General features: G+C 37.8%; 8 protein-coding genes and 2 pseudogenes across 9 annotated transcripts; 5 read left to right on the top strand and 5 right to left on the bottom strand.

Annotated features, from left to right (window-relative positions):
- The first annotated feature begins 6,344 nt into the window (after nucleotides 1–6,344).
- On the top strand, nucleotides 6,345–12,615 carry LOC129766788 (uncharacterized). Its single transcript, XM_055767384.1, has 2 exons — nucleotides 6,345–6,419; nucleotides 6,472–12,615. The coding sequence occupies exon 2, from the start codon at nucleotides 6,559–6,561 to the stop codon at nucleotides 12,613–12,615; it is 6,057 nt and encodes a 2,018-aa protein (XP_055623359.1). The 5' UTR covers nucleotides 6,345–6,419; nucleotides 6,472–6,558.
- A 20,963-nt stretch (nucleotides 12,616–33,578) lies between these two features.
- Nucleotides 33,579–34,767, bottom strand: LOC129767729 (microfibril-associated glycoprotein 4-like). The gene is made up of 4 exons (XM_055768885.1): nucleotides 34,624–34,767; nucleotides 34,450–34,574; nucleotides 34,078–34,322; nucleotides 33,579–34,015 (listed from the first exon to the last, which is right to left on the bottom strand). Exons 1-4 carry the CDS (start codon nucleotides 34,755–34,757, stop codon nucleotides 33,614–33,616), a joined length of 906 nt encoding a protein of 301 aa, XP_055624860.1. The 5' UTR covers nucleotides 34,758–34,767; the 3' UTR covers nucleotides 33,579–33,613.
- Nucleotides 34,768–67,532: 32,765 nt separating this feature from the next.
- On the bottom strand, nucleotides 67,533–67,701 carry LOC129772290 (U4 spliceosomal RNA; annotated as a pseudogene).
- A 16,309-nt stretch (nucleotides 67,702–84,010) lies between these two features.
- On the bottom strand, nucleotides 84,011–85,153 carry LOC129768909 (ficolin-1-like). Its single transcript, XM_055770852.1, has 2 exons — nucleotides 84,384–85,153; nucleotides 84,011–84,327 (listed from the first exon to the last, which is right to left on the bottom strand). The coding sequence occupies exons 1-2, from the start codon at nucleotides 85,118–85,120 to the stop codon at nucleotides 84,201–84,203; spliced, it is 864 nt and encodes a 287-aa protein (XP_055626827.1). The 5' UTR covers nucleotides 85,121–85,153; the 3' UTR covers nucleotides 84,011–84,200.
- Nucleotides 85,154–104,143: 18,990 nt separating this feature from the next.
- LOC129768770 (microfibril-associated glycoprotein 4-like) lies at nucleotides 104,144–106,038 on the top strand. The gene is made up of 3 exons (XM_055770635.1): nucleotides 104,144–104,480; nucleotides 104,540–105,349; nucleotides 105,413–106,038. The coding sequence occupies exons 1-3, from the start codon at nucleotides 104,335–104,337 to the stop codon at nucleotides 105,549–105,551; spliced, it is 1,095 nt and encodes a 364-aa protein (XP_055626610.1). The 5' UTR covers nucleotides 104,144–104,334; the 3' UTR covers nucleotides 105,552–106,038.
- A 2,525-nt stretch (nucleotides 106,039–108,563) lies between these two features.
- Nucleotides 108,564–141,884, bottom strand: LOC129768771 (pancreatic triacylglycerol lipase-like). The gene is made up of 6 exons (XM_055770636.1): nucleotides 141,753–141,884; nucleotides 141,324–141,695; nucleotides 137,113–137,318; nucleotides 136,881–137,055; nucleotides 136,735–136,811; nucleotides 108,564–108,838 (listed from the first exon to the last, which is right to left on the bottom strand). Exons 1-6 carry the CDS (start codon nucleotides 141,845–141,847, stop codon nucleotides 108,723–108,725), a joined length of 1,041 nt encoding a protein of 346 aa, XP_055626611.1. The 5' UTR covers nucleotides 141,848–141,884; the 3' UTR covers nucleotides 108,564–108,722.
- On the bottom strand, nucleotides 108,686–110,287 carry LOC129768773 (ficolin-1-like). Its single transcript, XM_055770639.1, has 2 exons — nucleotides 110,128–110,287; nucleotides 108,686–110,058 (listed from the first exon to the last, which is right to left on the bottom strand). The coding sequence occupies exons 1-2, from the start codon at nucleotides 110,259–110,261 to the stop codon at nucleotides 109,287–109,289; spliced, it is 906 nt and encodes a 301-aa protein (XP_055626614.1). The 5' UTR covers nucleotides 110,262–110,287; the 3' UTR covers nucleotides 108,686–109,286.
- Nucleotides 125,088–126,472, top strand: LOC129768772 (microfibril-associated glycoprotein 4-like). Of its 2 annotated transcripts, none has more exons than XM_055770638.1 (4): nucleotides 125,088–125,262; nucleotides 125,321–125,430; nucleotides 125,579–125,823; nucleotides 125,887–126,472. In XM_055770638.1, exons 1-4 carry the CDS (start codon nucleotides 125,129–125,131, stop codon nucleotides 126,286–126,288), a joined length of 891 nt encoding a protein of 296 aa, XP_055626613.1. In that variant the 5' UTR covers nucleotides 125,088–125,128; the 3' UTR covers nucleotides 126,289–126,472. The 2 variants fall into 2 exon arrangements, with proteins under 2 accessions (XP_055626613.1, XP_055626612.1); XM_055770637.1 differs by having other exon boundaries at nucleotides 125,089–125,262; nucleotides 125,321–125,445.
- Nucleotides 134,307–136,253, top strand: LOC129768774 (angiopoietin-related protein 6-like; annotated as a pseudogene).
- A 792-nt stretch (nucleotides 141,885–142,676) lies between the features above and the next one.
- Nucleotides 142,677–143,571, top strand: LOC129766787 (integumentary mucin C.1-like). The gene is made up of 3 exons (XM_055767383.1): nucleotides 142,677–142,753; nucleotides 142,817–142,972; nucleotides 143,036–143,571. Exons 1-3 carry the CDS (start codon nucleotides 142,684–142,686, stop codon nucleotides 143,569–143,571), a joined length of 762 nt encoding a protein of 253 aa, XP_055623358.1. The 5' UTR covers nucleotides 142,677–142,683.
- The last annotated feature ends 608 nt before the right edge of the window (nucleotides 143,572–144,179 follow it).

Here is a 144,179-nt window from a genome sequence, read left to right as displayed (position 1 = left end):
TTCATGCAAAATTTTTTTTTTAAACACGCTGAAAACAATTTTTTTTGTTCTAGACATGTTCTAGACATGTTTCTGAAAAAAAGCAGAACATGTCGATCGCGATCATTCACATTCGAAAATGTTATGAGTAGAACATCAACAGGAAAAACTCTTGCCTTCTTCCAATGTATGAGTGTCTTTTGGGCAATTCATATAGAGAAATTCCATCCCAAATCAGCCAAAAACAGCAACTTTTGACTCGACCCTTCTTTGATTTTATTGAAACTTGATACACACGATGGAAGTTGTTGGAAAATAAATGAGCCATTTGGAAAAAAATACATTTCAAATATACTGTTAAAAATTGAATTTTATATTAAAAACCTTTATATCTCAAAACATCCCCCCTTCGATTTTCTTTGTATATTTTTATTGGGAACCCCTTCCAATTTGACAAAGTTTGATATACAGTGATACCGCTGTTATGTCACCAAAATGGAGATATGAATTCTTGATTTTTTTAAAATTTGAATACTTTTTGAAATCGCAACTATTTAGGAAAAGTAACATAAAAAATGAAATCTATATGTGATTCTACATGAAAATCTATAACTAACGTTACCTAGAACTAACCGTTCTTTATTATTAGTTTAATATTTTGAGTAAGATTTTATAACAGTATATTTAAAATGTTATTTTTTCGAAATGGTTCATTTATTTTCCAACAATTTTTCCAAACATCATATTTTAATCAAACATTTAGATTTTGAGTTACGATTTTTTTTGGAAAAAAAGGTTAACAATTGTGAATACCCCCTTTAAAAATTCAGTCGCAATTCAAAATAGCCATATGATAATGAAAATTGTGATTTTAGGTGGATTCCATCATAAATACCAAGTTAAAAAAAATTGGAGAGGATCAGGTAAGCGCCCGGTTAATTTGGAGTGGAATTGCTCTGTATATTTTTTGCAGAATATTTAAAAAACATGTCATTGAGAAAAAAAACAACTTTAAAAATCAAAATAATTTTGTTTCGATTAATTTTTTTAATTTTTTTCTTCAATGAAAACCGTAATCATATCCTACATTTTATTCCTTAACCAAAATATTGTAGGTCTTATAGATTTTAGGTTAAGATTATTCGAAAAAAAAAGTTAAATCGAATTTTCAAAGAAAAATTCACTCAAAAAATATTAGGCTGTCAAAAAAGTCCTGCGGTATTTCCGCGAGGTGTCGTTGTAAGTGCGTAGTTCTAGTTGTATTCATTGTATCGAGTCATACTATAGCTTGTTGGAAAGGTATTTTTTCACGCTATAATATAGTCCTTGACAGTGTTTTGTTTGGTTAAGTCGTTCGTGAGTTATAGTGTCGCAAATATGGAGCAAAATAAAGAGAAAATCCGACATATTTTACAGTACTACTATGACAAAGGCAAAAATGCATCTCAAGCTGCCAATAAAATTTGTGCAGTTTATGGACCCGATACAGTTTCCATTTCCACCGCACAACGATGGTTTCAACGTTTTCGTTCTGGTGTAGAGGTCGTCGAAGATGCGCCACGCTCCGAAAGGCCTGTCGTCGAAAATTGCGACAAAATCGCAGAATTAGCCGAGAAAGACCGACATAGTAGCAGCCGTAGCATCGGCCAAGAGCTGGGGATAAGTCATCAAACCGTTATTAACCATTTGAAGAAGCTTGGATTCACAAAGAAGCTCGATGTATGGGTGCCACACACGTTGACGCAAAAAAACATATCGTATCGACGCATGTGAATCGCTGCTGAATCGCAACAAAATCGACCCGTTTCTGAAGCGGATGGTGACTGGCGATGAAAAGTGGGTCACTTACGACAACGTGAAGCGCAAACGGTCGTGGTCGAAGCCCGCTGAAGCGGCTCAGACGGTGGCCAAGCCCTCATTAACGGCCAGGAAGGTTCTGCTGTGTGTTTGGTGGGATTATCAAGGAATAATCTATTATGAGCTGCTTCCCTATGGTCAAACGTTCAATTCGGACCTGTACTGTCAACAACTGGACCGCTTGAAGGTAACACTCATGAAGAAGAGGCCATCTTTGATAAACAGTGGCCGCATTGTCTTCCATCAGGACAACGCCAGGCCACACACTTCTTTGGTGACGCGCCAGAAGCTCCGGGAGCTCGGATGGGAGGTTCTTTTGCATCCGCCGTATAGTCCGGACCTTGCACCAAGTGACTACCACCTGTTTTTGTCCATGGCGAACGAGCTAGGTAGTCAGAAGTTGCAAACGGTCGTGGTCGAAGCCCGCTGAAGCGGCTCAGACGGTGGCCAAGCCCTCATTAACGGCCAGGAAGGTTCTGCTGTGTGTTTGGTGGGATTATCAAGGAATAATCTATTATGAGCTGCTTCCCTATGGTCAAACGTTCAATTCGGACCTGTACTGTCAACAACTGGACCGCTTGAAGGTAACACTCATGAAGAAGAGGCCATCTTTGATAAACAGTGGCCGCATTGTCTTCCATCAGGACAACGCCAGGCCACACACTTCTTTGGTGACGCGCCAGAAGCTCCGGGAGCTCGGATGGGAGGTTCTTTTGCATCCGCCGTATAGTCCGGACCTTGCACCAAGTGACTACCACCTGTTTTTGTCCATGGCGAACGAGCTAGGTAGTCAGAAGTTAGCCACAAAAGAGGCCTGTGAAAATTGGCTATCCGAGTTTTTTGCCAATAAGGAAGCGAGCTTCTTTGAAAAAAAAATACGTCTCACGAGAAGACGTTTCACTGACTTTTTTGAAGAACAATCATTGTGTTTTTAATAAAAAAATACTCAATTGCTTGAAAAAATTTTATTTGTTCTTAACTATATCACTGAAGAAATTCTCATTTTTTATTGAACACCCGTTATTCTTGAGCGCAAACAAAAATGTAAGGCTTGTAATGGTAGTATACTGGATATTTCTAACGAATGAAAACGTAGATTCAAAAACTGGATAACTTCCAACGAATGAAAAATGGACATTAAATTGGCATGAAGCCATGTGCTTAGGATAAGGACAGGTTCCGATCCATTTTTTTATCTATATATATAAAAATGGAGTGATGTCTGTCTGTCTGTCTGATTCTTATAGACTCGGAAACTACTGAACCGATTCGCATGAAAATTGGTATGTAGGGGTTTTTGGGGCCGGGGAAGGTTTTCGTGATATTTTGAGACCCCTCCCCCCTCTCTAAGGGGGGGCTGCCATACAAATGAAACACAAATTTCTGCATTACTCGGAAATTAACCAAGCAAACGAAACCAAAGTTGGCATGTGAAAGTTTTAGGGTGCAATAAATGTTTCTATGATGATTAGACAGTCCTTCCCCCACTCAAAGGGGGGGCTGCCATAGAAATGAAACACAAATTTCTGCATTACTCGAGAATTAATCAAGCAAATGAAACCAAATTTGGCATGTGGAGGTTTTAGGATGCAATAAATGTTTCTATGGTGTTAAGATACTCCTTCCCCCTCTCTTAGAGGGGGCTGCCATACAAATGAAACACAATTTTTTGCATTACTCGGAAATTAATCAATCAAACGAAACCAAAGTTGGCATGTGAAAGTTTTAGGGTGCAATAAATGTTTCTATGATGGTTAGACAGTCCTTCCCCCACTCAAAGGGGGGGCTGCCATACAAATGAAACACAAATTTCTGCATTACTCGAGAATTAATCAAGCAAATGAAACCAAATTTGGCATGTGGAGGTCTTAGGATGCAATAAATGTTTCTATGGTGTTAAGATACTCCTTCCCCCTCTCTTAGAGGGGGCTGCCGTACAAATGAAACACAAATTTTTGCATTACCCGGGAATTAATCAAGCAAATTAAACCAAATTAGGCATATGGAAACTTTAGGGTGCAATGAATGTTTCTATGGTGGTTAGATACCCCTCCCCCCTCTCTTAGGGGTGGCTGCCATACAAATAAAACACAAATTTCTGCATTACTCGAGAATTAATCAAGTAAATGGGCGGGACGAAGTTTGCCGGGTTAGCTAGTGCTAAATAAAAATTAATCGGTATGTTTTCATTTATATTTATGTTTTTTGAACTTTTGTTGTTCAACCAATTAATTGCAGCAAATGTCTATTTGTCTGCTCTCGTCCAGTTTCAACAGAAGCAAATCCAAAGAAAATTTTGTGAGTTCTTTAGATACAGCTCAAAATTTCCAAAGTCTGATCCTTAGACTTGATGTATTGTTCTGGGCATATATTATCCAAAGAGTAAGATAAAGAGTTCTAGTTTCCTAGTTGAAATAAGTGAATTCAATAGCGAAACGTGGTTGGAAAAAATAAAATAACTTAGATTTACTTATCGAGTAGTTCAAATGATGTTAAATTCGTTTCGCTATTTGATTTCGTGTTTAACTTGAAAATTAAAGAACAGGATCAGTTCGTTGAACCTCCGTAGCATACATTCAACGACAAATTTCAGTGAGAACAGCTTTATGCAGATAAATTCAGAATATTCAATTATTTGAGCTCCACTATTTTCTCAATCGAGTTAAACTAATTTGTTCTTAAAAAAATCGCGAACAATCGCATCGTTAGTATTTTGTGATCCGCATCGTGCAACTCGATAGATCTATGGAATGTATCTTTCACCTGAAACTTATTTTCATCAAAAATTCAAACAACGATAGCGAAAATTTTTATCGTTCCCAGCTCGGTAGACCCATCAATTATGATTGAAAGGAATTTTCCATTTTCTCCATTTGTCCATTTTTACCGACTTGCAGTCCTGCAGTCACGCGTATATAGCTTGCCGCTTAGTATATTTTCACGGTGCATTGTTTGCCATAGAAATTTCTAACTAAGTACAGATCGGACTCGATTATCCGGAGTATTGATTTATTTTTAACTCCGGATAATCAAATCCTCCGGATAATCGAGTCATAAAAAAAACGAATTTTCTCTCGGTAAACGTAATATAATTATGATTTGCACTTATTTATTAAACGGTTTTATCTAGGTTGACCCGTTTGTATGTTTGGGACTTTGTAACTTTGTAACTTTGTTGTTGTAGAAATTTAACCCCCTTCCTGTTGACAGTTTGATCTGAAGTTTGGAACACATTTCTATCTCTGGTGTCATTATAAAACTGCGTATTCCATGATCTTGAAAATCCAAGATGGCGGCCGCTACAAAATGGCGGATTATGTACATATTTTCCTAACCTAACTTTCTTTGAAATATTTTGATGATGTACTGTATTATATTAGTCAAATCATTTCAATTGATACCAATATTGAGGAGATTTTAAAAAATACATAGTCGACCATTTTGCGGCGGCGATTTTTCGAATTTATGTTGTTCATAGTGTAGTGTATTCTCCACATCAAGCCATTTTTTAGCGGAGGCCAAATTGAATTTTGCAGGATCGTGGTATACGCAGTTTTGTAATGACAGTAGAATTGAATGTACAGTAAAACCTGTTTTTGTACGGTTATTTTTTGTGCGAATTTTTTTTTGTGCGATTTTGTTTGTGCGGTTTTCTGTTCTTGTGCGGTTTTTTGTGCGATTTTTTTTGTGTGGTATATGAAAAGAAGCATATTTGACGAAGTTATCGTCCATTTAATTTTTTTCGATGATTTATATGCATTTCAGTGCTACCACACAAAAAAAGTTTTTTTTAAAATGTGTACTGAACACGATTTTATAAAGCTACTGGTGAAGTTTTGAACTATTTTTTTATGCGGTCCCTATCCCCCGCACAAAAAAAAAGTTTGCCTGTATGTTCCAGATTTTAGATCAATCAATAATTGTGTTCTACTAGCCAAGCCCTTTTATCTGATATCCATATTAATGGGGTTCTGTGAAAATATGTAATCCGCCATTTTGTAGTGGCCGCCATCTTAGATTTGCATTTTTCATAAATAACTGTATTCTACTAGTCAAGCCCTTTCATTTGATACCCATATTAGCTATTCCATATTGAAATTATTTTACAAATTATTCAAAATTTCCGGAAATCAAACATAAAATACTCCGGATAATAGAGTCTAAAATTCCGAATAGTCGAATCCCGATAAATCGAGTCTCCGGATAATCGAGTCCGACCTGTACTAATAAAAATGATGTGAGGAACCCCGAGGTTCCCATGGAACGTTAGTGCCAATAAAGAAGATTAGACTAATATGGAGTTTTCAAATACGTCTACCAACAGCGCCAAGCAGTACATACCGTCAAACTCCAAATGAACAATAGAAGGTTTAGCAAGTGCTCAGAAGAGAAGAACGTGTTCTATTAAACTTATTGAATTTCCCTTTGATTACTATTATATATAGTTTGTTTTCACACTAAAAGCCAAGTACACTCAGGTTTCTACACCAAAAGAGGTACTAGTTAGTGCAGCGAACCACTGTTACCGTTAGGGTTATATTCAACGCGTGTCCATTGTATAAGATACACAGGCACACTGTAATGTATGTGTTATTCTTATACCATATTTTGTGAAACTAATTCAGGTATTTTTAGCTTGAAGCTGATTACCAAATAAATCACGGCTATCGGAAGAACAGCGTGTTTTCCCTGACTTACACGAACAAAAACTTCAAGATTACAATGGACACAAGCAGGACTACCCCGAAGGCCGGCGAATCAAACTGTTCTGGTTGTAAACGGCCCAACAGTTATGACGATATGGTAGCTTGCGACGAATGCGGAAGATGGTGGCACTACACATGTGCCGGAGTAACGTCGTCTGTCACAGATCGCCGCTGGAGTTGCATAAAGTGCTTACCAGCTCCTGCGAAATCTACATCGACTAGTTCGTCTGCTCGTCGCGCCCGTTTGCAGTTGGAACTGCAACATTTAACTGAGCAGAAAGAGTTAAAACGGAAACAAAATGACCTTGACCTAGAGAAGCAGTTTTCCCAGGATAAATTCCGGCTTGAATCAGCTGCTTTGGAAGAGGAAGAAACGGATAATCGCAGTGTTAGAAACCATGTAATTGAGACTCAGGAACGGATAAAGCACACCAGTGAGTGGGTAGAAAAAACAATCGACCCTCAGATAGTTGTGTCACCTTCGCCAACTAAAATTCCGCAAGGACAACCAGAACAGACCGGGCCAACCGAACCTGTTAATATTTGTCAAGAAACTGCTGCGGCTACCGGCGGGTTGGACAACGCCATCACAACTAGTCTAAATCAGGATGTCACCCAAACTAAAAAGAAACTTTATGTCTCTAGAGATATTAAGCAGTTACCGAATACCGGCACATTAGAACATTTACAAGAGCTCGAACAGCAGCTTCAACGTTGCTGGATGCAACTTACCAAGTCAAAATCAGATCTTCAATCTCACCGAAGCCCGAGTCAACCACCTGTACCTACAGTATCATTAGATTCTCAGCAGCAAGCTGGTCCTTCGAGTCGTTCAACCGCAGCGCCTCTACCACCACATCGGTCCGGTGCTCAAGCTGTTCGGAACGAGTTAAGAGAGCGAATAACGAATACGACTCAGAATGTATATTCTAATCGCGGACATAATCCGCTTTCCACTGGAGCACCAACATACCCTCCGATCGCTCAGAGTCTGCCAATAGAGTGCAGCATACAATCACAGATTGTCCCTGAAAATATTCGTCTATCGGAACAGCCTTCCCAGATCAGCCACCGTTCATTCCACCTAACTCAGGAACAACTAACAGCGAGGCAAATAACGCCCCGCGATCTGCCAGATTTCTCAGGTGACCCAGAGGAATGGCCTCTGTTTTATAGCAGTTATAAGAACTCGACGGCCACCTGTGGATACACAGATACAGAAAACATGACACGACTACAAAGATGCTTAAAAGGAAACGCTTTGAAGTCCGTGAGGTATTATCTACTAGCACCGGAAAACGTTCCGGAGGTAATGAGAACTCTGCAGACCCTATATGGGCGTCCTGAAATTATCATAAACAAGCTGATAAGAAATGTACGGGAGTGTCCTACGCCCAAGGCTGAAAAGCTTGAAACCTTGATGGATTTTGGTTTAACCGTTAGAAATCTAACCCAACACTTAATCGCAACAGGACAGCGAACACATCTATCGAATCCTGTGCTGCTTCATGAGGTCGTCGAAAAACTTCCTTCAAGTTTTAAACTGCAGTGGGCAGAAAAACTCATCGCGTGTCCAACCGCTGATCTGAGAACTTTCAGTGATTTTATGTCACATGTGGTAGAATCAGTTAGCAAAGTGTGCTCGTACGTAGAGCAACCTTTCGTCAGGGTTGATCGAAATAAAAATAGAGAAAAGGGGTATTTCAATGCCCACATGGAGGACAAAAATGAATATGGAAATATGGTAGTGTCAGAAGTTAAGAGACACTGTCTCGTCTGCGCGAGAGATCACCGGGTCCAGGACTGTCCTAAGTTCAAAGACAGCGACATCGAGAGCCGTTGGAAATTTGTGCACACACTGAAGCTTTGTCGAACATGCCTGAACCCTCACGGGCGTCGTCCTTGTCGGAACATCAATCGGTGTGGAATCGACGGATGCCAATTTCGGCATCATCCAATGTTACATTCATCACGCACAAGTAACGCGCTCGCCAGTAATGCGAACCTGACATATCACCATTGTGGACAATCGGTCCTGTACCGGATAATACCGGTAGTAGCGTACGGCATCACTTGTTCCGTTAAGACCTTTGCCTTTCTGGATGAAGGGTCGTCGACGACATTAGTAGAATCTGGTCTCGCCCATCAGCTTGGATTACAGGGTCCGCAGGTACCTCTTTGCTTGCAGTGGACCGCCAACATGTCGCGAATTGAGAATACGTCACAGGTGATTTCCGTGGATGTATCAGAGATCGGGAAAAAGACTCGCCACACTCTGGAGAACGCACGGACGGTAGATCACCTCAATCTTCCCCAGCAGACGTTGAGGGTTGAACCACTCCAAAAACAATTTCAACATCTAATTGGTTTACCGGTACGCAGCTACGAAAATGCCGTTCCACAAATACTGATCGGGCTTCGTGATCTATCTTTGGCTGTACCTTTGAAGATCAAAGAAGGGGTAAAAGGACCAATAGCATCCAAGACGCGCTTAGGATGGTGTATCTACGGTCATGTAGATGGCGGACGAGACGTTGAACACCTCAATTATCACACGTGCGATTGTTCAGCCATAGTGAAGCTGGACACTATAGTACGCGATTATTTCAATCGGGAAGACACCGGTGTGACACCGCTCCAACCGCTGGAATCCGTAGACAACCAACGGGCTATGGACTTGCTCCAGCGAACGACGTACAAAGTTGACGGTAGATTCTGTACGGGTCTACTCTGGAAGAATGATCATTTCGAGCTTCCAGACAGTTACGGAATGGCACTTCGGCGACTCACATGCTTGGAGCGACGCATGAAGCGAGATCCAGTAGTAGGAGAAAGTATTCACCGCCAACTCCGTGATTATCAAACAAAACAATACGCCCATCGCGCAACGAAAGAGGAACTGGAATCCGCAGACCCTCGCCGTATTTGGTACCTTCCTTTAGGGGCTGTGACTAATCCTAGAAAACCAGGAAAAGTGCGCCTTATTTGGGACGCCGCTGCTGTTGTCGATGGTATTTCCTTGAATACTCTTCTGCTCCCTGGACCGGACATGCTGACTCCTTTACACTCAGTTTTATTTCGATTCCGACAGTTTCCATTTGCCGTCTCGAGTGACATTGCCGAGATGTTCCATCAGATTAAAGTGATAGAACCCGATCGTCATTCTCAGCGATTCTTGTGGCGTGATAATCCCGAAGATCCACCGCAGATTTTTCTAATGGACGTGCTAACCTTTGGGGCCACCAGTTCACCAACATCCGCGCAGTACGCGAAAAATAGGAACGCTGAGGAATTTGCAGAACGATACCCTAGAGCGGTAGAAAGTATTTTGAGGAGTCATTACGTCGATAATTTGCTCGATAGCTTTGTTACTGTCGAAGAAGCGAAATCCGTCTCCAGTGAAGTGCGCTGGATTCACTCCAAGGGAGGATTCCACATTCGTGATTGGGTCTCCAATAGCCAGGAAGTCATCCGTTTCATGGGCGAGGAACCGAAAGAAGAAACAAGAGACCTCATTCAAACAAAGGGTGCCAACGCCGAACGCGTGCTGGGCATGCTGTGGCATCATAGAATTGATACACTTACATTTTCCGTTTCGATTAGTGACGAAATACATACTCTTTTAGACACAGCTACACGCCCAACCAAGAGGCAAGTCTTGAAATGTATTATGTCCCTTTTTGACCCCCTGGGGTTGCTAGCCAACTTCTTAATCCACGGCAAGATCCTCATGCAAGAAATTTGGAGAACCGGGATAAAATGGGACGATCGCATCGATGAACACCTTTTCGAGCTATGGAAAAGGTGGACGAGCTTGCTTGATAGTGTGGACGGCGTTCAAATCCCAAGATGCTACTTTCAAGGGGCAAATCCATCCCTTTACGATTCGATCGAAGCACACGTGTTCTGCGATGCGAGCGAAGAAGCTTATTCAGCAGTGATCTACTTCCGCGTAATCAGACCAGATGGAGTCCCACAGTGTAGACTAGTGGCAGCTAAAGCAAAGGTGGCTCCGTTAAAATATGTTTCTATCCCTCGCTTAGAGCTAATGGCTGCTGTATTAGGTGTCCGTCTGCTGTCGTTCGTTATCGAAGGTCACACAATACCGATCATGAGCAGGTTTCTCTGGTCTGATTCGAACACAGTGCTGGCATGGATTCATTCGAAACATCGAAAGTACAGGCAATTCGTTGCCTGCCGCGTCGGTGAAATATTGACTTCAACAAACGAAAGTGAGTGGCACTGGGTACCGAGTGCGATGAATGTGGCTGATGAGGCCACCAAATGGACAAAAAGTCCACATTTTGATTCAACCAGCAGATGGTTCCAAGGACCAGATTTCCTTCTGGGATGTAAGGATCAATGGCCTGTTCCGAAGAATTGTATCACAACCACAGACGAAGAAATTCGCCCATGCCATCTTCATCATGTGACGGACGAATACGTTCCAATGATCGTATATGAACGATTTTCCCGATGGGGCCGCATGGTGAGGACCATGGCTTACGTTATGAAGTATATATCCTTGAAAAAACGAGGAATTGGGAACAGAGTTCTAATGCAGGAAGAGATTCGGGCAGCAGAGATGGCGATATGGCGACAAGTCCAAGCTGAAGTCTATTCGAACGAGGTGGCCATTCTGAAGAAGAATAAACATCTACAGCAAAAGGAGTTACTAGCGATACCTAAATCCAGCGCTATTTATAAGTTGACTCCAGTTCTTGACAACGAAGGGATTCTACGCATCGATGGTCGCATTGGATTGGCAAAACAGATCACGACTGAGGTAAAATATCCTGTGATCCTACCCAAGACACATCGGGTGTCCTTCCTAATCATCGACGATTACCACCGAAAATATCTTCATGCTAATTCCGAAACCATTGTCAACGAAGTAAGGCAACAATATTACATACCGCAGCTACGCGTACTCACAAGAAAAGTGGCACGACATTGTCAGTGGTGTAAAGTGTATAAAGCACACCCAACTACACCGAAGATGGCGCCACTACCCATCGCACGGCTCTCACCTTTCATCCGACCTTTCAGCTATACCGGATTAGACTACTTCGGTCCAATACAAGTGAAAGTGTTACGATCAACTGCTAAAAGGTACGTTGCTTTGTTCACGTGTCTTACTATCAGGGCGGTACACGTAGAAGTGGCGTATGATCTTTCTACGGAGTCGTGCATCGAAGCAATACGTCGGTTTGTGTGTCGACGGGGGGCGCCACTCGAAATCCATTCCGATAATGGTCGAAACTTCTGCGGGGCGAACAATGTGCTGAAAGGGCAAATCGAACGAATTGAAACGGAAGCAGCATCAACATTCACGAATGCATACACAAAGTGGGTGTTCATCCCACCGTCAGCCCCCAGTATGGGTGGTAGCTGGGAGCGTTTGGTGCGATCGATTAAGGTGGCGATGGCTGGTTTCTCTCAAAACAAAAAGCTAAGTGATGAAGGTCTCCAAACACTCGTGATTGAAGCAGAATCTCTCGTGAATAGCAGGCCACTCACTTACCTGCCGTTAGATTCAGCAGAGCAGGAAGCTTTGACGCCGAACCATTTTCTGCTAGGCAGCAGTAGTGGTATCAAACAACCATCTGTTCTCATGTTGGATGCAGCAAAAACGGCTCGCAACTCCTGGGATCTGATTCAGCAGAATCTAAATCACTTCTGGTCTCGATGGGTGCGAGAGTATCTACCGACTCTTACTAGACGAACCAAGTGGTTTGGAGATACCAAAGCAATTGAACCTGGTAACTTAGTCATCATCATAGACGAGAACAGAAGAAACGGCTGGACCAGGGGACGAATCTTGCAGGTGATCGTCGGTCAAGATGGGCGCATACGACAAGCTGTGGTGCAAACAGCAGGAGGCATATTCCGCCGGCCAGTGTCAAAGCTGGCGGTATTGGACGTAAAAAGTAATGGTAAAGCTGAGTCTGCAACTGATCTTTACGGGAGGGGGGATGTTGCTGCAGGGGCACTTTCACTGACGACCCTATCTGCAACTAGAAGCACGTCTACCAACAGCGCCAAGCAGTACATACCGTCAAACTCCAAATGAACAATAGAAGGTTTAGCAAGTGCTCAGAAGAGAAGAACGTGTTCTATTAAACTTATTGAATTTCCCTTTGATTACTATTATATATAGTTTGTTTTCACACTAAAAGCCAAGTACACTCAGGTTTCTACACCAAAAGAGGTACTAGTTAGTGCAGCGAACCACTGTTACCGTTAGGGTTATATTCAACGCGTGTCCATTGTATAAGATACACAGGCACACTGTAATGTATGTGTTATTCTTATACCATATTTTGTGAAACTAATTCAGGTATTTTTAGCTTGAAGCTGATTACCAAATAAATCACGGCTATCGGAAGAACAGCGTGTTTTCCCTGACTTACACGAACATTTATTATTTGAATTTTATAATTTTTATTTATATATTGTAAGCCTAACCGATTCATGTACGATGTAGACTTTTGCCTTTTTCACCTCAGACATGAGGAAGCAGGATATTACACCAATGAATGTCAAAAAAAAGAGATTCATTTAATGGTATAGGTGAAGTGGGAAAAAAATATTGAAATTGATTTAATAAAAATAGTATTGAATGAAATTGGAAACTTATTTTAAAAAATCTGTAAATTCTGTATAAAATCCCAAAAGTCTGTAATCTTGGTTTTAAAAGTCTTAAACATATATATATATATATATATATATATATATATATATATATATATATATATATATATATATATATATATATATATATATATATATATATATATATATATATATATATATATATATAAATTTCGTCATTTCACTTGCAATCACTCAGCAGTGCGATTTCTATCCCCATTTGAACGCACTCTGAGAATATGAATACTTAATGATTTGTTGCAATATGCTAACCAGAATTGTTCTCCTGTAGACTATGACCACATAACTACATTATATATATATATATATATATATATATAAATTTCGTCATTTCACTTGCAATCACTCAGCAGTGCGATTTCTATCCCCATTTGAACGCACTCTGAGAATATGAATACTGAATGATTTGTTGCAATATGCTAACCAGAATTGTTCTCCTGTAGACTATGACCACATAACTACATTTCTCATCACCCGATCGGGTAATCAAAGTCACTTTCGCTTTCCGCATTATTTTCTCGGCAGACCGCCAAAAGCCCACCACCTAGCAAAAGCAAACATCAAAAGAGCAATCTATTCATGAAAGCACGGCACTTCGTGTGCCATACCGATTCTTTCGTAACAAGAATCTCGTCGTACAAGTCGTCTTTGCAGCTCCCAGGCTTCTGCTCACCTGGGCAACCTCTGCAGGTTGTTTCGCTTTGCGCAGAAAAAAAGAGGCACAAACCCGCAAACGATGCCGCCGACGAGGAATGCATAAATATATTGCGCCGGCTATTTGAGGGCTGGAAATCGAACCCAAAATCAATATCAACACGACGAGGTTCATTTGGGTTAAGTTTGTCACGAACCGAACGGTTGTGGCGGTACATTTTTGGGCTTGCGACCTGTGCCACAACTTGTACCCGAGTTATGTTCGTTCGCTGCCTCCAATACTCGAACTCGAATAATACTCCGCGCTATCTGTTCGCGCGATGGTTGCGTTGTTCATTCATGAATCGGACCAGACCAGCATAATAACTATGGGTTTATGCTACGTAACGAGACGAGGATAACAACATTAGCTGTTTGACATTAAAGTGTTCGCCGGATGGATTGCCAATGTGTCTTAACATGGTCTACTCTTGTATTCTGGAGATATTATTCACTGTGGTCTTTTTTCAAGTTACATACAGCAGCGTAGAAGATGACATACGAACAACATGGGACATTAATGCCATTAGTGTGGATATTCATATGGATATTCTTTGTGTATGATCGTGTAGGCTGAGTGTTAACCGATGTTACAGCAATTCAACTATTCAATGGAAATATCCACTGAAAGGTTTTAGATAATTAGAAGAAGCTCTGAACCTGTCGTTCTCCAAATACCATTAGTGCCAGATCAAAAGAGGAAAATATTCTCCTAAATGGGAACCCGGTATCGTTCGATAGACGACGTTCGATAAAAATGAGTTTAATTATGAAATTTACCATCTCCTACTGAGCCGTCGTGTCGAATGGCAATTGTTGGGCCACGTACTGTTTGCTTTTGCAACGATTGGTTTTTCAAAAGACCTTTCCGAGAAGAATAAACGTGCTTCCAAAGAATTCGAGCTATTTGATCGCACTGCCGCAATTGCTTTCGGGTGCCCTTTGCGTGTTACTCAATTGGAATAGGTTCAGCAAATAGACAAATTCGATTAAACAATGATGTAAATGGTTGAGTAAAACTTGGGATGATAGCTGAAATGGTGAATACAAACCACATACAAACGAAACAAAATAAAATGATTACTAATAAAATCGTGTAAGCATTCGTGCTGATTGTGAGATTAAATTACAGAAGGCAGTCTAAATTGTAGCCCTATCCAGATGATAATACACAATCTGATGAGAAAGGATGTCGTTTTACGGGAGTGTCAAATTTGAGGAAAAAAATCAAATTATATTGAATTATTTAGTTCCGCTCCTTTATGACTTATTTACCTACTTACTCAAAAATCTAACAAATGGGAATTAATTACACTTGTTTATCAATATTCGAAAATATCGTTATACAACATCGATATTTCGTTATTGATGTCACTACTGCAAAATGGAAACAACTCCGTAGCACTTACCTTCCTCGTGCTTCCTCGTCTGCAGATCGGCCACCATCGCATCCCCGTTGAGCCGAACTCCGACATGAAGAAGAAAGCCGCCTTGAATGGAAAGCTGCGAAACGGGAAGAAAGAAAACGATGTTGATCGCTGCGGATCGTGATATTGACCTGTTCTCTGTTATTTGGCTTGCGAACCGGCGCGAGGAGAGATGACGATCAAAACGAGGTGTTTCTAAAATAATCAACGGGCTATTGAGATAAGAAAAATGTTGAAATTTATTTTTATTACCTCTAGAATCTTGTGTTTATTGTTATAGATTTTATTATCACTTCCTTCCATGAACTTTCTGCTGCTCTCGTCACGCGTTCGTTGCGTACCAGATAAGGAGAAATGCCGGAGGGTTGCCTTTAAAGTCAGATTGGGATAATTTTGGAGTTCGCTCACCTAGATTCGATCCTTGCAGCCCATCGCGACTCAACCATAAGCTCTGACGTGTGTCTCGAAAAGCGAGTCATGGTACGAGTCCCTGAATGAATAGGAATCAAATGCGCCACCAAAGATAGGTGACTGCACAAATTATACTGGCTGATGAAAAAGAAAAAAAAAATAATCTAAAACCTCGCTTGTTACATGCATAGCAGGGCTTACCGTAAGGTGTGCGCAGTAGATTGAAAATTATAGTAGTTCGACAGAAATCAACAAACCACAATGTAGCGACATGATGTTAACAATCCACAATTCACCATGAGTAATGTACCATTTTTAAAAGATAAGTATCTTTTGCATATATTCCAATCATTGTGAAATTGCCATCTCACAGTGAACCATATGTCAAAATATTCTAAAACAAGAACGCTGATATTTGAATTTTAAATGACAATGCAACTTTCAATTCAATTAAACATATTCTAACGAATAAAAGCAATTAGATTGAGCCCAAACTTTCGATCAATATTTTGGAGGCGGAAATAAAGTGGCTTGTTCGGGTTGAAGGTGCACCTTCTTGATCGTTCTCGGGTGAACCACATCGGTTGCTATTTGAAGTACATTAATCGATGTGTTAAATTTCGCCATACATTCTGACATCATCATGAGATGTGAGTTGCAGTTCCAGGCTGATATGGTGTCGTTATTACTACAGCCACAAAGTGCAAAAACACATTGTGACTATGACTCAAACTAACGTTTCAATATCTACTCCTATTGTTAGGATCTACTAGGATTCATACGACATCATGTTGAATGAACTATGCCATGGTTGCAAGTTTCCGACAGTTCTGTCCTCTACGTTTTTGGAACATTAGGATAAGATTTTTGACGTAGGACATCGTCTTTCAGCTAGGGTTTCAAATAAAAAAAAACAGGTCAAGTTTTTATGCAATAAAGTTATCGTTGATAACCACTTCCGCTACGAATTAATTTTAACGATTTGAATAGAAAATTCTCTATGACATTACGATTCCCTAATCCATAAACGGTTCAAATTACCCAAAATTGGAAGAATTCTCATTTTCTCATACATTTTTACTACCCATTTATGTGCTTACCTAACCGTGCTGTCAATATGTTTCTACTTATGCATCGGTCCGTTGCAATATTCATATATCACTGCGAATCAAATGTAGAACTAATCCTACGGGCAATGCGTAAAGATGAAATATTGCAATGTAAGCTCCACCTGTCCTCAACTGTGTATAAATAGCCCATTCATGATTTCAAATAACAATCGCAATCCAGCAATCGGACGGACAAAATTTTCTCATATTACTGAGAGATTTTGCACGATCATAGGAAAAACGGAAGAATGGAAGAAAAAGCAAACAGCGGTGCATTTTTTTCTGGTGAGGGTACACCCAAACTAGTGTTGGCAGATAACATTGCATCTTTGGCAGAAATGACGCCATTTCGTGTGCTGGAGAGTCAAATGCGCAAATGATGAAATGAAGCATAACATTGGTTTGTATGTATGCGAGCAGATATCTCTTTCTGTTTTCTTTTCTCATTTCATTTGGGATTGTGCAAAGAAAAAAAGTTCATACGACGTCAAGAGGGATCGGCCGACTGGAATGCAAAGATATTTCACACAACCACGCTATCCATACAGCTGCCAGCGCTGATATATAAAAGTGTGATAATATTACACCTCATCATAAAATGAAGTTGGAAAGTGTTTTCTAAGAGGATAAAGAAGAACATGAACGAGTGTAACAGTTGGCACAACTGTTATTGTCGTGTGATGTTTTCATATTATTTATTTACTTATTTATTGTTGGTGTGCATATTTATTGAGTGTTGTTTATTTTTTTTATTAATTTATTTATTTACACCAAATGTAGCGCTTTGAGGCACCCCTAAATAATGTCCGATTGAGCTGAAATTTCGCATAGGTCATTTTTTTGGACCAATAAACAAAATGTGCATACTCGGTTTTCGAAATTCGATGATGAAATTTTTTCCATACATCCATTGCCACCCTATTGTACATAGATGTTTTTATTTATTTATTTATTCATTTATTCAGTGATGATACATCGGACATCTGTGGTCTTTATGAATAAAATATCTACAACTAGGCAATTACAAAATAGATGAACTGGTTAATCTTTTTTTAAAGCAGCAGTATGTCTCGCCGAAATCGAATAGGTCATCCACCAACGTGAAAGTTCGGATCATCGATGAAGCGGTTCGTTGTATCCAAACAAGGTACAATGGAATCTATTTTGCAGCAAAGATCGCTGACGAAGAGCTCGTTGACCAGCACGGAGGTCCAATAGTGAGAGTAGCTGAAGAGAATCAATTTCCGCTTTCAACAGCTTTGATACGAAAATCGCTTGTTGTATTCTGCGCCTATTGTTCGGGAATTTTTCGTTTCAGAGTTGCCGGTAGTAACACTCCCCACCTCGTAAGGATGAGTTGTCGCCTCAGCTTTACTATTTTTTGTGACCTCCAGCACCGCCAACTTCGAAACTGGTCGACGAAACACTCCATCGGATGTTTTGACAATTGCTTGCCTAACTCTGTTATCCTTTCCTGTGATCACTTCAAGAATTCGACCGCGAGTCCATCCATTTCTCTTTGAGTCATCAATGATGACCACTATGTCTCCAATCTCAATATTTTTTACTTCGCCGAAAAATTTTGTCCTTCTAGTCAGAGTGGGAAGATACTCCCTTATCCAACGTCTCCAGAAATGATCTAGATTGGATAAAGTTCCATGATTTGCGTAAAGTCGTAGCTGCATCAGTCGCGGAAACAGCAGGTTGTTTAGTTCCCCTAGAACTGCCCAAGAGGAAATGGTTGGGTGTCAGGGCCTCTTGCTCAGCCGAATCAAGGGGAAGATATGTCAGTGGTCTAGAGTTTACAATGGATTCTGCTTCCACGGCAACCGTTTGCAGGGCTTCATCATCCATCTTGCGTTCTTGCGTTTTGATGGAACGCACTAATCGCTCCCAGCTACCACCCATATGGGGGGCACTGGGAGGTATGAAAACCCACCTGGTTCGTGCGTTGGTGAACGTGACTGCTGCTTCGTCGTAAATATTCTGTAACTGATTCTGTAGTATTCGATCGGCTCCTACAAAGTTGCTCCCGTTATCTGAATGGATCTCAATAGGGGCTCCACGACGGCCAATAAACCGTCGAATACACTATATACACGATGGGGTTGAAAGATCGTAAGCTATTTCTACATGGACAGCGCGCACAGTAAGGCACGTGAAAAGGGCCACCCATCTTTTCGCGTTAGAACGCCCGATTTTTACAACTAGTGGACCAAAATAATCTACCCCGACGAAGCTGAATGGTCGAACAAACGGTGATAGCCTGGCAGTCGGCAGGGATCTCATTCGTGGAACAGCTGGCTTCGCTTTGTGAATTTTACACCATTGACATTGATGGCTGATGGTCTTTACCAACACTCGTAATTTTGATATATAAAAGTGTTGACGAATTTCATTCACGATCGTTTCTGAATTAGCATGAAGAAATCTGCGGTGAAAACCATCCACGAGCAAGTCAGTGACTGGATGTTTTCTAGGAAGTATCACTGAATACTTTAGCTCGTTGGAAACCAACTGCAATCTGCCTTTACGACCATCGACACGAGGTACACCATATTCATCTAGTATGGGCGTTAGTTTGTAAAGTATCCTTGACTTTTCCACAGATTCAAAATTTACAGCCGATGAATTCGTATTCCTTTTTATTACAGCTAATTCTTCAGCATAAACACTTGCTTGCGTGAGTCGCCACAGAAGATTCTCTGCTTGTGTTAATTCTTCGCTTGTGAGGAGTTGTTTCTTCAAACCGTTGCGATTCTTCCTTTTGCATGAGTTGATGAACCGTATTACATAAGTAGTGGTACGTAAGAGGCGATTCCAGTTAGAAAATCGTAAAAAATCGATGGGTATTTCGAAGGACACATGGTGAAAATAACACGTACGAAGCTCCTCATCAGTAATAATTTTTTCATTCTTCTGTTCAGGCCACAGTTCTTCTTCCGAATAAAGGAAGTCTGGACCACGATACCAACGTCCATTTACGTCGTAGCAGGGACTGGTTCCCCATTTTGTGGCTTCATCGGCTACGTTATGCCTACTCGGCACCCATTTCCATTCGCGTGCATTGGTTGATAATAAAATTTCTCCTACACGACAGGCTACGAATTGTCGGTACCGACGATGTTGAGAATTGATCCACGCCAAAACTGTTTTGGAATCGGACCAGAAGATTCGACGATTCACACGAACTGAATGTCCTGCCATGACCGTATCTACTAAACGAACACCTAGCAGCGCCGCCATGAGCTCCAGTCGAGGAATAGTAGTGTGTTGTAATGGAGCTACTTTTGTCTTGGCGGCTGCTAACGTACATTGTACAACTCCTGCAGAATTTGTTACTCGAAAATATACAGCAGCAGCATAGGCCTCTTCGCTAGCGTCTACGAAAACATGAGCTTGAAGTGATTTATATAACGTCATACTAGTCCCATAGAAGTAGCAACGGGGGACTTGAATCTCGGTTATTTTCTCAAATAGTGCTATTCATTTCTTCCATCGAGCAAAAATCTCATCATTCTCACGTTCATCCCATAGGATTTTACTACGCTACACGTCCTGCATTAAAATTTTGCCGTGAACTAAAAAGTTCGCTAGTAGCCCAAGCGGATCGAACAAACTCATGAGATATTTTAAAATTTGTTTGCACTTCAGTATCGATGATCAATGCTACCTCACTTCTAAACGTCGTAGATTAACTGAGCACATCTTCAGCACATTGCCAACGCATGCCCAAAACATGTTCTGTGGTACCGCTGTCATTAAACTTTAAAGCTTTCACGTTCTCCTCAGATTTCTCGCCCAGATGATTCAACACAATACGACTATTCGATCTCCAATTACGGATCTCAAAACCGCCTTTGGAGTGTACTGTCTTCACGTCACGTGCAGTGGTTCTTGCTTCCTCGACTGTCTCAAAGCTATCAAGATAATCGTCGACGTAATGGCAGTTCAAAATGCCTTCCACTGCTCTCGGATATAAGTCTAAGAATTCGTCAGCGTTTTTATTCTTTACAAATTGCGCTGAAGATGGCGAACAAGTCGCACCAAATATAGCCACATCCATGAGAAATATTCTAGGTAATTCTTGTGGGTTATTTCGCCAAAGGAAACGTTGGGAGTGGCGGTCGGACTCAACTATAAGTAACTGGTGAAACATATCTTCAATGTCACCTGAGACTGCTATCGGGTACTGACGGAAACGAAATAAAACGTGCAGCAGCGGTACTAACAAATCAGGACCCGAAAGTAGAAAACTGTTCAAAGAAATGCCACCCACCTGCGCCCTTCCATCAAATACTAAGCGTATTTTATTCTTTTTAGGATTAACCACTACGTTGAGAGGAACATACCAAATTCTTTTTGGATTTGCCTCACTTAGTTCTTTTTCTGTCGCTTCGTGAGCATATCCCTTCTTCGAATATTCGAGAATTTGATGATGAATAGCTTCGTTCAACGTGCTATCTCGGCGCATTCGGCGTTCTAGACATTCGAGTCGTTTCAGTGCCATAGGAAAACTGTTCGGAAAATCTATTTCCTCATACCTCCACAATAAGCCCGTCTTATAACGGTTTCCAACTCTAGTCGTAGTGTTCTCGAGGATACGACGTGCTCTTACATCATCATCTGACTCGAGCATAAAATTTGATCGTATTCCGGAATTATCAGCGTCGAAATAATCTTTCATCATTTCGTCCAACTTAAGGTGAAGGTGGAAGCTAGCCACAAATGGCTGCCACAATGGCGCTCATTTCTTTCATATCCCTCCCTCACCCTTCGCCCGAAAATCAATAATTTTGCGAAACAGTGTGGAGAAAATGATCATTTGCGCACACTTCCCATGAAGTAATATCAGCCAAACTCTAATCGATTACTCACAAGATATTAAATTTTCATCTGCTGTCGCACTGTATAGTGAACAACGTCGGAAAACTCGAGCAAGTGCTCTGAATGTTAAATTTTCATTTTTCAATCTTCGACAATGATTTTGTTTGTATTGGTGAAAGCATCGTTATTTTTTCGACACTGATGCCAGACAACATCATCGAAACATCTATCAAAACCACTCAATAAAATGTTATTTCTGAGTCATAGCGTTTCATATCATGAAAATCAATAGAATAAAATTGTGTTGATATCAATACAATCATTATTTTTACGTTTAATGGGTCTATAATGTAAGTTTGAGCAACTTCAACATTGGGTAAGAAAATTGTATTGCAGAGCTCGGAACACTGCCACGGCTGCCTATGCTTTCAAAAACAATAAACGGAAAAGTACTACATTCAATCAAAATGTCTCGGCCAACGAAGAGAAGAGTTAAGGCTCTCCATCGTGAATATGTGAAAACAATACGACCAACGAAGGAAAATATGAAGAAATTATCAGCATGCGGAAGAACTTGTTAATATCAAAAGAGGCCCAATTCGCATGTGTTATAAATTTGCTCATGTTACGCTCGCGTATAATCAGTATTATCAGTGTCAATGAAGCGCCACACAGTCTGATAAGTGAATTGATCTATTTACATGTGCTTCGCTCTTCTCTCACAAACACTATTACCCCATTTTTACACGTGGGTTTACCTATACTACTACAATGGCTAGCTTCCACCTTCACCTTAACGTCGGTTTGGCTTTCACAGATGTGGTAGCTAACATGTTCACGTGATTGTTTTTCACCAATGCTCCCATATACGCACCACCCGAGACGTGTTCGTGCTACTGGACCATATTTTCCTTCTCTTACTTCTTGTGGAACAGCCAGAGCAAGGTCGCGTAACCCTAGCAACAGTCGAGGCCTAGCATTCTCATAGCTACGGATAGGCAAACCCTTCAAGTGTCGAAAATCTTTATGCAGCTCGTCAAACCGTAATATTTGTACCGGCAAATTGGTATTGGAAATCTTTTCATGGCGTTTGACATTTCGCCAACATGTTACCATGACACGACCATATCGCACAGACCGTTTCAGGGTTGCCGGTAGTAACAGCGCCTTCTCTCAAGGGTGTCCAGGTTTAGAAGTTTGCATTGATCCGGGTAAGCAGGAAGATTCAATGGGTCGCGCCAAGGTAAACGACGCAAGGCCAACCGAATGAATCTTCGTTGTACACGCTCTATTCTCAAGGTCCAGAAAACCACATTTGGTGTCCAAACAACGGAGGCAGTTTCGAGAATTGGTCGTAGCAATTATTGAGGTGTAATGAGCGTTAAACGTCAATTTTGGATCCAGCACAACTCCAAGGACAGTAACTTTTTCAACCCTTGCAAGCAAAGCACCGTCGATGCAGTAGTCAAATAGCAACGGAATTTTAACGTTGGAACGTCGTGACAGGGCACTTCGCTGATAATCAGTTTGTTCAGATGACACACATTCAGCAAATTTTGCAAACGTTGGCAGTCTTCAGCTGAACGGATCACGCAGAATATTTTCAGGTCATATGCTGAGTCATGAGTCATGAGTTTGCAGTTCAACCCTAGTTTCGCAGCAATATTATTGAAAAACAGTGTGAACAACAAAGGAGCTATGTTGCTTCCTTGAGGCCCTCCAGATGAATTGCAGGAGATCGAGGAAACGCAGCCGTAAATTTTAACGCGCAGTTTTCTTCCCGTCAGATAAGATCTCATCCACGACACGAGCATTACAGATGATCCGAGACGTGACACTTTAGCCAAAAGTCTGTTGTGGTTGATCCTATCGAGAACCGCCTTCAGATCGGTATAGATAACATCGGCTTGAGCCTTGCTCTCCATAGCAGTAATGCAAGGTTGGTAAAGCTCAACAAATTTGTGGTTACCGACATGCCAGGCATGAGAACGTGATGATTGGTAGAGATGTAGTTCCAGCCAAGGATGTGAAAATTAATTATTTGTTTCTGTTCGACTCAATACAATCATTACATTGAAATGAGAAGGAATAGTTTTCGTTTGACAATGAACCCTTTTGAATCTCAATAGACGATGTTGATACATTTCACTTAGCAAGTTCCTTTTCAATATTTTCAAACACCTAACGTGCGATCAAAAGTTGATTAACCTAAATGTATCGTATTTCTTTTGGTTTTGCATTTGAGAAACTTGAACACCTCTCATTTTGTAGGCGTTTGCATGTAGAATGATTTCATAATTTTGATGTTGATGTTTGACATCGATTCCTTTTTGGGAAGCGTGTGACTTGCACATAGAAAACGTGAAAAAAACATGTTTTATGTGAATCAATACGTTGTCACGTCATGACAGTTTACTCGCTTACCTGGGAAAATAAAAAAATACTGATGATGAAAAGTGGAATCAAAGGGTTTATTTGATAAAATTTGGTTTCCATCGGGTTCTCTCGATACTTTCAGCAAAGAAAGACCACTAATTAGTGATAATTTACTATTTTATTTCAATTTTCTTTCCCTTTCCGAATGTCCGTGCTTACCACTTCACTCAAATTACCAATTACCAAATTACAAAATTACCATCATCATACCATTTTCAACAGTAGCTGTCCAAACTCGATTTAACTCCCACTAGTTTTCAAAAATTTTAAAATACTTACGAAGAAATCATTATAGCCGAAAACTTGGCGCTACGATGAATTCATCTCTTTTGGCACAAAATTCACATTAGTGGCATCGGATCAGTCAAACTGGTTTTGAACATGATGGCAGGACGCTGTATCAGGTTTAAACGAAATTGAACTATTTTCTTCGTTAGAAGCAAGAGACAATCTTCTTCTCTAGAAGCTTTGAACTATTGCAACCATAAGTTTGATCAATTGTAACGTACTCGGGTTAAATTTTTCGCTGGTTATTTTAATCACGGAATTCATTTTTGACTTATCTGTCATAACCATCACATATGACGCTTCATTAGTCAGTCCATCATTCACTAACAAATATATGTGGCAACAAATCCGAATCAAGTGTAACGTGTTAATATCCAATCGATTGTAATTGTGATGTGAATGACGGAGATTTTGATGCAACAAATTTCTGAAATGACGAACAAGTAGAAACGCCCGATGAAGATGCAGATTTTTAAGGAGTTTTCAAATCATCATGAAAAATAGTGAGAATATCACTTAACAAGCGATTGCTGAAATACCGTAAACGCCAATTTATAGAAATCATTGAAAGTTTATCTGAATTCCCTGAGCTCTCTATTGAGTATCGAAGACAAACTTCGGACCCAGCTCAACAATTTCAAAGCAAAAAAAAAATGAAAATTTTACGACACTCCAGATAAGTTAAGCCCCATTAATACACATTCCAGGGGGGCGAGATTCGCGTGTGGTCTTCCCTACGCTCCGATCACTACGGTCACTTGCAATTGCGCCTTCTCGAGGGTCATAAACCGCGCGGTTCGCAATCTGTTCACGACATGTTTTGCTTACCTAAGCAGCTTTTGGTGCCAGAGTTTGTTATCCCGTCTTAAGTTCTGCGCTTTTGAATCGCACACACAGTTGGCCTGCAGCTTGCCTTAAACCCCTCGCTCCCGTTGAAGGTTATTAAAAGTCAGATAAACTAGACAAAAATGGTTCCTATCGAGACCGAAGAGCTTGAGATTTCAGTTTTAACGAGCACTCATAAGTTACCCCTTATAGCTGCGGCCAACGACTCTTGAATGTTTTGTTCGACACGTTTTTCGACAGCTTGTTTCCAACGCAGCCTGCGAACGTAACCCTCCTCGCTGACACCTCTGCTGCCCGAGCATCGAGATTCTGTTGCTCGAGATGAATGGAAAAAAAGAAGTCAGCAGCCATCATCACCGTGGACCAGCGCGCTTGCCCAGCTTAGACCGATCTAGCTTGAATGTTATCGTTTAGATAACAGATTCGTGGAGGAGGCAAACGAGAATACCGAAATAACTTTTTAACATTGATGCAACTCGCCATTTTTTTTCTCTGTAAAATTGCTCTCTGCGATGTCATCGTCTGTCGCATTCCCTCCACTAACTGGTTGGGAGCTACTTATCGGCATCGCACGAATAACGGGGGAGGTGAAGAACACCAGAGCATCACAATATACACAGAAGGAAGGCGAAAAATTATATGTAAATATTCATAAAACGTGTTTTGAAGAATAATAACAAAAATGCTATTAATAAAATTATATAAACATTTTGATATCCACTTGATTTGACAGAAATTATTGATTCCAATAACAATAATAGCAATTTATGACACAATAAATTGAGGATTTTACTCGAGTGTGAGACAATGTGTCTCTTCCATTCTCGTCGACTGTTTGCTTATTCTGTTTTGATCTTGTGAACTTCCTCGAGTGACAATGATCACCACTGAGGGATTTTTTCTCTCTCTTCTAGTTAATGTTGTTGTAGCGATACGATGAATGAATTTGTGACCAGCTTGAAGAATGGAAAAAATTACCACAACCGGTGGGATGACACCGACCGTTGTATGCGATTATGTATGGAATTTATCTGTGTTGGGTCTATGATCATTCAGTTGACCGAGCGCGGTCAACAATTTGCTGAACTCAGAAGCCGCATTAGCACGGGATCGGAGTGACCGAAGCCTAATGCAAATACTGGAATGAATTTGAAACTTGAATGAGAACAATAAGAAACATGTATTCTATTTTTCCAAATATCTGATACTTACACATTCAATTCCTGTTTCTGGTCAAAAGGTTTTTCATCGAGTGAAAATTACTACTCTGGTACTGTTGGAATCTATTCACCTTGTTAGCGTTTTGAGTAGTTAGTCCTATCTATAAATACAGCCATTTCATGACAAACTGATAAAGTGGTTCTTAGATTTTTGTCAAAGGTAGTATCGGGCACATCGTGAAAATTGTCCAATTTCAAACGATTATTGCTCAGTCATTTCATGATCGATTGATGAGATTTTTGCGTCGATCGATTTCTGCACTACATAACAATTTTTAACATTGAATAAAACAATATTTGTCATGAAACTAACTATCGAACAATTGAAAAATCTCAACCCCTATCCTAACGGAAATATCCACTTCTGATTGGTCGAAATTGACGACACTTGCGGCGGCTCATGATCTTACAGTTATTGGTCCGTTATTTCCTGATGGATTTACGAGATATTTGCATCAATCGATCTAAGCGTTCCATAACAATTAATTACAATGAATAAACTTATACATTATATGAAACTTACTATCGAACAATCGAAAAATCTCCAAACGGAATACCGTTCTGAATCATATTTCGGACGCTTAAGGCATTTGATGCAGAAAACAGATCTAAACTTTATGCACAAGTACTATTTGGTTGAAATTTTTACTAAATTAATTTACAATAAGCTTTTGAGCTTTCTATTTTGGTGCCTATTTGATTAAAAACATCAACAATTATTGAATGAAAATGTTTTTCAATCGAAGCGGATAAGAATCAAATTTCGGACATTATTTATGAAAAAAATCAAATTTCGGACGGAGTGAATTCAAATTTCGGACACTCGGTTTGCATAACGGTTTCTTGTGATTTTACGCTCAACTTGTATTTCTGTCACTTGTATGTCTGTCACTAATGCAATAAAATGATCAAACATGGAAAAATGAAGTGTTCGGGTATTTTGGTTATTGTTAAAGGTATATCTGAAGATGTTTTTTTTCCATTTTTGAGAGAACGAATAATCGGTACCTTGAAGGTGGTATCGGTTCTAAAGCAATGGCGTGTCGCAGAACGAATTCCTACGAATATTTTGAAACTTCAGGACAACACCTAAAGCGTTACATAGGAGTTTTTGAAAATTTGAAAACAATCCAAAATGGCTAAATCGGTCGATTAATTCCTGCGATATCGATATCACCAGCTGAAAAAACATGGTTTCGAAAAAAACGCGTTCAGAAATTCGTACAACAATACTGTATCCCTTAAGGTGATCTCATACTTTTGACTGTAACATTTCAACGAAATCGAATATCGAAAAATCGTTTTAGGACGAAATTTGTGAGGGCATTAGCTTCCCAAAAATGCGAAAAAAAAAATTCGATTTTTTCGACCTTCCTGACCGGGGTCTCCTCTTAACCGCAATAGAGCCTGTTTTGATTTTCATCTGTTTCGTTCGTCCCTCAACAAATATATTCTATTACTATTAATTAACATGATGTTTATTGATATTAGTTACAATATTACTAGTCTATATTTATGTATCTCAAATGCGCTCTCATCCATCCGCTTCCATTCGCCCACATCCGCTTTGCATGTTGGCCAAAACTGATTCTGAGGATTTCCTGAGGATTTTGGATTTTGGGTTGCAGCAGTACGGATAGATGATCCTGCTCGAATGGCATCCAAAGCGTCTTCAACTTTGTCCTTGTTGTATTTACGCTTCGCATCCATAATAAACCTGGAAACACACATTGTAGTATCACCAATTTTAACTGTCCGAAATATGAATCGTAGGAAAAAAAATTCGAATCAAATTTCGGACATTTTATTTTATAATTTTTTGGAGAAAAATTACAATATACTTTATTATGTTTTATAACCAACTGTGAAACACTTACCAAGCAATAACAGTTAACTGATAACGATGATGATCAGGAATAAAACACGAGAGAAATTGAACTATTAATAAACGGTTATATTCTACCTGCTCACGCTAAGCGAACGTCAAAAACAAACAATAATGAGTAGTGCTGTTAGATTTTTGCCTACTATGTTATAATTTAGAAGTAAATCTAATATAAAATGATAGTGAAACCAAGGGGATAATCTAAAGAATCAATTGTGATATTAATTTCACCGTTATATCATCAGGGCATTAAGCATTTCAAGATATTATTACAAAGTGTTCGAAATATGATGCTGTCCGAAATATGATTCAGAACGGTACCTTGTTTCGATTGGTCGAAATTGAAGATACGGAGAAATCGGTATACATCGAAGTAGGGGCAACTTTTGTCCCCACCGAAATGTGTTTCCTAACAGAGATTTCTAAATCAAGGTGCCTGGGATAATGGGGAATTGGGGGACATTTTTTATATTGCAAGTAAGGTTAGTGATACGATTTTTACTAGCAAATATAATTTAAATGTGGAATTTTAATGTTGATTGCTTCGTGAAATTTCATACCAACGACCGATCGTGTATTGTGAAACGTTTAGTACAAGTGTAAGTGTAAAATTGTACATGGTAGCAGTTGTGTTAAAATGACTTGAATTGTATTTCAATTTTCATAAATAGAAAAATAATGTGTGTTACTGCTCGAGATCGGAACGTCTGGTTTGAGCTGTCTGTTTTGTTGTGTTCATTTTTACCCAAGGAAAGTTCAAAATTAAAGAAAAATTTTAAAAATGAAAGAATATTCGAAAAAGTTATTTCCCGTATGCTCTACATATCGTATTAGGTGTTGTTAGTCTGATTAAAATTCACATTGAGGTATAAAGCATCGTGTTACGTTGAGTTTGAGTCGAAAATGAAACTGGGTTGAATAAACACTCAGAAAGTAAAAATTATGAAAGAAAATTACCTTTTCCTTTTTAAATATATCTTTTTTTATCTTATTATTTTCTCTATAATAGAGTAAAATGTATTATTGTGTTCGATATTGATAATTATCTTATATTAGATTGGTTAGGTTTCTTTATTTCATCCTTACAGACCACAAGAGGCATCTCATCCAAGGCCACAGAGAACGATGTTCATCATATATCATTCCACTTCGGCATCTTCTATCGTGATACACACCATCCAACGACTAATTACCATCTTTCTGTCATCATCACTCGGTTGTAAACACTGGTGGAGTAAACAAACAATAACCAAACAACCAAACAGAACGGCCCTTTCCAGGGCCCCCAAATCATTATCAAAGAGTTGAGCGATGTAATTCAAACATCCAAAGTCAGCATGCAACATATAGCCTAACGGCATCCTACGTCAACTATGCGGTCGTGTCTCGGACACAACCTTCCTGCGACTTTTTATTAGGGTGCCCCATTTACATTTTAGGGTGTTCCGAAAATTTTTTTTTACACTTGTTCCCAAAAAAGACTTTTTTTCAAAAACTCATAACTTTTGAACCACTGAACCGATTAAGATAATCGACATGTCAAATTGAAGCCAATGAGCTAGCCTTTTATTAAAAAAATGAAGAAAAACTATTTTTTTCGTAATTATTGATGGTAGTACTCTTTTATTGTTTTCGTGGCTTTGAACTAGAGGGTGCTATATTTTTAAATGTTTTTTGAAAGCTGAGGATATTTTACATAACATATCTCGATATCAGAGATGCTTTTTTTTTGTTTTTGAGATATGATTTTTCAAAGTTAACCGGTGGTCCAAAAAATCATTTTTCTCCTTTTATCTAAAATGACTTTTTGAAAAAATTCATAACATTTGAACTACTTAGCCGATTGATATGATAGACATATTAAAGGGGTATTCTAGTGTAGAGACACGAATTTCGGACGTTTTTCCGAGCTCAGTAAAAATGAATCAAAGAATATTTTTAGTACCCATTATATCATTATTTGTTCATCTATGTTTTAACAATAAAACAAAAATTGAACGGAGAGAAAATATTCATAACTAGAATAGTTGAGAGCAAATGAGTGAGAGGGTTTAAAAAACAGTGTGCCATGGCGTACGAGATTCCAGCCCTTCTGGTTATCTGATTAAAAAAATCGAACAGATTCTGAATCAGTAAAGATGCTGCTATCGCATGAACCTCGGACAAGTCAAAAACATATTTTTTGACAAAATGGCGGCCGTTTGAAAAACAAAATTTTTTTTCTTACGTTTCCCGATTGGTTCAAAATTACTATTTTGAACCAATCGGGAAACGTAAATTTAAAAAATATAATTCTTTAGAAGTTCATGCGATAGAGATGTCTGCAGATTGTATCCATATAAATTCGGCAAGATTCGGTTCAGTAGAACTTGAGATATCGTGTACGCCAGTTTAAAAAAACAAGTTTCGAGAAAAACGCGTTTGAAGTTCATTGTTATGGCCGTAGCAGGTTAGATACCGCATCAATAAAATGACTCTAACTCGGTAGACAATAGGATATTCGATAAGTCCTTTCTAGGGTATATTCTTGAATGCATTTTTTTTTCAAATTTCTAGACTAGAATACTGCTATAAATTGAAGCCAATAAGCTATTCTCCTTTGAAAAAATATTACACTTGCGGGAATATTGAATTCTGTTCGCATACGTCTAGTCTAGTCTCATAGGAACAAAGACTTAAAACATTAAATTTCCTCAATAATAACTCAAAGACGAAAAATAACACCTCTCTGATTTTCGGATATATTATGTAAAAAAAATATCAGCTTTCCAAAAAAGATATAAAAAATAGAGCGTCCTCTATCTTTAACCGAGAGAAGTATGAAAAACTAACTCAATCAATAATTACAAAAACGAAAATCCAAAATTTTCGTAAGAGTAAAATTTTTTCAGAGAAAACTAACTCCTCAACTTCGATTAGATATATTGATCATCTTAATCGGTTCAGTAGTCAAAAGTCAAAAGTTATGAATTTTTATAGTGGAGAAAAGAGGAAAAAATTGTTTTTTCGAACCATCGGTTAACTTTGAAGAACCATATCTCAAAAACGAAAAAAAGCATCTCTGATGTCGGAAAACAATAAAAAACGACTGCTATCAATAATTTCGAAAATAAAATCAATATTTTTTAATTAAAGGCTAGCTCATTGGCTTCAATTTAATATATGGATCATCTTAATCAGTTTAGTTCAGTTCAATTCAAAAGTTATGAATTTTTGAAAAACGTCATTTTTCAAAAAGTCAAAAAGTGGAAGAAAATTGATTTTTCGGACCACCCTAAAATGGAAATGGGTACCCTAATAAAAAAAAAATATATACGGGTCTAATGTTTCATAATACACGTGATCGTCCGGGAAAAAAGTGATCATAGGGTAATTTTTTTGATTTTGAGTTTTTTCGGGATTCGAGACCGGAAAACCCTTAAACAATCGATTGAGACCCATTCGAGGTCCCTAAGTTCCCTAAATACTAAAGGTCAATTCAAAAAAAATATTAAAAAAAAAAGAAACAAAACATTACGTTGGTTTGATAGATAGTTATCGGAGTCGTCCAGCAAAAGTAAACAATTATCATCGGGTGGGGGAATATAATCGCCAAGTTCTTTCTCATACGAATTTAGATACATTGGTTCATGCTTATCGAATTTACTTGTCAATTCTCTCAACGACGCATACGAATCCATTACTTTGCACATTACGACTAATAAGTATTTTAAATTGAATGAAATGAATTAAATGACGTCTTTGCTATGACAAAATCAAAAATACTAGTAACACGAAAACCGCAAAGTGATAAGAAATGACTCAAACAACCGATATAATATAATAAACCATGGAAATGTCGATACTTTCACCCAAAGTAACAAAAACAAGCAAGATTGAATCGTATCTTGTGCCCAAACCATTTCACTAGTGTGACAATATACCACAGAAGAGATTGCATCCAACACGAAATCTTGACAACAGATGTTTCCGTAGTGTAAACTTCAAACGCGTTTTTCTCGGAAACTTGTTTTTTACCCTAAGCCTCCTTTCTTCCCGGACGATCACAAATATAATTTCATTAATTTTCACTGTAATGAATTGTTATGGAGTGCTAAAAATGATTGATGCTAAACTCTCGAAAATCTACCAAAAAAAGACTGAACAATTATTGTGAGTACAAGAGGAAGTTTGTATCTCCAATTTCGACCAATCAGAATGAGGTATTTCCGTTTTCGATTGTTTGATAGTTAGTTTCATATAATATATTATCTTATTTTTTTTTATCCCATTTATTTATTTATTAGGCTCATTAGCATTTTAGCTGTAACAGAGCCGGGTTTAATCGTGTACATGTACATATGTTCATGTTTCTATAAATTGTAAATTACACGTAGTTAGTAGTAGCCATTTAGGAGTTAAGTTTTCTGTTCCATTACATTATGGTAAATTACACAGTAGTAGCCATTTAGGCGTAAAGGTATTCTTTCTGTTCTTCCATTGTTCAGCAGACCGGACAGCGGAGGCAGTTGATATTGATCCATTGTTGGGTTATTTATAGAACAGCAGCCCGATGTTTCTTGCAGAGCAGAGCAGTTGTATGGATGAATCGATCTTTGTTCCACCGTGGATCGATTTCCATCGCTGATGATGGTTTCGTAGACGTAGTTATTCTATAACAACACAAAGATGGTCAATTGAGGGCCCTGAGTTTGAACTCACGGTCGATCGCTTGGTAAGCGAACGCGTAACCAAGTGACTATAAAGACCCCCAAATATTATCTTATGCATTGTGATGAATTGTTATGGAGTGCTAAGAGATGCAAAAATTTCGTAAATCCACGTAACGTAATCCTACGTCAAAATGTTTCGAATGTTTGAGCATCATATAGACGAAACGTTACTGTACTGATTTTTTGAAGGTTCTGAGCATCAAGGGAAGCTCTGGGTATCAGAATCGGGTCAGGAAATGATCCAGGGACCTTCTGAATGAATGAATGAACCGTCGAATCAGGAGGATCTATCACTAGTGCCCACCGTCGATAGCTTCGACTGCTATTGTCAAAGTTTTTACCATAACATATAAGCTATGAGAATTATTGCTATTTCTTCTGAGTCGGAAATCACATTATATTATGAACACAAACATTTATTTTATTTATGGTTTTTATTTCTGGCGAAATTATTCATTTATCAGTATTTTGTAGATACCATACAATTATTTTATGCAAATACTACTCGCATTTTCATTACTCTAGCCGGATATACAATACAATTACTTCGTCCTTCTGACCATCATACGAGTTTTCTTCAGCATTTCCGAATCTCCCTTCCATTTACTCCAAATAATTAGCTTATTTGGCTCAAAACTGGCACCAGCCGGAAGATATCTCGAGTTTAAATTACTGTAATGACATGATTTATACCACCATGCGCCAATATAAGTCACCGCGCAATTGTTTGGGTTTTCGTCGTTATCATTGTCAAATGTAGAAAATTTACTGTTAACATGATAGCTCAAGCTGTCACCAGCGGTACCATTATACGATCCCAGCTTCGCTAGTTTGTAGAACTCTGCTTCCCCAGCCAGAGCGAAACTCGAGTAACGAGCTGTGGCAATTTCGCCCATGAAATTTTCAACCACAACAGCAAGCTCATATGGACCAGCATAAGTAATCTGAATAAAGAGAAAAAAGTAGAAAATATCACTATCCAGTCGAATGGGCATGATAATCTCACCTGATGAATATTTTCCAATCCCAACCAAAAATCTCCATCAAGCGAACCGAAACCGTCTTTGTATTCATTCCAGGAACGATAGAAATCAACGTCTCCGTTGTATCGATTTTGGAAAACTGTCCAACCACCGCCTTCAAACTCCTGATCACAGAATACCTGAAACGGTTTCCGAATGCCCCTGGAAGTGTCAATCATGTACACATCGGAACTTTTCTTTTGAACTTCGTCGCATGAAGCAGGAATTGCTGGAATCGACAAAAAATCCTGGTTCGAAATTACAAAACAATGTTTAACAAAATTTGTATCAGAGGCTATCCTCAACGCAATACTGGGAGTGAAATAACGCACGAAGCATGAAAAAAGGTGATTAACCTGTTTTGATATCACTTGTTTCATCCAGAATTTTATGCATATTTTGTATGTCTCTTGCAATCTGCAGGACATCACTTCGCAGGTTCTGAGCGGTTTCCGTTGATTTCAGTTGCGATTTTACGATACTGAAAAAAAATAGTTCATCCAAAGGTTTTGAAACAACACAAAACTTACGCAGTTTCAAGTGAGTCCAAACGAGCTGCGAGTATTTCATAGCCAAAAGTACTACACGATTGCGGTGTCTCTTGTGCGTACACAACCGCTAAAATGAGCGTGCAGATAAAAACGAAAATTTGCAGTTTCAGCATCTTGCTTGTTCTCCAGATTCCGAACGACTGGTCGAATCATTCACAAGCAGTTGTTTTTATACTATCATTCTTCGGGGATTAACAGCGGTAGTAAACCATACCCGTTAGATAAAAATGTGGTAATAAAGGGGTTTTGTTTCCTACAATCGATAAGAATCACATCACAAGAATCCAATTTTAAACATTTTTCGGCAATAAGATGTTTCATGAATTTTGATTGATTCCTTCCATCATCTAGTGAAATTTGCTCCACTTCAGGAAATTATCCAAAATGAAGTCTATACATTGTGTGTTGTATCCGGTGGGTCCCAATCGTAGCAGTATTTGTTATTTATGATTTATTTATTAGTCAATTCATCAACAGGCTGTAAGGGCCCAAATGATGTAGCTTAAATCTACACACGAATAATGCATCTCGGGAGATATCTCGAGTTCTTTTTTTTTCATTAATCTAATAATTTTCATATTTTTTTTAATCTATTTATTTTTATTAGGCTTTTTTAGCAATTCAGCCGTAACAGAGCCGAATTTATCGTATACATTTTTTCCCATGTTGTATATTACATTTTTAGGCGTGAGTTTATTCCTATCTTATCGATACACATTTTATCTGTTACACAGTAGCCGTTTGGGTGTTAGAGTATTCCTATTCTATCGATGCACAACACATGTCGCCTTTTTTTCGGCGTAAGATTATTCCTATTGTTGGAATGTTCACGGTTGGGCTGTACACACTGTTGATTAAATTTTTAAATTAAAAATTACTTAAAATGACATGATTTATACCACTTTGCGTCAATATAAGACACCGCGCAATTGTTGGGGGTTTCGTCGTTATCATTGTCAAATGTAGAAAATTTACTGTTAACATCGTAGCTCAAGCTGTCACCAGCGGTACCATTATACGATCCCAGCTTCGCTAGTTTGTAGAGCTCTGCTTCCCCAGCCAGAGCGAAACTCGAGTAACGAGCTTATACATATCGTTATCCGTACACCCAAAACTAATTTGCCATCCTGATTTATAACATTAAATTAGCTTAAAATTAACAAAAAATATGCTACCATCCCATACTAGTCGGTATTTGTATAATATACAGGGCTCTGCATAATCATAGTCAACTGAGGATAGTCAACTGACTATCTGACCGTATTCAGTTAGTAATGACTTTTGGCTTCTTCACGCAGTTTCTCCGCCAAAACGACTGAACAGTCAGTCGGGCGTTTAGTCGCTATCTCCCTCTCGACTATATCATTTCATTCTTCCCAGTCAAATTGTCCTCATTGCATTTTGAAATGACTTCCCCCAAAACGAATTCATTCCTGTCTTTCTCTCTCCCATGTACGTGTGCATGCATCGATGTTTGAGTTCAACGAGATTTGACATACGCTACAGGTGAGCTAGATTCTTTTGTATCGTACACGAAAATTACTCACACGTATAAAATAGCGTGCAGTGTGTGTGCGCTATTTTTCACGCTATTTACTAATACTAATGCGAGGACCTTTATAGCATACTTGAGAAATGTATAATTTCGTTGGTTTGAGTTCACGATGGGTAGATAATAAATCGTCCATTGATGAGGTAACTTCTTTTTTGCATTAGAAATCATGTTTTCGTTCCTCTTTATATGAACGTAAAAATAAAATTGCGTACCCGGGTATAAATTTCGTTCCTAGGGGAGTAGAAATGTGGATTGAAGTCAGTTGAATGAAGAGGCAGATTTGTATTCATTAGTCGAATCAGTTAACATAACCACTGACAGGACTAGTTCACCAGTCATCCTCGCTAGTCAACGCTAGTCAATTCATTTTCTAGTCAAGTTACTTTTTGTTGTGTGCGACTGCCGAAGCAGTTCTAGTCGAAGCAAAGCTACTGAGAGTAGAGTCGGTCTTCATTTTTCACCTTCGAAGATTTCGAGCCTTGATACAGGTCGGACTCGATTATATGCAGACTCGATTATAGTGATTCGATTATATACAATTTTGGACTCGATTACATACAGTTTGGAAAAATATTCTCTTTAATTTCAAATATGGCTTATTTCAAGAAGAAATGTAACCTTTCAACGTTAAGGTGAAGTTTAAGTGGCTATTACATGTACAGTGGGGTAAAAATCGTAATTTTTGAACATATTGCTCGAGTTTTCACCAGGAATTGTTTGTATCGATATTGCAGCCAAATTAAGAAAGATAGACGTTGAAAGTCAAAGAAAAAATTGTAGAGCGGTTAAAGACCTTCAATTTAATTGATAGAAACAATTTAGTTTAATATAATTTTTTAGGATAAAATTAATAATAACACATTAAAAATTATTAACTTTTAAGTTTTTCACTTCCAAAATGTTATTGAAATCCACTAATTTAGTTGTTCCACTACTATATCCTGTACTAAATTTTCTCATCTTTCAAATGAAATCATCAGAATCGTCTTCCGTAGCGTATTTTTTAATGTAGAGTCAGGTTGAGGCAACAGAGTCCGAAACAAAAAAAAAGTTATATATCTCTATCATTGTTGAAATTCGAACATATGCGTAGGAGGATTTTTTTCATCAAAAATGATCGACTATCACTTCCTGAGATAATCTGGATAAATTTAGTTTTTTCATGTGAGAAAGGTGTCTTCTGACTTTAAGGGGATGCATCAATAACCAAATTCCTCTTTTATTTTCAAAAAACGAAAAATACATGCAAAAAAAAATTTCTGACTCGATTATATACAGTGAAAAGACGATCTCATTTGTGGAATCTGACGCTTCATTTGTACAAGTTTGTCCCAAAACGTGCAGTCCTTAATTTGTTAAGATCCAAGTTCATTTTATAGTGTGGTGTAATATTCTCACGTAATTGTGCAACAGCCCCAGCAGCTATGTGGATAGCGTAGTCGTATCAAATAGCTTTGCATTTCAGTCTGTTTTGGTTCGATCCCATGCTTGGCATCGTTTGGATGACGTAGGACTACGTCTTTGATTTCTATATAGGGGGTCACTCTACGAAAAATGTAACGTTTATTAAGAGTTTTCAAATGCATATTACGCAGAATCGTTCTTACGATATATGTTATAATATATACCATTAGACGGCAAATCTATCCACATTTTTTTCGCCTGAGACATCAACAGTGGAAATAATAAAACAAGTGAACAATTTAACAAATAAAAGAGGTATGTTTTGCGAGCGGGTGCGAAGGTAAATCATGTGTTATGCATTCTTTCTTCCAACTTCGCTCCCATGAATGTTGAATGTAACACAAAATTGCGTGCAATGATTCGTTCTATCTAACAAATTAGCAAGGTGTGAAGTAATCAGATGCAAGATTCCATCAAAGCTACGAGGAAAGTGGCACACATACAGTGATCGTTCATTAATTAGGAGGAGGCAGCGATTATCATGCGAAGATTTATTGAGATATTAATATTCTTCATGACTCATATTCATAATTCTCGATGGTTCAATTCCTTCTATGATAGATTGAGCAGTAGAACCAATACGACATGATTGTGATAGTCTGCAAACGAACATTATTTCACAGAAAAAGCTACTGCTTTCAATACCTAATAATTAGAATAAGACAATGGAAAGAAGTCACAATACCATAGCTACCCAAATAAAGCAACTTCATGATTTCATGTGCATTTTAAGAGATCGTGAGTATTTTCAACTTGTTTTTTCGTTTCTTCCCCATAAATTTCATATTCAATGTAATCAATGACGATATAATTTTTTACCGATTCACATATACTTCATCTATCATTCCAATCTGTTATGTGTCCCACTGATATTCATTAATCATTTTCAATTAGACAGTTGAACAACCTGCCAGAAGCTTATTGTCTTTCTTTGTTCGTTATAAACCGTTTGAAGGTTATGAGTACAAACAACGAACGGACCTTCTCAGGGCTACTATTTAGAGTTTCAAAAAAGTTAAACTAACAGATTTCTGAACAATGAAAAAAATTACATTTAAAATAACCAAGTGTTCTGAACAATCACAGTTCTACGTCAAACTTCCGTCCATTCCCCTAGGCTCAGACCCTTCTACTTTTTTCCAAGCTAACCTTCAGTATAAGAGGAAGAAAGGTCCATAAATACAAATATTTTTTCAAACTCTTGAAAATGATGCTTTCATTTGTTCACCCGGCTGACTTCATCCCGCCCAAAATGGTTTTTTGTTATGTATACCTTCAAATATCCACGTTTTCTTACTAAGCGAATGGTCATGGGTTCAATCGCAGAACTGTTCATTGATTGATCTTCAAATTAATCCTTTTTTATACCATTTGTTTATTTATTCAGGCTCATTTGCATTTTAGCTGTAACAGAGCCGGATTACAATCGTGTACATGTCACATATTTAGTCGTATCTATAAATAGCACATTACACAGTTGCCATTGTTCGGCGTAAGAGTACTCCTTCTATACCATTGCATACATTACATAGTAGCCATTTAGGCGTAATAATATTCCTTTTGTTCTTCCATTGTTCAGTTAGGCCACCGGACAGTGGAGACAGTTGATATGATCATTATTATGTTATTAATAGAACAACAGCTCGATGTTTCTTGCAGAGCAGTGCAGTTCTATGGGTGCATCGATCTTACTTCGACTGTGGATCGATCTCCATCGCAGATAATCGTTATTATTAAATAACGATCGAAACGTCGTTATTCTGTCACAACACAAAGATGGTCAATTGAACGCGCAACCAATGTGGCTACGAAGACCACCCTAAATTGACCCTTCACAATAATATCCCCTTCATTATAATAGCAAATTATCACCCTAAATTGACCCTTCATTATAATATCAAATTATTTTCAAACACAATTCTCGTTCAAGATTTTTCAATCACTTGCAAACAACATGTTCCTTCGTTACATTGAATAGTGGAAAGTGGGGCTGTTACGGACGGAGGTAGTTTCCGACAAGGCTTTTAAAAAATAGGTGGTACAATTTTCAACCAAGTTAAAAATATAAGTAAGTTAGCAGCCCTTCCAACAACAGCAGGCATATAGTTTGACAGCTCCTGGTCGTTATTACTTACGAAAATAACACAGTGCCCTTTTTCGTACACGTTTCGAAACTTGTAAGCTTGAAGTTGTAAGTATTTCACCAATACCTTTGTGTACGATTTGTGAAAATTGTTGGAATGCATTGAAAATTTATCTCGAAAGCTATTCCGGTGGCCTTTTTCGCAAATGACATACACTCGGCTACATGCGGTTATATACTTTTTGTACCAGCACCATTATTCCACATCTCATAATCATTCTTTTTTTGACATCAAATGAAAACAACAATGTCAGTACTTGCAAGTATCAAATATCATAATACATGTTATTATTGTGCTCCCGTGGCCGAGTGGTTAGCGTCATAACTAACATGCCGGGTGTTCGGGTTCGATTCCCGTTCTGGTTAGGGGAATTTTTCGTCAAAGAAATTTCCTCCGACATGCACTGTGATCACGCGTATTCTAGAGCTTGCCACTCAGAATGCATTCAAGGCGTGTTATTTGGCATAGAAATCTCAACTAAGTACTAATAAAAATGACGCAAGTAATACTACGTTGAGACGGCGAAGTTCCTCTAGGAACGTTAGTGCCATTGAAGAAGAAGAAGAATACATGTTATTGAGTATTGTCTCAGTGGAATCGCACTTCTAGACATCGCTCGTGCAACGAAAACGAACCAGCAAACAAGCGCGACTTTCACTATGGTTAAGCATGCTATTCCTCATATAATTATTGTAGCGGTAAGCAGTTAAATGTTCTAGGGCAAAACATACTCTATATGTATTTGCCCTAAGGTAGATAATGGGTATGTGGACTGAGCTGATCTTCAATTCACTGATTTCACTTTCCCTGATCTGAGGAGTTCCGGGCTCGCATATTCGTCTGCTGATAGCGTAAAAAGGTGTAAGTGCGCGACATTTTGATCGTGATTAGTTTGTTCGTGTTAGAAGGTTTGAAGTAAGAATTTTTGGAAGTTAACGTTTTGTTTCCAGATATTAAATTTTGTAATTATAGTAGGATAATTTTGTGTGGCGCGTAGAATAAAATTGAGAAAAAGCGTGATAGTGCTACAAGTATAAACAGGTAACAGAATTGAACAAATTGTCAAGATAAAGTCGATCAAAGTGCTAATGTGCATGTTCGATGTTTGCCGGCGATATTCTCCACAGGCACCGTTGAATTGGGACAAAATAATTGTCCACCCACAGCAGCGAAAATTAGTTTTATCTCAACGCAGCGAGCCATGAGAGAGCTACTCTCAAAAGCACCAGATCAGCAGCAACAAATTCACCATCAGCAACAAGATTCAAACGGTGAGTCCGTTCCAATTGCTTCTTCTGTAGAGGGTGGCGTCCGGTGAGGACGCCACGGAGATTTTTGCCTTGAATCGCCCAAAGTCGGGAAATTTGGTTAGCCAGACAAAGACGCTTCCAACAAAAGCCATTGTTCCATGGCGTAATTCGTGAACAATGACATACCCATAAAAGTCCCGGCACAAAGCACAAAACACTAACATATTGAACAAAGCACAACGAAACTTAACAAAGTCATGACTGAGAAGCACGCGCACACAGACAGTAGAACAGTGAGAGAAGAAATAGATAGGTCTAAGGAATAAAACATTTGTAACCAAATGTAAAATGTTAATTTGTTGTTCCTCGATTAAAATTACAAAACTAAATTATTAAAATTTAATGTTTGGGAATCCGTTAATTTCGCGTGTTCTTTTTGGTTGTAATCCGTCTTCCGCTTCGCGGAATTTGAATTATATGTTCGTTTAATTCCATTGGGGTACGCTCTCTGGCGGAGAATAGTGACCTGGCCTGTGATGAGATTCACTCAGGCACGGGTGAAAGCTACCGTTTTCTTTTAGGTTCGTATGAAGATTGATGAGGCTTTAGTTGGTTGTTGAGGTCTAGCTAGAGCATCGTAGCCTGGCTGGAACGATCCGTGCTTCTATCACGGAAGTAACAGTACTGGAACTCGCCCTTAAAGGGAGTCTCAACCGGGCAATCGATCTTGGCGGGCAGTCTCCTTCGGGAGTGGCGCTTAAGCTGCGCGCTTTTAGAGGATCGGCCAGCCCACGGCTACATATTGGCGCCCAACTGCAGGTTTTTTTGTCCTGATGATAGCATACGTTTCGATGATTATTTGTTTTAGTGGCGTCTCAAATTATGAATGAATGTTGTGGAATTCAATGAATTGTTGTTTTTGTGTTCATTATTAGGGTCCAGAATAGGTTTATTTATTTATGCAACATATTATTTGTGTTGCTGATTTTTTTTTGGAGAATATAGGCCGCATATTTGGGAATTTATGTTGAGAATTTTTGGAGGTTATTTGAGGAAAGGTAAACTGATGTGCGATTAGTGGAAAATATATTTCATAGTCGGGATCATTTTCGAGATAATAAATACAATATTTATTATCACTATATTATTAGATACATATACATATTCATATATTATATTTACATTTATTATATTATATATTTATTTATATTTATACAGATTTTTTCATATACATTTTTTTTACAATATTTATTACTTTGTATGTACATAATGAAGATATTATTTGTTTTGTTCACTATTTAATTCAAAATCAAATAGTGTTGTAAGTGTATGTTGACTGTGAAATCTTATTTGTGGTTCATATTTTTGTTTAAGAGCAATCATGTTTCCTCATGCAGACCATTTAACAAATGAGGAAGTCGATTATGAGTTGATTATTCGTGGTAAGGTTGACGAAACTAAAAAAGAATTAGAGACAAAATACCATTTGTTCACCCGGCTGACTTCATCCCGCCCAAAATGGTTTTTTGTTATGTATACCTTCAAATATCCACGTTTTCTTACTAAGCGAATGGTCATGGGTTCAATCGCAGAACTGTTCATTGATTGATCTTCAAATTAATCCTTTTTTATACCATTTGTTTATTTATTCAGGCTCATTTGCATTTTAGCTGTAGCAGAGCCGGATTACAATCGTGTACATGTCACATATTTAGTCGTATCTATAAATAGCACATTACACAGTTGCCATTGTTCGGCGTAAGAGTACTCCTTCTATACCATTGCATACATTACATAGTAGCCATTTAGGCGTAATAATATTCCTTTTGTTCTTCCATTGTTCAGTTAGGCCACCGGACAGTGGAGACAGTTGATATGATCATTATTATGTTATTAATAGAACAACAGCTCGATGTTTCTTGCAGAGCAGTGCAGTTCTATGGGTGCATCGATCTTACTTCGACTGTGGATCGATCTCCATCGCAGATAATCGTTATTATTAAATAACGATCGAAACGTCGTTATTCTGTCACAACACAAAGATGGTCAATTGAACGCGCAACCAATGTGGCTACGAAGACCACCCTAAATTGACCCTTCACAATAATATCCCCTTCATTATAATAGCAAATTATCACCCTAAATTGACCCTTCATTATAATATCAAATTATTTTCAAACACAATTCTCGTTCAAGATTTTTCAATCACTTGCAAACAACATGTTCCTTCGTTACATTGAATAGTGGAAAGTGGGGCTGTTACGGACGGAGGTAGTTTCCGACAAGGCTTTTAAAAAATAGGTGGTACAATTTTCAACCAAGTTAAAAATATAAGTAAGTTAGCAGCCCTTCCAACAACAGCAGGCATATAGTTTGACAGCTCCTGGTCGTTATTACTTACGAAAATAACACAGTGCCCTTTTTCGTACACGTTTCGAAACTTGTAAGCTTGAAGTTGTAAGTATTTCACCAATACCTTTGTGTACGATTTGTGAAAATTGTTGGAATGCATTGAAAATTTATCTCGAAAGCTATTCCGGTGGCCTTTTTCGCAAATGACATACACTCGGCTACATGCGGTTATATACTTTTTGTACCAGCACCATTATTCCACATCTCATAATCATTCTTTTTTTGACATCAAATGAAAACAACAATGTCAGTACTTGCAAGTATCAAATATCATAATACATGTTATTATTGTGCTCCCGTGGCCGAGTGGTTAGCGTCATAACTAACATGCCGGGTGTTCGGGTTCGATTCCCGTTCTGGTTAGGGGAATTTTTCGTCAAAGAAATTTCCTCCGACATGCACTGTGATCACGCGTATTCTAGAGCTTGCCACTCAGAATGCATTCAAGGCGTGTTATTTGGCATAGAAATCTCAACTAAGTACTAATAAAAATGACGCAAGTAATACTACGTTGAGACGGCGAAGTTCCTCTAGGAACGTTAGTGCCATTGAAGAAGAAGAAGAATACATGTTATTGAGTATTGTCTCAGTGGAATCGCACTTCTAGACATCGCTCGTGCAACGAAAACGAACCAGCAAACAAGCGCGACTTTCACTATGGTTAAGCATGCTATTCCTCATATAATTATTGTAGCGGTAAGCAGTTAAATGTTCTAGGGCAAAACATACTCTATATGTATTTGCCCTAAGGTAGATAATGGGTATGTGGACTGAGCTGATCTTCAATTCACTGATTTCACTTTCCCTGATCTGAGGAGTTCCGGGCTCGCATATTCGTCTGCTGATAGCGTAAAAAGGTGTAAGTGCGCGACATTTTGATCGTGATTAGTTTGTTCGTGTTAGAAGGTTTGAAGTAAGAATTTTTGGAAGTTAACGTTTTGTTTCCAGATATTAAATTTTGTAATTATAGTAGGATAATTTTGTGTGGCGCGTAGAATAAAATTGAGAAAAAGCGTGATAGTGCTACAAGTATAAACAGGTAACAGAATTGAACAAATTGTCAAGATAAAGTCGATCAAAGTGCTAATGTGCATGTTCGATGTTTGCCGGCGATATTCTCCACAGGCACCGTTGAATTGGGACAAAATAATTGTCCACCCACAGCAGCGAAAATTAGTTTTATCTCAACGCAGCGAGCCATGAGAGAGCTACTCTCAAAAGCACCAGATCAGCAGCAACAAATTCACCATCAGCAACAAGATTCAAACGGTGAGTCCGTTCCAATTGCTTCTTCTGTAGAGGGTGGCGTCCGGTGAGGACGCCACGGAGATTTTTGCCTTGAATCGCCCAAAGTCGGGAAATTTGGTTAGCCAGACAAAGACGCTTCCAACAAAAGCCATTGTTCCATGGCGTAATTCGTGAACAATGACATACCCATAAAAGTCCCGGCACAAAGCACAAAACACTAACATATTGAACAAAGCACAACGAAACTTAACAAAGTCATGACTGAGAAGCACGCGCACACAGACAGTAGAACAGTGAGAGAAGAAATAGATAGGTCTAAGGAATAAAACATTTGTAACCAAATGTAAAATGTTAATTTGTTGTTCCTCGATTAAAATTACAAAACTAAATTATTAAAATTTAATGTTTGGGAATCCGTTAATTTCGCGTGTTCTTTTTGGTTGTAATCCGTCTTCCGCTTCGCGGAATTTGAATTATATGTTCGTTTAATTCCATTGGGGTACGCTCTCTGGCGGAGAATAGTGACCTGGCCTGTGATGAGATTCACTCAGGCACGGGTGAAAGCTACCGTTTTCTTTTAGGTTCGTATGAAGATTGATGAGGCTTTAGTTGGTTGTTGAGGTCTAGCTAGAGCATCGTAGCCTGGCTGGAACGATCTTCTATCACGGAAGTAACAGTACTGGAACTCGCCCTTAAAGGGAGTCTCAACCGGGCAATCGATCTTGGCGGGCAGTCTCCTTCGGGAGTGGCGCTTAAGCTGCGCGCTTTTAGAGGATCGGCCAGCCCACGGCTACATATTGGCGCCCAACTGCAGGTTTTTTTGTCCTGATGATAGCATACGTTTCGATGATTATTTGTTTTAGTGGCGTCTCAAATTATGAATGAATGTTGTGGAATTCAATGAATTGTTGTTTTTGTGTTCATTATTAGGGTCCAGAATAGGTTTATTTATTTATGCAACATATTATTTGTGTTGCTGATTTTTTTTTGGAGAATATAGGCCGCATATTTGGGAATTTATGTTGAGAATTTTTGGAGGTTATTTGAGGAAAGGTAAACTGATGTGCGATTAGTGGAAAATATATTTCATAGTCGGGATCATTTTCGAGATAATAAATACAATATTTATTATCACTATATTATTAGATACATATACATATTCATATATTATATTTACATTTATTATATTATATATTTATTTATATTTATACAGATTTTTTCATATACATTTTTTTTACAATATTTATTACTTTGTATGTACATAATGAAGATATTATTTGTTTTGTTCACTATTTAATTCAAAATCAAATAGTGTTGTAAGTGTATGTTGACTGTGAAATCTTATTTGTGGTTCATATTTTTGTTTAAGAGCAATCATGTTTCCTCATGCAGACCATTTAACAAATGAGGAAGTCGATTATGAGTTGATTATTCGTGGTAAGGTTGACGAAACTAAAAAAGAATTAGAGACAAAATACCGCATTTTGCGGAATTTGTTTTTTAACGATGCTAAGGAAAAACGGAACTATCCATCACCATATTCGATTGAACAAGAGTTCGATCATATTTCGAGTAGAATTTCTAGTTTGGAGAAGACATTGGAAAAGGGACCCGATATAAAATCGGTTTCCCGACTTAAACATTATTTTTTGAGAGTGAAAAGAACTAAAGCTGATGATTCCCATGCACAGGAAATGCGGGAATCACTCAGTAAAAACATAAAAGGAATTTAGTTTATGTTCGTACACTCACCTTCAATTGGAAGTCAAATTTCCTCAAAATCTTCAAAACTAGAACGATTGAACGTTGCTAGAGGTATACTCTAGTAGTATCGTCTTTGAGGTCCGTTGTTCTCCCAGTGGGAAGCTGGGGAAGGAAGAAAAAGACAAGTTAAAAAGTCTTATTAAAGATCGTCATTAAACCTCACGATTTAATGCTGAACCACCACCAAAATCAGTAAAAATATGCTAATTTACCTGCATATTCAATCCGCACTAACAAACAAATCCACACCGCATAGCTGTTTACATTTGTTTTGACGTTTCTTCGGGCAGTATGGGTGAATCATGGTATTAGTGAAGTGTTGTGGTACCGATTATTGTAGTAGGGATGTTCAGGTTTCGTAATTTCGATATGTGTCATTTTTATCGAAATTATGTTCGATGTCAGATACATAAAGAAATTAGTGTTGGGTGTTTGTGGGTGTTGATTTATGTTATGTTTTGCTAGATATGACTCTGGGGTATGATGTTATCGACTCCACGGTTTTCATGTTGATGTTTGGTACGTTTATTTATTTTCAGTTGGCCAATTATATGTCGGCGTGTGAAAATGATTCATGTAGAATTTTTGTTTAATGTTTATGTTTTCTAATGAGAGACGCGTTTCCCAAAGTTAAGTATTGGGGGTCTTCATGAGAAAATAGTTCGGTGAATTATGATCTCGGTCGCTGTCCAATGTAAGTATTGGAGGATAACCGAGTCATAATGAACCTGATGAGGGAGAAGACATGAGATAAAATTGGGAAATTTTATTCTTATTGTCGATTTGGTATTGTTAGAGTTTTTTTTTTCGAGTTATTTATGTTATGATTCATCTATGATGCAAGGAGGAATGTCAAACACTCAAATATGATAACATACATGTTAAAGATAGGAGATATTTTTTGTAATATTTTTGTAAATATATTGAAAAGAGTACACAACATTATTTCTTAATTTATTATCATTCCTAATTACATATTAAAAAGAAACGTTCGCGCTATCATTGTTAGGTTTGTCAGGAATGTTTTGTTATTAATGTAAGGAGTGCCCTTACGAAAATTTGGTTGACATTCACAACCAGTCTCAACCGGGCAATCGATCTTGGCGGGCAGTCTCCTTCGGGAGTGGCGCTTAAGCTGCGCGCTTTTAGAGGATCGGCCAGCCCACGGCTACATTATGTGGCGTACAACCTTAACGTCTGCTTCGCCATAGCGTCAGTTCGATGCATTGATGCAAGGTCAAAGGCACCAACGAACCCCTTAAGATGACGGAAAACAAGTCATGTTAACTGCTTCGAAGAAAGAAAAAGTCTGAATATTTGCCTCAGCAGAGATCCATTATTCATTCATACCCTAGCGCAAATATTCCTCTTCCGCTATTTCCCTCTTTGTTTATATTTATTATTGCAGCTGCATAATTTGCACCACCAAACAATTGTCCATCATAGCATCAAAATATTAGGTGATTGTTGCATCGTGACAGGGCCAATGCACACAGGAGCAGATACCAATGAGGTTATGCATACGGGTTATGAAGCACGCACGTACACCCACAAAGCCATATATCGATGGCTTGAAGCAATGAAAGATACACTCACTTATCTCCGCTTTGCGCTCCTCTCATCCTTGGTGGAGATGGTTTTGCTACTGTCATGCGAAACCAAATCACACACGAAAATTCTGAACAATTATTATATTTTCTTGGAAAGCCGACGATAGCCTTGTTTGATGATTCACCACACAAATGTGTAGTTCAGAACCTTAATGGAATGGCGACAGTTAGATGTAATGATTGCAATGCCGGAGACATCAACGAGTAAGTAATTTGGTCGCTTCCACAGCTCAATCCGGAATGAAGACATTAGATGACGCAAAACAAGGATGAACAAGCGATGTTCATTGCTTCGTATCTAAAACGATACTGAAGGTTTGCCTCAGCGAGAACCTATATTTATGATGTAGGCATATATTCCCCTTCCCCTTCCCCTTCTTCTTTTTCTTCTTCTTCTTCTTCTTCTTCTTCTTTTTCTTTTTCTTTTTCTTCTTCTTCTTCTTCTTCTTCTTTTTCTTTTTCTTCTTCTTCTTCTTCTTCTTTTTCTTCTTCTTCTTCTTCTTCTTCTTCTTCTTCTTCTTCTTCTTCTTCTTCTTCTTCTTCTTCTTCTTCTTCTTCTTCTTCTTCTTCTTCTTCTTTTTCTTCTTCCTTGTTCACTGTGATTCTCCTTCGTTGATCGCCGATAACTTGCTCGTTATTGTCGGCATCAGTAGAGAAGCACACACATGAGCAGAACAAATGTATGGGGAATCGGAACATCGGAAATGCTTCTAGTTTCATCAATTGAAACCGTTTACACATCAGGGGATTGTAACATATAGCATAAAAAACAAATCTTAGGGAATTTCCGATTCGTTTGGTGTGTGAATCGTCTAAATCCGTTCGCGGCAAAAATAATTATTAACGTTAACTTTATATAATAAAAACGTGACTTGTTTTCTGATTAGGCACCCTTCATTAAAGATGTAATTCTTCGTCAAAAATTCGTCATTGTTGAAATTCGACTAAATGCGTAGAAGGATTTTTTTTCATCAAACATGATCTTTAATCACCTCTTGAGAAATTCTGGAAAAAAATTTCTTGTGAGAAATGTGTTTGTGTGATGAATCAAAAATTGAATTCTTCTTTTTTATTCAAAAAACAAACAAAATATGCATAGAAAACAAATTTTAAAAAAAGTTTTGACTCGATTATATACAGTGAAAAGAAAACGGAAACTGTATATAATCGAGTCCGCCCTGTATTACATTCTCGGCATTGACATCTCAATCAAGTACTGGTAAAAATTACGTAAGTAATATTATATTGAAACGGTGATCTTCCTCTAGTAACGTTAGAGCCATCTAAGAAAAAAAAAGTAGTAAGCTCAAAAATGGATCGAAAAACTAACGTAAATATTGAAAAATCTGAGAAAAACAGACAGGACTGAGACCTTGGCTAGTGTCTCAAACAATTTCCATTACACAATGCTTTACCAACCTTATTTCAGCAATAACATTTCCAGTATTCTGGTATTGTCATAACTCCATCATTATCTGTGGCGTTACGAAAGTTCGACATCCAACTCAAAAAAAATGTATTAATGATTTTACATCTAACAATGGAATTGAACACAATTGACCTCATCAACACTTCATTCGCAGCTGCGGCGTTCTTTTGGAATTTCGCCGATTTGTTGGTGCCATCCTCCTCATGCACGAAATATAAAATGTAACAGAACATTGAAAAAAAACGAAACCATTGAATCGCCCTCTTTGGGCCAAATCCTTTCACGAACTATTGTAAGCGAACGCCTCCGCGACCAATCGACGGAACCGCGATGGTGATGAGAGGTGATGATTTGTGGGGACGTGAAAACACACGCCAAAACCTTTGTAAACACCATCCAGCCCCCCGCAGCACGATCGAGCGTGTTTGATGTGAATCGTTTTGGGGCCCACCATAATGGTAAATTAGGTGAATCATGCTTTCAATTAAATATCGAATCACAGCAGTAAGTGACCTGCGCTGTTCTCGTCCGCCCGTGCTCGATAATTAAATCAATCAGCAACGATGGCTGGGTGAAATGCTAGCTCAGTGGGGGGTTACCTCTGCCCCCATGGCGTTTGCTGAGTGAACCCGTGACGCATACAAATACACACGCATAAAGTGACGAGATAAACTCGATTAGTTTTGTTTGGGTAATACTGGATTACATATGTTTCGTATAGACGTTTACATGAAATTTTCAGGACAATGAGTCCATTTTACAGATCCATCGATTGCGATCACGACTGAAATTACGTATGTTCACAAGCTCATGAACAGCTTCGCTTCAAGAGCAGGTTTAGTTGATCTGAAAATAGGTAGCGAATTGATTTGATCTTCTGCTCCTTCGATCGGATCTTTGTTCACCTTTCGGTTTTATCTAATTCATGCATATTCCATTGCAGTCTCACAAAACATTCGGCGTAACGCTTCCCTCTGTAACATTGGCTATCGATCGAAGCTTTTCGTACAGCAGTTTACGACTTCGTGAGTATGAAAAAAAGGCCGCTTGGTCACAAACAAAGATCATCTCTTGCCGGCAGATATGCACCTTGGACGCTTTTTAATTACTCTATCCAAAATGTGACCCTGGCGGGTAATGCTGATTTGCGTAAGCTTTTTGAATGCCGCTCGTGTTTCGTTTTTCTCTTCACGAAGACTGGGCCATGTAAATATGCGCATGTAAGTAGTGTTTTGACATGTTTTTTTGAATAGTTGACAGATCAATATGTATTTGTTTGAAATACGTTCATCTATTATGGTCACATCAATGAAGGTGTTATAATTAATAGAGCCATTTCGAATGCGTTAAACCAACTGAAACACTTTCTAAAGATGAAATAAAGATGATAACATTCTATTTCATGAAAAAAAAGCTTTTGGGTCGAACTGGTTTGCGAACTTACCTGCGAAAACAAACTTATCTGTTTTTCGAAAATCTGAAAAAAATGGCGTCACGTGGCGGAATCGTGCAGTCAAAGGTGAGTCGTGTGATTAAACGTTACTGCGAAACTCTTAGCATCAAACGTGAGGAGAAATGCCGTCAGAATGGATGTTCTAAGAGTGATCAGGATCACAAGCTTGTCATGAAAGCATTTAAGTGGAATCCAAATGCTTCGGTCAGGGATGTGGCCAAAAAGTTGAATCTGTCCAAGTCTTTCGTTCAGAGAACCTAGGACCGGAAGGGACTGCATACGTACAAATTGCAGAAGTCTCCAAATCGTGACGAACAGAAAGATACGGTGGAAAGGCCGCGGACCCGGAAACTGTACACCAAGATGCTGACGAAACCTCATTGTCTCATCATGGATTATGAGACTTACATCCAGGCGGGCTTCCGGTAGCTTTCGGAGGCTACTGTTCTTCACCGCCCAGCACAAGTATGATGCTTCGAAGGAAGTAAGGAAACAGAAACTTTCAACGTTTGCCAAGAAAAACATGATTTGGCAAGCGATCTGCTCATGTGGCAAACGGAGTGCGCCGTTAGTGACTACCGGAACTGTGGACGAGCAGATCTACTTCAAGGCATGTCTACAGAAGCGTCTGGTCCCCCTGTTGAAGCAAGAGCCCCACGGTCTTCTGGCCGGATCTAGCCTCGTGCAACAATTCAAAGGATGTCCTGGAGTGGTACGAAGCCAACGTGGTCACTTTCGTACCCGAGGACCTGAGCCCCCCCAACGCACCGGAACTATGGCCCATCGATTTTTTTTTGTCTTTATTTAAGAGACTTTCAGCCGTAGGCTGGTTCGTCTTGCCCATCTAAAAGTTCAGAGCTATTATGAAGCAGGCACTACGAAAGCATCCCAAGGAAGTCAAACCTGAGGAAGATATGAAGGAAAAGAGGGTTTCCGCACAGAATAAGCTGCAGTTAGATATCGTACAGAACGTTAAGAGTGGGGATAAGCGTAAGCTGCGTACATACGGTTATAGTATTGAAGTTGAATGAAATAAATATACCAAAAACTTACTAATGGGTTATATTTTATTGTCTGAAAGATTTAAAAGGATCGATCAACAAGGTAATTTTCTACAGCGTTTTTTCGCGTGATGCAATTTGATGTGGGACACCCTTTTGTATGGTGTCAAAAAACGAATCAGAGAGAAGTGTTATATTGAGATATTTCAAAAGTACCGCGTTTTTTGTTAAATTTTTGGATGATTTGGATGATGTATTGACCAATATCATCTATCGGTTTTGTCAGAAAAAAAAGTTTGACCAGCCAGCTTGTAAACTTCGTGTCTATCAACAATTCTATGTACAAATATCAGTTCGGTCCCCAGGAGGGCAGTGGTACAATGACTGCTATATCTGAGTTCGTCAATGAATTGATTAGTGAAATTGATCAAAATAAGATCGCGGGGAGCTTATTTGTTGGTCTTAAAAAGCTAAACTGATACGTTAGAGAAGTTGCAATGATCTAAAAAAAACTATTTACCGTTAAGAATCATAATTCGGATAGCTTCATATTTCGGATATATATCTTGTAATAATATCTTGAAATGCTGAATGCCCTGAAGATATAACTATAAAATTAATATCACATTTGATCAACATTTAGAGTAACCCTTTAGTTCTCATCATCGTTATCAGTTTACTGTTATTGATTGGTAAGTGTTTCGCAGTTGACTATTACATGTAATCAAGTATAAGGTATAATGAAGTTTGAATCGAACTTTTTCCCTAAGATTCATATTTCGAACAGCTGAAATTGGTGATACTACAATGTGAGTTTTCAGGCTTATTATGGATGTAAAGCGTAGATTCATATAACGCACTGAAATATTTTGAAATCTTGTATAAATAATACACATGTTTTTCAACAGACCAGCAGATAGATATGGGAGAAGCTGAATAATTAGTGGACAATGTGCAACAGGATGAACAGAAGAAACGTTGAGCCCTTCCTATGTTGCCGTGTATCCTGGAAACTCATCAACCTACGGTAAAAGTTGGCGTTACTTCTGCAGTGGCCACAAGCGATTCCTGGGATATGCTCTATGAAGAAGTTGAACTGCGAAGATGTTGATTGAAATGACGAAGCGCCAAAAAGATTGAGGAAAGGAAAAGGAAAACTGAGTTCAAAAAGGAAGAAAAAAAATCCATAAGTTAGCTAAGTTGAGGGAGCAGGAAGAACGGATGAAGCAGACATAAAAACTTGAAGAACTGAAAAAAGCAATAAATGTTGCAAAATCAAGAATTAAGAAACCGAAATAGGTACAATGACAAAATAATTGAAACTATGTAACAAAAATTAAAAATCAAGATTCATGCTCTGGGAATAAAACAAATTTCATACCAACTCGACTGGCCGTTGGCTGCGTCATCTCAGATAGCAGCAAAACGTTTTGGGTGTAAACACATGGGTCTTTTAAACATCTTTGCATACTTGAAATACTCAAAAAAGAATTAGACTACTTTTTTAAAAGAGCAATTTTTTTTATATATATCTTTTTGATGATATATATTTTTTTTTTAAATATAACTCGAAAACTTTAATACCTAAAAAACTCAGGTCAATGGATAAAATGTACAAAATTGTTTGAATTTTAATAAAAAAGTACCAAAAATTTATTTGAAAAAAAATTTCACTGAAAAAACAATTTTTTTTTAAATTCTCAAAAAAATTATATGAATAGCCCTTGGAATTTCCCACAAGTCGTCCAAACATCGGAAGATGAGCACTTTTATAGGGAAAAAGTTTTTCTAACAACAACTTTTTCATGTTTTCTATGAAAAAATTACAACTAATCGTAATTTTGTTTAAAGTCAAGTTATCAATAAAGTGCATTCGACAAAGTTTTAGATCTTATTAAAATATGAACTTTCGTCGAAGACGTCAACTTTATATCTTTTTTAGTTTCTGGAATATAGGGTATTTTGTTATGGAGACCCCTGAAAAAAATAATGTTTTTCTCGTTACATTTTTGTGCGTAAATTCTTGCGTTTGACATGTTCTTGAAATGTTTCTGAATAGAAAAAAGTAGGCAGAGCATGTAAATCGCGATAACTTATACAAACTTATACAATTTTTTTTTTGAGAATTAAAAAAAGACGTTTTTCAGAAAAATGAATTTTTGTTTTTAAAACAATTTTTTTTCAGCGATATTTTTTTCTCAGGAATATTTTGGTATTTTTTTATGAATCTAAACAATTGTCTACATTTTATCCTTTGACCCGAATTTTGCAGGTATCATAGTTTTTTAATTATATATTTTTTTTTGTATAATATCAAGAAAAAATTTATGGCTCTTTTAAAAAAGTAGTCTAATTCTTTTTTGAATATTTCAAGTATGCAAAGATGTTTGAAAGACCCATGTGTTTACACCCACAATGTTTTGCTGCTATATGAGATGCTCCTAAGACGAGTTGGCATGAAATTTGTCATAACCTTTATTATTTTACTTCTTTGAACAACAATAACCTTAATTCAAATACATAATCATTGAAACAATATAAACCTTACGGTATTTTAAACCATGAAGCTACAAAGAAACATCAATAAACGACAAGCATTTTGGGGGTGAAATGGGGGAAGAGGTAAATGATTGCAAATACAGCGCAAACTCGACTATATAAAGTTTCTGATTTCTTTTCACTGTATATAATCGAATCCTGTATATAATCGAGTCAAAAAAAATTGTTTTTATTCGTTTTTTTGCATGTATTTTTTGGTTTTTGTATATTAAAGAGGAATTGGATTTTGATTCCTCCCCTTAAAGTCAGAAAACACCTTTCTCACATGAAAAAAATAAATTTATCCAGATTCTCTCAGAAGGTGATAGACGATCCTATTTGATTAAAAAAAAATTCTTCTACGGATATATTCGAATTTCAACAATGACAGAGTTGTAAAATTTTTGTTTCGTTTCAAACTCTGTTGCCCCAAACTGGCTCTACATTACAAAGTACGCTACAGAAGACAATTCTGTTGCTTTCATTTGAAAGATGAGAAAATCTAGTACGGGATATAGTAGTGGAACATCTAAATTAGTGGATTTTAATAACATTTTGGAAGTGAAAAACATAAAAGTTAATAATTTTTAATGTGTTATTAACATAGGACTATGTCTTTGATTTCTATATAGGTCACTGTACGAAAAATATAACGATTCATTAAATGTTTTGAAACGCATATTACCCAAAATATTGTTATTACGACATATGTTGTGTTATATACCATTAGACAGGAAATTTATCCAGCAATTTTTTGCTTAAGACATGAACAGTGAATATAGTAAAAAAGTTAACAAGTTGACGATTAAAATGGGTCTGTTTTCTTTCGATTGCACTAATCACTCGCTTTCCTCCCTAACGCAACGAGCAATCTCTTTGCCTAAATACGGGCGTTAGCTCACAATGTGCGTTGATGCGCATAATGAATTATTCTCCATTTACCGATAATAATTTATCAGTTATTGTATTGTATATTGTATAAAATGCAATTAATGAATTTTACTGGTTGCTGATTTAGAAGATCGAAAGGGTATACTCACGCATATCAGATTGTGATAGCTTGAGTAGTCGCGATCCTAATATTATGCTCCCACATATGTCTTCCTAAGTAACCCGCTTGACTTCCTCGATTGCACATGCCCATTCTCCTTTCCCTTTCCCACACATAAGCAGAACTTAGCACCCAATGAGATCAGTTCACTACAGCAGCTACACTAAATTCCCAAGAGAGTCCTCATGGCCATAGAATACTCAATATACATCGCCCGGACATAAAGTTATTACAAACAATGTTCCGAACAACGTGGCGACGAAGGAGGAAATGCAATTTTTATCTATAATATATTTCTGTAGTCATAGATTTATTCGACTTAGGCTTATATTTATGTAGATCTAAATTATTTAGGCTTGTGTTTAAAAATGATACATGGTGACTCTTTGTCTTCTTCTGCATAATTGAATAAACAGTAATGGTTTACATGGTGTTTTTGTGCACATTTTTGAACAGAATGTGGTTCCGGATTATGCCACGTTATGAATCCTTATGCCACGTCTTGAATCCTTTAACGGGTTAGATGAGACCCGTTAAAGGATTCAAGATCACACAGGAAACGGTTTTTCTCAGGGCTTCCATTCGATGTATCAAAAGAGAAAAAAGTACAGATTTTGACCAATGAAAAAACTCAATTCTAATGCAATTACTACACACAATCGCAGTCCTATGTCAAGATTCCGTCCGTGCCCCTAGGCCCAGACCTATCAACTTTTATAAATTTCATTCTAAAAATGCATATTAAACTAGATTGTTTTTATCAATTAAATTGAATCTTTTTAACCGCTCTAAAATTTGTTCTTTGACACCTAACTTCTATCGTTCTTAATTTGGCTGCAATATCGATACAAACAATTCCTGTTGAAAATGCGAGCAAAATCTTCAAAAATCACGATTTTTACCCCACTGTACATGTAATAGCCACTTAAATTACACCTTAACACTGAAGGGTTACATTTCTTCTTGAAATAAGTCATATTCGAAATATATAAAAAAAATTACAAACTGTATATAATCGAGTTCAAAATTGTATATAATCGAATTACATTAATCGAGTCTGACCTGTATCACAAAAGAGATTGTTGAATATTATTTCAAGCTAGGTAATTAAAAAGCAAGTGATAAAAGTTCTATTACAGGTTTTCTAGCCATCACTGGTTGTAGTCAATTTTTAAAACATTCGTGTGTGCATTGAAGTTTGCAGTACACTTTTAGACAGGCAAATTCGTTGTTATTTTCGCATGTTTGATCATTTTATTGCATTAGTAATTGTACAGAAATATAAATTGAGCCTAAAACCACAAGAAACCGTTGTGTGAACAGAGTGTCCGAAATTCGAATTTACTCTGTCCGAAAACTGATTTTTTTTTTATAAATTTTGTCCGAAGTTGATTCTTATTCGCTTCAATTGGAAAATTTTATTCGATGATTTGTTATGTTTTCAGCCAAATTAGAAAGCTTGAAAGCATATTGAAATAATTTATTAAAAATATCAACCAAATAACATCTGCGTATAAAGTTTAGATCAGTTTTCTGTATCAAATGCCTTAAGCGTCCGAGATACGATTCAGAACGGTACATATGCGCAAGTTTCAAAACATGTAGCCATCAAAGAAATCAGCTGTGTCAGCTATTCGCATGCATCTCATCCACAACGGACTGAAAATGAATGGAATGAATGCCATGGTTTGTTGGGCAATACATAGGAATGAATATGTCAGTAAAATCAGCCGCCCAATTGCACGCTCTACTCTAACTTGAAAGCGTGAAAGAAACAAGCATAGCTCCTGGGAGACACCTATATTTTGCTCTACCGCACGCCGCTAGAGGGGGAGCGGCATAAACAGAACGAGCCGAGCATAGCATTTTTCTGCGTCCATTCATATTTATTCCACCCTCTGCCTGTCTCAGTGAAGCTGGTGCTGTACAAATGGATTATGATAAATGCACGCATTTGTGAAGAGAGGAGACGTTTCGTACAAGTTGATATATTAGAGCTCCAAAATGGACAAAGCATCTTTTTGCTTCCGTTTTTTATTCAGTAGCACACGTATTGAAGATCTTAGATATCAGTAACGATTCAGATTACGAAATGCTTTGTTTCTTTAGATGTTTCCCAAGATTATTTCTCGCGATATAAAAAACTAATGAACTACCAAGAATATTTGGTTGAAATCATTTCTACTCCCATTTGCTATTCACTTTATGGAATCTGAAGTCGATCTAATTTCTCGATTGCCAAATGGTGTGAAATCTTGTCAAATGATTCAGCGAAATAAATATAAATTGCATCAGTCTGCTTCCATTTTCCAGCTCCTTATTCATGATGCTTGTGTAGCACATTAATTTTATCGTTGTGAATTCGTTTTTAGTGAAACGATACTGAAGCTTCGATATGATTGAATGTGCGATAGGTAGTATAAATTACGTACAATTGCTCAAAAATATGCAATTGCTTAAAAATATTAAATTGCTTATATGGAGGGAGATGATATGAAGACCAGCCTAGTTTACGAAGTGCAAATAATAGAAATTGTTTTTTTTACAGATTCAATTCTGTCTTCGTGTGAAGTTATGTAGGGGGACCATACAATACTACAGTATTCGAGAATTGATCTGACGTATGTAATATACAATGTTTTTATTGTGTACGGATCCTGGAAATGGTAGCTAAAGCGTTTGATGAAGCTCAACATATTATTTGCTCTACGGATGATTGTATTATAATGATCAACGAAGGTTAGTTTGCAATTTATTCCGAATTTGATGTGAATAAATCTTTATACATCTCTGTATCGCATGAACAAATATAAATAAAATTTTCAATTTTACTATAAAAAAAATTAAATTGTCATTAAAAACGTAAAAAAAATGCAACTTCTTTTTTGAAACGGCCGCCATTTCGTCAAAAAATATCTTTTTGACTTATCCGAGATTTATGCGATAGCGGCATCTTTACTAATTCGTAATCTGTTGGTTTTCCTTGTTTCAGATAACCAGAAGGGCTGAAATCGTGTACGCCATTGCACACCTTTTTTACCCCCTCACATCAACAGCTTATAACTATTCTTATCATGAATATTTTTTACGTTCAATTTTTGATTTATTGTTTAAAGATAAATACAGCGATTCCATTTCGAACCGATAGTAGATAGTTTTGTTCCATTTCGCAAAATATTAGACACGTATGTTTTCATTGAAGTGCCCATTTTTGTTTGAGGGCGTTCCGAAAAATAATTTTTTCCCAATTTTTTACAAAAATGTTTTTTTCTTCAAAATTTTATAACTTCAGAAAAACTAGAAGTAGTTCAAAATTTATGAATTTTCGAAAAAAGTCATGTTTGGGGAAAAGTTTTCCAAAAAACAGGAAGTTGGTTATATATATGGTATAACCGCAATGGTGACGTAGGACTATCGTTGATTCAGTGATCATTTGTTTTTAAGTTGAATCTGAATCCATTCTGAATGAAGAATAAATGGATATTCGGGGGACTTCGAAAACGAGAGCGTTACGTTAGAGGTACAAGGTTTTATGCATCCAATATTGGATACGAAAATATCCTACTGATGAGGAATAATAATCTTCAGATCTTTCCTGCTAATTGCCCTTGATTGAAAAATCACAGAACGAAATGTATTTGGTCGCAGTGTTATATGGTTAGAAAACATTAAAATAAACTCTTTCGCATGAATTTATAAATTCCCAGGGGAACTGGCAGAATATTTTTCAGCAACGATAATATTCTTCCGGAATCTTCTCGATGCTGGATGACATTTAAACGAAAGAAGTTCCGCACGTATATATGTGTATGTATGTGTGTGTCGGCTGCTTTGATGTCTCAAACGGAACCGTTTTTCGGTGCTGATACTCTCTCGGTCGTCTTCTCTTCTTCTGATGGATTGGTTTTTCTGCGCTCCCTCACAGTTCCAAACTAACTGAATGCTTTTCATGTCAGGTAATGAATCTCTTGATCCCTCGCCGTTCAGCTCGTTCAATAACGATGTTGTCTTGTCGATGTCCTCACGAAAAATGATTGCGTTTCATGATGATGATGTTGAATTAAAGAGGCTTTAAACTTTTCAGTTCATTCGCCTCTAACAGTATGCTTTTTGTGCGTGATTGAATCGAGAGAAGGTGTGATTTACGATAGCAATTTGGAAGGCAAACAAGAGGGGAATGAACTCTCTGAGTTTGAAACATTCGGCGACTGAGCAATAATCGATTGAAAATTATATAATTTTCGCGATGCGAAACATTTTCCGTTGCGCGCGCATACAATATTGGATACGAAAATTTTCTACTGATGGGGAATAATAATTTTCAGAAGCTTCCATGTTAATTGCGATCGATTGAAAAATCACAAAACAAAATGTATTTGGTTGCAGTGTTATATGGATAGAAAACATTAACTCTTTTTTTTTTATCCCATATATTTATTTTAGGCTCAATAGCATTTTATCTGAAACAGAGCCGAATTTTAATCGTGTACATGTCACAGGGTTATCATTATCTATAATTAGCACATTACACAGTTGCCATTTGCCAGTATTCCTTCTATACCATTACATATGGTACATTCACACAGTAGCCATTTAGGCGTAAGAGTATTCATTCTGTTCTTCCATTATCCAGTTGGACCACCGGACAGCGGAGACAGTTGATTGATCATTGTTGAGTTATTTATAGAACAGCAGCCCGATGTGTCTTGCAGAGCAGAGCAGTTGTATGGATGAATCGATCTTATTTCGACCGTGGATCGATCTCCATCGCTGGTGATTGTTGCGTGGACGTAGTTATTCTGTAACAACACAAAGATGGTCAATGAGGGCCCTGAGTTTTGAACTCACGATCGATCGCTTACTAAGCGAACGCGCAACCAATGTGGCTACGGAGACCCCCCTACATTAACTCTTTCGCATCAATGTATTTCTCAATTCCCAGGGGAACTGGCAGGGTATTTTTCAGCAACGATTAGTTTGTCCCAGATTTTCCTCGATACTCGAAGCCTATCAGTGGTTAATGCTAACTCGATAACCACCTGTTTATAGCAATTAATTGAAAAATAGTTGGTCGCAGTGTTACATGGATAGAAAACATTAAAATAAACTCTTTCACATGAATGTATTTTTCAATTCCCAGGGGAATTGGCATATTATTTTTCAGCAACAATTAGTTCTTTCCAAATTTTCCTCGATACTCTAAGCCCACCAATGGTTAATGCTAACTCGATAACCACCTGTTAATAGCACTTAATTGAAAAATATTTGGTCGCAGTGTTACATGGATAGAAAACATTAAAATGAACTCTTTCGCATGAATGTATTTTTCAGTTCCCAAAGGAACTGGCTGATTATTTTTCAGCAACGATTGAATCTTTCCGGAATTTTCTCGATGCTGAATGGCATCCAAACGAAAGGTTCCGCGCGTGTATGTGTGTGTGTGGCGGCTGCTCCGAACTCTTCCCGGGGAACCGTTTGTGGCATCACTCTCCTCCTGATGGATTCCCTTCTGGCCTAAGGTGCACAAACAGGCTCTTGGTGGCACCGTTCATCCTCGCTTTCATGATAAACGAAGAGCTTCACCACAACAGCGACAACATGCTCCAATCGCTGTTCAATTAGAACTGTGTGGATTTCCGAGCGGCGCTCGCTTATATACCGATTGGTGATTTCAATAGCCTGTTTTGAAAGCAATTTTAAGGCTATTGGAACAAGTTTTTGGAGCAAAAAGTGACAAGTATATAACGCGTAGATATTTTATCTTTCGAATGAAGTGTTTATCATACCATTTCGTTCAGTTGTTTAGGAGCTATTAACGCTCAAAATCTCGGTCTACGGCGTAACGCTTTCGTTTTCGAAACTTTGATTTTACACTCCGGTATAGAAATGAAAGACGTAGTCCTACGTCAAAAACACGTCAACGTCGATCAAAAGTGAAGGTAATGCAGACTGTTTTTTTTTGACGTAGAACTACGTCTTTCAGGAAGGGTGCCAAATCAGAAAACTGGTCACGTTTTCGTGAAATAAAGTTAACGTTAACTATTTTATAACTATTATACTATTATATTTAATAACTATTTTCACAGCGAACAAATTCTGATACTTCGCACACCAATGGAATCGGAAATTCTCTAAGATTCGTTTGATATACTATACAGTACAATCCACTAATGCCTAAACAGTTTAAATTAATGAAAACTGGAAGCATTCACATTTTCCCATACATTTGTTCTACCGATTTGTGTGCATTCCCGAACAGAGCTGTCAATAACGAGGACCTGTTACATTCGTTTCTGCCGGTTTTCAACATATTTGTTTTAAATAAGCCATCAGCGATTTGAAGCCACACCACTTCTCGTTTGGTGGTCATCGAAGCAACATGCTTGCCGCAGAGCGTCGAGCGGGAGAGGATTGTTTTCTTGACGGGTGAAGGAGGAGTATGAAAAAGAGTTTCTTTCCACAAGTGCTCTTCTCAGGGCTAGAGGCGAAAACCAAAAAGAGAGCAGCATACGAGAATTTTTTTTTTGTTAGTGCGGATATGGAATAGTATTCGGAAATTTGGAATATAGATATTTTCGTCCATTTATTTAGATGGACGTATATTTCATGAAAGTATGCTTTCAAATTCTAGCAGGGTAACCTTACTGTTGCATGTTGTGGGGTTCGATCACATCTCAAGCCGAATATAGGAGCAAAAGGGTTCATAGTTTGTGATCGATATATGAGTGGGAGGGAGAAAGTCTGAAGCGAGTTGAACCAAACAAACGAGAAGTGCTGCTAGCTTACGACTCTACTCGAATCTTTCGAGTCTTCTTAAGTAATAAAAAATTAAATAGCTAAAACGATATTACAAAAATTTCGATACATTCTACAATAATATCCGAAGTGATAAACAAGTGGATTGAATTATATAATTCCGTAGTTCTACGGCGAAAACTGCGGTCGTGTCCTAGATACAACCCATTACAATTTTTCATATTCTAGGTGTTGTCCATTCGGAATTTCTTTCGAAGGACCAAACAGTTAATGAAGATTATTTCTTTGGCGTTATGAGGGGATGGATAGAAAATAATCGTCGCAAACCGCCAGTTTTATAGAAGGATAACACTTGGATTTTGCGCCACGATAAAGCATCACCAAAATGGCCCGAATATGATTGAACAAGCACCGTACCCTCCAGATATGATCCCAAATTGTCTTTTTCCTATTTCCAAAGCTCGATTACCGCTTCGTGAGACCCGTTTTGACAGCATTTAACCCTCTACCGCCCACGTTTTTTATTTGTCTACAAAAGCCTACTCCACTTTTATCTCGAAACGTCGAAATCGTCGGAAAACTTTCAACATAAAATACTCCTAGCAGAAAGTTGCCTGCATAAAAACAGGAAGTGGGTTATATCTATGGTATAACCGCAAGGGTGACGTAGGACTATCGTTGATTTAGAGATCATTTGTATGAAGTTGAATCTGAATTCATTCTGAATGAATGAATATTTGGAGAACTTCGAAAACGAGAGCGTTACGTTGGAGGCACAAGGTTTTATGCATCCAATATTGGATACGGAAATATCCTACTGATGGGGAAGAATAATCTTCAGAAGCTATCCTGTTGATTGCGATTGATTGAAAAACCACAAAACCAAATGTATTTGGTCACAGTGTTACATGGATAGAAAACATTCAATTAAACTCTTTCACATGAATATATTTTGAAAACTCCCAAAGGAACTGGCAGATTATTTTCAGTAACGATTAGATATTTCCACATTTTCCTCGATACTGGAAGCCCACCAGTGGTTAATACCAACTCGATAACCACCTGTTAATAGCACTTGATTGGAACATATTTGGTCACAGTGTTACATGGATAGAAAACATTCAATTAAACTCTTTCACATGAATATATTTTGAAAATTCCCAGAGGAACTGGCAGATTATTTTCAGTAACGCTTAGTTATTTCCACATTTTCCTCGATACTGGAAGCCCACCAGTGGTTAATGCCAACTCGATAACCACCTGTTAATAGCACTTGATTGAAACATATTTGGTCACAGTGTTACATGGATAGAAAACATTCAATTAAATTCTTTCACATGAACATATTTTGAAAATTCCCAAAGGAACTGGCAGATTATTTTCAGTAACGATTAGATATTTCCACATTTTCCTCGATACTGGAAGCCCACCAGTGGTTAATGCCAACTCGATAAACACCTGTTAATAGCACTTGATTGAAACATATTTGGTTACAGTGTTACATGGATAGAAAACATTCAATTAAACTCTTTCACATGAATATATTTTTAAAATTCCCAGAGGAACTGGCAGATTATTTTCAGTAACGATTAGTTATTTCCACATTTTCCTCGATACTGGAAGCCCACCAGTGGTTAATACCAACTCGATAACCACCTGTTAATAGCACTTGATTGAAACATATTCGGTCACAGTGTTACATGGATAGAAAACATTCAATTAAACTCTTTCACATGAATATATTTTGAAAATTCCCAAAGGAACTGGCAGATTATTTTCCAGCAATGATTAGATCTTTCCGGAACTTTCTCGATGCTGAATGGCATCCTAACGGAAAGAGTTCTGCGCGTGTATGTGTCGATCCTTCGCCGTCCACCTCCTCCAGCACGTTAGGCAACGATGTTGTCTTGTCGATGTCCTCACGAAAAAAGAATGTGTCTCACCACCAGAATATCGCTTAAGTATGCTTTTTGTGTGTGATTGAATCGAGAGAAGGTGTGGTTTACGATGGCAATTTGGAAGGCAAACTAGAGGGGAATGAACTCTCTGAGCTCGGAACTTTCGGCGACTGAGCAATAATCGATTGCGGGCGCATACAATATTGGATACGGAAATATCCTACTGATGGGGAAGAATAATCTTCTGAAGCTATCCTGTTAATTGCGATTGATTGAAAAACCACAAAACCAAATGTATTTGGTCACAGTGTTACATGGATAGAAAACATTCAATTAAACTCTTTCACATGAATATATTTTGAAAATTCCCAGAGGAACTGGCAGATTATTTTCAGTAACGATTAGTTATTTCCATATTTCCTCGATACTGGAAGCCCACCAGTGGTTAATGCCAACTCGATAACCACCTGTTAATAGCACTTGATTGAAACATATTTGGTCACAGTGTTACATGGATAGAAAACATTCAATTAAACTCTTTCACATGAATATATTTTGAAAATTCCCAGAGGAACTGGCAGATTATTTTCAGTAACGATTAGTTATTTCCACATTTTCCTCGATACTGGAAGCCCACCAGTGGTTAATACCAACTCGATAACCACCTGTTAATAGCACTTGATTGAAACATATTTGGTCACAGTGTTACATGGATAGAAAACATTCAATTAAACTCTTTCACATGAATATATTTTGAAAATTCCCAAAGGAACTGGCAGATTATTTTCCAGCAATGATTAGATCTTTCCGGAACTTTCTCGATGCTGAATGGCATCCTAACGGAAAGAGTTCTGCGCGTGTATGTGTCGATCCTTCGCCGTCCACCTCCTCCAGCACGTTAGGCAACGATGTTGTCTTGTCGATGTCCTCACGAAAAATGAATGTGTCTCACCATCAGAATATCGCTTAAGTATGCTTTTTGTGTGTGATTGAATCGAGAAAAGGTGTGGTTTACGATGGCAATTTGGAAGGCAAACTAGAGGGGAATGAACTCTCTGAGCTCGGAACTTTCGGCGACTGAGCAATAATCGATTGCGGGCGCATACAATATTGGATACGGAAATATCCTACTGATGGGGAAGAATAATCTTCTGAAGCTATCCTGTTAATTGCGATTGATTGAAAAACCACAAAACCAAATGTATTTGGTCACAGTGTTACATGGATAGAAAACATTCAATTAAACTCTTTCACATGAATATATTTTGAAAATTCCCAGAGGAACTGGCAGATTATTTTCAGTAACGATTAGTTATTTCCACATTTTCCTCGATACTGGAAGCCCACCAGTGGTTAATGCCAACTCGATAACCACCTGTTAATAGCACTTGATTGAAACATATTTGGTCACAGTGTTACATGGATAGAAAACATTCAATTAAACTCTTTCACATGAATATATTTTGAAAATTCCTAAAGGAACTGGCAGATTATTTTCCAGCAATGATTAGATCTTTCCGGAACTTTCTCGATGCTGAATGGCATCCTAACGGAAAGAGTTCTGCGCGTGTATGTGTCGATCCTTCGCCGTCCACCTCCTCCAGCACGTTAGGCAACGATGTTGTCTTGTCGATGTCCTCACGAAAAATGAATGTGTCTCACCACCAGAATATCGCTTAAGTATGCTTTTTGTGTGTGATTGAATCGAGAGAAGGTGTGGTTTACGATGGCAATTTGGAAGGCAAACTAGAGGGGAATGAACTCTCTGAGCTCGGAACTTTCGGCGACTGAGTAATAATCGATTGCGGGCGCATACAATATTGGATACGGAAATATCCTACTGATGGGGAAGAATAATCTTCTGAAGCTATCCTGTTAATTGCGATTGATTGAAAAACCACAAAACCAAATGTATTTGGTCACAGTGTTACATGGATAGAAAACATTCAATTAAACTCTTTCACATGAATATATTTTGAAAATTCCCAGAGGAACTGGCAGATTATTTTCAGTAACAATTAAATATTTCCACATTTTCCTCGATACTGGAAGCCCACCAGTGGTTAATGCCAACTCGATAACCACCTGTTAATAGCCGCGCGTGTATGTGTGTGTAGCGATGTCTTCCCAGGGAACCGTTTGTGGCATCACTCTCCTCCTGATAGATTCCCTTCTGGCCTAGGGTGCACAAACAGGCTCTTGGTGACACCGTTCATCCGCGCTTTCATGATAAATAAAGAGCTTCACCGCAACAGCGACAACATGCTCCAATCGCTGTTCAATTAGAACTGAGTGGATTTCCGAGCGCCGCTCGCTTATATACCGATTGGTGATTTCAATAGCCTGTTTTGAAAGCAATTTTAAGACTATTGAAACAAGTTTTTGGATCAAAAAGTAACAAGTATATAACGCGTAGACATTTTATCTTTCGAATGAAGTGTTTATCATACCATTTCGTTCAGTTGTTTAGGAGCTATTAACGCTCAAAATCTCGGTCTCCGGCGTAACGCTTTCGTTTTCTAAACTTTGATTTTACACCCCGGTATAGAAATGAAAGACGTAGTCCTACGTCAAAACAATGTGTATGTGTGATATATGAAAATATTCTAAAGACGTTCTAGAGGGGGTGAACATTGAAAATAATGTCTGAATAATTTGAAAAGAGTATCCGCGAAGCCCGTCTAAAGGCGAGCTTGGGCTGTAGAGGGTTAAGACATAAAATGAATTCACTGCGTGGACCAAAGGCAGTTCCTGGATACAGTTCAGTAATTCCAAATGAAATCGATAAATGACAAACATGAGTATTTTTGATTCGAATGAAAGTTTGTATTCCGTTTGGGTTGAAGGAAATATGAGTTTTCCACAGCAATTGGGATTTTTTTGACACAAGTGTACTGCCGTTCTACGCATAGTTGTCCCATGTTACTTTTTGACGATTTTCACTTTTCTTCATAAAACGTTGTTTTTATGCATAATCTTACGGAAAAACACAAAAAACATACAGTTTATTCCCAACTTTTAAAAAACAACATCAAGCTCAATTGTCCCATGTTGATATTCTATTCATAACTGTCCCACCATGTATTTTTTGTAGATCCATATCGAATAAATCGGTTCAAGATAAAGAATTTCATGTCATACTTTCAGCAGGCCTAATGCACTCTTTTCTGATTTGGAAGAACGAACTAATTCTCAAACAAATAAGAAAAAGTTTAACAGAACACGTGTACACCTTGTTAGCGAATGCCTAATAACAATGAAATTTATATTCTGCGAAGGTGTTACAGATCACCCATTTCTTCATGAAACGATTTTCCTATGCATAATCTTTCAGAAAAACTATGAATGGGTTATATCTATGATATAACCGCAAGGTTGACGTAGGACTGCCGTTGGCTTAGTAATCATTTGTGTTTTTTTCAATTAGCAATAATCGCACTTCGAATGTTCCTCATTGGGTACGATATCGCCGCTGCGCAAAGCTGTTGATTAAATTATTGATTAAACTAGTGAATGTCAATTCATGCATTATGGTAGTTATCAACATTTTACCTAATTATCAAACGGTATGCGTAGAAGTTCAGTGAGCTGGCGACATAAAGGGGCATGCAGTCTTGAATGACCGAGCCAAAGCGTTGCATTTGTACCCGCTTTTGTAGACCGTGTTAGCAAAACGCATTCCGGAGTGTAAAAATGCATGGGGTATAAAAACCACTGCCGAGGTCTGGAATGCCGATTTTCTCAACTTATTGGTTTCGGAATCTGTGTTGGGAAAACACATTCCGATTTGGAAAAATGCAAGCGAGTACAAAAGTACTCGCAGCTTGCATCTTATTTGCAATGCCAATTTCCACAGGCAATATGGTTTTGAAGTCTGTGTTAGGAGAACATTCCGATTTGCAAAAGCGCAAACATGTACAAATGTACTCGCTGCTTGCATCTATTTAGCACTGCCAATTTCCCCAGACTCCATGGTTTTGAAGTCTGTGTTAGGGAAATATTCCGACTTGCAAAAGCGCAAACGAGTACAAAAGTACCCGCTGCTTGTATCCATTTTGTAATGCCGATTTCCCCAGACTCCATGGTTTTGAAGTCTGTGTTAGGGAAATATTCCGACTTGCAAAAGCGCAAACGAGTACAAAAGTACCCGCTGCTTGTATCCATTTTGAAATGCCGATTTCCCCAGGCTCCATGGTTTTGAAGTCTGTGTTAGGGAAACATCCATTCATTCTTGCGATGGTACCTCCATTGCTGTTCAATTATAACTGAGTGGATTTCCGAGCGGCGCTCGCTTATATACCGATTGGTGATTCCAAGAGCCTGTTTTGAAGGCAATTTTAAGGCTATTGAAACAAATTTTTGGATCAATAAGTAACAAGTATATTAAGCGTAGGCATTTTATCTTTCAATTGAAGTATTTATCATACCATTTCGTTCAGGAGCTATTAACGCTCAAAATCTCGGTCTCCGGCGTAACGCTTTCGTTTTCGAAACTTTGATTTTACACCCCGGTATAGAAATGAAAGACGTAGTCCTACGTCAAAACAAAACAAAATATTGTTTGTTCCAAGTATACCAAAAAACAACATAACAGTCCCACCATGAATTTTTAAACACGCAATCAAGCTTGATTGATTCAGTGAGGGGATCTCATCACATTTCATTAAACAATTGTATAGTGCTTATAAAAAAACCCGGTGTATTGCTAAATTGATGCTTAAAGTTTTTGGTAGACAAATATGCGAGAAAACTATGATTGCGTTTTTCTCAGTTGCTGATTTCGAAACATGGGACAACTATGCGTAGAACGGCAGTGTAGCTTTTAAAAGGGCGTATCGATTTTAGGAAGAGCAATCTTTGATAGTTTATATCTTAAAAACTTTGAGTTGTATAGAAATAGTGTAGCTGAAAGAGTTATAGAATATTGCTGTTCAAATGTAAAAAAAATATACAAGATAAAAAATATCAACGTAACTCCTAAACATATATTTTGACGTAGGACTACGTCTAACCGGAAGATATAGGGGGTGAAATGGAAATCTAGGCACTGAACAAGTAGGAAAAAATGCAAGATTTGGAACGCTTATAACTCGAGCATTTCTCAATAGATCGCAAAGGTTTTTACATCAATTGATAGGAAATATATCTACGCATCTATCATAACAAATAACATTTCGTTTTTCTTGAGATAAATAATTGAATAATTGTGAAATATCAAGCATTGTCAAAATGCACTATGTGCCCATTTTTGATTGGTCCATTTTGTGCTCCTCAAATCGTACCGACCAAAACGGGCAACCAGAGCAGCAGCGAAATAGAATGAAGCGCGATTGGAAAGGAAAAAGAAAAAAATTAACGAAACATTGGTCGCAGTCTCACACATGCGTAATTCTCGAGCCAGCCAGTCAGCTTAAAAATCCCCGCTCCGCTGCCGTAACTATCATTCTCATTCAAACCGTACACCACATCGGTTCGCATCACAACACATCAACAAACCAACCCAAGCAGCCATGTCTGGACATGGTAAAGGAGGAAAAGTGAAGGGAAAGACAAAATCCCGCTCAGATCAACACGGTTGATCTGAAGTTCCCCGCAAGGGTAGCTAGGCCAAGCGCGTTAGTACCAGTGCACCAGTCCACCTAGCCGGCGTTATATAGTTTCGGCCGCCGAAGTGATCGAGTTAGCTGCTCGCTGCTCGCGACGATAAGAAAACCCGCATTCGGAACAGAACACATTCGGTTCGGTGGACATCAAGACAACAGGCAGTTGCAGCGAGTGGCGAGTGGCAAACGCAATCGCAAAACGGCATCAGGTAGCAGAAGAAAAAAGTTTGTTCTTTATACAAACTGCTTTGGTGGCAAATCCAGAACAAGGCGGCATCGAGGGCGTTCGAAATGGGTTTTTTTCAAAACCACGAGTACTAAGTTTTCTAAATTGGAACCATTCCATAAAACACGGCGCTTATCAGGGCCATTAAACCTTTCAAAAAAGAGTTTACGAAATACAGTTCAATGCTTTCTAAAATAATATCCAATATAATAATAAAACACAAATTGATTTTTTCATGATTTGTTTGCCAGGATCTGATGAGTATGTGAATTTGGCAGTTGTTCTGAGCTTATTGATAGTTGGGGACTTTCCTGATTATTCCATTTTCACGAATTATTAAATTGTTTCCAGATTGAAAGTACAGTAATTTACTATTAGTTCGACATTTAGCTAATTGGACGGACATGTAATGCGACATATTTAGTTGGACATTTTTGTAAACATAGAGATCCAAATTATGACCCCACATTGAAAGTCGACACTGTACCACTGTCATCGCAAATGTTCAATTACAGGTTCGCAATTACAGGTTAGTGCCACTCAGTGTCGCCTCCAATGCGACACTGAGTGGCACTTCGGCACGTCGCATTGAATGTAATTTACTGTACAACATGTCACAAAGCTGGATGGGAAGAAATTTTCCAACTGTGAAAGCTGTGGCGAGTGGCAACAAATCGCTAAACAGGAAGGTTTAGCCGAACAAGATGGGGAGATCGAGTGATAACAAAACAATAAACTCTTTAGATTGAAGATAATTTTGTGATCCTGAAAAGGACCCTTTTTAGCCTGCATGTGAATCCAACGAGCGAACAAATCGTAATGAATGTATTTTTCTTTCTTTCTTTCTTTGTTTTTAAGAGGCTTTAAACTTTGCCATCGCTCCCTTTTAACGCTCATTCGTTCGTCTCATTGGACTCGCCCCTCTGGCTGAGTCTGCCGATTTGTCTCTATCCTGTGAGTGTGTACCGCTAGAGTATAAAACACGCGGACCCCAAAAAAATATCTTATTTTCTTTCAAACCGTAAACCCGTGTGGTGCCGTGCCGGAGCACCAGTATACCTAACAGCGATTATAGAGTTTCGGCCGTCGGAGTGCTCGAGTTGGCTTGCAAAGCTGCTCACGACAATCAGAAAACCTGCATCAAGAACAGAGCAGCTTCGGTTCGGCGCTCATCAAGGCAACTTTTTAGTAAGTGGCAAAGTGTTTCTCCGTCACGTCGCATTAAATTTAATTTACTGAACAACATGTCACAAGCTGGATGGGAAAAAATTTCCAACTGTGAAAGCTGTGGCGAGTGGCAAACGCAATAGCTAAACAGGAAGGTTTAACCGAACAAGATAGGAATATCGAGTGATAACAAAAACACAACACCAAAGGTTCTTTTCAGAACCATCAACATGTTCATAAAGAGTAAACAGTAAACTAATCCATTTTTCAGGTAGATAGGTAGGTATTCACGTAGGAGAAGAAAATAAAACAAATTATTTAAAATATATATTTAACAAAAGCTGTCCCCTTTGTATAGTCCTACGTCACTCCGGTTATGTCCCCGACATTACCCACCCGTCTTTTTACCATAATGATATATTTGGAAAAGTTTTTGAAAATTATAAGCAAATTCATAAAAGTTAACGGTATAAGCCTTTTTACTATAAAAGAAACAACACGTTAGAATTTTTATTAAATATCTCGAGAATGGCTGTATTTAGAAAGAGATTGATATTGAGCTTTCATGTTTTAAACCACATCAAGGTTCATAATTTGTGGCTAAAATGATTGTTACAATACAAAAATTCGAAGCTTCAAAAATTCATTACAATTCGATGTTTCACAAAGTTTGTCAAAAAAAGTTTTGCCATATTGGACTATTTTTTCAAATTTTCTACATGACTTCTATTTCATATGAAAAAAATACAAAAAATTAAAAATATATATTTCAGATATTAATATTTTTTTGTAAATAAAAAAAGAGCACGATTTTTTTTTCTCAGTGTATATTTTTTTCGCATTTTAACATCAATATTCTATAACTTTTTCTAAGACACTATTTCGATACGACTCATAGGTTTTAGGATAAAAATTATCGAAAATTTCTCTTATTCAAATCGGTACACCCTTTCTTTCACAAAAAAAAATCTCAATTGCTGTGGAAAACTCATATTTCCACCAATCCAAACAGAATACCAACTTTCATTCGAATCGAAAATACATGCATTTTCAGGACGATTTCATTTGGAATTGCTCAGTTATAAACAGTGTTTCGATTACTGGATTGTTCGTGGGAAAGTATATTGCTTTAGAAGGGGTCTATTTTGAAGGCGATAATATAAATTTAGACGATAAATAAACCATTTTCTTTAAAAACACAAATCCCCGGTATATATTTGGCAGAGTGTATGTTTGTTCCACTACCATCATGAACCAAAAAACTAACTTATAAAAAATAGAAAATTGAAATTGATTTTGATTTTGGGTAAATTATTTTGTTTTGGCCGATTTTTTCCTAATGAAAATCACATATAATCAAGACGAGCTAGGGTTTGTTGAAAATTCTCTCGTTGCTAATAATATAATAACGTGTTCAAATTGTTAAATTTTTTGTATGTTTTATAACGATTTTCTTCAAAGCGAGTTCACGATCATGGTTTGTCCACCTCTGATTATGGTTTGTCCAAAATAAATCTCATGGTTTGTCCGGTTTTAGAAATCACTGTTTTGGAATGAATAAATTCGAATTTTGAAGTGGATGTTGCATTTATCATTGCTTGCGTTTACTGTCATCATATTGATCCATTCATAATTAAGGCTTTCTACAGGATAATGCCTTTTCCTGGGCATTTTAAAGGTGAACGTCACTCAACACAGCGAAACTTTATTTCTGCTTCGCGCGAAGAACAACAAAACAAAACAAACAAACTGCAGCGCCCAAGTGGTAATAACAATGTGGAACATCAGCGCATGGAACAAACCATGATCAGAATTGAGTTCACCGAGATGCATTAATCACCCGATATAGATGTATAAATCTGATCCAAATGGTATGCAAGCATGATGTTCATAATATTTGTAAGTGTTATAATCCGGAAGAGATCTAAATAGGTACCAAATAATCATCTGATGATTGATTTAAAGTTAGCTCTAATGAGGGGTACGTTGACACCAATAGAAGGTGGACTATATACATATATAAAACATGTGAATCCGTAAAAATATCCTATAAAACTACTATAAATAAGTCATGAAAAAGACATTTTTTTATATGTTTGGAAACACTTGTATACCTGAATAAAAGTGGACAAACCACGATCATAATTTCTCTTTGAAGGAAATCGTTAAAAAAACATAAAAATTGAACAATTTGAGCACCTTACGCTATTATTAACAAACTAGAGACTTGGGGCTTTTCAACAAACCCAAACTCGTCTTGATTACATGTGATTTGCATGAAGAGAAATCGATTTGCATTTACTAGTTGTGTGAAAACACAAAAAATCGGACAAACCAATATCATTTACCTTACACTTTTCGTCAACAGAAAAATAAATTAAAATCGAACTTGTTTTTATGTGAGGTTGAAGTGGTCACCTAGTGTGAGTAAAATGAGCACTTGCATTTTTTGTGCAGGATAAATTTTCGGGTTGTTTCTTGTTCAATTAAAAAAAAAAGATTATTAGAATGCCAGGAATATGTGCGAAAAAAGCTGGGAGTATTCGCCTAGCATCGTAATTGGAATGTACTCATGCGTACATAAATGTAGTATGAAACACATAGCGCTTTGCATAATGAGGCTTTGTTTTCGTTGTGGTGGCATATTATCTCAGCGATCCCCTCAAGAGCAGCATTTGATAAGGGTATATCAGCTTAGTAAACAGAACATTGTAAGTCGTTATCCTCCACTGGCCATTTGGCCCCCAAACAACAAAGCAATTTCTATGCGAATGAAATTGCTGAAGTTTAACAAAATATACTAGATTCTTTTTACGCGAATTTTGACGTAGGACTACGTCTTTCAGGAAGGGTGCCAAATCAGAAAATAGGTCTCGTTTTTATGAAATAAAGTTAACGTTAATAACTATTTTCACTGTGAACGAATTCTCATGATTTGCATACTAATCGAATCGGAAATTCTCTAAGATTTGTTTGATATGTTATACATTACAATTCGCTAATCTCTAAACTGTTTAAATTCATGAAAACTGGAAGAACTCCCTTTTTTCCCATACACGAAATACCCTACCCGTGTTTCGAATGCTTATAACTCGAACATTTCTTTATAGATCGGAAAGATGTTTACATCAATTGAAAGGAAATATTTCTACGCATCTATTACAACTAATAAAATTTTATTTTTCATGAGATGAACAATTGAATAACTGTAAAATGTCAGGCGTTATCTAAACGCCCTAACTGCCAAGTTTTGATTGACCCGATTTACGGTTTCCCCAAATTAGACTTCAAAATCGATACACCTGTGGAAATCCCCTTTGCAAATATACATGCAAGTTGGGGGTATTTTTGTTCCCACTGAGCTGTGATTCCCTAACACGGACTTCAAAATCAATGTGCCTGGGAGAATCCGCTTTTCAAATACATTCAAATCGGGGATATTTTTTGGTGTTGATCACTTTTGTACTCGCTTGTCGTTATGCAGTCTGGAATATGTTTCCCTAAAACGTAATTTTAAACTGAGAAGCCTAGGAAACCCGTCATTTCAGATACTAGAGGTGAATAAACTTCCGGGGTTCGAGAAGTACGTAAACATGAGATGTGCAATAATTCAGAGGGAAATGTAAAATACAATGATCGTTTGGAAATTCTTCCGTTCACATATTTTGGTAGTCCTAGACACACATTAAACGTAAAAGGACGTTCATCAAATTTATTTGTAACGAAGAACATCATTTATTACAAAAATTTCGATGCATTTTAAAATAATATCCAAAGTGGTGCACAAGTGGATTGCATAATATAATTGCGTAGTTCTACGTCGAAAATATGCGGTCGTGTCCTAGAAACAACCCCTCACAATTTTTTGTTTTGCGTGATTTCATTATACGCAAGAGCGTGTGCGAGTGTGGTTGTGTCGGACGCGCGCCTGTAATGGGACAATCTTTTTTACGCGATTCCCTCGAAATTACGCGTTTTTTTTTTTGCGCGCATCTGTTTGTTAATCTCCCTAGAAAATGTGTACAGTCGTACAAACTGATCATTTGTAAAAAATATCAGGTCGAATGAATTTAACTTCATGAGAAATTCCTTCACACGTTGAACCCCGACTTATTAACGCAACGCTTTGCATTCAATTCACATCAAGAGTATTTGTACAATATCAGTGTCGGTCCCCACTTCCAAAGATGTTTATTGTATAAATAGCTTATTGTATAAATAGCCAGAAATTCTACTAGAAAATAGTCACATATCATGAAACATCCGAAAACAAACCATGTTCTTTTTAATTGCCTATTTAGTATGTTGTCCACGTGGACATTCCTCCGGTTTTGAGAAAAAAAATCAAGAAATTCTATTTTTTTCGCTTAAATTTAATTTTATGTTTGTTCCTATTTTCTATTCCATATTTTTATTGATAAAAATTATAGCCTAACCAATGGTAACGATTTGACTTGGAGTCTTCGATTTTTTCAACATTGTCCGGGAGCTCTTTCCATTTACGTCATCTCCATAGCCATTATAAAATATCGATTGTGAACTTATTCTCGAGTATTTTTATTGGAGCTGGCTGGCTATTTGAGTTTTCAAAAAATCAGACAATGAAATCAAGCACTTTGTTTGAAAACAGAATTTCTTCGTCTAAACATCGTTTTTACAGGTTCGGTAGTGCCTGATGGCTCTAATGAACCTAGTAAAAACAAAACATCTGCGATATCATCGTGATCGATAATTCCGTTGACCTATAACCCTTAATTGTTGAATCATGCTAAATATTGTTCTGAAAAATTCGTGCCGATTCTAAGGAAAAAACCAAAAGCATATTTTTGTAGACATACATCTTTTCGGTCATAGATGCACCGTTTTTTCCTGAATATTACAACATCCTTCATGCAACTTGAGAATTCCCTCCTCTCAGAACTTATGCTGTGCAGTAAGTTGAAGTTCTTACAAGAATCTTAACAGTTAATAATCTGAAGATGCAATATCTGGTGAGTAAGGCGGGTGGAGTTTTAGAAGTGCCCTAGATGCGTTCTGGATCGTTGATTTTAATACGCTTAGCTGCTAACAGTACTTGTTGGAATTCATCGAAACTAGTTGCTTGGTAGAAGCTCATGATACAGATTTTCTTAAAGTCCTACAAGACCCAGACATAATTTTTTTCAAGCGAAACTCTGCTTCGGGGTTCCATTCACTTGCTAAGTTTTTTTTCAACTCAACATTCTTGCGAATGATTTGCCCTTTACAATCCGCTACAAATATGTATTTTCGTCGCGTTTATGAAACGAATCGCAGTATGAGATAAGTCCCTTCAAGTGTTTTTCGGTAAAATAAACCCTTATTTCGGAATCTGGTCGGATTTGAAATTAGTACCATGTTGCGTTCTTTAGAAGGGTATTCTAGTCTAGAAATTTGAAAAAAAATCATTTTTTTTTCTTCATATTTCTCTAATTCAAACATTTAAGAATATACCATAGAAGAGACTTTTCGACAATCTCATTAATTACCAAGTTATAGCCATTTTAGTGATGCGATAACTTATCCAGTACGGCTATAACAATTAACTTCAAACGCGTTTTTCTCGAAACATGATTTTTCAAACGGGCTTACACGATATTTCAAGTTCTACTCATCCGATTTAAGTTGATATGAATACAATCTGTATGCACCTCTCTATCGCATGAACCTATAAAAAATCATTATTTCGTAATTTTACTATGTAAAAAAACAAAAAACTTGAAAAAAAAATGTTTAAACAGCATTTTTTTTCTTCAAATTTCCGTCCGAAATTCGTGTCTCTATCCCCCTTAATCTGATCGAGTCAAATCTTACCGAATTGTGCAAATGTTACAACCTTGAAATGCAGAATGCAAAGGTTTATTTCGTTCGGATTGCGATATGTCAAATCCGATCGGGTTCCGTAATATAAGTTAATATGTAGTCCATGCAATGTTGCATGTTTGCATGTTGCATGCATATTTTTCGTGATGTTTCGTTTCTCATGAACGGTGATTTTCGACATCTGTAGCGAATCTACTAAGATTAATCTTTTTTTTTTTAATTAATCAGCAGTAGCAGCATGAACTTTCCAAACAACTCAAAAGAAGCGTATTACGAAAATTACCAGACATCAATGAACAACAACATCATTGCAAGAAATAGACCTCCAGTGATACGGCCCATACACTCATGGAAGAATTTTTTGTTCGTTTCAATGTTCAGAAATCCTTGAGAGTTCTCGAAAAAAAAACCAAACCGTTTTGTCATCAAGAGCAAAAGCTGAATTCAGCCCTCACTTAAGTCGTGATTTTTAATACTACAAAAAATCCAACATTCTTTGTTGGATTTTTTGTAGTATTAATTAATGTAGGGGTCTTTATCCTGACGGATTTAATGGCCCTCCATTACCTATTGGAATAAATTGATGGATCCTAGATCCCATGTGCAATGTTACCTTCAGAATATACATTTCAGGAAAGAGGTTCAGTCATATGAAAAATTATGGATGTTTGACCGAGCAGCACTCTCAGGCAGTTCAGTTTTTTATTGATGAATACTGAGTACTAATGGCGGGCGTGAAGTTAAGAAAATCGTGTAAATACAAAACAGATCTCATTCAATTTTGACTATTAACATGAATGTTTTACTTTAAAAAATACTTAACATGTCCACGTGGACGTTATCAAAACCCCCTCCCCCCTCACCAAGCGTGGACAAGCGTGGACATTTTCTTAACCCCTACCCCCCCTAAAGTTGTCCACGTGGTATGTGGACAGCCCCATACCGAAGACAAAACATTTTTAAATTTTGACAGTTTTATCTTGTTTTTTTTCGTCATTGTCAAGTGTTTTACTCCTCCGAATTATATTCTTTCCTTCTTCTATTTTGGCTTTAAAAGGCTTTAAGCTTTGCAATTTATTCGCCTCTAGATATCCTTGACTTGTTTAAACTAGAATGTGTATGCCATATTATGGCCCTGTGTTCATTACATGCATGAAAACACATGTCTGAGAGAATCCATACAGATCAATTAGATATGGTTTCACATTACACTCTGCAAACAGATGCTAAAACATTTCAATTTCAATGATCCTTTGATCAACAACATAACGATAACTGATCCAACTATTTTCGTAGAATGGAAGCATAAGTCAATTGTTCCTCTGCTACAAAGACTTCCAAATATTTGCGATCGATATTATATTCAGTATAATCGATAATGAATTTAGAGACTTCACTGAAAACGAACGCAAGGATGCTTCTTTTATTTGGGGTCATTTAGAAGGTATGACAATAATTTTACTTTTCCCAAATTGAAAATCATTACAACATTTACGATTTTGCTGCATTCCTCAGGCAACCGTTGAACGATTCCTCTCAGCATACAAAATAAATAAAACAACTGAGAAGAAGAACATGAACAAAAGCTTTGCGAGGAATACTAGCTTCCGAAGATTATGTAAATATGCATAAAGAAAAGTCGGTGTTAGTTAGAAAGACATAAAATGTGAAACAAAAGCACAATGTTAAAATGTATAGTCACAAATAGGATAAGGAAAATTAAAAATTCTACTTACTGACTAAATTGGATAAAGCTGGAAGAACCTTTTATTCCCAATAGTATTTATAGTGGCAATAAAATTTCAACATAAAGTGACAGACGTAATTCTTATTGCTAATTCGATTCACGATTAACGATTCTTCCAGCTTTCTCCATTTTTTTTTTATTTTGCCAGCTATTTCAAAAATATGGTATCAGTGATAAACGTGTTGAGTGATAGTGACTATCAATACGTCATCAATAATTAATAGTTATACTAACGAACAAGCACTTATCTACGCTTAAATCCTGATAATTCTACGGAGAGTGACGAATAAATTGTATTTCACGAAAAAGAGTCTCATTCACCAATTTTTGTTTGGAAGCGCACCTCGCACCGATGATTAAAATTTATAGCGAAAACATAAAAGCTCTTAGTTTGCCATAATTATCGCAGGTTCGTCCATGGGGATATTTTTTCCAAATAAGGTACACCGGAGCAAGTAGAAAAGGTTTAAGTTCAACTTGGAAGTTTTCTTAAAAAATCACTATATTACTAAGTTTAAATCTGTTTACAGCATTTAAAAGGTGTCGGTAACAAATATAGATTCCACTCTATGTTTCGAAAAATATAAATTTTCAAAACATTTAGTTTTCATATGCACTGTTTCTACTTGCCCTATAGAGCGGGGTAAGTTGAAACGCTGAGCTATAATGTTTTATAGGCGGTTTTGCTTCTCGAATCATCTACAACTGATTTATGAAAAATAATTGAATGAAATTACATATAAACTATTGGAAAAAGTAGTTTCGGTACACGAAAGAAATAAGGCAGGAAACTGATACACGCAAAATGAACACTACATACAAGGGTTCAAAAGCAGGAACAATAAAATCTGAAAAAATAAAATCAAGATTACTATTTCAGGCACTTTCATGCCACAGAAGAGCGACAATTAATGAGCTTTATGGGATCATCCTGATATTCGTAATACGTAATAGTAGAAAAATTACGTTCCGTTATATTTGAATGACCACTAGTTGAAAAATTAACAAATTTGACAAATATTGAGAAACGAAACAAAGCTTTTTCTTATTTTTTGATGTTATCATCATTTATTCATACAGAAATCACTGATAAATAACATCCGGCACCGATTCATACATTAAAACCGGCGGCAAAGTTTAGAAAATAGTCGGAAAAATAGACTGCTGTTTCAACTAACGAAAAACAAAAACAAAACAATAAGTTACAAAAATCAAAAAATGAGTTTAAAAGCTCAGAGATATATTCAGGAAAAATAACTTTCGCTTTAGTTTTCAAGTTCACTACTCTTAATTATTACAATTTGATTACCTGACGTGCAATTCTGGAAATATTTTTCATAGAAATAAGTGTTTTCGGACCGATTCAGTTAACGCGCAAGAGTTTTCATTTTGATTTCACGAACAATGAAAAGTAAACAAAGACGTTTTTGCGGATTGCATTAAGGCATTCCAATATTCCGGTTAGGACTGTCATAAGGTAGGTTAAAATTTACTGTTTACTAAAACAATATATCTCTTCAATCCATCATTCCTAGTAAAAGTTATAGCTCCCATTTCCCCGCGTTTCAACATGCCCTGGCGTACTCTAATCGAAATGACTTCCCAATCCAGCATTCAAAGATGGTCTCATGCGAAGTAATTCCTTATTCTCTGTGCGTTATCGTTCCTGTCTAAATACTTTTCTATACAGCAACATGCTAAATTACCTCGGATATACAGGAGAGGACAGAACTTGTAAGTTTAATTATTTCTTCAAACGGCTTCAGAACCCTAACGCACTTGAAGCCTCACTGTTGTGTCGTCAAAATAGTGTGTAGACAGCTGTTCAGGGTCATTTGCATAAAACTTGATATACTATCATACAACAAATTCGTGTTGTAAAATTTTGGCATCAGGCTTTAACAATTTTTATTTCGAAAATGTATTTATTTTTATGAAAATTCGCCACCCCATTCTGAACAAAGTATACACAACAGTGTATACTTACTATAATGCTGCTGAGTAAATTATGTTCTAGCACTTTTTTTTCGTATAGTATATATAGTACAGAATGGTTACAGTTGACCTATAGTTGGCTAATCTACGTGAATACGTGGTTGTTTCCTTCATTTTGAAGAGCACAGTCAAAATAAATACATTTTATCTTAAATGATATTGAACATTTCTACTATACAGGGCGGTATCAAATATATACGGTCTCCGATTTCTTTTCACTGTCTATAATCGAATCCTCTATATAATCGACTCAAAAAAAATTTATTTGTATTTTATACATTCATTTTCATTTTCGTTTTTTGAAAACGAAAGAATTCAATTTTTGATTCATCCCCATAAAGTCATAAAATGCTTTCTCATATAAAATATCCGAATTCTTTCAGAAGGTGATATAGGATCATATTTGGTGAAAAATATCCTTTTACGCATATGTTCGAATTTCAACAATAACAGAGTTATTCAACTTTTTCTCTGTTTCGGGCTCTATTTGCCTTAAACTGACTCTAATTCAAAAATTATGCTACGTAGGGCAATTGTATTGGCGGTATAATCTAAGGAACTGGAGTTCCCTAGATGCTTGCTATGAAGGCAAGACTTTTCGCTCGTCCTCTCTCGAGCGCTTCGTGATTAATCTAGGGAACTTATTTCCCTAGATGTCGGCAATTGAGGCCTGAGAATCACGGTTTAAATTTATTAAAGCCAGGGATCTATTTCCCTGGACTTGGTTGGTCTCTTATGGGCTAAGCCCCTTTGCGTGAACAAATCCCGGCTAGGGCAGCCACAAAACTTCAACCTCTTCCGGCTCCAGTGCGGTCCGGTGAAGCGAAGCAAATGGTCTGCTTTTCGGATTGGGATTTGTTCCTTTTGGTTATACCTTTTATAGCGTGGCGCCTGGTTGCCAACGCTTGGGTGTATCCGGATTCTGATGCGTGACGCCTGGTTGTCAACGCTTGGTGGATTTTCGGATCACGAATTGAACTTTGAACTACGAACTTTGATTTTGAACTAACGAATTAGACTTCTGATTTGAACTGTTTGATTTGAACTGTTTGATTTGAACTGTGAAATTGAACTCAACAATTGGACTGACTTCATTCCGTCCTGACTTAGACTATATATACAATTTTTAAGGGAGAGAACAATCTCCCTTTCCTATTCTCACAGATAACCAACCACGTGGTTATCTGCCCTCGAATTTCTCAGCGTGGGATTTTTCCCAGCTGTTTCCTACTCAGATAGCCGAAACACATCGGTTATCTGTATTTACCACATGGAACCTTTTCCACTTGTTTGTGGCCCTATGCTTCTCCCGTCATTCGCGCTTATCTCTGGTGCGCCGAAGAGGACGGGTCCTAAACAAATTAGTGCGCTTCGCGCATGTTTACGCCTATCGTAAAACATATGCCTGATTATTTTTCCCGCCTGTTCTGTGCGGTCCTAATCTAATCTACCAGCGTGAGAATTTCTGTTTCTCTTCCTCCACTACGCCACCGCGTAGAGTCCCAAACAAACATATGCCCTAAATTGCGTGCGTCATAAATTTACGCCGCTTATCGCTTAAACGCATGCGTTTAGCGTCCTATTTGGTCTTCGGTCCTTCGCTCTCAAGCGATAAGGCGCGAGACCATGCGGTTAGCAATTAGGTTTTGACTCCCACATGGGAATCTAAATAAACGCTGTGGTTTACACGCCTTTTCCTTTTTCGGCCCTTCGCACATTTCATGCGATAAGGCACAAACCTAACTTTGCTAATTGCCGTCATTAAATATTTATTTTTGTCTGGCTCCCGGTCTGGGCCGCACTTGATCAAACTAGCACCCCTTGGGTGGCCCGGTGCTCTCGCTTGGGTCTTATCTAAACTCATAAGGCTCGGATGTAAAAACATCTGGCACGGTAATCTTGTTGGAAGCTAAAGACGGAAGAGAAACAGTCCCTTTTCGCTGGTATTGATTTTTATTTGCGCCTGTTGCGCTTATCTCATACAGACCCAGGCTGAGTCAAAACAGATGCTCGCCTGAATCTGTTTACAAATAAATTTGTTCTTCTCTATAATTGCCAAATGCGCTACAATATCAAAATTTACATTGCGCCTGGAAGCGCTCCTATCTTTTTATTATTTTCAATTTTACTGGGTCCGTAACAGGCGGTCTAACGCAAAAAGTAAACGATTGGTGAGACATCTGGATTTTGTTTTTGAACTAAGAAAATGATGATAACGTAACCTAAAACTCAAAAACAAATCACGTATATTTTACTTCCGGACTTACCAAGGTAGTTCTCACATGCAGGAACCATGCATTTTGACGTGGGACTACGTCTAACCGGAGTATATGGGGGGTAAAATGAAAACCCAAACACAGAACATGCAGGAAAAAATGAAAGATTACGAATGCATATAACTCGAACATTTCTTACTGGATCGGAAAGATGTTTGCATCAATTGATAGGGAATATTTATATGCTTCTATCACAATTAATAAAATGTTGTTTCTCATCAGGTAAACAATTGAATAACTGTAAAATGTTAAGCGTTATCTAAACGCCCTAACAGTCTAGTTTTGATTGATCTGATTTACGGATTCCCCAGCACAGCCATCAAAACCAAGCAGCCTTGGGGAAATCGGCATTGCAAACACATGAAAGTATGGGGACTTTTGTTCTCACCGAAATGTGTTCCCTAACACAGACTTCAAAACCATATAATACCATAAATTGAGTATCAACTTTTTCAAAAAGATTCAAAAATAGATTAACATTTAAAGTTAAGTGTTAAGTTAAGTGTTTCGAGAAAGGAACAATATTAAATTATCTTACTTTCTTTCTATGTTATTTTATGATTTATTCGCCAAAACTAACCAACGACTAACTAACAAAACGACAACTATTAGTGATGAAAAAGATGTAAGCAGACTATGTTCACCTTGAACTTTTTTATTATTTTTCAAACTTGCACTGGTACAACAAAACATGCAATCTGATCACTCAAAATACGATTCAGATGTGTTTTCGGCATAGATGTCATTTACCAAGTACTTCTAAAAATGACCCAAGTAAAAATATGTTGAGAGGTTGAAATAGTCCTTGTATCAATAGTGTCAAGACATTGTACTATATTTAAAGGCAAATTAAATACTTTATTTTTGTCAGATTTTTATTATTATTTTATTTTATTGTCGAATATTGTTTATTACAGATATTAATAAAAATCAATAAATAACCACACACAAAAATAATTCTCGTTATTATTTAAACAGCACACATAATAACATACACAATATGAGATATTTTTTCAAAAACCCATTGGTTTTTCATTTTTCGTGAAAAATAGATTGTAAAGCTCTAATATAGATCAAATGACAAGATATATAAAATGGATGGGAGGATTATTCAAGTTAAAGATTAACTCATAATTTCCTTCTAATCATCATTTTCGAAGATTTCAACGCATAATGGTGTCCCCGAAATGTATACCAAACCATTCCTGTTGCATATTCCGTTGTATTGCCTTTCGAATATTTCCCGTTTAGATTACTGAAAATATATCTATTGACTTTTTGTTATCGTGTTGAAAATACAAATGAATATACCTTGAATGACAATTGGAGTACCACCATGCTCCATGGAAATTGATTGCACAATTATTTTCCCATGTATCGTTATCTCTGTCATACGTGGTGAATTTGTTCGTCCGAATTCCGCTTATAGAATCTCCGGCCGTTCCAGTGAAACCATCAGCCAGTGTTGCTTTGTACGCCTCCTGTTCACCGGCAATTTCAAATCTGTTCAGCTTCCCATAGGTTGAGTTACCTTCAAAATCTTCCAGTAGAATCACAAGTTCATGCGGTGCCGAGTAAGTCAACTGATGGATAAGATCAAGGCCGAGCCAAAATTCACTTTGTTGATTACCAAACCCGTTTTTGTATTCGTTCCAATCTCGATAGAAATTAACGGAACCATCTAATCTCCGCTGAATCACTGTCCAACCACCGTTATCATACTCTTGATCACAATACAGCTCGGCCGTTTTTTGTGGACCAATGCGGATGTTGAACACGCCGGACTTCTTCACTGGCACTTTATCGCACCCATCGTAAACCTGCTTAGCACTATTATCTTTGTTCACAAGTTTCAGTATACTTTCCAATCTATTGGTAATTGAATCGATCCTGGTATGAATTATCCGATCTTGGGTTGTCATCCGGTTTTCCAAAATCTCCAACTTTCTCGCTAACAACTCGTATCCAAATCCATCTTCCGGTTTTGCATTCACAAAAATGCTCAAATTGAGAATTGAAAATATCAATGCCAAATGCTGGGTTTTCATGACGTAAACCACACGATGTACTCTTCTTTACGGCTGATGTCCTACTAAATAAGTGAAGAACTGAATGAACCAAGGGATCCAAGAAAAAATCCCCTCGGCGAAAAGGGGGTTTTGTGATACGAGATGTGCGAAAAGGCATTTTGATAACACAAAATCATCTTTGTTTGGAGAGAATCGGAGAGAGATCAGAGATTTTCTGTAATACGCTCTCTTTTTCATATTGTTCCTTGATCCTATTCCTGACACATATACGATTGATTCAATACTCTTACTCAAAATTGAATTGTTCTTAATAATTTACAGAATCTTCTTGATCAGGCAGTGATCGACACAGCTTACACGGAGGAATCGGCACGTAAATTAAGTTATGGCCGTTTTGGTTATCAGAATATTATTTTAGACTTTGTGAGTTTCTTGTGCTTTTGACGATTAAACATTTATAAGATTTGAAAGTTTTCATGCGTACCAACAAGGATTCTATTCTATATTACGTATAGAAAACATTTGATTCATTAGCGTACAAAATTTACGAAATCATTATGACTACAGTCATCTACAGTTTCATTACAGTTTCATTGATTGTGGTGAACGCTTATCTTGTCTATTTGTTTTAGAGAGACTTTAAATTTTGCAGTTCATTCGCCTCTAGGATAACGCTTAATTATACTTATGATACTTATTTATTGTATGATCTTGCGTTTTGGTTTAATAATTGATGCGATGTTGTTCAGAAGCCTCAGGTCAAGGTAAGTATTCAACAAAGATTCAAAAAATAATCCTCCCAATATGTTTCACTATAAAATCAATATTATAGCAGATAGTTCATGGAGCTTTCTTATATCAATTTAATGTGCTTTGCAAGGATGCCAGATAATTTAATTCTGTGACACTCAAAAAACGTTTGCGGTATGTTTTTTTTACATTTCTCGCGTAACTTTTGAAAACGTCCTAAGTAACAAATGTAAACAAATCGAGTTAATGGATGCACACTATTAGTTATCAATCATTTAATGCATTGAGAAAACAATCGCTCAAGTATCTATCCTTTTCACCTTTTTATCGCCGATACAAAAAATGACCAATGTACAGATTCGAATTTTAAACACTCGACTGTTACTTCGGACACCACTTTCCTCTGACGCTCGATACATCCGAAGTAAGAAAGCAACCAATACAACACGAAATCGCACTTCGGTCATTTTGAGTTTTTGTTATTTTCGGGTGTTGATATCGTTTTTAGTTCAATTCAACGAGTTATAACAATAATGATCTGCTTTTAGCACGAATTGCAAGTATTTGGATCGTTGTTTAGTAGTTATTTTCAAATACTCATCATGCAACGTTATTTGTCCAATGTACAAAGCGGGCAGTCCAAAAGTCCAATGTAACATTTTTCGCTCGAAGGCTTGAATTTCAAACTTAAAACACATGACAACAGTTACGATTGGTTTTTCAGAGTTATTATTGAATGCTAGTGGTAAAAGTAGTGATAAAGATTGATTCCTTTTGAAACAATTTGAGCTTGAGCTTGGGTAGACTGTACAATTCGTAGTTGCTCTCCGTGATTGACCTGAACCAACCAAATTGCACAAAAAACACACAGAATGACGCTTGGGACTAGCAAATCATTCTCGTTGTGCAATTTTCGGTGATTCGAGCTTTAAATGGTCAATAACGACGCCGGCCACGTCCTTACAGTCACCAGGGGAAGGGAAGGAATGTTAGTATGATATTCGCCGACCGAAGGCCAGAAGGGTCGCCTCTATAGCGTGGTTCCCTAGCGTTTATCATGGAAGGGATAGTTGTTAGTGGGAATGGTTAAGAAAAATCAGGATTCACTGCGGTAAGTGATGTGATTATGAAAATGTGATCTATTGACTATTCCGTGAAATACAAACCCTAAAACCCTAAAAAGGTATCATGAGAAGGAAAACCTGTAAAATTGATACATTTTATGTAAGATATTATATTAACCCTTTTTGGTCGGAGTATGATTCCTTGATATGGTGGCTGAGAGCAGACAAACGACAAAGGGTTAATACATTCTAGTATTTATCGTATGTAGATATACTCGATGAAGAATTAAAGAATAGAAGATTTTGAAAGCCTGTTGGAATACTAAACATACTAAACATATCAAATTATATACTGAACAGGAGAGAACGGAGGCCGACGCCCGAATTGCAAAGACATGATAGACCATGTTAGACTATATACCTTAAATATTTTGAACTGTTCAGCAACATTTCCCCACTACACTATCGTTGCGGGAAGTCAAATGTAGAAGCAACTACCGTCAAAGATTCCTTTTGAAACAATTTGCGGAACAATATTCCGATCTTCAACTCCGTTTTTCTCGAGTTAATGTTACATAGGACCTTTTCAAAAGTTACGCGAGATTTCGTTTTTTACGTGTCGTGTCTGGCAATCCTGAATGTCAATCGAGACTTTTTTCTCTGGCCTATTTAGCTAGTCTATGTTCTTCTTTTATTCTCTCAATCAACGGTTTATCGCGACAACTTTCGTAGCCGTTTGCATATGTTTTATTCCACAGCTGCACAATGTAATAATACCGTATTTTGACGATTACATATCACATACAATATAATTCGTATAGTAATTGTAATTATCGCGCCTTCCCGAAATTTGTTAGGAAGTGGTAGGTTCTAGGCCATTTGTTTTGGCCATGGCTTTCACAGTACCTGACCACTGGTGTATCTGCACGACCTTAAAAATGAATAGTTTAATGATGAATTCAATGAACATAGTATCATGCTGAAATGTGTTTTTTTTGTGAATCTCATTTTAAGTTCTTTATTGCATTATCCGCGGTGACCTTTTCACTCAATTCCGCGGATAATAAGTTGTAATATAGTTGTAAAATAAGACACTAGAAGTTCATTTAAAAATCCTGAATCTCATATTAACGAATTACAAAGCGCTCAATTCGTTGAATGTTGTTAGTGATTCGTTGGTTGTGGCTGCAGCTCAAAGTTGAGCGCGAGGAATAGTTCCTCGCGTTTTGCGAAGGGTTTCTGGTCAAGCCACAAAATGTGGCTGCCAACGAGCGCTGGATGACCCTAAAATAAACAAAAGGGATAAAAAAACGAGCGCTGGTTGCCCAAATGGAAAAGGAGAAGGAAGGCCTTTTATTGGACGCTTTCTGGTAGGTCAGATCACGTAGAGCACATAATGAGTATGCACCTACTGATGTGATCCGGTGGTAGGAATATGGAAGATAGGCAGATAGGAAGGGGATGGTAGGATTTTAGGAATATACGGATTTTATACTTTACTGGCAGCTCCTGCCCTTCTTCTACTGTTGTCCTGGTCGTTGGCGGTGATTCCTTAGGCTCATCGTGGCCTGTACTTCTTAGATGTGATATTCAAAATAGAATTACTCGGATGAGTGAGTGTATCGCCACGACGCTCCTGCATTCGTGGCCCAGTTGAATTGTTTTATTCAGACTTTTTTTTTAAATTAAATTCTTTTTATTTCCTAATTTTGTTTAGATTATAAAGTAATACTACATTTCAAGTAATTAATCTAGGGTTCCACATCTTTGAGCTGCAATATCAATGTAATATTCACCCCAATGACAACAAATTCTACTTGTCACATACCAGAGGAGTTAAAAATCTCTCTAATCTGTACTTTTTCTTCAAAAAATCTGTACCATCGAAAATACTCGTTGTAGAAAAAATGTATTTTATTAGTGGCATTCGTGGCCCAGTTAAGAGTGTTTTATTCTGACTTTTTCTTTAAATTAAATTCTTTTTATTTCCTAATTTTGTTTAGATTATAATATAATACTACATTTCATGTAATCTACAAGTTCAAGTTCTGCATCTTTAAGCTGCAATGTCAAATTCTGTAATGATTTTTATCATACACATTAATCTATTGTTTCATATGCCTACTGTGAAAGTTTTATTCAGTCACTATTATTTCCTTTTATACACGATTTTCCCTATATTGCCTCTTGGGCAAGGCCTTATCTTCCGCCAGTAGGGCGTAATTAGAGAATCGGAAAATCATTATCATTTTATATCTAACTCAGACGAAGGGAAGATTATTTACACACACGCAGGCGCGATATCCCTTTCCTCTACGTTTTATTGCTTCTGTTTTATAATATTATACCCTAAGCGAGCTCTTCGAGTTTTTCGCAACCTTCGTAAATAGTTTTTATCGCCTCAGCGAGGTCTCTCAGGGATATCTCCCGTCCTTCGTTATTTGCACAAAGATACTCTCTCTGTGGTGCCTAATATTTATTGCACTCATCGCATATTGCGCGATGAATCGTTCTGTGCTATGCTTGTTGTTTTGTTTATCTTTGCTTCCCATCGAATTATCGAATTATTATTATTCCAATATTTATGATAGAGCGCGGTCTAACCACCCGCTCTATCGCTATGCAATGAATCACGCTCTAAAACCGAGCTCCATCCGGCAATATTAATCGTCTCTAAAACAGAATAGAATATAAATTTTATCTTTATGCCCTAACAAATACCATTCATATTTCATCATCAAATTTCGGACGCTTAAGGGGGGACCCCTGTCTGGAAGGTCGAAAAATGATGAATCTTCGTGATTTTTTTTCGGATGTTAGGAATAAAGTGAAGTGTTCGGGTATTTTGGTTATTGTTGAAGGTATATTTGAAGATGTTTTTTCCATTTTTTGAGTGCACGAATAATGATTATTACGCTGTTTAGAGCTGGATGCGTAGATGTTGTCTGAAAAAGATACCTTACTGGTGGTATCGGTTCTGAAGAAACGGGGGGTCGTAGAACGAATTCCAATGAATATTTTGAATCCTTAGGACAATACCTAAAGTGTTACATAGAGGTTTTTTAAAATTCGAAAAATTTCCAAAATGGCGGCCATTTTTGTTAAAAATACGTCATTTTTCATAAAAAATCGCTGTTTAAAAATTCATAAAAAATCGAAAAAATGAAATATCAAAAAACGGCTATGTAACACTTTAGATAATTCATTTCTACATTTTTAGATGCCAATTTCAGCCAAATCGGTCGAGTAGATCCTGAGATATCGATACCACCAGTTGAAAAAACATGGTTTCGAGAAAAACGCGTTTAAAGTTTTTTTCAAGTTTTCGGTCAGCAATGCGTTGCAATAAATGAAGTAGATTATATTGAAATGAGTTTCTTTTTTTCTTTAAGTAGCTGAATACCTGTCCGTTACAAATTTATGAAAAAAAAACAAAATGGCGGATGCAAAATGGCGAATGAAAAATGGCGGATCAGAAACGGAAAACATATGTTTGAGGAATATTAATGTATTTGTAACACAAAATAATACACTTTTAGAAATGATCAACTTTTAGTTAGCTATTCCGGCTCCATACACTTCGCCTTCGGCCTCCAGGAAGCTGTCCGCAGCACTTTTTCTGGCCGCAGCAATCATTTGTCGAGCAATCTTACTGCTCTCGTATTTCTTCACTTCTGCCTTGGAAATTCTTTTTTTGTTCAGTTGCAAATATAACGCATGGCAGCTCGGTCCAATCAGCATTCCCATTAATTTCATCATTTTCAAAACAGAAATATAGCCATCGTTAAACAAACTAACTGCTGTATAACTAGCGAAGTCAACAGTGTGTTTGCCACTATGCTTGGATTTTGGAGCGATTGACCAAATAACTGAATTGAGGCTTTCATTATTGTTCTGCGTAAACCCCCCTTCGCATCGTTGCAATAAATTGTCTGCCGAAAGGTCCTCATAGACTGGTCGAATTGCGTCCTGCACATCTTTCGGCAAAGGTTCGTGGTGATCATAATCCTTCAATGTGTTCAATTCGTTTGCTTTCAGATATGAGCACCAGGCACTATCACATAAGTCATGTTGTGGATGCCTGTTGTTCGAAACTTTGTGAAGAAATGTCGCCCAAATCGCCTTCTTCATCTCCTCTTTACTGTCAGAATTGCGTCGAATTGCTAGACCGTAGTAAACTGTCAATTCATTGATTAGTTTATCGGTCAGCTTTCCTCTTCCTCCCAGGCCTTTGTTGTTCTTTTTAACACTTCGCAGTCGAGTTCCCATTCGCTTCTGTACATGTCCTATGCATTCCTTCTTTACAATGTTGACGCCTTTATACGGATTGCTGTCGACAATTCCCTTGTAAGTCTTGCTGTCACCATCACCAACGTAATTAGTATATCGAACGGAGTACTTTTCCTCGGAGCGCAGAAACATCTCCCGAATCGCGTCAACTTCCATTCTTCCAGCTGATCCCTCGTGGTTGTTGCTGCAGTGGTTCGCGTGATCTTCTAACCACGAATCGTATTCCGGGCTTCCCATCAATTTCTTCCAGGTCTCGCATTCTTTACAGTACGATGATTTTACATTTATATCAACCACGTTTCCACTGTTATACCCAATCAAGGACGACACTCCAAATAGTGAAGAATACCCACGTTTCTTCCAAGTGCCGTCTCCAGAAACCGTGATGTCTCTGCTTCCTCCACTCATTTTTGTTTCATCAGCGACTGCATTTTCCATAGAACTTTCACCGATAACTTCTGCTGCTTTGAAAATGTAGGAACTGATATTGTCGTACGTGCTCTCCGCGACTTGCTTTGGGAGATCCATTAGTCCACAAAACTTTTCCAGCGCAGCATAGCCAAGTCCCAGTAACTTAAATACGAAGGTGATTCGGCGGTTGATTTCATATGCTTTTCCACGGATTAAAGGACTCGAAAAAACATATGTTGGTTTACAAGACGGACAGTTGATCACCAGTTTAAATCCAAGTCCGCGGCAACTTTCCTCGGAAAATGTTACATTTCCATCACATTTTTTACATTTCGTAACTTTCGAAACGACAGAAAAAACTGTCAAAAAATTGATTATGCGATACCCGAAAGAATCATTCACAGCAATGTCAGACAACTTTGGTGCTTTTAGCTTCTTCGCCGATCGACTTGTATTCTCGATTCTTCCTCCATATCTGTTTATTGGATAATATTTTCGCTTTAAGGATACACGGTGTGGTCTCGCAATTCTTGAGCCTTTCGTATCGCGATACACACTTTTCGGACTCATGTTTAGGCAAAATTTGTAAAACTGTCTATTTTTATACCTGTCAAACACAAGCGAGTGAACAACTGAACAACAACAAACAGCATAACCAACACCAATTTAGAAAGCTCCCTACACAAATACAAATACAATTCCAACAAAATAAATATATGTATGTACAGAAAAAACTAAAATTACCATCTTTCACTAATCGGCAAAACAGCTGATACTTCACCCTTCTACATCCTCCATTATTTATAACTGTGTATGTGTGTTTCTGTATGTGTATGTGTATGTGTATAAGTCTGCATGTGTATGTGTATGTGTGTATTTGTATGTGTGTGTATGTTTGTGTATGTGTGCGTATGTATGTATGTGTTCGAGAGAGGATGAGAGCAACCAAAAAGCTAGCAAAACGGCTACTGCTACTTTTCTTGAGGTCACCTCATACTTTTGGCTGTAATTTTCCAACGAAATCAAATATCGAAAAATCCTTTTAGGACAACATTTCTGAGGGCATAAGCTTCCCAAAAATGCAAAAAAAGAAAATTCGATTTTTTCGATTTTCCAGACCGGGGTCCCCCCTTAAGGCATATGATGCAGAAAACAGATCTAAACTTTATGCACAGGTATTATTTGGTTGATTTTTTTTTTTTTTATCCAAAATATATATTTTTATTAAGGCTCATATGGCGTCAACCTGACGGAGCCGGGAGTTCAATATTTCGACAATGTTTGCCTTATAACTATGTTAGTAATATGTAACCGATTACTCGCGGTTGGCTCGAGGTTAGTATTACAAGTGTTTTCGTAATTGTGATGTTGCTGTCTCCAATGCTCTGTACCTGTGCCCGACACGGGATACTTCCTTTTGGGATGCAGCTGACCATTAATCAGCAACGCCCCCTAGTCTGTACCCCATATCTAGCGTGGTGCGTCTTCTCGACTCGAGGAATCCAGGATAGAATGGTCACTAGCCGGCGCAAACATCAGCTCGTGTAGAGTTGTCATGAGCGATACAACCTTTGGCTCTTGTTGAATGATCAGTGGACTGCACAACCTTTGGCCCGTGTATCTGTAAATATTTGGTTGATATTTTTAATAAATTAGTTCAATATGCTTTGAGCATTCTACTTTGGTACCTATTTGATTGAAAACATAAAAAAATCATCGAATGAAATGCTTTTCGAATGATGCGAATAAGAATCGAACTTCGGACACTATTTATTTAAAAAAATCAAATTTCGGACAGATAGAATTCAAATTTCGGACACTTTATTTTGTAATTTTTTGGACGAAAATTACATTACAGACATGGCCACTATGTTTAATCGAATGATTTGATCTCAAAATAGCGTTCATCGTATCGTTGCTGAGGCGATTTCAAAGTTTATTTTTGTTCTGATTATAATCAGAAAAAAATTGCCGGTTTTGTTTCCGGAAATTGCCGGAAATTAATGTTTCCTTTTTAAGTGTAAGAAATTTCACAAACGGAAAAAATCTATACCAATCTGTACTTTTCGACGAAAATCTGTACCATTCCAGATAAATCTATACGTGTGGAAACACTGCTTCCGTTGAATAGCTTCAATGCGATTCGTCTCGTTTTGATAGTATGAACACCACACTCAGGCCGAGTATTCCAGAATAGGCCGCACCAATGAGCAATACAAGGCTTTCAAGCAATATAGGGGAAAGCCGGGAAAGACGGACACCCCTGTATAATTGATGAATTACATTTTTATTTCGAATTTTAATGATGTACAAACTTGCATTACAGTGTATTACCTTTGACACTTCCTGAGTGCACCTAGCTGGCATTCAGCTAAAATTGTGAATAAAAACAAAAAAGTAATCTACAAAGAGCTGCTCGATATAAATTTTCGTCTGTAAAAAATAAGGTTCTCATTGTTATCGGAGTATTTTTCGTTACGTGAATATTTGACTATCACTTCTCTTCCAGTTTATCGAATCAGCGGTGAAGTTTTATCATTTTTACTCCACAAACATTGACGAAAATAAAATACTAATCAAATCGGGTAAGACGGACACTCCGCCGACAATAGATAAACATTTTGTTTTGAAAACAATTTGATTATTTCCTCCTTCATATTTGAAGACCTCCAAAACATGTCGAGCTTGAGCTTGGGTAGACTGTACAATTCGTAGTTGCTCTCCGTGATTGACCTGAACCAACCAAATTGCTTGAAGACCTTCAAAACATGTCGAGTACATAAACTTGAATTTTCAATTAGTGCCCATCTTTCCCACCCCAGGTTTCCATCTTTCCCGCTAAGTGTCCGTCTTTCCCGACTCAATCTTATTTTTTTCAAAGATGCCGGAGACATTAATTTTTTCAGTTTTCTGCCTCAAAGACAAATTTTATTATAAAAAGAGATCTAGACTATCAATTTGTGGTGAAATAGCTATATATTTTTGTGAGATTCCTGAAAAGAATCAACTTTTACTTAATATGTCCGTCTTTACCACCCTTCCCACATCACATTTTTGATTGTTTTGGCGAAACGAAATATGAAACCGAGATAATAGGAAGCTTTTGATACCACGTACGCGACATGATCCTTGAACGTGAGTTTAGAATCGATGAGTATTCCCAGATCCTTGACAGTTGTTTCCCGTTTCAATCTAGTGCCCGAAAGCGCATAATTATGATGAATCAATGTACGTTTTCTGCCGAATGATATTATTGAGCATTTCGAAACATTGAGTAACATACGGTTCAGTTACCACCACTGTAGGAAACTAGCATCGCCTGGTTTCCATATCACTCAATACAGTTTTAGGTCATTAGCGTAAGACAACTTAAGACATTTTAGAACACTGTTGACGTCGTTCATATATAGCAGAAACATAAATGGCTCTAGATGGGTACCTTGAGGAACTCCGGATGTCACAGGAAAGGGAGATGAAACATAGTCTCCAATTTTTACAGACATGCTTCGACCAGTCAAACAAAATGATAGCCAGACAATCAGATTGTTATGAACACCTAATCTGTTTGGGGTAATCCCTTTTAATTTTTAACATGGCCTACTTTTTTTAAAATAGTCTCCTTTTAGGCTTATACACTTCATCAAACGCTGCTCTAGTTTGATAATCCCTTACGAATAATAGGATTTGTCCAAGTTAGAAAAATATCCATTCATTTCTGCTATAACCTCCTCGTTTGAATGCGATTTTCCCGGCCATCCATTCATTCTTAAATCTGGAGAATAGAGAGGATGTGAAACGAGTTGGAACCCTGTTTTCACTAATTTTGCTGGTGCGTGAGCTGGTGCGTTTTCGTGATGGAAAAACAGAAGGGTGATGTCCAAGACACTTCCGCATTGATAACGTAGGGCTGTGAAAATAGTGCTGGCGAGAGCGAACATAATAATATACTCTGTAGCACAAGTATTCTGTAGTCCTGATAAGGCCCAATGACATCGAAATATTTCGCAGCTGGCATGTATCTGCAATGACGATTTCCTCAGGCTTCTCGGTTCTACGTCCGTTTCAGAGGAAATCATTTGATCAGTACAAACGCAAGCAAGTCCAAAAGTACCCTACAGTCAGGATTGCCATCTTCCAGTTTAAACTGGATTCATACAGTTTTTGTTTTCACGATCCATCCAGATGAACCCAAAAAACATCCAGTTTTTTAGATGTTATCCAGTATTTAGCACAACATTTGGACGTGAAAAAGTTATCCCCGCGATGGGTGCCGCGTTTGCTGACCGTCGACAAAAAACAACGATGCGTTGTTGATGCGTAATCGAGTGGACTTCTTTCGACGTTTTGTGACAATGGATGAAACTTGGATCCATTACCACACTCCTGAGTCCAAAAGGCCGTCTGCCACGAAAACCGACCAAAATACCAACACATTTTTTGGGATGCGCATAGCATAACCTTCACCGATTACCTGCAGAAGGGAAAAACAATTACCGGAAAGTATTATGCAGCGCTTTTGGACAAACTGAACGACAAAATAAAGAAAAAACGACCCCATATGGTGAAGAAAAAAGTTCTGTACCATCACGACAACGCACCGTCGCTTGAAAGTGATGGCCAAGTTAGACCAATTACGATCTCACATGGTTGCTCACCCACCCTGTTCTCCAGACTTGGCCCCCAGCGACTACAATATGTTCCCAAAATTTAAGCGGTAGCTCCAGTGAAAGAAATTCACACCAAATAAGGAAGTCATCGCAGAAACTGAGGCATAATTCGAAAACTTAGACGTTTCGTTCTACAGAAAGGGAATCGAAATGTTGGAATTCGCTATCCCAAGTGTATTGCCCTCGAAGGAAACTATGTTGAGGAATAAATACAGCTTTGCCCGAAATACGATTGTTTTCATTACAATCCCCGGGATATTTCATCCCATGTAGTATTATAGGGGAAGTGGGGGCATAGTGGTCACCCTAAGGAATATGCCCATTTTCAGCGTCCACATACCGCTTCAATTCCCGTTTCTCGAAGAATATTATAGTTCAACTCATTGTTGTTCAAGATAGCAAACGACTTTTATTATAAAAATTCAAAATAGTGCACTTTTCATCATTAGAAAAAAAAGGTGAAAAATCGAACATTATTTTTGCTTGGAGGTAAAGTGGTCACCTAGTGGGGGCAGAGTGGTCACCCGCACATATTAAGCTAAATAGGATAGATTTATGCGATTTTTTCGTCCAAATTTGTTCAAATCATATTTGATATAGTAGGTACATATATGAAATAAGTTTGGCCTATTCACCTAGAGTCTCAATTCATTTTCTCCTGCATTCAAAAACATAGTATGAAACAAACAACATTCCGCATAATGACGCTTGGTTTAATTGGAGATGCATATTTATTCAGGGTTAAAGCCACAAAAGGATCCTCTTCAAGAGCAGAATGTGATACGGTATATCAGCTTTAGTAAACAGAACATTGTAAGTCGATATTCACCTATGACCACTTTGCCCTCAAACATCAAAAGAATTTCTATACTAATTAATCACTGGGATTAAACGAAATATCTGTTCACCTCTCCTAAAATATGTGAACAGTCGTCCAAACTGATGATTTGTCCAATATATCAGATTGAATAAATTAAATTTCCCGAGAAATTCCTTAGATACCATGCGCACAGAACTACGGCCGAATGGCTATCGAGAGAGAAATTTCTGTTTTTATTTATATTTTGACATGCGTCAGCTCTACTGAAGTACAGAGTGACTCAAAAGTCATTAAATTCTTCAAACATTAGGTGACTATCAATACGGCATATATAGTCAATAGTTATACTACCAAACAAGCAGGTGACCACTTTGCCTCCCATGACCAATTTGCCCCCACTACCCCTATGTGTGGTTCGGTTTTACCCATTTTTCCAAAATAAATTATAACCTTATTCAAAGCTTACAAACTTCAAACACTTGGTGGAAATTTTGACTACAGTGAAAAATAAAATATTGTGTATACGACTCTCGTATTTTATTCTTAGGTTTCTTTACTTGATAACGATTTTCAAATGTTTCCTCCACTACTTTGTGAGCTCTGGTCTCAACGACCCGATGGTTGTGTTTATCCTTGATATACACTGTGTTTCATAACTATAGAATCACTCATTTATTCTGGGTTTCCAAAGATATGTGAGAAGTCGGTTGAATTGAAGTATATAGTGTAGGATATAATAACTATCTTCATTTATAAGACTGGTCATTTGAACTTTATTGTTGTGTTCAGGCGCAAAACATTCAAAAAAATTAAAATTCCAGTGTTGCATAACTATAGAACCAGATGAAAAAATTCTTACTCCGTTACAAACTATCGTCAATTTCACATGGATTATAACAAGGTTTGGGGAGAGTTTTCTCAAAAAGGCCTAGTTCAGATAGATTACCATCAACACGAGTGAACTGTCAGAACTGCAAAAACATTTACCGCAGTGTTTGCATTAAAAACAATAAAATAATTGCGTAGTTTGGCATCAATTCATAAAATCCGGCAGGTTATGGCATGGTTTAATGAATTGGGGCTTCAGATTATGGACTGGCCAGCTTACCAAATCAAAACCCTGTCAAGGACGTATGAGGAGTGATCGTACGAATAGTAGATGCAGCTTACAAGAAGTATTAGTGATTTGAAGAGCTTTAACGAGCAGTATCCTTTGAGTAGAACGAGATACACACTACAACATGTCGCAGCTTGATCGTAACCACCCCGAATAGGTTGTTCGAACTGATCCAGAACTAAAGATGACCTACGAATTAGACACTTTTTGTAATTAATGTAAAATCGGCGTTAGTTTTGTAAAGAAATGAGAGTTTTTCCATCTGGTTCTATAGTTATGAAACACTGGAATTTTAGTTTTTTGAATGTTTCGCGTCTGGACACAACAATAAAATTTAAATGGACTGTCTTACAAATGAAGATAGTTATTGTTCAGTTATTGTTCAACATCAAAAGAATTTCTATGCTAATAAATCACTGGGATTAAACGAAATATCTGTTCACCTCTCCTAAAATATGTGAACAGTCGTCCAAACTGATGATTTGTCCAATATATCAGATTGAATAAATTAAATTTCCCGAGAAATTCCTTAGATACCATGCGCACAGAACTACGGCCGAATGGCTATCGAGAGAGAAATTTCTGTTTTTATTTATATTTTGACATGCGTCAGCTCTACTGAAGTACAGAGTGACTCAAAAGTCATTAAATTCTTCAAACATTAGGTGACTATCAATACGGCATATATAGTCAATAGTTATACTACCAAACAAGCAGGTGACCACTTTGCCTCCCATGACCAATTTGCCCCCACTACCCCTATGTGTGGTTCGGTTTTACCCATTTTTCCAAAATAAATTATAACCTTATTCAAAGCTTACAAACTTCAAACACTTGGTGGAAATTTTGACCACAGTGAAAAATAAAATATTGTGTATACGACTCTCGTATTTTATTCTTAGGTTTCTTTACTTGATAACGATTTTCAAATGTTTCCTCCACTACTTTGTGAGCTCTGGTCTCAACGACCCGATGGTTGTGTTTATCCTTGATATACACTGTGTTTCATAACTATAGAATCACTCATTTATTCTGGGTTTCCAAAGATATGTGAGAAGTCGGTTGAATTGAAGTATATAGTGTAGGATATAATAACTATCTTCATTTATAAGACTGGTCATTTGAACTTTATTGTTGTGTTCAGGCGCAAAACATTCAAAAAAATTAAAATTCCAGTGTTGCATAACTATAGAACCAGATGGAAAAACTGTCATTTCTTTACAAAACTAACGCCGATTTTACATGAATTACAAAAAGTGTCTAATTCGTAGGTCATCTTTAGTTCTGGATCAGTTCGAACAACCTATTCGGGTGGTTACGATCAAGCTGCGACATGTTGTAGTGTGTATCTCGTTCTACTCAAAGGATACTGCTCGTTAAAGCTCTTCAAATCACTAATACTTCTTGTAAGCTGCATCTACTATTCGTACGATCACTCCTCATACGTCCTTGACAGGGTTTTGATTTGGTAAGCTGGCCAGTCCATAATCTGAAGCCCCAATTCATTAAACCATGCCATAACCTGCCGGATTTTATGAATTAATGCCAAACTACGCAATTATTATATTGTTTTTAATGCAAACACTGCGGTAAATGTTTTTGCAGTTCTGACAGTTCACTCGTGTTGATGGTAATCTATCTGAATTAGGCCTTTTTGAGAAAACTCTCCCCAAACCTTGTTATAATCCATGTGAAATTGACGATAGTTTGTAACGGAGTAAGAATTTTTTCATCTGGTTCTATAGTTATGCAACACTGGAATTTTAATTTTTTTGAATGTTTTGCGCCTGAACACAACAATAAAGTTCAAATGACCAGTCTTATAAATGAAGATAGTTATTATATCCTACACTATATACTTCAATTCAATCGACTTCTTACATATCTCTGGAAACTCCGAAAAATAGAAACTAAGGACTTCGTATTTTTGCGTGAAACTGATCATCTCATGGTACTCGATGAGAATGTGTGAATATTCGCTAGAGTCGAGCCGAGACAATAAATTTTCCGAGGCACCAGAACGTTTTTAAACGATTTTATCTAGCTCACCCTGTTTGTATCTATGTTATGTCCCTTCCTGTTGACCGATTTGTCTAAAATTTGGAACACACCTTTATATCTGCTGTCATTATAAAAATGCTTATTCCATGATCTTGGAAATTTATGATGGCAAAATGGCAGACTACATACCTACATTATGTCAAAAATATACCGGAAAATCGCATTTTCAAAGAAAATGCTTCATTTATCAGCTAAATCTCGCCTTCTATCGCCTTCAAAATAGGCTCCTTCTAAAGCAATATACTTTTTCAATTGCACAATTCAGTCACTGAAACACTTTTCATAACTGTTTTCAGGAATTGCCATTCTTAGTCTTAAATTGGTTGACAACGATCGATCGATGAGCATTATCGTAGTGCTAAATCCAAGTGTTACCCTTCCACAAATTTGAAATTTGGCCGTGTGCGACGAATGTTCGTATATATATATATATATATATATATATATATATATATATATATATATATATATATATATATATATATATATCCATTTGTTCGCATTTTTGCCGAAAATACCTTTTTTCAAAAATTCATAACTTTTGAACCACTGTACTAATTCAGATGTACGACATATGAATTAGTACCTTTTTTGGAAAATTACTACAGATGCAGAAAAATTGAAATATGTTTTCGTTATTATTGATTGTATTTGTTTTTTATAGTTTTCATGGTCTCGGGACCAAAGGCGCTATATTTTTTTCTGGAAAGCTGGGAATTTTTCAGATAGCATATCTCGAAACCAAGGAGGAAAATGGTTTTTAAACCATCGGGTAACTTTGAAAAACCATAACTCAAAAACGAAAATAAACGCCTCCCTGGTTTCCAGATATGTTATGTGAAAAATCCTCAGCATTCCATAAAAAATATAAAAAAAATAGCACCCTTGGTCCCGAGACCATGAAAACTATAAAAAAAAACAAATACAATCAATAATGACAAAACCAAAACCTGAATTTCTGCAAGCGTAGCATTTTTCCAAGAATGATAAGCTGATAAGCTTTAATTCGATATGTCGACCGTCTAAATCGGTTCAGTAGTTCTCAAGTTATGAATTTTAGAAAAATGTCATTTTTGGAAAAAAAAAAAGGGAAAAAGTCGATATTTCGGATCACCCTAAAATGAAAATGTGCACCCTAACAAAAAAATAAAAAAATACGGGTCTAATAGTAAAAAAAATACGCGTCTAATAGTAAAAAAACGAAACTACCACGTTTGGCGAAAATCTGAGAACTACTGAATCGGTTTGACATAGAATGGCTGTATATATATATCAACACATCCAGCGAACCCTTTTTTTTGTATAGATAGAAAAAGATATATGAGTGCGTTTCATCACATAAAAATCCATTTCCAGTTTCGAACAAAGATCTATTTCGCTAGCGCAAACATCAAATGGACTAACAGCACTTGTCACTATGTACTTGTAGAACATAAGGGAATTTAATTTTCCGAATTTTCCCTTTTTCTTTCAGAGTTTTCCGAAAATATTCAATTGTCATGTTTGGCTGGAATATTTTTGGTTGAAATATGTGTAATATTTTTTTTTGCATAATATTATATTGTAATATTATAATCCAGAGAAGGGAGGGGTGTCATACCATTATAGAAATATTTCTCATACCCAAAAACTCTCACATCCCAAATTGTGCTTGATTAGTTCTCGAGTTATGCAGAAGTTTGTGTTTCGTTTGTATGGCAGTCCCCATTAGAGAGGGGGGAGGAGTGTATTCACCATAGAAACGTTTTGTGCCCCGTAAATCTTCACATGCCAAATTAGGCTCCAATTGCTTGATTAGTTTCCGAGTTATAGAATAATTTGTGTTTCATTTGTATGACAGTCCACCCTTAGAGAGCAGGAGGAGTGTCTAGCCACCATAGAAACATTTATTGCATCCTAAAACCTTCACATGCCAAATTTGGTTTCATTTACTTGATTAATTCTCGAATAATGCAGAAATTTGTGTTTCATCTGTATGGCAGCCCCCCCATGAAGAGAGGGTGGTGGAGAGTCTAACCATCATTGAAACATTTATTGCACCCTAAAACCTTCATATGCCTAATTTGGTTCCATTTGCTTGATTAGTTCTCGAGTTATGCAGAAATTTGTGTTTCATTTCTATGGCAGCCCCCCTCAGAAAGGTGAGAGGAGTGTTGAACCACCTTAAAAATGTTTCTTGTCCCCTAAAACCTCCACATGCCAAATTTGGTTCAGTTTGCTTGATTAGTTTTTGAATTGTGCAGAAATGTATGCTTCAAGGGGCTGGAGAGTCTAACCACCATAGAAACATTTATTGCACCCTCAAACCTCAATATGCCTAATTTGGTTTAATTTGCTTGAATAGTTCTCGAGTTATGCAGAAATTTGTGTTTCATTTGTACGTCAGCATCCCTTAGAGAGGAGGGTGGGGAGTCTAAGGAAGGAAGTGATCGAAAGTGAAGAATTTGCAACAAAATATTGAAAGTCAAATATGATTTGATGTGTGTTTTTTTTTTCATTCTTGTTAAGTTGCATTCAAATGAACCTGATTGACATTGTTTCCAAATACTTGCATTCATATTCTCAATTGACGTATCAACAATATAACAGCTTATTAATGTGCAAAATTGGTAGCAAATGTTTTGTCCAGTACTGCACACCCCGCGATGATGTATAAACCTAACTCCAACCCTTAAACCTCAATATGCCTAATTTGGTTTCATTTGCTTGAATAATTCTCGAGTTATGCAGAAATTTGTGTCTCATTTGTATGGCAGACCTACCCCCCCCCCCCCCTTTGAGAGGAGGGAGGGGTCTCAAACTATCACGAAAACCTTCCCCGGCCCCAAAAACCCCTACATACAAATTTTCATGTTGTTCGGTTCAATAGTTTCCGAGTCCATAAGAACAGACAGAAGACAGACAGACAGAAATCCATTTATATATATATATATATATATATATATATATATAGATTTTTAAGGTTTTACATGTTTTGAAGGTTTAAAAGGTGAGCTGACTCCTAATCAACCACCAGATAATTATTTGGTACGTGTTCAGACCTTTTCACCATTTGGATCAGATTTATAAATCTAAAACATGTAATTTATGCATCTCGATGACCTCAATTCTGATCATGGTTTGTTCAATGCGTTGATGTAGGTTTTTCCACTATGACAGTCGCTTGGCACGCTGCAGTTTGTTCATGTTGTCCTTCATGGGTAGCAGAAATAAAGTTTCTCTGAGTTGAGTGTTCATCATTAGAAATCCTAATAAAAGGTAATATTCCGAAGAAAGATTAAATTATGAATGTATCAATATGATAACAATACACTCAAGCAAAAAGAAATGCAACATTTACTTGAAATTTTTTTTTTTCATTAAAAAATAGTTATTTCTAAAACCAGACAAACCATGATCATTTTTCGCACAAATCACGATCAGAGATGGACAAACTATGATCATATTTCGTTTTGAGGAAAATCCTTTAAACACATCAAAATTTGGATAATTTGGATAACAAGGCGTTCACCTTGTTGTATTATTAGTAACTAGAGACTTGGGGCTTTTCCAAATCATTATTGGAAACCTGGTTCAGTTTGTGCCCCGAAGATTCAAGGAAGTGATCGAGAGTGAAGAATTTGCAACAAAATATTGAAAGTCAAATATGATTTGGTGTGTTTTTTTCATTCTTGTTAAGTTGCATTCAAATGAACCTGATTGACATTGTTTCCAAATACTTGCATCCATATTCTCAATTGACCTATCAACAGTATAACAGCTTATTAATGTGCAAAATTGGTAGCAAATGTTTTGTCCAGTACTGCACAGCCCGCGATGATGTATAAACCCAACTCCAACACTTTGAACTGTCTTCAAAATCAAAACGTTCACGATCGATGATCGTTTTCGAAGAATGAAAATTACCTTCCCCAGCCGGAGTCATTTTCCACTTTTCGTGTCTTATCGCGTCGGCTGCAGTCATTAGTTTTCAAATTTCATCGAGTGAAACGAATAACAATATATTTGGCACCGGTTCGGGGCAGTATTGGTCGTGTTCTCGAACCGTAAACATGTTCCGACTGTTTGCGGTCGTCTTCGTTGCGCTCTATTGCATCGAAAACGTCGCGGGTGCTGTTGGCCAACCGATGGAAGGCGAGTCCGAAGCCGGACTCGACTACCAAAAGCTGCTCGCAAAACTAGAGATATTGGATACAAAGTAAGTGACGATGTGGAATTATTTGGTGGAGTTTTCCAGACGAATAAAAACTTTTTCAGGATCACCCGGGTGGAAACAACATCCAGGGATCAATTCTCGTCACTCGAATCGAAACTCGACAAGATCGCCAAAGAGATTGAAAATATCAGCTGGTCGGTGCAGTACGCGCAGAAAGATGTTCGAGTTTTAAGAGGAGAAATTCAGCAGTTCAAAAATCACTCGAACGAACAACTGAAATCATTGGGTGGCAGTGTTACCATTATACAATCGTTGCTGGTTGAAGGCCATCGACAAAAACAAGTGTATCCTGTAAATCGTGAATCATCGCACCAAACGACTGCACAAGAGCTCAGAATATATGACAGTTGTGATGTTGCCTCTCGCAATGAATCAAAAATAGAAAGGGTTCTACCCGAACCAGGCTTCGGAGATTCCTTTCCCGTGTTGTGCGATCAGAGTTATGAAAGTGGCGGCTGGACTGTGATACAAAATCGTTTCAATGGTTCGGTGGACTTTTATCGTGGATGGAAAGAATACAAGAATGGGTTTGGAAATTTGAATGGCGAGTTTTGGCTCGGATTGGACAGATTACATGCCCTGACATACTCAGCACCTCACGAACTGCACGTTCTAATGGAGGATTTTGACAACAAGACTGTGGTGGCCAAATATTCGCGATTTGCAGTAGGTAATGAGCATGAATCTTATTCGATAACTAGGCTGGGGAATTACACCGGAAGTGCCGGCGACGGACTAAGCTATCATCGAGGATCGAAGTTCTCCACGATGGATGTGAACCATGATGTTCCAGGGAATAACGGAGGCGTCGATTGGACCGGTGCATGGTGGTACCGCAGGGGACATCACAGGTATGGATCGACATGATCAACCATGCGTGGTTTCCATTTTAATTGGCGATTATCATTTTACAGTAACTTGAACGGACAGTACTTGAAAGGTGCTGTCGATCACACAAAGTATCACGGCAAGGGGATAACTTGGAATCCCTTCAGAGGAGACGATTATTCACTGAAACGATCACGGATGATGATCAAACGCATTCTGAATTAGTAACTACAGAATATAAGTAATTTGTGAACGAAAATTATAGGAACAAAAAAAAGGAACAAAATATGTGGAATATGAATTTTCGTGCAAGATGATTATGAATGAAATATACAGTGTCGGAAAAAGATAATGAGCGTCATGAATACTCTTCTGTCCATGGCGGATATTGAGATATTTAGGATGACTTTGGGGATCGCTTCAGAAAAACCATAGCGTTGGAGTTTGGTCAGTGATAAAAACAATTGGGTTGATGGTGCAGTTCACATTTCAACGATCTTGTGTGCTGCTATTCCTCTGTTCAACGTTGGACTACGTTTATCAGGATGTAAAAATAAAATCTAAGAAGTGAACATGTACCGAAAAACGCAAGATTTCGAACGCATATAACTCGACCATTTATTGATAGATCGCAAAGATGTTTGCATCAATTGATTGGAAATATATCCACACATCTATTGTAATTAATAAAATTTTGTTGGTTTTAACCAAACCATTGAATAATTGTAAAATGGCAAACATTATCCGAACGCACTAAATATCACGCTCTGTTTGTTCCATTTTGTGTTCCTCAAATTGTACCGTAGGTTCAAGTTCTCAAGTAACAGGAAAATATAATTCAAATATATCCATACTGTAGGGAATCAAAAATAAGCCACACTATTCTCAGAATATGCACGAAGCAAGCATAGTGCAGAGCACTGACGCATTAGACTGGAAGAACATAATTCATGGCAAAACGGTTGCGTATTCACTTACTAAGTGAGCGTTTGACGCTCCGTTAACAATATACTAAATGTCATTTCTCTGAGATTGGTTCAGTTGACTTCCAAATACGATACTCCAATTCAGGGCTCGGCAAAATCATATTCAATTGAAGATTGCCAGGGGACTGTGGAGCCATCAACCTCCGCATGCGATTGGAAATGTGTTTTCGTTGCTTCCAGCAGTTTCTCTGTCAACATAAATCCAAAATCATTCGGACGCTTTCGTTGCTATCGGTTCTATGATGGACCGTGTTAATTTTATTTTTTACCGTCGAATGAACTTCGCGGCATATTGAAATAATCCCCCTCTTAGACTGAATTCGTTTCTTTCTCTCATTTGCAAATTGTGGATGAGTTCACGGTGGGTAAACAATGTAGCCCTCCATTAATAGTGTAACTACTTTTTTGCATCAAAAATCATGTTTTCGTTGCATTTGACGTTAAAATAAGATTTCGTACGCGGGCAACGAGGTACATGTTGTGGTGGAGTGATAGAGGAGGAGTGAAGTCAGGTTGAATGAAGAGCCAGATTTGTATTCATTCGCCGCGCAAATCAGAACAACCATTTGCTCCAACTAGAAAGGAATTGACGAGTGTTAAGAGCGAGGGTAACTGATGAGCTGATGAGCCATGTTTGGTGGCGAATGCGTTCGTTGTGACTCAATAGCAAGAGACAGGAGGACGTTTAAGGAAGTAGTTTTGCTCGAAACGAGGCGACTAAGAGGAAAATTGAATATCAAAAATCGTTTTCGAAAATGTTTGATCCTGCCCCAATTATCGAAAATATCGAATTGTTAAGAATTGGGATCATTCCCATTTTTCCAAACATTTTTTTTTTTGGTTTTTTCTCAGAGGTGAGCGTAGTGGCGAAAAAAAATTGTTTCCACTCGCTCGCTGCACACATACAATTCTGGCGTTAATGTCGTTATATGGGTGCGTTATTCATTCTCAAACACGATATTGATTCAATTGTCAATTCTTATCAAACTGTAGAAATGTGCTCATACCATTCATTCTAGCATCGGGCGCGAAGATTTCATTCCCATTCAGATTATTATTCTCAGGGATAAATGACTTTCGGATGAAGTCCCTAATGATTATAAACAGAAACGTATTCTTGTCTCGTTACAGTCAACAAGCATTAGTTCTTTAAGACTTAGAGTCAACTTTGAACGATGATTATGATGATGTATAGAATTGCAGAGGTCTTAAAATGAATAAAACCACTTATGTCAATAGAATTCAAGTAATACAAACTTTTTGACGTAGGACTACGTCTTACATTAAGGGTGCCAAATAAGTAAAGAAGTCACGTTTTTATGAAATAAAGTTAATGTTAATAACTATTTTTGCTGCGAACGGATTTCAACGATCTGCATACCAATCGAATCGAAAATTTTCTAAGATTTGTTTGATATGCTACACATTACAATCCCATAGTCTGTATATGGTTTAAATTGATGAAAATTGGAAGCACTCCCATTCTTCCATACATTTGTTTTGTCCATTTGTTTCCTTGCCGAACAGCTGTCAATAACGAGTAACTTATGCAGCCGCTGGAATAGAAACAGTCGGAGACGAATGAATCGTTGGATTTAAATCTCCGTCTCCGTAAATAAAGGAAAAGAATAAGAAGAAAAATAGAAACAACGAAGGGCGATAGCGAAAAGAGAATATTTGGATGTAAGTAAGCTGCCGCTCAGAATCTGTCTGTGAGCGTAGATTTTTTTTACTAGTAAGCCAATATAATTATCTTCCATGGGAGATTTATCTAACTCAATTATCTGTCTTAGTTTTTTCTTTATCACCATCCGAAAAAGTTCATGTTTTCAATGCAAACGTTATCTGATACGGTGCTGCCAACTCCTAAGACGAGTTGGCATGAAATCCGTCTATAACATCAAAAAGAAGCATAACGCTTGCGATGCAAAATCAGTGCAGAACCTTATGCTCGCAAGGCAATGTGTGAATCAATCATCATTAATCATCTTCAGCTGTTTCCACGAAACCAGACAAATTTTCGATACCTTTCAGAACCACCAAAAACATTCTACTGAAGTGCTTCGATACATTCTCAAAAAATATTTGTAGTGATAAATGAAAGAATCGAATAAAATAATTCCGTAGTCCTTGGTTTATAATGTCCTGGACACAACCCTTTTGCAAATTATTTTTTGGATATTTCTTTCTTGAATTGCAAAATAAAAACATTCATTTTGACACCTCAATATTTTTCTTATTTCTTGTGATCTCAACTCTCAAATTGTATTTTCCCTTGCAATTATGGGCGAACATTTTATTATACCTGTCTAATATGTGATATAATGATTGCATTTCTGATTATGAAATCGAAAATATAAACAATATAATGATAATAATTATATTCAACTGCTTCTTTACTTCTATTACTTCACATCAAGGTCAAAAACGCATCGCATACTCGAAGTCCCATCGCTCTATTAAGTGTCAGTATATTCGAGAACTGGCATGCTCTGGTTTGAATTGAAATGATTGCGGTGTTATAACCTATAACATGTTGAAGGAATGAACGACAGAATAAGTGATTTGCGATTACATTTGTTTTCCCTAGAATTAGCGAAATATGATATTGTTTTCATAAGAAACTAATATACAACACACTGTTTGCGCTTGGAACGAACTAATTTGTTATAATAAAAATACACAACCGGAATCGCACGCAGAAATAACGGCATTCGACTCAGATGTAAACATATAGACGCTTTCATACATTGGTTATGGCACCTCTGCATAAGCTTCACCAAACCATCATGTTCGAAGAAAATGAGATTACTTCATTCTGGGGTTCACAGCACTGTTATGTTTTTTGTTTGTTTTCGTTTTATCGAGTCACTGCAGAAAGTGGGTTTACGCGCGTTATCAAATAGTTGTTGTTTCATGTTTCATCCAAGCAACATAACAAAAAACAAAAAATTGCATGTTTCGGTGATTCACTTCACAGCTTACTTCTTATCATCATTTTCGATATTTTCAACGAATAATGATACCCTCTGAAGGCATTCCAGCACATACCGGTAGCATAAGTGTCAGTTGTTCCTCTCAAATATAACCCATTCAAGTTGCTCGCATGGCAACTTATATGCCACCAAGCGCCACTGTAAATCTGTGCACAGTTTGCGCCACCATTCTGATCATTATCCCGATCCAACGTGGTGAAGAGGCCATTTTTATGGCTCGACAACGAATCACCCGCCGTTCCACTGTACTCTCCCAATTTAGTCATCGCAAAAGACTCATGCTCACTGCCTATCGCAAATTCACTGTATTTTGCCGTAACCCGCTTCCCATCGAAATCTTCCAGAACCACATGCAACTCATGAGGTTCTCCATAGGTCAACCGATGAACTTTCTCTAGACCCAACCAAAACTCTCCTCTTAAGTGACCAAACCCTGACTTATACTCCTGCCAGGGTCTTCTGAAGTCTACCGAACCGTCGAAACGATGCTGAATGATGGTCCACCCTCCTCCTTCATACTCCTGATCGCAGCCAACCCAAAACGCCTCGCTGAATCCAATCTCCGGATTGATTAGGTGGGGTCCGGACGTTTTTATCGATGTATCCTTGCATGATTTGGGAGCAGACGATAATGTTCTAGCGTCGTCAAATTTCACATCACTCAGCCCACAGGTTGCAGTGGTTAGATTTTTGATACTCGATAACATTTCATTAATTTCCAGTTTAGTTGAGGCCGCATTCTTAGTAATTCTAAAGTACACGCAAAAGAACACTTCTTAAATGATCCGTTTTTGAGGCAAATATGTCACTAAATCTCACGCGTAATCCAATGCTTCCAGCTTTGTGGCGAGCAGCTCATATCCAAATTCGCACTTTTCCCCACAAGAACATAGCCCAAATTGAACCGCGCACAGAATGGCCATGGCCAAACCAACTTTGTTTGAACTGCACATTCCGTTATGAACAATGTGACCCTACTGCTGGTGGAACTAGCCGGAGACTCACATACTCCTGTGATTTATTCTTGTTGGCCTCGCCTTAGACGTTAGCATGGGAGAAAACGTGGAAGTCATTGTCGGTCAGGTGACTAAATTCCTGCATATGGTCGAATCAAATTTGTTTTATACACTGCGTTTCACAACTATAGAATCACTCATTTTTCCTGAGTTTCCAGAGATATGTAAGAAGTCGGTTGAATTGAAGTATATAGTGTAGGATACAACAACTATCTTCATTTTAAAGACTGGCCATTTCAAATTTATGGTTGTGTTCAGGCACGAAACATTAAAAAAGCAGAAATTCTAGTGTTTCATAACTATTGAACCAGATGGAAAAACTTTCACTCCGTTACCAAATCATCGTCAATTTCACATCAATAACAATAAGTTTCTAATTTATAGGTCATCCTTAGTTCTCAATCAGTTGAAAAAAAAACCCATTTGGGGTGGTTTTGGCCAAGCTTCACCATATGCACATTATAACATGACGCAGCTTGGTCAAAACCACCCCGAGAGTTTTTTCTTCGGGTTCTATAGTTATGAAACACTGGAATTTCTGTTTTTTAATGTTTCGCGCCTGAACATAACAATAAAGTTCAAATGTCCAGTCTTTTTAATGAAGATAATTGTTATATCATACACTATATACTTCAATTTAACAGACGTCTTATATATCTCTGGAAACTCAGAAAAAATGAGTGGTTCTATAGTTGTGAAACGCAGTGTATTAGGTGCGCAACAAAGATTTCGTTGGTTTTTGGGGTAAGATTACGACTTTCGAGAACATATTGGCATATGTTCTACATATCGTACTAGGTGTTGTTAATACAATTGAACTTCGCATTGAGGTATATAAAGGGTGTGTCACATCAAATTGCATCACGGAAAAAACGTTGTAAAAATTCGCCCAGTAGACCGATCCTTTTGAAAATTTTAGACAGTAAAATAAAAACTATTAAACAACTTTTGGCATTTTTGTGCGACTCTTCGTGCCAAAGCCCATGACTTGCCAAAAATGCAAGTCAGTTGGTCACACTTCAGATTATTGTGCCAACAAGGAGCGCTGTGCCACTTGCGGAGAGCAACATGAGGGGAAATCCTGCAGTGCGACTGAGCATAAATGTCCATATTGCGGGGGATCCCCACACGAGCTCTCAGTTTGTGAAACTTACAAGAGTCGCTGGGAGAAACAGAAGCGCTCTTTGAAGGAACGCTCGAAACGCACTTTTGCGGATATTTTAAAGGGCGCTTCTCCACTGGCCCAACAACAACAACCAATCATCACACAAAATGTCTTCGCCACGTTGCCCGTTGACGAAATGGAAGCGGACACAGCTAACGGGGGCACACCGTTCATTTTCCAAGGGAATCCCCGGCGCAAAAATGTGACCACTCCCAAAGTTCAAGGACAAGCCCCTCCGGTTATACCTCCTGTTATCATGCCTAAAAAATCGAGTGCAGCGGACAAGCAAAATCAGGTTCCTCCTGGCTTCCGTGGGAATAGTTCACCTTCGAACGACCCAGCACTCGAGGGGACATCAAAAACCCCAAATGTCCCTATTTTTCCGTCCAGCTCAACTCCCCAATCGGGATTTATAAAGTTGTCTGACCTTTTGGACCAAATCTTCAAGTGTTTTAATGTTTCCGATTCCATCAGAACCATTGTCATTTCAATGCTTCCAGTATTCAAGACAATTTTGCAACAATTGATGCAATGATTATCTCTCTTGATGTCTAATTCAAATAGAGAGGTCGGAGATATCACTGTTTTACAGTGGAATTGTCGTAGTCTTATCCCTAAATTGGATACATTCAAATTTTTAATTCATAACTTCAATTGTGACGTTTTTGCTCTGTCCGAAACTTGGCTTTCTTCGCGAGATGATATCTCTTTCCACGATTTTAATATTATACGCTTGGACCGTGTTGACAGATACGGAGGGGTGCTATTGGGGATCAATAAGTGCCACTCATTTTTTAGAATTGACCTTCCACCTATTGGGGGGATCGAAGCTGTTGCTTGTCATGCAAACATCAGAGGCAAAGACCTTTGTATTGTCAGCTTGTATTGGCCTCCGAGAGCTGCGGTTAGCCGCAAGCAACTTGTTGACATGTGCTCACTCCTTCCTGAGCCACGATTGATCTTGAGAGACTTCAACTCTCACGGAACTGCCTGGGGGGAACAGTACGACGACAATCGTTCATCGATGATATATGACCTTTGTAACAGCTTTAATATGACCGTTTTGAATACTGGGGAAACAACACGTGTTCCTAAACCTCCTGCTAACCCAAGTGCTCTTGACCTCTCGCTTTGCTCGAATTCACTATCGTTAGATTGCAAGTGGAATGTAATCCAGGACCCCAACGGTAGTGATCACTTGCCAATCAAAATTCCCATCACCATTGGTTCGAATTCTTCTGAATCTATAAACATGGCATATGACCTCACAAGACACATTGACTGGAAAAAATATGCGGACGCAATTGCTCTAGCCATCAATTCCAGAGATGGTTTGCCTCCATTGGAGGAGTATAACTTCCTTTCTCGTTTGATATATGACAGCGCGGTTCGCGCTCAAACGAAACCCATCCCAGGCTCCACTTTTCGTCAAAGGCCTCCCAATCCATGGTGGGATAGCCAATGTTCCAAGCTTTATCAGGATAAATCGAACGCATTTAAAGCTTTTCGGAAACGTGGAACCATTGAGAATTTTCAAACGTATTTGGACCTTGAAAATCAATTTAAAAACTTGATCAAAGGGAAAAAACGTGCTTATTGGCGAAATTTCGTGGGAGGTTTGTCACGAGAAACGTCAATGAAAAAATTATGGAAAGTGGCTCGAAACATGAGAAATCGCTCTTCATCTAATGAAAGCGAAGAATATTCACATCGATGGATTTTTAATTTTGCACGGAAGGTTTGTCCCGATTCCGTTCCTGTGCAAAAAATTGTTCGAGATATACCACAAGATAGGTGCGATCTTGATTCCGAGTTTTCGATGGTAGAATTCTCTCTTGCTCTCCTTTCTTGTAACAATTCGGCTCCAGGAACGGATAGAATTAAGTTCAACTTGTTAAAAAACCTCCCTGATGTGGCGAAACATCGCTTGTTGAATTTATTCAATCGGTTTCTGGAGCATAATATTGTTCCAGATGATTGGAGACAAGTGCGAATTATAGCTATTCAAAAACCCGGAAAACCCGCGTCCGACTTCAATTCGTACCGTCCAATAGCAATGCTGTCGTGTATACGGAAATTGTTGGAGAAAATGATCTTGTTTCGCCTTGATCGATGGGTTGAAACGAATGGCCTACTCTCAGATACACAATATGGGTTCCGCAGGGGCAAGGGGACGAATGATTGTCTTGCGTTGCTTTCTTCAGAAATTCAAATGGCTTACGCCGAAAAAAAACAAATGGCTTCAGTATTCTTGGACATAAAGGGGGCCTTTGATTCTGTTTCAATAGAGGTTTTGTCAGACAAATTACACTCTCGGGGTCTGCCGCCTCTATTGAATAATATGTTATATAACTTGCTTTGTGAGAAACATTTGAACTTTTCTCACGGAGATTCGGCAGTAAGTCGGGTCTCTTACATGGGCCTCCCCCAGGGCTCATGTTTAAGCCCCATTTTGTACAACTTCTATGTAAGCGACATCGACAATTGTCTTACACAAAATTGCAGCCTAAGACAACTTGCAGATGACGGAGTGGTGTCTGTCGTAGGATCAAACGAATCCGACCTGCAAGGACCCTTACAAGATACTTTGAACAATTTTTCAACCTGGGCCATTGGGCTAGGGATCGAATTCTCCACGGAGAAAACAGAGATGGTGGTTTTTTCTAGGAAGCATAGACCAGCAAAACCAAAGCTTCAACTTTTGGGTAAACCGATCACTCATGCTATGTCATTCAAGTATCTTGGGGCCTGGTTCGACTCCAAATGTACTTGGGGGGCCCATATTAGGTATCTGAGTAAAAAATGTCAACAAAGAATAAACTTTCTCCGTACAATTACCGGCACCTGGTGGGGAGCCCATCCCGAAGATCTTATAATGTTGTATCGAACAACTATTCTCTCAGTGATGGAGTATGGCAGTTTCTGTTTTCAATCAGCTGCCAAAACACATCTCATTAAACTCGAGCGAATTCAGTATCTTTGTCTCCGTATTGCGTTGGGATGTATGCCCTCAACGCATACCATGAGTCTCGAGGTTTTGGCAGGCGTAATCCCACTAAAAGATCGCTTCAATTTATTATCTCTTCGGTTCCTCATCCGGTGTAAGGTCATGAACCCATTGGTGATCGGAAATTTTGAGCAGCTTATCGAGCTAAATTTTCATTCAGGATTCATGAGCTCATATCATGAATTCATCTCCATGCAGGTTGATCCTTCTTCGTATATTCCCAACCGTGTTTGTTTTCCTGACTACATCAATTCCTCTGTACATTTTGATCTGTTCATGAAGGAGAAAATCCATGGAATTCCAGATTATCATCGATCGGGGATCGTTCCTACGATCTTCAATGCAAAGTATGGGCGTGTCAATTGTGATAATATGTACTTTACTGATGGGTCCTCTATGAATGAGTCCACAGGATTTGGAGTGTTCAACGAAATTTTTAGCACCTCCCACAGACTTCAGAATCCTTGCTCTGTGTATATTGCTGAATTGGCAGCAATACATTGTGCGCTGGACAGCGTCGCCTCACGACCTGTTGAACACTATTACATTGTAACGGATAGTCTTAGCTCTGTCGAAGCTATCCGTTCAGTGAGGCCGGAAAAGCACTCGCCGTACTTCCTTGAGAGAATACGAGAAAATTTGAGTGCTTTAACCAGACGCTGTTATGTCATTACCTTTGTCTGGGTCCCTTCACATTGCTCAATTCCGGGTAATGAGAGGGCTGACTCATTGGCAAAGGTAGGTGCAATTGAAGGCGATATTTATCAGCGTCAAATCGCTTTCAATGAATTTTATTCTTCAGTCCGTAAAAATACCATCGCTAACTGGCAACGTAAGTGGAACGAAGATGAATTGGGTCGGTGGCTTCACTCGATTATCCCTAAGGTTAGCCTCAAACCATGGTTCAAAAGTCTGGACTTAAGTCGGGACTTTATTCGCATCTTCTCTCGACTCATGTCCAATCACTGTTCGTTAGACGCGCTACTCTTTCGTTTTAATCTTGCCGATGGCAATATCTGTGCTTGTGGCCAAGGTTACCACGACATCGAACACGTTGTTTGGTCGTGCGAGGAGTATCTTGTTGCCAGATCGAATTTAGAAAACTCTCTTCGGACTAGAGGAAGGCAGCCCAATGTGCCGGTGAGAGATGTGTTGGCTCGGTTAGACCTTGATTACATGTCCCAAATATATGTCTTCCTAAAAGCTATCGATCTTCGTGTGTGATTGTCCTTATATCCTTATATTCTCCTTTTCCTTTTCCTTCGCGAGAAATCAAATCCCTTCTTACTAACAATAGAATAAGGTGAAATGTAAATACATGTTAGATATAAGATAGGCTTAAGAATTGAGTATGATGAATGTGAGTGCGAATGTGAGTGTGAACATTGTCAACATATCCTTATATCCCATCCTTTTCCTGAAACAAAATGTCACCCTTCTAAACTCGAGCAAGCCGCGAGTAATCTGTTCTCTACCTCATTAACATTAGAATTAATAAAAAATGTTTATGTATACTTGTAACTATACAGATAGGAGTTTGGCTCCTTTAAACTTATGTAACTGAGCCTGTAAAAATAAACGATTTAATAAAAAAAAAAAAAAAAAACTTTTGGCATTTTCTTTTTATTCATACTTCGAGCCCAAGCCCGTATGCTCGCACCTTCCTCTTTACCCCGTCCATAAGATTCTGTACAACGTCAGGTTGTAGTTTTTTTTTAACAGAAATCCATTTTCTCTTGAAGTCCGCCTCCGATTTGACAACTTTTGGGTTCTTCCGGAGGGCCTGCTTCATAATCGCCCAATATTTCTCTATTGGGCGAAGCTCCGGCGCGTTTGGCGGGTTCATTTCCTTTGGCACGAAGGATACCCCGTTGGCTTCGTACCACTCCAACACGTCCTTTGAATAGTGGCACGAAGCGAGATCCGGCCAGAAGATGGTCGGGCCCTCGTGCTGCTTCAATAGTTATAGTAAGCGCTTCTGTAGGCACTCCTTAAGGTAAACCTGCCCGTTTACCGTGCCGGTCATCACGAAGGGGGCGCTCCGCTTTCCGCAAGAGCAGATCGCTTGCCACACCATGTACTTTTTGGCAAACTTGGATAGTTTCTGCTTGCGAATCTTCTCCGGAACGCTAAATTTGTCCTCTGCGGAGAAGAACAACAGGCCCGGCAGCTGACGAAAGTCCGCTTTGACGTAGGTTTCGTCGTCCATTACCAGGCAATGCGGCTTCGTCAGCATTTCGATGTATAGCTTCCGGGCTCGCGTCTTCCCCACCATGTTTTGCCTTTCGTCGCGGTTAGGAGCCTTCTGAACCTTGTATGTACGCAGGCCCTCCCGCTGCTTGGTCCGCTGGACGAATGAACTTGACAAATTCAGCTTATTGGCGACATCCCGGACCGAACTTCTCGGATCACGTTTAAACTGCTTAACTACGCGCTTGTGATCTTTTTCACTGACGGAGCATCCATTTTTGCCGTTCTTCACCTTCCGGTCGATGGTTAGGTTCTCGAAGTATCGTTTTAGTACTCTGCTGACCGTGAATTGGACGATTCCCAGCATCTTACCGATGTCCCGATGTGACAACTCCGGATTCTCGAAATGAGTGCACAGGATTAATTCACGACGCTCTTTTTCGTTCGACGACATTTTTCCAAATTTACGAAAAATTGACAGTGAAGCATGGCCAACGTGATCTATACACTCTTATCTGATTATAAGCGAAAGCTGAAGATATAATTCCTAAAAATTAAATTTCTACAGCGTTTTTTCCGTGATGCAATTTGATGTGACACACCCTTTAGCATCCTGATCCGTTGAGTTGAAGCGAATATTGAATCGGTTGAAGAAACACACTCAGAAAGTAAAATTCTGAAAGAAAATTATCTTTTCCATTTCAAATATGTGTTCTACAAAATGTTTTTTGTGGTGAAAAGAAAACATAATTGTGTTCGATAATGGTAATTTTTATTTATTACATTGGTTAGTGTTTTCTATTACTTCATCCATACAGAAAACAGAAGCCACCTCGTCCAGGGTCACAGAGGGTGGTTTCCATCATATTTCATTCCACTCCGGTATCTTCTATCGTGAGACGCTCCATCCAACGACTAATCACCATCCTTCTGCCATCATCATTCGGTTGTAACATTAATGGAGAGAACAAACAATATCCAATTGCCAAACCAAACGGCCCTTTTCAGGGCCACCAAATCATTATAAACGAGTTAAACGATGTAATTTTTCAAACATATCCCAAATGAGCATGCAACAGACAGCTTAACGGATAGCCTACGTCAACTGTGAGGTCGTGTCTTGGACACAACCCTCCTGTGACTTTTTTTCTGAAACAGCTACTTTATTGTGAAGAAATTATTACAAACTTCTCATCTGAATGGTTGCAAGTAGGTTTTAACGGGTTTGACAACATGAGGTCGAGCGTTTAAGCGCTGCAGAATCTCTTTTCCCTGCCTCTACTCGTATTGTAGCTGTTTTTCGCATAGTACTCGACTCAATCGCATCGTTTGCACAGTGATGGTGGTTTATAATTGTCTGGTTCCACCAATGGCAGTCCTCATGATTTTATTTTATTTGATTTGCAGTCATAAATCCAATCCATAATCCGGTAGGATGTGACAATGGAAATAATTCATTTTTGTCGCTAGAACAGTTGTTCACTGTTCTGAACTGAAAAGTTTAAAGCCTCTTTCAAACAAAGAATGAAATGGCATTGTCGAGCAAAAAATATGAGATTTTCAAGTAGTATCCAAACAAAACCGTATTTTCTAGAGATTCTAGAAGAAAAGATCCTCAAATATTGTTTCATTGTTTCATGCACATTAATTATTCACATTTTCGTACCGCATAGATCTCGAAGTTTTCTGAAAAAAAAACACAAATATCCGGAAACACATACGAACATATTTAAATACAAATGAACCCAGCACTGAGTTTCAAAATTCTAAAAAAAAAATCCAAATTTGGGAATATTTGGGAATATTTGGGAATATTTGGGAATTTGTACCGTGTAACATTATTAAAACTCCGAAAAAAATTACACATATCTACAAAAGGCGTAGAAACACATTTAGATACGAATTAGAGTAGAATTGAATCTCTAAATCCTCAAAAAAATCAATATTTCAAGATTTTTTTTAGTACTTCAATTTTTAGGAATTTATTTTTTAATAATATTTCTCAATATATCATAGTAAGATGCACTTCCAGTATTTTTTTTTCAAATTTTTATCTCGAAGCTATTGAGAATGGCGCGCTAAAAATTGGAAGGTACGTTTTTCACCATAGATCGTATGATAGATAAAAATTATCTCTATCGAACTATTATCTCGAAAATGTGTTTTGGGTCCTTTCAAAAAACTTTTTCCAATTTTCTTTCAAATAATTAATTTCTCCCATACAACTTGGCCTATAACTTTTCTTAGACCCTTTTCCGATTGATAATGTGGCTGGAAGATAGGTTAAATATTTCTCTATCGAATAACTTCGATAACTCTATTCGAACAACTTTTTTTTGATTTTCAAAAATTTGTATATTTTTCTATACTGATCCATGCTCACGTTTCAGTCTATAACTTTTCTCTGTCACGATCAAGAAGAAAGAAAAAGAATTATGTAGAAAGATGAATGATTCAATTTTCTATCTAATGAGCATGATTTTCAAGGTTGTTACTTGATAAACAATCAATCTATTTCAACTGAAATAATTCATTATTTATTAAATCCACAAGACGTTGAACAGAAACTTGCACGCAATAAAAACTTTCATCCGCTAATTTCACACACGTCGAAACGTGCGGTCCCAGGCGTATGTCTTACAGATTTCTTTCCGGTCCTTGATGTGTTAATAAGATGTTGGGCCTGATTCTCGAATACACTACGAATACACTTCACGGTGGAAACGGAATGAAACGTATTCGCGATGACAATGGTACAGTGTAGACATCTGGACACGAGATTAGTTTCCCACTAAATTTATCATTACAATATAAAATTATCTTCAGATGAAATTTTTGTATGAGATTATTATATCACATGAAGAAAACAAAAGTTTTCCACTCACATTGAATACCAGTTTGATACGAAGAAGTTAATTTTCATTAATGATTTTTTATTTGAAAAGTACTCATTCTGCCTGAAAACTCATCATTATCTTCGCTTCACTAACTCGTAAAACGTAGTTCAATGGCGTGCCGTTTATTTCGTTTCCACCGTGAAGTGTATTCGAGAATCAGGCCCAATAATTTTACCTACATAACGTTTGAACGCCCGGAATGATGCAACTGACATGTCTCTTATAAACGGGAATGAACTCTTTCACTTCACGGAGTTCATTTTTACACGCAGCTGTCTGTGACAATGATGATAGACACAAAAAGAATAAGGAAGTGTAAGTGACGTGAAAGCGTTTGTGACAGTGATGTTCGTGATCAAGCCTGTTGTTTTCCTGAGATACGCAATTGAATAACTGTAAAATGCCAAGCGCTATCTAAACCAGGGGTTAGACATCAATTGAATATAGGCTACCCAAAATCAAAATCAATATGGCGTCATTTGTTTATCAACATATCATTTACGAGGATTGAAATCGAAAAATGCGCTGCTTTATTCTAACTGCATGAGCGATTTTCATACTTCGGTTTCACATGGAGGTGTTCACATTTAACATGGAGTTTAAAGTTAACCACTATTCGACTATATAACCGGACCGAGTTGAAAACAACAGTAATTGATTGAACCAAAATGTCAGTGAACCGCAGCAATATTGGGTACACTGGCAATATGAGGGATTTGACGTTTTAGTCGTACCCCTGATCTAAACGACCTAACTGCTCCCTTTTTTATTGGCCCGATTCACGGTCTCTTCTACACAACCATCAGAACCAAGAAACCTTGGGAAATTGGCATTGCAAAACATGGAAGTTGGGGGAACTTTTGTTCTATGTTCACTGAAATGTGCTCCCTAACACAGCCATCAAAACCAAGGTATCTTACGTTTGTTCAAATTCTTTACTTACACCGCAAATATGTTGAATTCAATTGAATTCGAAAATTGTTTCATTCAATCAATCATATAATCAATACAAAAAATTCTTGCTAAGCCAACGAGCCTTGTGGTTATATCATAGAAATAACTCACCCATTTTTTTAAATTTGTTTGTGAACAACTGTTCTAGCGACAAAAAGGAACGATTTTCATTGTTACATCGTATCGCGTGGTGAAAATTGAATTTATAACAGCAAATCAAATATAATAAAATCATTAAACTATTTTTACGTAGGACTACGTCTTTCATTTCTATATAGGAGGGTCACTCTACGAAAAATATAACGTTTATGAGAAGTTTTCAAATGCATACTACGCAAGATCGTTTTTACGATATATGTTATTTATCCAGCAATTTTTCCGCCTGAGACAGCCTGAGAACAGTGGAAATAAAACAGAAAGTGGGTTATATCTATGGTATAACCGCAATGGTGACGTAGGACTATCGTTGATTCAGTGATCCTTTGTTTGAAGTTGAATCTGAGCCCATTCTGAATGAATGAATAACTGAATATTTGGGGGACTTCGAAAACGAGAGCGTTACGTTGGAGGTACAAGGTTTTATGCATCCAATATTGGATACGAAAATATCCTACTGATGGGGAAGAATAATCTTCAGAAGCTATCCTGTTAATTGCGATTGATTGAAAAATCACAAAACCAAATGTATTTGGTCACAGTGTTACATGGATAGAAAACATTCAAATAAACTCTTTCACATGAATGTATTTTTAAATTCCCAGAGGAACTGGCAGATTATTTTCAGTAACGATTAGATATTTCCCCATTTTCCTCGATACTAGAAGCCCACTAGTGGTTAATGCTAATTCGATAACCACCTGTTAATAGCACTTGATTGAAAAATATTTGGTCACAGTGTTACATGGATAGAAAACATCAAAATAAACTCTTTCACATGAATGTAATTTTAAATCCCCAGAGGAACTGGCAGTATATTTTCAGTAACGATTAGATATTTCCACATTTTCCTCGATACTGGAATTCCCAGAGGAACTGGTGTGTGTGTGTAGCGGCTGCTTCGAGATCTTCCCGGGGAACCGTTTGTGGCATCACTCTCCTCCTGATGGATTCATGTCTGGCCTAAGGTGCACAAACAGGCTCTTGGTGACACCGTTCATCCGCGCTTTCATGATAAACGAAGAGCTTCACCACAACAGCGACAACATGCTCCAATCGCTGTTCAATTAGAACTGAGTGGATTTCCGAGCGGCGCTCGCTTATATACCGATTGGTGATTTCAATAGCCTGTTTTGAAAGCAATTTTAAGACTATTGAAAAAAGTTTTTGGATCAAAAAGTAACAAGTATAGAACGCGTAGACATTTTATCTTTCGAATGAAGTGTTTATCATACCATTTCGTTCAGTTGTTTAGGAGCTATTAACGCTCAAAATCTCGGTCTCCGGCGTAACGCTTTCATTTTCGAAACTTTGATTTTACACCCCGGTATAGAAATGAAAGACGTAGTCCTACGTCAATAAATCAAGTGAGCAATTTAACAAATAAAAGAGGTATGTTTTGCGAGCGGATGAAGAAGATTTATCATGTATTTTACACTCTTTCTTTCAACTTCGTTCCCATGAATGTTGTATACATACAATTGTGTGCAATAATTCGTTCTATCAAACAAATTAGCAAGACCTTTTTCGAATATAAACATGTTGAAATAATTAGATGCAAGATTTTATGCATCACTCAAATTTCATGCATGATTTCATCAAAGCAACGAGGAAAGTGTCACCCAAACAGTGATAGTTCGTCAATGGGGGCGGAAAATCAATACAATTATCGAATTTTACTCGCTGACTGGACTGCAAAACAGCAAAAGTAATACTTCAAATTGAAGATGGCATCAATTATTGATACATAATAGCTTTGCAGCCCAGTTAACGTACGCCCTGTTATAGATAAGTCCAGTTGAAGATAGTCCAGTTAGCGAATGTCTTCTGTATAAGAGCAGGGTATAAGAGGGGTGACGAACATCTTAAGCGAGTTTCTTCCGGGCTGCGGCAATATGGACAGTTTTATAGCGAAAAATGATATCAATATTAGGAGTATGGCAGCGATTATCATGCGAGAACTTATTGCGGTCGGCATTACATCGCATCACAAAAATAAAACGAAATTAAATATTAATAATCTTCATGACTCGTATTCATAATATGACGTCTTCGTCTTCCATATCCAAATTACCACTTTTGAGCCGTGCAAACCACGTCTGACACGTTCGTTCAGTTGGACAGGGTCACCATAAACTTCCACCAAAATGCGATAACTTTCCGCAGCTTTTTTCTTCATATTGAAGTAATGAAGTAACACTCCTCGAAAAAACACTCTCGTTGGTACGAAATTCGACATATTCGAAGTGGCAAAAACTATGTTGTTTACGCTTCAACTTTTTGACACACACTGAAAAAGACGCGCAATGACAGTAGCTTTCCAACGAATGTCTGGAAATTTGATTCACTGGAATAATAATCAAGTTACGCCATCTGTTGTAAAACCGAAGAAACTTACCGGTACACTCAATTTATATCGCCATTTTGTGCTGGCGGTCATTTTGAATTTGCATTCTTCATAAATAACTGTATTCTATTAGTCAAACCCTTTCATTTGATACCCATTTGTTACCCATATTGATTAGGTTTTGAGAAAATATGTTTCCAAGATCACGAAATATGTAATTTTATAATGAATGCAGAGATAAAGGTGTGTTCCAAATTTCAGATCAATCGGTCAATAGGAAGGGGGTCAAAGGGCCTGGCTGAGTAAGGAAGTAAAAAGTGCCGTCGAACCAAATCACCTACTCTATGGAAAATATTGTATAGAAAACCAAACAACAAATTTTGACAATTTTTTTGAACCCCTATGTGGTAATAAACGTATTTTTTGCCCGCCATTCTCGATAGCTTCGAGATGAAAATTAGAAAAAAATACTGAAAGTGCATCTCACTATGGTGTATCGAGAAATATAATTAAAAAAAAAACATATACAAACACATTTCAAAGCAGTACTGTGTCTCAAAATTTTATTTGATAATTCCAAATTACAAGTTATTTAAAAATTGTAAGGCAAATAGTTCTAAAATTATGGAAAAAACTACTGGTAAAACAAGTTGTCCTCAAATGTTTTTCGACGTAACTCCTAAACATATGTTTTTACCATAATGATGTATTTGGAAAAGTTGTTGAAAAATATAAGCAAATTCATAAAACTTCATGAACATGACGGTATAACACGACAAACATATTAAAACAGCCTATTTACTATAAAAAAGACAATAAATTAGAAATATTTTTTAAATATCTCAAGAATGGAAAGAGATTAATAAAGAGCTCTTTTTGTTTTAAATCACATCAAGATTCATAATTTGTGGCTAAACAATATTGCTAACATACAAAAATTAGAAGTTTCAAAAATGATAAAAGTTCGATATTCCACAAAGTTTGTCCAAAAAAAATTTTACCATCTTGGACTGATTTTTTAAATTTTCTACATTACTTCTTTTTTATACGAAACAATTAAAAATACATATATAAATTTAAAAAAAAGACAATAAATTAGAAATGTTTTATCAAATATCTCGAAAATGGCTGAATTTAGAAGGAGATTGATAAAGAGCTTTTTTATTTTAAATCACATGAACATTCATTATTTGTAGCTAAAAATGATTGCTGACATACAAAAATTCGAAGATTCGAAAATTCATAAAAAATCGATGTTCCACAAAGAAACTAGTTTTAGCATCTTAGATATTGCAAATTAAAGTTTGTTTGTTAATTAAATAAAGAGTACTAATTTTTTTTCTCTATGTATATTTTTTTCACGTTTTAACATCAATACTCTATAACTCTTTCTAACACACTATTTCGGTACGACTCATAGTTTTTGAGATATAAATTATCAAAGATTTCTCTTACTAAAATCAAAAAGTTTAACTTGAGTCAAAAAATTCCCAATTGCTGTGGATAACTCATATTTTCTCCAACTCGAACGGAATACAAGCTTTCATTAGAATCGAAAATATTCATGTTTTGTCATTTGTCGATTTCATTTGGAATTGCTCTGCAGCCTTAGTTTTTAAAAAATAAAAACTGAAAAAGTAATTGAACAGAAAGCAATTTTTGGATTGGACTATTTGCACCCACGTTGGGGAATCACGAAAAAGATATAGTGTGCCTGTAACAAGTATACGAATAACGGCAACTGATATGTATAACAAACACTGCTACGATTGGGAACCACCGATTTCAACATTACAAAATGTATAAAATTCCTGCTGCATCAAGCCCTGAAGTAGAGCAAATTTCACTCGATGATGGTCAGAATTATCAAGAACTCATGAGACATCTAATTGTCGAATAATGTCTAGAATAGGATTCTTGTTGAATGCAATCAGTCTATCCGTTGTATAGGAAGCCAAACTCCTTTTCCTCATTTTTATCTAACGGGCAATTGTTTACTCCCGCTGTGAATCCCCTAAGGAGGATAGTACATAAACAGCTGCTTGTGAATGAATCGACCAGTCGTTTGGAATCTGGAGTACAAGCAAGATGCTGAAACTGCAAATTTTGGTTCTTATCTGCACTCTCTTTTTAGCGGTTGTGCACACACAAGACACACCGCAATCGTGTAATACTTTTGGCTATGAAATCCTCGCTGCTCGTTTGGATTCACTTGAGACTGCGTAAGTTTTGTGTTGTTGATTGTAAACTTTCGAATGACCTATATATTTCTTCTCTCAGTATCGTGAAATCGCAATTGAAATCAACGGAAACTGCTCAGAACCTGCGAAGTGATGTCCTGCAGATTGCAAGAGACATACAAAACATGCATAAAATTCTCGATAAAACAGGTGATATCAGAACAGGTTTGTTAGTTGTTTCATGCTTCGAGAGTTATTTCACTCCCAGTAATGCGTTGAGGATGGCCTCTGATGCAAAATTTCTTACACATTATGATAGACTTTGTAACTTCGAATCAGGATTTTTTGTCGATTCCAGCAATTCCTGTTTCATGCGACGAAGTTCAAACGAGAAGATCCGGTGTATACATGGTGGACACTTCTAGGGGGATTCGGAAACCATTTCAGGTATTTTGTGATCAAGAGTTTGAAGGTGGTGGTTGGACAGTTTTCCAAAATCGATACAACGGAGACGTTGATTTCTATCGTTCCTGGAACGAGTACAAAGACGGTTTCGGTTCGCTTGATGGAGAATTTTGGTTGGGATTGGAAACTATTCATCAGGTGAGATGACCATGTCCATTCGACTGGATAACGTATGTTTTCAACTTCTCTTCCTTTCTTCAGATTACTTATGCTGGGCCATATGAGCTTGCTGTTGTGGTTGAAAATTTCATGGGCGAAATTGCCACAGCTCGTTATTCGAGTTTCGCTCTGGCTGGGGAAGCTGAGTTCTATAAACTAGCGAAGCTGGGATCGTATAATGGTACCGCTGGTGACAGTTTGAGCTATCATGTTAACAGTAAATTTTCGACATTCGATAGTGACAACGACGAAAACCCCAACAATTGCGCGGTGAATTATATTGGTGCATGGTGGTATAAATCATGTCATTACAGTAATTTAAACTCGAGATATCTCCCGGCTGGCGCCAGTTTTGAACCAAATAAGATAATTGTTTGGCGTAAATGGAAGGGAGATTCGGAGATGCTGAAGAAAACTCGTATGATGGTCAGAAGGAAGAAGTGATTGCATTGTAAATCCGGCTGGAGTAATAAAAATGCGAGTAGTATTCGCATAAAACAATTGTATGGTATCTTCAAAATACTGTCAAATGGATAATTCCGCCAGAAAAACAACAAATTAAAATAATGTGTGTGTTCATTACACAATGAGATTTCCGACGTACAATAAACAGCATTAGTTATCACAACATTATGTCCATTGGTAAAAACTGTAAAAACTCTGAAGCTCGACGGTGGGCACAAGTGATGAATCATCCTGATTCGACGACTGATTCATTCGTTCATTTAGAAGTCCCCACATCGTTTCCAGAACATATTCTGAAACCTAGAGTTTCCCTCGATGCTCAGAACCTTAAAAAAATCAGAACAATAGGCTCTGGCACAGACAGAAACTTGACGTAGGACCGAAATCCGTAATTATCTTATTCAATACTCCAAATGATGGCTCTATAGAAACTGAGCTGAACTTAGAAGGAAAGTGAGAGTTGTAGTGGAGTGTAGTGTAGCGTAGTAGAGTTGTAGTCTATTTTCAATATTAAACTGTTGGAAAAATCAGATGGATAGATATTCCGACATCAACACAAAACGCTCGATATTGTCTAGTTTTCTTGTATCGATGTTTAGAAATGTATATATAAATCCTCATTAATGAAACCATCCCTACAGACGATTAATAGTTTGTTCGCCTATTTTCTTCAGTTTATTTAATTTAACTGAGTACGAGAATTTAGTGCTCCCGTGGCCGAGTGATTCATTTTCATCACCCGTCACGACTTGCTTCGAAACGGCATTTTCATTGCGTTTTTGAAGCGTGTCGCAGATCGAGATGCAATCTATTAAAGGTTTCATCAAGTTTCACCAGATCCACATGAATTGTAGGTATCGATAGAGAATCTGTTTATTTATTTGTCGTATCCCGAGGATTATTCCTGATCAGCGTTTCGATTTGGTTTTCATCTGTGGCGTCTTTCCAAACAACTTTTATAGATTATTCAATATTCTTTTTTCTTAATGTTTCATATACCGATTTGATATATTTAGATGTTATTTGATGTGAAATATAACGGAACCAGTATCTTTTTTGTTTAGCTCTACATAATTTTTAGTGGCTTCCGTTCCTAGTCTATTCTTTTAATATTCGTGTTATTAAGATTGAATTGAAAGAAAAGTCGTTCAATCGATGTTCAGAAATGTGGAAGAATTGACAAGCATGGTATAAACTCTACCAGAAGTGGAACAGCCAGTATGTTCCCGCGTCTTTTGATCGTTAATATTTTTTCCGAAATCCTGTAGCACTAGAGCCAATTACATGAAAATCTATATTCAGAATTTATCTGTATTCATAGTTCATGTTATGGACTGAATATTTACTCACCAAAAAAGAAAAGCATATCAGCAGAGGAACAATTGAACATTGTTTTAAAATTTTTATGTTATTTGGTTCGATTATTTAATTTAATTTATTTATCAACATCTTTGACACAAAGTCACACAGATTGGTTACGGACACTTAATTTTATTCTTAAAGATTACTCTATTAACGTTAAAATCAAAATATCTACAAACGTCATTAAAGAGTCGGCAGCATCTGTCAAGCGGGCTGTTGTAGCCATAGGCAGTACGGTGTCTTGGAACCCTTAAAAGGCTAGTACTGCGAAGTTGGCGGGCTGGAGCATGAAAATTGAAATCCTGTAGTAGACTACTGCAGTCAATATAATGACGAATGACGTCAAAAACGAAGAGTCTCTGTAAAAAGTCTCGTCGACTCGATAGCGTTTGCATTCCGATGAGCGCACAATCTCTGCTCATACGAAGGCAAGTTGTCAGGACTTGACCATAGAAGTCGGCGTAACGCAAATCTTACGAATCTTTTTTGGATTCGTTCAATTCGTGACATGTGGACAGCATGATATGGAGCCCAAATTTGTACTCCATATTCAAGAATACTACGAACCAACGAACAATACAACGTTTTTAGCACATAAACGTCGTCGAACTGTGCTGTATTGAGGCGTAAAAATCCAAACATGGCATTAGCTTTGCGATTGACATGGATATGTGTTCGTTGAATCGTAGTTTGCTGTCTAACATCAGTCCAAGATCGTTGATAGAATCGACTCTTGCAAGCGTCAATTGGTCCATCGAGTATTCGAATCTGATCGGCGACTGACCACGGGAGAAGGTGATGACCTTACATTTGGCTGTGTTTACCGTTCATCTGACACCACCTTATTAACCGAATAATATCAGTTTGAAGCGCGCAGCAATTTAGAGTGGTTAAAAATAAGCATGACGGGAGTGGCTAACGATGCTGCACAGTTCTTGACGAAGGATGGTGGAATATAGTCCGGACCTGGGCCTTTCGATGCATCAACCGAACGAAGAACTTCAAAAATATCGACGCGACTGAAGTGAGGCTGCTGCATGCGAATATTATAGCTTGGTAATTGACCAACATACAGCTGCGACGGAGGAATTTCAGAATGCTCGAAAACGCTGCGGATGGAGTTTTGGCTGCCATATGATACGTCAAGCGGGATACCAGGTGATTTTTTGCGCGAGTTCACAAACGACCAAAAAGATGATGGATTTTCTCTAGGGCCAGTCTGGATCCAGTCAATGTACTCCTTAAAGCAGAATTCATGCAAACTGCTGTACTCAGCTTCAGCGAGCTGTACATCAAATTTCTTTTCTGCAGTCCTAGAGCGAAAGTAACGTTTGCGGGCCTTACGCAGACGGTTTCGCAGGTTACGCCATTGCGGATTCCACCATGGTTGTTGGAATTTCATCGAATGCTTTCGGGTCTTTACCGGAACCAAATCATGGATTATTTTATAAATGTTTTCATAGAACACGGATAAGGCATCGTCCACGGAAGGAAGGTTTAGTAACCGTTCCCAATCCAATACCGCAATTCTCGAGTTAATCGCATCAAAATCGCACCGTGCAAAGTTATACTCACGGCTCCGGAATCGGACGACTGATGATCTTTAATACTGATGTCCACTTTCAGTACGAGTGATTTATGGTGACGGTCAACATTTAGTATGGCGGAAGGCGGCTCGAATAGCTGAAAGGAGTGCAGATCACTGACGAGTACCAGGTCGAGAAGCTTGCCATTCACGTTGATTTGTCTGAGTCCTGTAGACAGTAAAGACTCAACCAGAGCAACCTGATGAGACATTGAGCGGTAAAAATCCTTGCACATCTTCATCAAAATTCCATACCAAATTGGGTAGGTTATAATCACCTAAGACGCTAGTCGTGTCACGTGGGCTGGCCATTTCGAGTAGCTGAAGGACGGTGTCGGCATGTTTTGTATAGAGGTCGAGATGACTGCAAGGACGGATGTATATGCAACGCAAGAAAAGCGATTCGTGTGGAAGAATGACTTGCACAGTAACTTGCTCGAGATTACCGCTGTCTTTGAGGTGTATGGCTTTACAATTCAGCTTAGACTTCACAGCAATCAGAACACCACCACCACTTCGGAGTGCACTAGTGCGGGGATTCCGATCACAACGAATAATTTTTTGCGAGATCAGCATTCGAGATGTTCGTGTGTAACCATGTTTCAGTGAATACTACAACGTCGATGTCACAAGAAAGTAGAGAATGAAGAAGTTTGTTTGTTTTTGTCCTTTCTCCACGAACGTTCTGGTAATAAATGGTCAAGTTATTACGACTGCTAGCAGAAACGGTGACCTCTCCATGAGTGCTGATCGAGGTTGGCGGAGTTGTTACGTCGACGTTGATGCTTCCGGGTCGGCTGTTGGCGCAGGTTTCCAAAAATGCCGTGAGGTGGAGCCATTGTCCTCAAATTCACGAGATTCAATCCCTTGCGGCCAAGTAGAGGGGTCCATTGCCTTTGTCTTTAAGTTTGTGTTGATACCCACCTTAAACGACACGAAGGTCAACGTGTTTAACGGTCGGCCCTTGGGAATGAGTAATTACCGTTCTGAATAATATTTCGGACGCTTAAGGCATATAATGCAGAAAACAGGTGTAAACTTTACGCACAGGTATTATTTGGTTGATATTTTTAATAAATTAGTTCAATATGCTTTTAAGCTTTCTACTTTGGTACCTATTTGATTGAAAACATAAAAAATCATCGAATAAAATGCTTTTCAAATGACGCGAATAAAAATCAAACTTCGGACACTAAATCAAATTTCGGACACTTTATTTTGTAAATTTTTAAACGAAAATTACATTACACTTGATTATATTTTATAGTCAACTGCGAAACACAATCACAGTAAACTGTTAACGATGATGAGAACTGGTGAAATACGGGAGAAAATTTTGGTGAACGGGTAAATTCTACGTTCTCACGCTAAGCAAACGTCAAACACAAACGATAGTGAGTAGTGTTGATAGATTTTTGGCGATTATGTTATAATTCAAATGTAGTTCTCATATGAAATGATAGTGAAATCAAGGGATTACTCTAAAGAAGCAATTATGGTATTAATTTTATAGTTATATCATCAATGCATTAAGCATATCAAGATATTAGAACAAAGTGTCCGAAATATGATTCAGAACGGTATATAAATTTCATTATATTGACTTTCCAAACAAAATTTTTCTATTGGGTACTTTTACACTATTAAGCGTATTTCTTCATCAATAATCAATTCCTCAAATTTGTCAAATGTTCTGGTTTCATGAAATTATCCAGCACTGGTTTTGAAAATCTCAGAACAGTTTGAGTGTTGTGAATATAGTTCGGGATTTTCCTTCTGGAAAAGTTTATTCAGTCGATTTACAACTGACAATATGTATGTTAAAAAAGTTAGGCACATGTTTGTACCAGAAGAATTTTTGTAGGGATTCTAGTAGGTTTATTATTTATTAGACCCACGTATATAATCGTCCTTATAGATTCTGAAAATTTGGTAAATTTTTCACAAATATTTTCAAAGCACTGCACGTGGAATATGGATGGCCTTTCCAAAAGTTTGTGTGTAGTTCATGAACAACCCTAAACATTTAGTGCCTTAGACAACACTGTTCCTGTTATTTTTACTAGACAAAACTGTTTGCACGGACGAGTAGTCCCGTACATGTAAATCAGACGCCAAATGGATGCTTCACTTGCCAAATCGATCAACTCCATTTTTTGAATATTTTTAAATTTTAGTATCAAAGCACTTGATTAGCCCCTAACAGTATATATTCAAAACAAATTTCTTTAATGATAATAATTAATAACACTAAATAATAAAATCTTTTTAGCCATTGAATAATAAATAATCATAAAACATATAATATTTTATCATTTTTCTCAACATCTTGTTTTACGATTAACTAATCGTTTTAGCAATTGAAGCATCCACATGTCGTGATATTAGCGCGTTCGTCGTTCTCCGGTTCGGCATTGGTTCAACTGCAACAGGGATAGCTGACACCGAGTTAAAACTAAGCCATTTACGAATTTAAATCACAACATTCACGATTTATCACTCATCTAGCAAGCGACCAAACGGTCAGCGCGGCTTTCCAATTTCAAAGAAAAATTTCACAGCATCCATAATTAAAAACAACATTATCACCATCATTCAGCGTTCCTAATGCTGATGCCACACACAGCGGTTTTGTTCGATACATAGGAATGATGGAAGATAGATATCGCTGTGTAGATGCAATTTTGACGTAGGACTACGTCTTTTATTTCTATACCGGGGTGTAAAATCAAAGTTTCGAAAACGAAAGCGTTACGCCGGACACCGAGATTTTGGGCGTTAATAGCTCTTAAACAACTGAACGAAATGATATGATACACACTTCATTCGAAAGATAAAATGTCTACGCGTTATATACTTGTTACTTTTTCATCCAAAAACTTGTTTCAATAGCCTTAAAATTTCTTTCAAAACAAGTTATTGAAATCACCAATCGGTATATAAGCGAGCGCCACTCGTAAACCCACTCAGTTATAATTGAACAGCGATTGGAGCATGTTGTCGCTGTTGTGGTGAAGCTCTTCGTTCATCATGAAAGCGCGGATGAACGGTGTCACCAAGAGCCTGTTTGTGCACCTTAGGCCAGAAGGGAATCCATCAGGAGGAGAGTGATGCCACAAACGGTTCCCCGGGACGAGATCGGAGCAGCAGCCGGAGCAGCTGTGTCTCGCATGCGTCTCCACTACTAGTGGCAACAGCAAACATCATGAGTAGAGAGTTTCAAGCATGCTCTCTTTCTCTGCTGCTGCTCAGTCAGATCTCTCATTCTTGTTCGACGCTCAGATTGGCAAACATCTGTGCTTTCACTGTGCTTCAAGTGTGGTCAATAATCCTCTTCACATCAACCAACACGACTTCATGTGGCAAGGGAGGTATAGGAGGCAGAGGAGTGAAGCGTATCGCGAGGGTTCTGCATGACAACATGCAGGGTATCAAACACGCTACCCGTCGTTCTGCTCGCCGTGGTGGTGTCAACGAAACCCCACGCAAACCGACGCACAGAAGCCGAATATGCCAAAGCCAAGGAAAGCAGCAGCGGCTTCGGAGAAAACTACCGCTGCTAAAAAGTAAACAACTGCCTACATTCGACTAACATGAACATGACCAGAGAAATCAACCAGTCCTTTTCAGGACTATCGATATTGCTTTGAACGAAAGAGTTTAATTTATTGTTTTCCACTAATCATAAAAATGATGTGAAACTATGATCAAAAATATTGTTAAGTTTTGCTTTTTCTTTGACCAGGTGCAATTAACAGGGAACCGTCGTATAACGGCTAGAAATGTCTAAAATTTTCGTTGGGGCATTTTATAATAACCTATTCATTCGATTAATTGTTTTTAAGTATTCGATCAATTGAGCGACTATTTGTTGAAAAAGCATCGATGATGAAAAGGGTTATGATATCATACTTTTAAAAGCTATATTAAAACTTCGCTTCGCTTTTTCGCGCCCGATAAGCCAAATATTTGTATCGCAAGCAAGTAGGAGGCGCGTAGTTCACACATACCAAATGATATAAAACGAAGAAGCACTCGTAGATATCATTCATTCTCACAACGGACGTGGAACGGACAACAAGTAGCAGCAGCAATAATGGAAGCAGCTTATATCAAGGCGAGCATCGAAGCTGAGTGGGCAATAGGCGAGCTGTGCTTCACATTGAGTGTCTATGGCAGTATAAGCAGCGGCAAACTACTACTACTACTACTTACTACTAGTGGCAGCAGCAAGTATCACGAGCGGAGCGTTTCGGGTACGCTCTCTCCGTCAGAAGTGCGAGAACGTGCTTCTTGACATAGTGAAGGTGCAGCAGTGAAATTCAAGACGAGCATCGAATCTGAGCGGTCAACAATTGAGTTGTGTCTCACATCGAACTTAAGTGGCAGTAGCAGCAGCAGCGGCGGTAAACATCGAGGCCAAACAATAGCAATCGAGCTGGGTCTCGCATCGGTCCACTACTAGTGGCAACAGCAAACATCATGAGCAGAGAGTTTCAGGCATGATCTCTCTCCCTGCTGCTGCTGCTCAGTCAGATTTCTCATTCTTATTCGACGCTCAGATCGGTAAACATCTATGTTTTTAGTGTTTCAAGTGTGGTCACATCAAATCAACATAAACCAACATGCGGCAAGGAAGGCAAAAAAGGATCGAAGCGTATCGCAAGAATCGTTCTACATGACAACATCCAGTGTATCAAACTCGCTATCCGTCATTTTGCTCGCTGTGGTGGTGTCAACGAAAACTCTAGAAAGTTTTATGCGAGTAAATATGTCGCAATAAATGTTTACGCAATATGAGTGCCGATCCCTGATAACACTGGTGGAGTGAACAAAAACTACCCAACAACCAAACCAAACGGCCTTTTTCAGGGCCAGCAGATCATTATCAAAGAGTTTAACAATATATTTTTTCAAACATTTCCAAAATCAGCATGCGACAGACAGCCTAACGTAATCCTACGTCAACTATGCGGTCGTGTCGGACACAACCTCCTGTAACTATTTTACACTGGATGCACCGATTTGCCGTATGTTGGAGAGTGTTTTTACATTCTTGCATCATACGCTCACGTTGTTGTTCTAATGCGCTGCCAAAGGTAGATTGAAGTGATTTATAAATGAGGAATAATATGTGTGCAAAAGAATGGACTCTTCTCAGAGTCAGAGTACTATAGATTCTCGAATCAGGTTCATTAAACTATTTATAGTTCATCCAATTTCTTTTTCTAGAATAGAATACTCCTGGAATACTAAGTTCAACCCACGCTTATTGATACAATGATCAACCTATCGATTATAGCAAATGAAACCTCTTCATCATCTTTTTGCATCATGCGAGCATTGTTTACTCTCGGTGTGAATTTCCGACGGATGATAATACATAAACAGCTGATTATAAACGATTGGATCAGTCGAGTATTATCTTCAGAACAATCAAGATGCTAAAACACCAACTTCTCACTTTCTTCGGGTCGCTCATTTTGGGCGTTGTTCACACACAAGATGCACCGCAGTCGTGTAATACTTTCGGTTACGAAATTATAGCTTCTCGTTTGGATTCTCTAGAGATTGCGTAAGGTTGGTTTCTTCAATGGAACGTCTTTGATGGCGCAATTTTTCTTTCCAGTATCGTTGAATCGCAAAGTGACGTCATGCAGATGACGAAGGATATACAAAACATGCATGAATTGCTAAACAAGTCAACTCAAACAGGTATATATTTCGAAACAGGTTCGTTGATTTGAATCTACTTCGCCAGTAATACCAGGGACAGACATACAGCTGTACTTGCGCTGTAAGGGTACAGCGTTGTACAGGTACTATCGTACCATGACAGACATACTTTAGTTGTACATTGTACCGTATGTCAAACTGACAATCAGAATTTTTCCAAATTTCACCACATATTTCAATGAAAAAGGTTTTTATTTAGCGTCTAAACTATCAAACACAACAAATATGTTCCCAATCTGAGTTATTAACTCAAGAGAAAGTCAGTGAAAAGAATGTTTACCAAGTGTTTTGATTCAATTTGTTCATGCTATCGACCACTAGTCGTCTATGGCGCTGCGCACAGTACAACTGTAGCCATGTACAGCGGTAAAATAGGTCGGTACAGGTACAGCGATTGTACCGAGTTGCTTGCATGGTTCTAGCGCTGTACATGGTGACAGACATACAATTTTCGAAGTACAACGGTAGTACAGCTGTATGTCTGTCATAAGTATAAGTTTAGTCCTTACAGTGCGTTGGCCTTTCTATACACACCTTTCTTGCACATAGAGATATATTTTATAACTTCAAACCACGTTCCTTCATTATCCAATTCCAGCATTACCTGCTTCATGTAACGAAGTTCGATCTAATAAATCCGGTGTATATATGGTGGACATTTCTATGGGTTTTCGAAAACCATTTCAGGTATACTGTGACCAAGAGTTTGAAGGTGGTGGTTGGACAGTTTTCTAAAATCGATACAACGGAGACGTTGATTTCTATCGTTCCTGGAAAGAGTACAAAGAGGGTTTCGGATCGCTCGATGGAGAGTTTTGGTTGGGACTGGAAACCATTCATCAGGTGCGATAACCACGTCCATTTGTTTGTGTATATATCTTGGGATCTTCTTCTCTTCTAGATTACATATTCAGGAGCGTACGAGCTTGCTGTTGTGGTTGAAAATTTTATGGGCGAGATTGCCACAGCTCATTACTCGAGTTTTGCTATAGGAGGGGAAGCAGAGTTCTACAAACTAGCGAAGCTGGGCTCGTATAACGGTACCGCAGGGGACAGTTTACGTTATCATTTTAACGGTAAATTTTCGACATTCGACAATGATAACGATGAGAATTCTTACAATTGCGCGGTGGATTATATTGGTGCATGGTGGTATAAATCATGTCATTACAGTAATTTAAACTCGAGATACTTCCCGGCTGGCGCAAATTTTGAACCGAATATTATAATTGTTTGGCGTAAATGGAAGGGAGATTCGGAGGCTTTGAGAAAAACTCGTATGATGATCAAAAAGAAAATAAAGAAATGATATAACAAAATAAAAATCCCAAAAAAGACCGAAATAATTAAATTACGTGTAGTACTGTCATGATATCATTCTAGAATGACGAACAACCGAAGAAAGTCATCTGAAAAACTATTGATAGTAGAGGATTCCCCAATAAGAGCGATAAACTATTAAATTGATGTAAAACACAGAAATTTCAGCCAAATTGGGACGGTTAGATTTATTAATTATTTTCTCATACACTACTAATGCGCCATGGGGAAAAACAAACATTATATCGAAGAAGTATTGAAAAATTGATTGAAATCCTAGAAGAAAATTGAGTCCATCAGTCATATGACAGAGAATTGCTATTCTGTTGGATAACAGCGAATACTTATTCACGTCGCAATGTAGAATGTTAAACAAAATGACTAACATTCAAAAATCAATTAGTTACAATCTTACCACTAACCGTTCGTTTTCATTGTGCTGTTTCCTAATCCATACGGAGGCAGATTGGACGTTCTTAAATAGAATGTTCCTCGTGCTCTGTGAAATGTAATCAATACAAGAAGAGTGTATTGATGATCATTCGCTAACACATCTCCCATTGCTTACTTTTGCGGTACAAATTCTCCCATGGCAACCATTTTCTTCGCTCCACTCTCGACGTGTTTGCAAGGTTCTGTTGAGTCGAAAATATCCTCAAACGCACACCCATAGGCAATAAAATTGTTTGGCAATAGGATGGACTCCGCGAAAAATCCAGTCGATCGGTAGTGACTACACGCATCTGTGGATGGTAAGCACTTACACACACGGTTATGATTCAAAAGTTGAAGAGTCTCACTCAAAGATACAACGTCTAAAAGTTGGCATCCTGGCTGGGGTGGAATCCCTCGATTTGGATAAAAGTCCGCATGAGCGCGCGCTGTAAGTTCTCCCAAGGCAAGTCCATCTGTGTGAATGGCATCCACAAATTTAGCGTCCGATTCGCGGACGGCATCTATCGATAACCTGGCGAACAGGGGACCCGCTGGATCCAAGGCGGTTATCCTAAAATATAATATGAGCATCAATCCACGAGTTTCGAATCATCTTTAAGGCTCGAGTTATTCAATATCTGGGGGCAAAAGAACAGATATATCTCGGAACCATATTAATAAAATAGAAAAAAGTTGAATGCTTAAAACGAAAGTCAAAAAATTGCGGAGAAATTATTCCGATTGGGTTTTGATGAAATATCTATCTATTCTTCGAATACCACTCTTCATATGTGCAAACCTGAGCGACGATTTTGTTCCACCATTTTTCATCTCTTTCGCATCCCGAGTCACTTTCAATTTCTTAATCTTCTGTTTAAGAATTGCCCAATATTTCTTAATTGGACGGAATTGAGGGCAGTGGAGTAGATTGATGTCCTTTTCGAAGATATCGACAACGTTGTCTCGATACCACTGTAGTTCTTCTCCTCTGTGGCCGCACTTCGACAACTTAGGCCAAAACTTAACAGGACCATTGTGAATTTTAATATATGGAAGAATACGTTTTATTCAGGCGCTCCTGCTTGTACATTTTTGAATGCGAATGACGGATCTTTAGGCCTTGTTCTCACTGCAGCGGGGCGTCAGCGTGGCTTGGGCGGGGCGTGTGATGCTTACTATTAATCGTGTGTGTTCTTACCGATGTGTTCACACCAGGCTGACGTGTCGTGAGCGTGGTTTTGGCGTGTGGCTGACGTGCAAACGAAAACACTTCACGCCGGCGATATTTGTACTTCTCCGCTTCTCTCTTGAATATGTTTGTTTGTAGTAGACATAATTTTAATTTTTCGCATTTTTTTTAGTTTTTACGTTTTTCACCGTCCGATTTTTGTCCCGGTTCGTCCAACGATGTTGGATTATTTAAAAATAAACCAATTTTCATTCTTTCATTCAAAAACACACATTGACAATTTGTATAAAACACGCCGAAGACACGCCGCTGGCACGGTGCAATGTGAGTGAATTAAAATGTCGTTGCGAGAAGTGAACACGCCCCGCTCACGCCACGTTGACGCCCCGCTGCAGTGAGAACATGGCCTTATAGTAGCATGTCCGAAAAAGACCCTGAAATTATTGAGAACCTGTTAAGAGGGTCCAAAACCCACAGGAGGGACGGTTGTAATAGCTGTTATCCATGGCTATTACGCAAAGGAAGAAATAGCTAAATGGTGGTTCTACAAAACGTTCACACGAAGAATAATGGAACATATCGCCGGATCGATTGTTTCTAGGGAAGTTCTCCCGGCTACTTTCTCAGGGATAGCTCTCCGCCGTCACTATTGGAGTTAGATAAAGAGTACGCGCTATCTGCCGTACAGGTACGCGCACAATCACACAAACACACACAAACGCAAATACATTCTTTAACACTTAACTTTTTCAAAGACACCACTCCCCCAGAAGCGAGCGCCGCCCAATGAGCCAGGGTTGTGCGAGCAACTGATGGCAAGCGCCTGAGTAAACGTGTTAAATAACTACGAAACAATAAGAGAGGGTCGGTTCAGGGCCACCTTATTTAGGTCGGTTCAAGACTTAGTACTACCTTCCCCTATATGTGGAGTGTGATTAAATAGTTTTTCTATTGGCATTTTCGCTTCGAGCCGTTAACGTGAATTTCAACATTCCTTAAGGGAGACGAACCCAGCAAAATAAATAGCTGAATTCGGACGAACAATTCTCGCCAAAAACTTGGGTCCGCTGTGACAGGAAACAAACGTTCAAAGTTGTCACATTTCATTCTGTAAAATTTTCTGAAAAAAATGGTATCGAAAAATTAAGGGAAAAAAATATTTATTCTATATTTATTTATTCATTTTTTTTTATTTTTCTTATTTATGGGTTGTTAAGGTCGTTTCTATACAAAAAATGAAGATTTTCTCATAATTCTTTGAATTCTATGATGTTTATACATGGTTTCGTTGAACTTTGCCTTCATATTCTCCGTTAATTTCATCCTTGACGCTTCCTTAACATATTGCGGACCGCTCACGAGATTTCTTGTGTTTCGCGTTTCGTCTGTTACGGATGGATTACGAAATAACCCGTGTTTTCTACACTTGAAGATTAAATGCTTGGTTTGCCAAGAATCTAAGAAGACCTACCGATGACTCACCTTCGTCTCATCTACATCGAAGGAAACGAACTTATTCGTGGAATCCGAACAAATGAAGCGTTCAAGTTTACCCCAAAACGTGCGATCCTCAATGTGTTAAGACGATACATAGTTCTTGGCTTCAAAATAGAGTCTATAATTGTAGATGCCAACCGATACCCGGACTTTGTTTTGTTTGCATTGTAAAGCGAAAATATTCGCTCAACACGCGTTCATGACGCGTTAAAAAGCGTCTTACAAACGACCTTAGCAATGGATACAAAAATTTCTCATCACGTCTTTTCTCTTTCCAACATCTGGGACCTAGTTATATCTGAGTCACTTAATTTTTGCTCCATAAGATTAGTCTTGAGTAGCCTGAATTCATTATACAAGCCTTGTCTATTATCTGCTTCAACGAATTGAGGAAATTGGCGCATCAAAACATTAACAGCCCGACGGCATTTTGAGGTTTTGATAATCGGATCGCTGAAATCAAATCGCTTTGAAATCTGTTTCACGAGTTCAATATAGAAGTCACGACAAATCGAAGCTGACCTTCGAAGTTTCCTAGCGGCATCCAATCCTTTTTTAGCTTCTTCTGATTGATTATGGTCATACCTAACTTGGAACGAAAAGAATAGTTTGAGCTCTTCAAATCGCTCAATAATTCACTCGTCAACTGCATCCAACGAAAACCATCTCGTTGCGTTGCGTTCAACATTTTTATAAATCATGGTATCTATGTATGCACCTCAACAAATGTGATATTTAAAATTGAATTTAAAAAACGTATTTTAATTCTTTTAATTTTAATTTTAAAACCTGTAATTCTGTATATACTGATTCTGTATCTTAAATCTAATGAAAAATCTGTAAAATACAGAATATTCTGTATATGTGGCAACCCTGCAGATGTTGCAGATATAGCTCGTTTGGTAGTTATTTTGCTTCTCAGGTGAGTTCCTTTGATTTGTGGCACGAACTACTTCACGGTTCGAAATACACTAAAAGTTCCTCGCTGTTCCTGACTTTTATGTGATTCTGACTGGCTAATGAATCACAAGGGGTAGTCCTTGCGATGCAGTTTTCGCTTCTCTGCAGAGATTGAGCACTTAGCGATCTGCACTAATGCATGCGAAATTCTCTCGATTGAGCAAAAGATCCACCACAGCTTGATTGTATCGTCAGTGATGATGATCTTCTTCTTCTTGAATGGCACTAACGTTCCTAGAGGAACTTCGCCGACTCAACGTAGTATTACTTGCGTAATTTTTATTTGTAATTAGTGGAGATTTCTATGCCGAATAACACGCCTTGAATGCATTCTGTAGTGGCAAGCTCTAGAATACGCGTGACCACAGTGCAAGTCGGGGGAAATTTCTTTGACGAAAAATTCCCCCGACCAGAACGGGAATCGAAACCGAACCCCCGGCATATCAGGTGTGACGCTAGCCACTCGGCCACGGGAGCACATCCTACTTGATCCTACTTGATAGCATTTTTTAGGAATAGTATTAGGATATAGGAAACTGAAAATAAGAATTAGGAAATTGGAGAATAGGAGAATACGAGAATATGATAATAGGAGAATAGGAGAGTATGAGAATAGAAGAATAGGAGAATAGGAGAACAGGAGTATAGGAGAATAGGAGAATAGAAGAACAGGAGAATAGAACAATAAGAGAATAGGAGAATAAGAGAATAGAAGATTAGGAAAATAGGAGAATAAAAGATAGGAAATGGGAAATAGGAAATAGGAAATAGAAAATATGAAATTGGAAATAAGAAATAGGAAACAGAAAAAAGGGAAATAGGAATAGCTAATACCGGGGTGTTCAATTCAATTTGTTCCTATTTCGATACATCGCACTCTGGTTTTTCAAGCGTAATTTGTGAGCCTGAGTTATTCCATCAATGACCTACCTTCCTAATTTACCCTGAAAGAACTTGCCAACGTTGCCGGCAATATGCGCTCCAAGACTATGTCCAATCACATGCACTTGTCCGTGCTCAATGCTCATCCTCTGCATAAACTCCGACAGAATTGATCCGATTTCGAAACCCAAGAAACGAACCATTTGTCTCTCCTGGCCGTAACTCGTGGAGCTAGCATTTGCCCAATCTGCTAAGAGAATGTTATGCTCATTTTGCACTGCATACGCGTTCCGTACCGGCACCATCGCAATCTGGTTACGATCGGCGTTCCAACCGTGAATCAGCACTTTCAGCACTTTTTGCGGCTTGTATTGCGATAGTGAACCATGGCTCGATATATCGATACCCTGTGGGAAGTCACTTCAAGGTTTCGTCAGCTTAGGTGAAAAATGGTCATTTCGAATGGGAATCACTTACGGGGTATAGAAAAATAATTTCACTTCAGTGGACTGTCGAGAAGCGACTTTAATATTCATAAATATTGAAACGAGAACGTAGAAAACAAACCACATTGCGCTTTCCGATGCTTGCGACTACCTGTGTCGTTTGTAGGCTCAACAGAAAAAAATATTATTTCTAGTGGTAGCTGTAGTAGAATAAGCTTTCATTATCAACGCATTCAGTCTGTTGAATTGCATGTCGATATGATGATTGCAACATCGATTTACAGATGGAACAATCACTCATAATTTCGTTCAATTGTGCGTTCATGATGTGCATTGATATATAAATAGCTTGTGTTGTATCGTTCATATTCAGTGTGATGATATGAAAAAAATATTTGTAAAAATCATTTGAAAAAAATATTATGAAATATTTGAAAAAACGCACTATTGTCTATTTAATCTGTCTAAGAATTTCTCGATAGTTACTTACATCATTTCAACAGAAACAAACAACAACAGTTATTGAATGAAATTCAACAAGTGCAAAAATAATATGCATCCTGGTTAACGAAAAACGAACAATTTAAAATAAATTGCTGACATTTAATAAATTGTTAGTAATCAAATACTGAAATACTGAAAAAATATATTATTTTGTAACACAAAACAAACTTGAAATGACAAAACTTGACAAGTTTGTTCATATAATGCTCACGTACCTATTATTTGCGACGTGAAAGCCCATAAACACTAGTATCTACGATGTTATTGCATTGTAACGTCTTATACACGTTTGTATCCATCATACACAACAAAACACTCCCACACTGGACATCAGGAAATATCATATTTCCGGTTCATCGTGCTTCTACGATAAACAAACAACTGTCCGTCAAAACTGAACTAAGAAAGTATAAAAATGTTCACTGCTTCCATTCACAGTTCAAAGCCAATTTACAGTAATGGCACCAAGAGGCATAATATTGTTGTCAATGATTCTCACATGGTTTCATTCAACGCCCGTTATTGCGCGTGAGTATACTTTCAAGATCTAATATGTTTCTTTTGTTTTTAATCTATTCTTTGACTTTCTAGGAAGATTTTCCGAGAATGAATTCTTTTCGTTTTCCGGGCGAGTTCCAAACATTATCGCGAAACCTTCTTGCAATAGTCAGCCAGGATACGTACACAATAATGTCATTGAAATGCCACATGGATGCTGTGAAGCTCCGTTACTTCTACCACAGCCATGTAACTCTGCTTTATTCCCTACCAATGTGTGCCCATGTTTATTGAAATCAATAACTTCAACAGTTGCACCGTCTCCTCTTACAACGACACCGCATCAAATTGTCGCTTTGTCATCAACAACAATGAGAGGTCCCACATCTACTGAATCACCTACAACTTTAACCACTGAAACAACGTCTTCTACGACAAATAGTATTTCGCCTTCAACAAGTCAAGTTTTAACAACGACTTCTCCTGCGACAAAGCAAACTGCTCAACCTACAACTATTTCGACTACTACACCGATCACCACTCCAACAGCTACGCCTTCGCTACCCACAACAGAAACTCCTTACTCACTCATCTCGACATCATCTACAACAGACTCAAATCTTTGTGAGAAACCCAGCTTCGAAGAACAGAACAAGGCAAAGCAGATTAAACTTGCATTGCCTAATCGCATCGGGTCAGCCCGGCATGAGTGTGAAAAACCCTTGATCGCGTATCCTATCATCAGACCGCTATCTGGATGTAATTCCCATGGTCACATCATCTTGAAAAAACAATCGGCGAGTTCTTTCTGGATTCCTTTGCTGTCCGAGATGAACGGAGATCGATGAAACTGTGATATATTGAAAAACACTATGTAACACATCACTCGTTAAAATTAATGTCTAATGAAACAACATATTTTACGCTGAGTTTAGACTAGTGATATATTCATGTGAAGAAATATGATAAGATTTATGGAAATCTCATCAACCGTTTACACTAACGCGAACCTATATGATGAATATTTTCGGTGAATTCATTCACCTGGAGTAGAACTGCCTCCAGCTTTAGTGATTTCTCGCCAGTGAAAAATTCACCAGCGTTTCGACATGCCTGAATTTATTCAATTCATAGTTATATATACCTAATAGACCTAATATACCTCATGCCGGCTTCATCGAAGGTCGGTCTACTACTGACCAAATCTTCACCTTGCGGCAGATCCTCCAGAAATGCCGTGAGTACAGAGTCCCCACGCACCATCTCTTCATCGACTTTAAAGCCGCATACGATTCAATAACACGAAAAGAGCTATTGAGAATCATGGACGAAAACGGCTTCCCCGTGAAGCTGACAAGACTGTTTAAGGCTACAATGGATGGAATACAGTGCTGTGTGCGAATTTCAGGTGGATTATCTGATCCATTCGAGTCCCGCAGCGGGCTTCGACAAGGTG

Source organism: Toxorhynchites rutilus, chromosome 2 (assembly GCF_029784135.1).
Source record: "Toxorhynchites rutilus septentrionalis strain SRP chromosome 2, ASM2978413v1, whole genome shotgun sequence".
NCBI classification, from domain to species: Eukaryota; Metazoa; Arthropoda; class Insecta; order Diptera; family Culicidae; genus Toxorhynchites; species Toxorhynchites rutilus.
Note: the sequence above shows the minus strand (reverse complement) of the source record. Positions and strands in the feature narration are given on the sequence as shown.

Coding starts and splice junctions, on each gene's coding strand:
- LOC129766788 (XM_055767384.1), top strand. CDS start 6,559: ATGGACACAAGCAGGACTACCCCGAAGGCCGGCGAATCAAACTGTTCT.
- LOC129767729 (XM_055768885.1), bottom strand. CDS start 34,757: ATGCTGAAACTGCAAATTTTCGTTTTTATCTGCACGCTCATTTTAGCG. Junction 34,575..34,623: donor TTGGACTCACTTGAAACTGC/GTAAGTTTTGTG, acceptor ATTTTTTTTCAG/TATCGTAAAATCGCAACTGA. Junction 34,323..34,449: donor AACAAGTGATATCAAAACAG/GTTAATCACCTT, acceptor TGTCGATTCCAG/CAATTCCTGCTTCATGCGAC.
- LOC129768909 (XM_055770852.1), bottom strand. CDS start 85,120: ATGAAAACCCAGCATTTGGCATTGATATTTTCAATTCTCAATTTGAGC. Junction 84,328..84,383: donor TACTCCAATTGTCATTCAAG/GTATATTCATTT, acceptor ATATATTTTCAG/TAATCTAAACGGGAAATATT.
- LOC129768770 (XM_055770635.1), top strand. CDS start 104,335: ATGTTCCGACTGTTTGCGGTCGTCTTCGTTGCGCTCTATTGCATCGAA. Junction 104,481..104,539: donor CTAGAGATATTGGATACAAA/GTAAGTGACGAT, acceptor AAACTTTTTCAG/GATCACCCGGGTGGAAACAA. Junction 105,350..105,412: donor TACCGCAGGGGACATCACAG/GTATGGATCGAC, acceptor ATCATTTTACAG/TAACTTGAACGGACAGTACT.
- LOC129768773 (XM_055770639.1), bottom strand. CDS start 110,261: ATGTGCAGTTCAAACAAAGTTGGTTTGGCCATGGCCATTCTGTGCGCG. Junction 110,059..110,127: donor CTGGAAGCATTGGATTACGC/GTGAGATTTAGT, acceptor CGTGTACTTTAG/AATTACTAAGAATGCGGCCT.
- LOC129768772 (XM_055770637.1), top strand. CDS start 125,129: ATGCTGAAACTGCAAATTTTGGTTCTTATCTGCACTCTCTTTTTAGCG. Junction 125,263..125,320: donor TTGGATTCACTTGAGACTGC/GTAAGTTTTGTG, acceptor TTCTTCTCTCAG/TATCGTGAAATCGCAATTGA. Junction 125,824..125,886: donor GATTGGAAACTATTCATCAG/GTGAGATGACCA, acceptor TCCTTTCTTCAG/ATTACTTATGCTGGGCCATA.
- LOC129768771 (XM_055770636.1), bottom strand. CDS start 141,847: ATGTGGTTTGTTTTCTACGTTCTCGTTTCAATATTTATGAATATTAAA. Junction 141,696..141,752: donor AAATTATTTTTCTATACCCC/GTAAGTGATTCC, acceptor GAAACCTTGAAG/TGACTTCCCACAGGGTATCG. Junction 136,812..136,880: donor GGAGAATTTGTACCGCAAAA/GTAAGCAATGGG, acceptor TACATTTCACAG/AGCACGAGGAACATTCTATT.
- LOC129766787 (XM_055767383.1), top strand. CDS start 142,684: ATGGCACCAAGAGGCATAATATTGTTGTCAATGATTCTCACATGGTTT. Junction 142,754..142,816: donor TTCAACGCCCGTTATTGCGC/GTGAGTATACTT, acceptor TTGACTTTCTAG/GAAGATTTTCCGAGAATGAA. Junction 142,973..143,035: donor GTTACTTCTACCACAGCCAT/GTAACTCTGCTT, acceptor TAACTTCAACAG/TTGCACCGTCTCCTCTTACA.